This window comes from Schistocerca nitens, chromosome 11, assembly GCF_023898315.1.
Source record: "Schistocerca nitens isolate TAMUIC-IGC-003100 chromosome 11, iqSchNite1.1, whole genome shotgun sequence".
Lineage (NCBI taxonomy): Eukaryota > Metazoa > Arthropoda > Insecta > Orthoptera > Acrididae > Schistocerca > Schistocerca nitens.
The window spans coordinates 113,378,012-113,522,190 of NC_064624.1; the positions used below are offsets into that span (position 1 = coordinate 113,378,012).

Sequence of the window (144,179 nt, forward strand, 5' to 3'; positions counted from 1 at the left end):
CCCAACCACTGCTTCCCTTTCATGCCCCTCGACTCTTGTAACTGCCATCTGGTTTCTGTACAAATTGTAAATAGCCTTTCGCTCCCTGTATTTTACCCCTACCACCTTCAGAATTTGAAAGAGAGTATTCCAGTCAACATTGTCAAAAGCTTTCTCTAAGTCTACAAATGCTAGAAACGTAGGTTTGCCTTTCCTTAATCTTTCTTCCAAGATAAGTCGTAAGGTTAGTATTGCCTCACGTGTTCCAACATTTCTACGGAATCCAAACTGATCTTCCTCGAGGTCTGCTTCTACCACCTTTCTGCCTTCCCTTCTTTGCTTAGAACTGGGTTGCCATCTGAGCTCTTGATATTCATAGAAGTGGTTCTCTTCTCTCCAAAGGTCTCTCTAATTTTCCTGTAGGCAGTATCTATCTTACCCCTAGTGAGATAAGCCTCTACATCCTTACATTTGTCCTCTAGCCATCCCTGCTTAGCCATTTTGCACTTCCTGTCGATCTCATTTTTGAGACGTTTGTATTCCTTTTTGCCTGCTTCACTTACTGCATTTTTATATTTTCTCCTTTCATCAATTAAATTCAATATTTCTTCTGTTACCCAAGGATTTCTATTAGGCCTCGTCTTTTTACCTACTTGATCGTCTGCTGCCTTCACTACTTCATCCCTCAGAGCTACCCATTCTTGTTCTACTGTATTTCTTTCCTCCATTCCTGTCAATTGTTCCCTTATGCTCTCCCTGAAACTCTCTACAACTTCTGGTTCTTTCAGTTTATCCAGGTCCCATCTCCTTAAATTCCCACCTTTTTGCAGTTTCTTCAGTTTCAATCTGCAGTTCATTTCATATAGCAATCTGTAAATAGTATTTGACGTAGCAGAATGTAATATTAAAAATGTTATCCGGATGCAATTACTTAACAAGCGAAAGAAGGAACTACTCTTTTTCTACATTTGAAAGCCAGATATCAAGTAGGGCATCTTATAAATAAAACAATAAGAAAATCGCCGTCGATTGCATAGTGAGTAAATACTGGCAATCAGAAGAAGCTCGTTAACCTGCTGATAAAGAACAGGAGAACAGTCCTATTACTACGTTTCATATAGGAATCTGTTGATTGCATTAATGCAATTTTATAAATGCAAACCAGACGTAATTAGTTACCAAACGAATCAAGGAAGTACTCATTTACCTACGTCTCAAAGCTATCTTTTGAGTAGGGCATGTTCACTTTCCAAATAAAACGCACTCGTTGTTACAGTTCTTTTCGAGAAACACTGTTGGGAAAATTTTGAAAACAGGCAATTGATGCTGACAGCCGAACGATTCTGCTGCCACCAACATACGTTGTGTGTAAGATCCAAGAAGAGAAGATACGAGAAGTTAGGGCTCATACAGATGCACATGGAGAGTCGTTTTTGTCTCGCTCTGTTTGCGAGTGGAAGAGAAAGGGAAACAACAAGTAGTGGTACAGAGTACCCTCGGCCACGCACCGTACTGTGGCTTACGGATTCTCTGTGTACATGTAGATATAGATGTACTACATTTCATATAGGAATCTATAGATAGCACGTGAGGTAGCAGAATGTAATATTAAAAATTAAATGTTCACCAAATGTAATTACTTATCAAACGAATGGAAGAAGTGCTAGTTTCCCTACAATTGAAAGCCAGCTTTCGAGTAGGACGTCATCCATTTGCAAATAAAATTCAGTCGACGGCAGAGTTAGTGGTGGCACGCAGGTGGTACTCGTTATGTTGCTGATGAAGAACAGGAGAATAAGCGTATTACTACGTGACGTATATGAACCTGTAATGAGTGAGTGAGATGACGAAAATTAATTTGTAAAAAGTTAATCAGATATAATTACCAAGTAACAGAACGTGGTATTCCGTCATCCACCTTTCAAAGGGAACGTTGGTGTAGTTTACCTTTTCTTTGCAGAATTGCAGTAGCGAGGTCTCTAGAGTTGTCGTATACGTTGTGGATATCCTGCAATTTAAGCCGGTGGGTGACTTTCCCGTTAGTGTGGAAAGCTGCTTCATCACTAAACACAATCTTTGAAACGGAAGATTCATCTGTTTCCATTTGAGCAGGGATAAAATCACAGAAATCGATTCTTTTAATCTTATCAGCTGCAGACAGTGCTTGAACCAATTTCAGACGATAAGGTTTCATAACTAACCTTTTTCGTAGGACTTTCCATACAGTTGATTGTGGAATTTGCAGCTCTCTGCTAGCTCTGCGAGTCGATTTTCCTGGGCTGCGAACAAATGCTTGCTGGATGCGTGCTAAATTTTTATCACTCGTTCTCGGCCGTCCAGAACTTTTCCCTTTGCACAAACACCCATTCTCTGTAAACTGTTTATACCAACGTTTAATACACCACCTATCAGGAGGTCTAACACCATACTTCGTTCGAAATGCACGCTGAACAACTGTCGTCGATTCACTTCTGCCGTACTCAATAACACAAAAAGCTTTCTGTTGAGCGGTCGCCACCTTAGCATCAACTGACGCTGACGCCTAGTCAACAGCGCCTCAAGCGAACAAATGTACAACTAAATGAAACTTTATAGCTCCCTTAATTCGCCGACAGATAGTGCTTAGCTCTGCCTTTTGTCGTTGCAGAGTTTTAAATTCCTAAAGTTGTGGTATTCTTTTTGAATCACCCTGTATATTGTATATTCCATAATCTTTATGTTTCTTTACAAAATACAATACTACTTCGTGGTTTACTACTATTTTCGTATAATATGACACAGGCGAATGTTTCAGTACAATCTTTGCCATATGTAAAAATCCTCCTGCAAAATTCTGGACGGAGAGGCTGTGGGGTAGTCAAATAGATCTACTGGGAGTTTGTTAATGGCATTTCAGAAATTTATACGCACTACGCAAGTCTCAGACGCTAAACGACTATCTGGGATCTGTAATTAGTGGCGCGCAGCCTGTTGTCAGAGCAGCCGAGTCGCTGGGAGATGTGTTTGTCCTGCCGTGGCTGCCTGGCAGCGAGGAGCGGGGGAGTTGTGACGTCAGAGGAGTAGCGAGGCAGGCGCCGAGCAGGGGACTCGTGGCAGAGCAGCCGTGGAGGTGGCTACGTCTGTGTTCAAGGAAAAAGGTCTGTGTCTGAATGTTGTGAAACAGAGGAGGAAGAATAGATCAGTGTTTAGAATGAAAAGAGATGTAATGAGATTAGAAAAGAGTATGAAGAGGAATGAAAGCAGCATTTCTTATTTAGTGACACCGCAGTTGCACGTAATTAGATTCACTGTTGAATGAGACATCCATATAAGAGAACCTTAGATTTTTCATCAAAGATGGTGTAATTTTCTCTGTGAGGTGTTTTTCATGTTTATCAATTATTTGTGTAACGTTTGTATGAATAAGAGTTTGGTACCGGTGTCGTCCTTCGTGAATGTTAATAAATGTTGTAACATGAACTGCACACAAGTAATAATTTATCACATAATTTTGAAAAAAGGTGGTTAAACGGATATTTCACCTATGGGCATTGTCCACAATCTCGATCCAAGTGATTTTCATTTACGAGGGCAGTTCAATAAGTAATGCAACACATTTTTTTCTGAAACAGGGGTTGTTTTATTCAGCATTGAAATACACCAGGTTATTCCCCAATCTTTTAGCTACACAACACTATTTTTCAACGTAATCTCCATTCAATGCTACGGCCTTACGCCACCTTGAAATGACGGCCTGTATGCCTGCACGGTACCATTCCACTGGTCGATGTCGGAGCCAACGTCGTACTGCATCAATAACTTCTTCATCATCCGCTTAGTGCCTCCCACGGATTGCGTCCTTCATTGGGCCAAACATATGGAAATCCGACGGTGCGAGATCGGGGCTGTAGGGTGCACGAGGAAGAACAGTCCACTGAAGTTTTGTGAGCTCCTCTCGGGTGCGAAGACTTGTGTGAGGTCTTGCGTTGTCACGAAGAAGGAGAAGTTCGTTCAGATTTTTGTGCCTACGAACACGCTGAAGTCGTTTCTTCAATTTCTGAAGAGTAGCACAATACATTTTAGAGTTGATCGTTTGACCATGGGGAAGGACATCGAACAGAATAACCCCTTCAGCGTCCCAGAAGACTGTAACCGTGACTTTACCGGCTGAGGGTATGGCTTTAAAATTTTTTCTCGGTAGGGGAGTGGGTGTGGCGCCACTCCATTGATTGCCGTTTTGTTTCAGGTTCGAAGTGATGAACCCATGTTTCATCGCCTGTAACAATCTTTGACAAGAAATTGTCACCCTCAGCCACATGACGAGCAAGCAATTCCGCACAGATGGTTCTCCTTTGCTCTTTATGGTGTTCGGTTAGACAACGAGGGACCCAGCGGGAACAAACCTTTGAATATCCCAACTGGTGAACAACTGTGACAGCACCACCAACAGAGATGTCAAGTTGAGCACTGAGTTGTTTGATGGTGATCCGTCGATCATCTCGAACGAGTGTGTTCGCACGCTCCGCCATTGCAGGAGTCACAGCTGTGCACGGCCGGCCCGCACGCGGGAGATCAGACAGTCTTGCTTGACCTTGCGGCGATGATGACACACGCTTTGCCCAACGACTCACCGTGCTTTTGTCCACTGCCAGATCACCGTAGACATTCTGCAAGCGCCTATGAATATCTGAGATGCCCTGGTTTTCCGCCAAAAGAAACTCGATCACTGCCCGTTGTTTGCAACGCACATCCGTTACAGACGCCATTTTAACAGCTCCGTACAGCGCTGCCACGTGTCGGAAGTCAATGAAACTATACGAGACGAAGCGAGAATGTTTGAAAATATTCCACAAGAAATTTCCGGTTTTTTCAACCAAAATTGGCCGAGAAAAAAATGTGTTGCATTACTTATTGAACTGCCCTCGTAAAAAGTGCCTCACTCAGTGATGTGTGTAAAATAGTTTACTTGCTGTCTGGAGTATTGCACTGGACTCTCAGCGACTGTAGTCAGAAATTTGCGACTGACGAGCACAGAGCAGCAAGCACCGCGTTTCCAAGCAATTACATTACGAGGTGAGGTATTTTCATATCAGGAGCCGTTCGCTATGAAAGTTATCAATGGACACTGGCCATTAAACGAACAACATTATTTACAGACCATTAACGCATGAGGACCACTTTCTTTCATAAAAGAGATTAATAATAACATTCACATTTTTTTAGAACGTTTATACAACAGGGCCAGAATCATGTCGCGTTCTGGCAAACAGTTATATTACGTTTCTTTCGCAGTAGAACAGATCACCCGAAGCTAAACAACAGCAAACTAGTACCAAATCTCAAATCAAATGAAAGGAATCATTTTAATACTACATTTCATATAGCAATCTGTAAATAGTATTTGACGTAGCACAATGTAATATTAAAAATGTTATCCGGATGTAATTACTTAACGAGGGAAAGAAGGAACTACTCTATTTCTACATTTGAAAGCCAGATATCGAGAATGGCATCTTATAAATAAAGTAATAAGAAAAACGCTGTCGATTGCATAGTAAGTAAATATTGGCAATCAGAAGAAGCTCGTTAACCTGCTGATAAAGAACAGGAGAACAACCCTATTACTACGTTTCATATAGGAATCTGTTGATTGCATTAATGCAATTTTGTAAATGTTAACCAGACGTAATTACTTACCAAACGAATCAGGAAAGTACTCATTTCCCTACGTCTCAACGCTATCTTTTGAGTAGGGCATGTTCACTTTCCAAATAAAACGCACTCCATGGCATACTTCTGTTCCAGAAACACTATTGGGAAAATTTAGAAAACAGGCAATTGATGCTGACAGCCGAACGATTCTATTGTCACCAACATACGTTGTGTGTAAGATTCACGAAGAGAAGATACGAGAAGTTAGCACTCATACAGAGGCATATGGAGAGTCGTTTTTGTCTCGCTCTCTTTGCGAGTGGAACAGAAAGGGAAACAACAAGTAGTGGTACAGAGTACCCTCGGCCACGTACCGTACTGTGGCTTGCGGATTCTCCGTGTACATGTAGATATAGATGTACTACATTTCATACAGGAATCTATAGCTAGCACGTGAGGTAGCAGAATGTAATATTGAGAATGTTCACCAAATGTAATTACTTATCAAACGAATGGAAGAAATGCTTGTTTCCCTACAATTGAAAGCCAGCTTTCGAGTAGGACGTCATCCGTTTTCAAATAAAATTCAGTCGACGGCAGAGTTAATGGTGGCGGACAGGTGGTACTCGTTATGCTGCTGATGAAGAACAGGAGAATAAGCGTATTACTACATGACGTATATGAACCTGTAATGAGTGAGTAAGATCACGGAAATTAATTTGTAAAAAGTTAAACAGATATAATTACTTACCAACTAACAGAACATGGTATTCCGTCATCCACATTTCAAAGGCAACGTTGGTGTAATTTATCTTTTTTTTTTGCAGAATTGCAGTAGCGAGCTCTCTGGAGTTGTGGTACCCGTTTTTCATGTCCTGCAATGTAAGTCCATGGGTGAACACACGGCATGGGTTCTTGAACTTCTGAGTGCAGACCTAAGTGAAGGAGACACGATGAGTGTGGAGTTACTTGTAGAAGCACAGGCTGCTCCTGCAGGGGGAACGGAGGTGGAAATTAAGTTTTGACTTTTGGTTCGTAAATAGAAATTCGAAAGAAAATGTTGGACATAAAGTGAGAGGAAGTGCTGATGACGTTCGGTCGTATTACCATACATCGAATCACTCCCGTCTCCATTAAGAACTCAATTTTCCCTGAAAGTATTCCGGCGTTTGCTCTGAACAACGTACATCAGCTGAATATGGGCAGAAGTAGTACAGCGCACTTCCATAAAAACACAGAGTTGTTTTAAGAGTTTCACGGTTTTAATGTCACTGCCGTTGAACTGCACCTGCAGTACAATTGATGGAAGAGAAAATGTATCTGTGGCTCCAAATTAGGTGATTTATAGATTGCTGCTCTGTTCAACTAGCGCAAGAATCTTTTCTCCACCATTATAAAAGCACTAAATATTTTGAGTACTATTCCATGGCAACGGCGACTATGGAACGATCCTTCAATACCCTACGAACAGTAAAGACTTGGCTTAGAACGGAATCGCTACAGGGAAGGGAGACTAGTTGCGTTGAACGAACACCTAAACTACGTGAAAGAATACGGCGAGGTGTTAAAAAAGAAAGTATCAGAAAAATCTGAGTCCGATCCAAGAATTTAAATTATTGTCTTGTTATGTGAGTGTATGTTTAAAGTGTTTATTAAAAGCAGTTTGTCAGCAGTTTTCTGTTTTATTTATCAAGAAATGGTGCTTGTTTTGCCTACTCCCTAATCTTTGAGAATAAGGCCGCCCGGGTAGCTGAGTGGTCAGCGTGACAGACTGTCAAACGTAAGGGCCCGGGTTCGATTCCCGGCTGCGTCGGAAATTTTCTCCGCTCAGGGACTGGGTGTTGTGTTGTCCTAATCATCATCATTTCATCCCCATCGACGCGCAAGTCGCCGAAGTGGCGTCAAATCGAAAGACTTGCACCAGGCGAACAGTCTACCCGACGGGAGGCCCTAGCCACACGACATTTCATTTCCTTTCTTCTTTGAGAATAGTATGACCTGAACCTAGTTTGTCGCTGACGACAGTTTTGATTTGTCGCGAGTAGTTCTTTCCCAGGGGAATTTTGAGGAAAATTAACTGACAACCATGTCATACACCATGAAATATGCTATAAAGACATATAAGCTCCAATGGCGTAATCCTGAGCCCTTGTTAGGAATGTCGAAACTGCCTCTGTCCCCCACCACTCACTCCAAAAATTAGGGGAGGGTTGGCAACAGGAAGGAGCATTCCGCGACCCTAAACCACTGACAGATTAATGTACCGACGCCGAGGTAGGGAAAAAAGAAAAAGAGCAGACAGTTTAAATCTCAACACCATTTTAGTTGATATGTTACAGTGTCCAGTCGGTAACATCCCAAAACAACTGCAATGCATTTCATATCTTGCTTTTCTGCGAGTATTAACCGACATATTAAATTTTGCTAATCACTGCAGATAATTTTCCATAGCAGGTGTTCCATACGTAGTGACGTTCGAATTACTGATTAAAATTGCTGTATAAATCGCTGCTGTGTTTTGTGACCAATTTCTAGCGACATTGCTAGCGATATATCGCTCGCGTGTGTGCTGCTAGATGAACTCGTCGTCCGCGAACCTGTCACATCGTGGGATACACAACTGTGCAAATGATGCTCACTGCTACAAGTTACGTATCACCGAAATGAAACACTACATTAAACAATGACGAGCATAGCTTTTGGATGACATTTCCACCTTCTGACTGTATAAAACTCCCTTATTCTATATTAATGTAATGATTTTGGCCTTAAGTCAACAATGTTCGACAATTTTAGGTACAATTAGTCATTGTTAAGTGATGTCATCGACAAGATCTATTGAAATGGATGCCCCAGCGTGCAGAATCGTATAAATCTATGGCAGACTGGTAGCAAATAAGTTTTCCAGTCATTAAACAATCGAGCCACAGAATGAACACCAGTACAGTAGTTACATGTGTAGTGAGTTTGATATGAAAATATACTATGGAAAATGATGGTTGACATGGCCAAATATGAACAGCATAGGTTGTAAGTCCATGGTGGAGAATCCATGTTCACAGGAATATCATAGGTACATATAATCATCTGTTATCTGTGACCACAAGGTGCAAACTGGATGTTCATAGCACAAAAGTATGACAGCATCCTGAAAGAAATACTCACTTCATACATTGGTTTAAATGAAAAAAATGTCCATGTGCCATATATAACCATGGTACAGACAATGGCGAAAGTTTGCAATTACAATATTTTGCGTTGTAAGCAATATGTTGCAGACCACTATGGGTGTCAGGTCTATGGCCTGAATGGCAAAGCTGACAGCGAAATGAACCAACATATCAGCAGCTCGAATTGGCGCAGTCTCTACTGATTCAATTCTAGGGAGGTGGGAGGCCAAGATCATGCGACAGTACTGCACTGGTGTTAAGGATACGAATTACACTGGCACCAGGACGATCAAGGCGCCTCATTTAATGATACACAAACAGAAGGAAACAATGAACAATTTCTAGTGTCCGATTTCACCGTCGGCTTTAATCACGGAGTGAGCATTCAGATGCACATAACTGAATTTCTGTTGTCGACACACATTGCCACCGTGGGCACGTGATCTGGGGACGGCGTACTGAGATGTGACAACATTTCAAAACATCGACATTTCCGTGCTTTGGGAAAGTGGGCATTTGTTCCGTTATCGTGAAACGTAAATAATTTTTCGTCTTCAGATCTCTCACGTTGCTTGTGTAACTATATCCAATGCAATAAACATCCAAGTCGTCATGGTACATCTACAATTTGCCACGAAAACAAAACACAATAACGAAATATAGATTAAGAAGTTACAAAAGCACACAATCCACTACTATACCACGAGTGAGCGCGGCAAAATAGGTTAACTTACGATGTTAGCAGACGATGATGCCGTCGATACTTCCTTCCCGAGAAACCTTGAGCTGCCGTGACGTGACGTGACGGTCTGTTGACGACTTGTCTGAATGCCGCCATTTGAAGTGCATTGTGGAATGTTTGGATTTGACGTGACGGAACCTGACGCCCAAGGTGAACTGGTCTTAAAAAGAGTCATCCCAAGATGATGTGACAATTTCAGCTTAATGTTGACAACGTGCGCAGCACGCAATTCTCACCCCAGAAATTTTTGTACTCTATGGCTTTGACCGACGTCATATCTGAGTCACAGATGCTACTTAGAGGCGACATCTGAAGGCAGTGGGGTTTATTTCTAATCCAAAGAATGTATCACAGAAAAGAAAGATAATACACATACATACAATAAAATTGCATTGCAGCTCACGCGGTTAATTACATAACCACAAGTTATACCGCAAAATAAATTGGGGTAACAAAAAATGAGAGTAAGAACATAAAAAAATACAGGCATTAAGTGAATAATTACCACAGTTTGTGCGAGCAAGAGAAAGAACCATAAACGGCCTTTAAAGTCCACTACAATATCACTCGTAGTAAACTCGCAATCTACATCTACGTCTACATGGATACTTTACAAATCACACTTACGTACTTGGCAAAGGGTTCATCGAACCACCTTCACAATAATCCTCTATCATTCCAATGTCAAAAAGCGCGAGAAAAAAACGAACACCTATATCTTTCCGAGCGAGTTCTGATTTCCTTATTTTATTGTGATGTTCGTTTCTCCCTGTGGAGGTCGGCGTCGACAAAATATTTTCGCATTCGGAGGAGAAAGTTGGTGATCGAAATTTCGTGAGAAGTTTCTGCTGCAACGAAGAACACCTTTGTTTTAATGATGTCCGCCCCAAATTCTGTATCACGTCAGTGACACTCTCTCCCCTATTTCTCGATAATACAAAATTTGCTGCTCTTCTTTGAACATTCTAGATGTACTCCTTTAATTCTATGTGTTTGGGATCCCACACCGCGCAGAAATACTCCAAAACAGGACGGACAAGCGTAGTGTAGGCAGCCTCTCTAGCAGATCTGTTGCATCTCCAGCCAATAAAACGCTGTCTTTGGTTCGCCTTCCCCACAACATTTCCTATGTGTTCTTTCCATTTTATGTTGTTTATATAGATAAGGAACAGCATTACTTGGGAAACGCTGGAAATCACTTCTATTTCCTTCGATGATTTTCCCTCAATTACTACGAACTGTCAACAATGTGACAGGAATCTTTGTAATAGCTTCGCATCTACTGACAAATAGTCCATTGCTAAGAAACACAACTCCTCTCTCTGTCGAGCTTGTGTTTCTCATGGAATATAAACTATTCATACAACTTACAAGAATGCAGCCGACATCTTTCACAATCTCGTGTATTTCAAAACTAAAAGCCCAGTCTCTTTGAAGGCCAAACTCCGGAATATCGGTGGTTGTCTAGCACATCACCCAACTCCATTAGCGTTTGTTGTTTGAACCAGTCCCCTACATTACCTGATTACTGGAACCTATTTGCTGGCAGCATGCATGGTCCTGCCTTAGATTAGTGTAAACTGCACCATACTCAAATTACTGCGATATAAGCTGTGCCGGGGCTAGCACCGCGTTTAGCACTAAATTCAGCTAAATTCGCATATGGAAATGATGCCCTAAGATCCCGTTTCCTAACTCCGACTTTTTCTGTCGCACATGGATTAATAAAAGAAACGCAAACTGATTGTTATCGACCCTGCAAGCGGAGTAGAGAAGAATTTAATTTGATAAAAATTAATTTGACAGTGTAAAGTTTAATTAATGTCATGACAGATGAAAGGATTGCTCTACCTAACTATAGAATGAAAGTTCTGTTCAAGATAACTATTGGATTTATTCTGACAAAATTCAAAATGAAAAACACATGAAACTTTTACAATACGCCAATTTGATAGACTGATAATCGCTGTGAAGGTGAAGTTGTCCGTAAACTAGCTTGTGACATTTATGACCAAGTGGTATGTGGAGCCAATAACGTGCAACTCAAATCTTAAGAATAACACCCAGTAAGCAGAACAGTAACTGCGCTACAACAGTAGTGAGAACTCAGGCAATGAAAACCCAAGACAGAACCAAGATAGGAAGAACGGAAACAGGCGCGCTCCGCTGACCTCTGATTATCACGTAGCAAAATTCCCTAATCTGCCGCTGCTGCAGGCATACATCACCAGGCTGTCTTCTTTACTGCAAGAACACGATCTGGCGTACCAGAGGCGATGGCTGGTTGCTTCGACGTCCCGTCATGGTGGTGATAATGTCGCGAGTATAGCCCAATACTAATTCTCGTGGCCTGGTTGTTCCAGACTTAAGATTTCCTAGCAGTTTCAATGTACCTCTGAGGGAAACGAAGAAGGCTCGCCACACAATCACTGACGGCAGAGTGATTGATTTGAACAAGCGAAGTCACACCATAACTCCGATACAATCAACTTTAGTCAAAACTGCTCAAGACCGACCACATAGGCCGCTTGTGCGCAGAACGCTCAATTGCCAACTGTACTCGGAAAGTTGCGTTGAAGTCTAAACTTCAGTAACTTCGTCAAACAGGTACAATTAAATGAAAGTACGTTAGACAGGCGACGGGAGGCAGGTTGTCCAGAGCAGTGAGAGCTCAGTCTTGTAACCTACTCAGACCGAAAGGCGAGGCTCTACACTGCCAAGAGCACCCGTACAAGTCGAACACAGGCCCCCGTCACAGTGGCTGTGGTTAAACGTGCCAATCAGCAACTCGAAAACCGGTGGAAAATTCCACTCTATTGTCGAAGCACTGCTATTCCACCAATAGAGAATCTTGGCGCCAATTTCTGCGCCGATTTTGCTATGTTACGGACCTATCTCCTGATCAAGCCAATCGCAGTTATGATTTTGCAGAAAAGGCGGGAATTTGCCCGCCAAGACTGCCTGGAAACACGAGTCATTCCCACACCTTGCTTGTAGCCCTTCAGAGAGCGTTTTAACAAAGTTTCTGCGAAGTAACGGAATCTCTGACCCCAGCCGCTCCTTCAGGCCCCTGTGGGCGTGTCGCCGCCGCTCTTAGGACAATGTCGGCGTCTGGACAGCATCCACTCGTCTCCCTCACACCTGTAGGCATAACCCTGTCAAGATCAGCATAGCCCGCCTGTCACCGGACCACCCGAGTGACGAGAGATGATAAAATGTGTGGCCATGAAGAGTAAATTTTAAGTGTCCTCTAAATTTAGTCTTTTGTAATGGGATCGTAGAACAAGAATAATTGGCATTGCGTTTATTACATGCTGCATCACAAAACAGTGTAACTGGAGAGCCACAGTCAGTTGCTGCGGTGAAATTATGTGAGTCAGTTTGTATTTTTATAACCGGATGGTATACATTCATTTGTTGCTGTTTCTTTGTCCTGCAATAGCGTGTGTCTTATGTCTTCCAACGAGATGATACGTTCTGTTACTTTGTTCATATTGTAAAAATGTGCAAACTGATTAAATCCTGAACTTTACTGTTAATCTCTTGAATTAAACAAAGTTGTCCCTGTGCTTCAGTGGTCTGCCAAATAATGTTGTACATGAAATGGTCCCTGTGCGCTGATCATTTTCGTAGCAAACAGATCGTGAAATGAAAATGTCTCACCTCGTAATGTAGTTGCTTGGAAATGCAGTGCTTGCTGCTCTCTGCAAGCCAGTTGCTAATTTCTGACTACAGTTGCTGAGAGCTTACTGCCGATGCTCCAGCCAGCAAGTAAACTGTGTTGTACACACCACTGAGTGAGAGACTCCTTTAAATAAAAATGACTTGGACCGAGGATGTGCACAATGCTCTTAGGTGAAATATGCCCTGACAAACAGTTTTTACATTAACTGATACATTATTAATTCTATGAAATTTATGCTACAACGTGCATTAACATTGAAAAAGGACAACATTGATGTCAAATGCTTACTCTCACAATTGTTAGAAAAATAATTGACAGACATGAAAAAACCCTTACAGTGAAAATTAAACAATCTTTAATGAAAAATCTCGATTTCCTTCACATGGCTGTCTGATTCAACAATGAATCTAACTACGCGCGACTGCAGTGTCACAAAATAAAAATATGTTTCCTTCATTCCAGCAGCGATGACAAAAACGAGCACACCTTCCAGCGATACAGTTGCTCTGAGCAAATACTGCGAGCGAATAATAAGCGATTCAGAAGTGTCTCTTAGCGTGCGAGTCACACGTAGTACGTACAAAATCCAGAAGTGCAAATAACAGCGATTACATCTTATTAACGATTTTAATATTACATCCTGCAACGTGGAATGCTGTCTACCGATTCCTGTATGAAATGTAGCAATGGGTTTGTTCGCCTTCTTTTTATCAGCAGGTTAATGAGCATCTTATGGGTGCCGCCACTTATTCTGCCATCGACTGCGTTTTATTTGCAAAGGGAAGACGCGCTGCTGCAAAGCTGGCTTTCAAATGTAGAGAAATGATTACGTCCTTCTTTACTCTGGTAAGTAATTACAACTGGCTACATTTTTAACATTACATTCTGCTATATCCAATGCTGTCTACAGATTCCTTTATGAACTGCACTAATAGCATTGTTCTCCTGTTGTTTTTCAGCACATTTGTGAATTTATTCTGGCTGCTAATATTTTTTCTGTGAACAACTGTGTTTTATTTCAAAATGAAGATGCTCTGTCCGACAGAACGCTTTTAAACACACAGAAATCAGTACCTCCTTCTTTCATTCGGTAAGTATTTACATCTGGTTAACATTTTTACTATTACGTTCTATATATTAAAAGCAACACCTCGGTTCCGAGAGTTCTGGAAACTGTACATTTCCGCCCTTTCTATTGCTCACGAAAACCAGATATATGCATGTTGTGCCACCATACAGCGAGACTTCAGAGGTGGTGGTCCAGGTTGCTGTACACACCGCTACCTCTAATACCCAGCAGCACGTCATCTTGCATTGATGCGTGCTTGTATTCGTCGTGGCTTACTATCCACAAGTTCATCAAGGCACTGTTGGTCCAGATTGTCCCACTCCTCAACGGCGATTCGGCGTAGATTCCTCAGAGTGGTTGGTGGGTCACGTCGTCCGTAAACAACCTTTTCAATCTATGCCAGGTATGTCCGATAGGGTTCATGTCTGGAGAACACGCTGGGCACTCTAGTCGAGTGATGTCGTTATGCTGAAGGAAGGCATTCACAAGATGTGCACGATGGGGGCGCGAATTGTCGTCCATGAAGACGAATGCCTCGCCAATATGCCACCGATATTGTTGCACTGTTGGTCGGAGGACGGCATTCACGTTTCGTACATCCGTTACGCCGTCTTCCGTGACAACCAGTGGCGTACGTCGTCCCCACATAATGCCACCCCAAAACAGCAGGGAAACTCCATCTTGCTGCACTCGCTGAACAGTGTGTCTAAGGCGTTCAGCCTGACCGGGTTGCGTGTAAACACCTCTCATCCGATTGTCCGGTTGAAGGCATATGCGACACTCATCGGTGAAGAGAACGTGATGCCAATCCTGAGTGGTCCATTCGGGATGTTGTTGGGCCCATCTGTTTCACGCTGCGCGGTGTCGTGGTTGCAAAGATGGACATCGCCAGGAATGTCTGGAGTGATGTTGCGCATCATGCAGCCTATTGGGCACAGTTTGAGTCGCAACACAACGTCCTGTGGCTGTACGAAAAGTATTATTCAACATGGTGGCGTTGCTGCCAGGTTTTTCTCCGAGCCAAAATTCATAGACAGCGGTCATCCACTGCAGTAGTAGCCCTCGGGCGGCCTGAGCGAGGCATGTCATCGACTGTTCCTGTCTCTCTGTATCTCCTCCATGTCCGAACAACATCGCTTTGGTTCGCTCGGAGACGCCTGGACACTTCGCTTGAAGAGAGCCCTTCCTGGCACAAAGTAACAATGCGGACGCGATCGAACCGCGGTGTTGGCCGTCTAGGCGTGGCTGCACTACAGACAACACGAGCCGTGTACCTCCTTCCTGGTGGAATGACTGGGACTTTTAATATTTTTGTGGGATCTAAAATTTAAAAACCTCTCTCACACCGGCCTGATTTAGCTTCACTGATCAGAATAGTAAAAAACATGCGTATATTAAGGGAATTTTCATTCACAAAGCAGGCTTATCACATTCACACAGTTCAATACTGTTCTATCCTGATTAAATTGAGCTTAACTTAAATTCCATAAGGCAGTGAAGCAATTTCGAAGTCTCGGTGCGATGAAAATTGTCAGTCGATCTCCTGAAAACATTTGTAATAATTACTAACTTTCTGTGACCACATGGGGAAGACCGGAGATCTGCTGGTAAGACCGTGTTAGCCTATTTATTGAAAGTAATAAACTGGATATCTTGAGCGTACAAAACGGCAGGTTCGTCCAGTGTAACCCAGACGTTCCCCACTGATGCCGTGCAACACAGCGTAGTAAGCAGACACTGTCAATAATAATCAGTTAAATAACACGCGAACACACTTACTTTAGTTTAGTTCATGTATTAAATTCCTTCTCATACAGAATCTCATCAAGATGGCGACTAGGTCAACAATACGTACATATACATCTTCGTTCTTTCAGGGCTAATCGGCAAGATCTGAATCCTTCTTTTCATAAGAGAAAACGTAGAGAGCAGAGGAGCTATTCCATGGAGTAAATGCACGCTCCAAGGAATAATAGGACTTGAAACTACTTTGCATTGATAATCATCGTATATTAAAGTTTAGGAATCGGTAACATAAGAAGAGATATTTCGAGATATGTACTGAGTTATATAATTTATAAAATTTCTGAAAATAGCGCGGAGAGACCGCTGCAAGAGACATTTCAAACTGATCAGCTGTCGGACCCGCTCCATCTAATTGCCGCTGCTCATGCATGGTTGTTTAGATCTTTTAGGACGGTTTAGTGACATCTTTGAACAGTCAAAGGGACCGTGTCTGTGATACAATATCCACAGTCGACGTCTGTCTTCAGGAGTTCTGGTAACCGGGGTGACGCAAAACTTTATTTGATGTGTGTATTTGAAACAAAACTACTGACCAAATTTGCCTGCTTAGTCAGCTTCACACCTGTTATCGCCAATAGTGCGGAACGAAAGACTTCGTTTCAAATAAAATAACTGCCTCAATGGAAAAAAATTAATAGAAGCAAAGTTCTCCACAGATGTGGCAGAAATAGCTTCATTAAGAGATTAATGGTTGATTGTTAATAACGTGGAAATAATATAAAATCAGAAAATTGAAACTAGTGACTTATTTTAGTCTTTCATTATTATGATAATGTATATTAATTCACTTGATGGCTGCCAGACACAGAAATGTGTTTCGTTTTCATTTGACGTGGGAGCTGTAAAGGAAGAGAGACCGGCAATATCACGAAACATACGCACAGGTCACGTGGAGAATGACCCCGCACTGTAACTGCGCATGGGCGAATCTGAGAGCTTGGGCGCGCCAGAAAATTTTTTCTGGGTAGCACCTGGCTACTCGCTGCTGCTGCTGCTCATACGGGAAACAGCCGCGTCTCAAGTAGCCAGGAGCGGGAGAAGGCACTGCTCATACGCGAATTCAGCTCTGCGCATGCGCACGAACGCGCTGGCAACTGCTCACAGAAACCTCGGGCTTGCTACGTAGTCGCCGCCGCGCGTGCGCAGTGACGCCTGTTTCCTGGCTCTCGCTGGCAGCTGGTCAGACGGACGTAAGCAGCCGTAGCAAGACGAAAGGCCCCAAAAAATTGTCGCCAGAAATAGAAAATACTTTTTTCGGTGCAGATGTGACACAGGCTGAACTTAATTTAATTGTTATCAGCGTACGACGCGGAATGTACAAAGTAGCTGTTTAGCGGAAGAGTGGAACTGTTTTGTGGCAATACTTCGATGGTTAATTCTGGTTGTGAATGGCGGTAGCTTTTTAGTTTCATTCCGTTCAGCTGAACACAAATCTAGAAAGAAGACGGATTTGCTTCCTGAAAGCGGAAGAAAAGCGTGACGCATTACAACTGTAACAACACTCATGTTGCCATTTTTCCAGATGTCGATGAGTCTATCACTACTTTGTCTGTGGGTGACGTTGACCTTCCCACAAGTCCTGCACTTTCCAGCCGATTGACACAGGTAACAATGAACATTGAGCCACCCAGAGTGATAATGTATATTACCCTGTATAGAAATGTGGGTGCAGATACTGACTCCAAATCCGCCTCTTTACGCCTCTCAATGAAAGCGTCCTTTTATCGCAAATTCAGAGACTGATTTCATTGTTCACGGTAGAGTCACTGTGAACAGCGGTCCTATTCTTTACATATCAGACAAAATGTACCAACACCTAAATAGGAATTATATACTTTTAAGACCTTCTTCTCGGTACCTTTTTTATCATCTTTCTACATGTGATTTTCTCCGATGTTTTGGGAGCGGATAGTCCAGCTTGGTGAAGCTACAAATTCTTTCGCTCCTTATATCGTTAGCAATATCAGAAACCATGTCATGCAAGATGGTGTTTCTGTCATTGACTTTTCTATTTCTTCATAGAAATAGGTCCAAAGTGTGTACATTAAACGTCGCGACTATTGACGACCGGATTTCACGTTATTCTGCATCTTCCTATTCATCGGATTGCTTTCCACCAGGGCTACCAGTATGTAAGCATTCATTACCACACACTTCTCAGCACGTTCTTTCATCCCATACAGCAACACTTTCTGTAGTTGCGGCATGGAAATTTTAACTCTTAAATTTATTTCGGAAACATTTGCTGGTCATCTACGTCACTATCGTTGGCCGTTTCTTTACGAGAGTAACTGCCTACGATTTCTTCACTTTGGAGAACCAGCAGTCGGTTTTATCGAGCATTTCAGTCCCAACGAACCACATACTGCACCACTTAACGCTCATCTGAGAGGTTAACAACAGTTTTATTCTTCACACAGTCCTTACAGGTGTTTGCCTTTGATGCGTGTTTCATTTTGATGCATTCAGTTGGCGTCTAGACTAAATCTCCGTAGGAAGCTGCGAAACTTCCACAGCGCTACCCATGACCTGTGTGGCGAGACTGAATGCAGATAATTTTTGTAACACGAATAACGCTCATGAGGTGATGGTAAGGATTTATTCCCTACTGGGCGTTGTGTAGCTGTGGCTATGGATAAATAACGAAACGTGTAAGCAGTGAGCGTGGCTCGAATTGTGTACGACGTGAGATCGACTTAACGGCACTACTTTGAGTTCTGGAGAACACGGTGTGTGTTTTGCCGTAACCTCTCACACCTCGCTACAGCCGGCAACTGGGTACAGGAGTGCGCTGTGTCACCTCTACACATGGTGTTCAGCATCACGGCGACGCTGTGGAAGATTGCGTGCGACGTGGTAAGAAATGACTAATGCAGTTCCTACCGCAATGTTGGGTATAAATAGCAGAGGACGCGAAAAACCACAACTTGGGTGGGCGGACGAGAATCGGTGTATTCAAAGAGGTACGGCCGTGTGGGCGTCTCTCCAGACATACAGAATTCACAACTGTCTGCCGAAACCGGGCAATATTTTATGCAAGGATGGCCGCCCTGCATTGTGTAGGATGCGGTAATGACATTACGTGTGTAAGTGGTGGTGAAATGTTGGTCTGTTTCTACTGTACGCTATTCCGTTCCACCCTCGATTGGATTCCGGAGATGATATTGCCATTAAACTGGATTCTCACGCTTTTTGGAAAATGCCCATAATGCAGAAATATCTCGTGTCGGCACTTAAATGAGAAATGGAAACGGGGTGTCCTATCTGCTGTGTCAATTTTCTAGAAGTCTGCGCCATTAATCTGAATGAAGTCGTGAATTTCACAAATGCAGTCCACTCCTGTACTATCGGTACAATCATATTCGTTGTAGGTCTGTTGCCGACAGCACAGGTGTTGCTTCCTTTCACGGCAGCAGCAGGCAGTGCGTGTGTCGGGCGGTCTGGCTGTGTACTCGGCCTGCCGTGTGCTGGAGACAGCAGGGGAATTTTGTACCGACATACGTCGAGTAATGGAAACATGTCCGTATTTCACATACTTGTAACTGTGTAGTTTGTTATTGTTATGACATTGCGTATGGCTGAAGTTTGCAGCATAAATTCCATATTGCAACATAACGTTTTGTCTCGTAAGTGAAACAACTGTTATCAAAATAGCGTTTAGTGTTAGTACACCGTATACGGCCATTAGGTAGATATACAACTGCGAAATTATTGGTAGATCGGGAGAAAATATCTTTGTAATATCGTGACATTAACATCGAGCCGGACGCTGGTGTCCGCGATCACGGTTGAATTTTGAATTGTTGAGTAGAACTGGAGCTCGAATCGCCAAACAGTGTTGCAGATTTTATAGGCTAAGTGATAATCCCGATTTATTTTCGGCCTCCCCGTCGCGTGGCCGGTCTTCTCTCTCTCTCTCTCTCTCTCTCTCTCTCTCTCTGCTCGCAGCGCCCCAACCGCCTGTTCCCGCCCTGACCGCTGCTTCTGCGCATGCGCGGCCCTCGGCCGGATTCGCTGCCCACATTCCGCGTCGCGCCCCCTCCTACGAGTTTCCCCGCGACGTAAATGTCGCCCCCTGAAGCTACTTGTACGTGGACAAAGTGCCGTAAACGTGTTTGCCTAAACCACCAGACCGAATGTTTACGCAGGTTTTCGTCGCGTAGAGAGTAACGCAGCATGTTACACGTGTGGATCGCTTCCCACAAAGAACTCTTTCTTTGGCTCGAGTTCCATTGTTGACATTCGGATGTCTGACATTTCTGTACTGTTCTCTCGTGTTCTGGCGTGCGCCGAGGCGCACTTGTATGGAAATCAGTGCCTTAAACTCATCGCTGTGATCCTACAGCGCACTGTACGATGCTCTTCAACTTCTTCCATTGATACCCACGCTTTTAGTACTGCAGAGGAAATTTTAGTGCTGACTGCTCAGGAAGTCTGAAGCCTGTTTCTCGTCGCTCTTGCTGAGCAGAACGACCTTCCCACCTTTCTTTGTATTCCTGTTTACAGTCTACATCTACATCTACATCTATACTCCGCGAGCCACCTTACGGTGTGTGGCGGAGGGTACTTATTGTACCACTATCTGATCCCCCCTTCCCTGTTCCATTCACGAATTGTGCGTGGGAAGAACGACTGCTTGTAAGTCTCCGTATTTGCTCTAATTTCTCGGATCTTTTCGTTGTGATCATTACGCGAGATATATGTGGGCGGTAGTAATATGTTGCCCATCTCTTCCCGGAATGTGCTCTCTCGTAATTTCGATAATAAACCTCTCCGTATTGCGTAACGCCTTTCTTGAAGTGTCTGCCACTGGAGCTTGTTCAGCATCTCCGTAACGCTCTCGCGCTGACTAAATGTCCCCATGACGAATCGCGCTGCTTTTCGCTGGATCATGTCTATCTCTTCTATTAATCCAACCTGGTAAGGGTCCCATACTGATGAGCAATACTCAAGAATCGGACGAACAAGCGTTTTGTAAGCTACTTCTTTCGTCGATGAGTCACATTTTCTTAGAATTCTTCCTATGAATCTCAACCTGGCGCCTGCTTTTCCCACTATTTGTTTTATGTGATCATTCCACTTCAGATCGCTCCGGATAGTAACTCCTAAGTATTTTACGGTCGTTACCGCTTCCAATGATTTACCACCTATGGCATAATCGTACTGGAATGGATTTCTGCCCCTATGTATGCGCATTATATTACATTTATCTACATTTAGGGAAAGCTGCCAGCTGTCGCACCATTCATTAATCCTCTGCAGGTCTTCCTGGAGTACGTACGAGTCTTCTGATGTTGCTACTTTCTTGTAGACAACCGTGTCATCTGCAAATAGCCTCACGGAGCTGCCGATGTTGTCAACTAAGTCATTTATGTATATTGTAAACAATAAAGGTCCTATCACGCTTCCTTGCGGTACTCCCGAAATTACCTCTACATCTGCAGATTTTGAACCGTTAAGAATGACATGTTGTGTTCTTTCTTCTAGGAAATCCTGAATCCAATCACAAACCTGGTCCGATATTCCGTAAGCACGTATTTTTTTCACTAAACGTAAGTGCGGAACCGTATCAAATGCCTTCCTGAAGTCCAGGAATACGGCATCAATCTGCTCGCCAGTGTCTACGGCACTGTGAATTTCTTGGGCAAATAGTGCGAGCTGGGTTTCACATGATCTCTGTTTGCGGAATCCATGTTGGTTATGATGAAGGAGATTTGTATTATCTAAGAACGTCATAATACGAGAACACAAAACATGTTCCATTATTCTACAACAGATTGACGTAAGTGAAATAGGCCTATAATTATTCGCATCTGATTTATGACCCTTCTTGAAAATGGGAACGACGTCAGAGATGCTGTAACGGCCTTGTGATCGCCGATTCCCAGTTCTACCCCAACACATTCGAAAAGTTCGGGTCTCTTTGTCACCGGCAGGTCTAAGACGTTATCTTCACCAGTCGCTTCTCAGATTAATGGCTCGAGGTAGTTTTTGGGTAAAGCACTTGGATCAATTTATTATGATTCTCTGGTCCTACCACCATTCTTAGCCACATCAGTCTCCCTGTATAAATGGCAGGATAAAGTTTCCACCTAAAACTGTAACATGACTAGCAAATTCACGCGAAATATACTCCAGGTTCCCCTCAAACTTTTGCGCCGCTGTTGCTGCTGAGTCTATAGAAGCGTCCGATCACGTTTGATCCAGCTTTAATCCTTGTCTTGACACAAATCATTTTACATTCGGGATCTGCACTGATCTCTCTAATGTAATCCTACTTTTCACTGCTTTAAACACCAGCGATCGACCTCTCTTTACGACCTACGTTTCGACCGGAATTTAGAATCTCGTTGCTACTGACTTCGCGTTTCACCCAGCTTTCCGTCCCTACTGCTGTGTGGACATTGTTACCGCTTATAAGCGAGATTAGTTCTGAGAACTTTCCGTAGACGCTCCTGCAGTTAACTAATACCATGTTGAGACAGTGAGAACAATTCAAGACCAAGTTGTCCAGATTATAGCGTGCTGCATGCGTGACGGCGCCGGATCGGTTGTAATAAACACGTCACGAGTTGAGTGGATTCTGGGAGCAATGGCCGCCCAACGTCGATCTGTCGCCAAAGGACGAAAAACCAGACAGAGCTCTTAACAGACGAGTAGTCCAAAGATATTTCTTGCACCGTCCCTTAAGGACTAACCAGGCACGGCCTTTTACTTACCGAATATTCTAGAGTCCTCCGTTCCGAATCATTGATACATGGGAAGCATGTCAATAGAAACGGCAGAATTTCGGCTCCGTTCTCGATTCGTTCCTCAGTTACAGTAAGCCTAGCGTCAGAATGAACCTTGTCCACTACAGTTGTGAAGGAGCTTTTTGGAAAAGTAGGGCAATGCAATTTCATAATCTCAATACAGTTCAACAGAACTGTATAAAAACTAAATTTTGAATGGAAGTACGTGAAGGATGCGCTCGGCACTTCTGCTAATCGTAATGGGAAGTGATACTTTGAGATGAAACTTATGAAAGCTGTTTACTCTTGTGGACGTGAAGTTTTTCAGTCGATTTCAAACTTTTTGGTGGGAGTACAACACATTCGCGACTGCAACAGGAAAAGGCTGAAACACCTGTGGTACTCACCTCCGTCACACACCAGAATGCATCTGTGAAGATATATCATTTCAGACGTTTCTAATCGGTAAATTGTTTCAGAAAGGTGTTATTTGTCAATTTTTAAGCAGTGACAAACTCAGATGCGTTAAATATTATGTTCATTTGCATTATAAATACAAAAGAAGTTCTGGTGCAGTCATTGTTTCCATGTCTAAAGATAAGGATTAACAGTATCCAGGGCCAACATTTTAATCTGAGTCATTAGTTTTGTAGGCAAGTTGCGTATATAAATTACATTCAAAACGGCCTGCTCTCTCGCAGGCAAATAGTTTGATGAACTGGCTACAGGGGATTTCGCATCGTGTAGCGTGTCCTTCACATACATTTTTATACAGTTCTGCTGCACTGTATTGAGATTTACGCACTTCGGTATCAAATTTCAACAATTTCTCGGATACCAGACAGACACTTTAAACGACGAGTTTAAATAAATACGAACTCGTTTCAAAAGATATGACGTTACTTTCGTCACCAGATGCATGCGGTGAATGGCGTTGTGTTTGGTGATGGAAAGAACGCAGACGGAGTTCTGGGCTGTTTCCCCTCTGCTGAAGCGTGCCGTACCGTTGCAGTGCGCCGTAATACCAGAGAACAGACGAAGGCCGTTAAAGCAGCGTTCCGAATTTTCGGCAGTCGCCGTTCTTCAGCGCGAGAAACTGCATAGTCTTCGTGAAACGAACGAAAATCTGAGAAAAGAGTGAAAATCTGTGGGATCTTTCGTTGTGAAGCCGATCTTCTACAATGCACCAAAACACGAAATTTGGATTTAGCATCACAAAACACGTAATTATAGAACCGCTGAGAAATTATGTTCCGCAGTTTCGTTATGGGACAACCTCCAGCTGACTGGACTACATTCAGCTGCAGAGGAGAAAACAAGACATACACACAAAGTTGTATTTTAAGAATCTGGCAAAGGAGAGATGCCTACAACTAAATTCTAGAATACTTGTAGAGTCATTTAGCGCCATTACTTTTTAGATTTTTCCATTTTTTCGATTGCAGTGCGCTCAACACTGATTACATTACTTACTTTTCCAGTTTACCTCTAAGACATTTTTTGCAAAATTAGATATGCGTTGCGTCATTTGAATTACATTTTCGGAATTACGGTTGAACCTTTCTTCACCTGAGTGTTCTCTAGTCTCCTAGAGATTGTCGCTACCTGTAAGAACCGTTCTATAACTGGAGATGCGAGAAAAACAAAGTATTTTTCCTAATATCAGCCTTTACTGTGCAGCTGTAAGTAAACATATACAGGGCTGATAATATTTCGTAATGATTTTCTCAGGTACGGTCTGGGTCGTGCAGCACTGCATTCAGACTCAGTTCTGGAGACATATTGTGCTGAAACAGCTGGAGGCTATCAGTAAAAATACAAAAGGTAGAAATTACCCCGAAACTAATAACATATCACAAAATATTTCAAATATGAAATGATGTAACAATCATGGTGCCAAGGTGGACAATGTGTTTTGCATTATAGCACAGCACTGTAGCTATCAACGCAGCACGCGAAATCACAATAAATTCTCCAGTTCCCGCGTGGTGAGTCGTTTTAAGTATTTTACTCTTAGTATGTAAGCGCGTCGCACCAGTGAGTGTGCTGACATGTGTGGTTGTCAGTAATTCATGAAAGGGTGTGTTGCTGTTGTGGCTTAGTAAGCATAGTTATACTTGGAACCTTTCTCTCATTTGTCAGTCGTTAACTTTAGTTCTTGTTTTTTTACAGTTCTGTCATTATACTAATACTAAATAGGTTGCAGAAGGAACAAACCTTCCGTTCTCAGAGGTAGGCCAACATATTTAATTACCATTGCCCACTGTCAGATAGTGTAATTGTCGGGATATATCTGTGAAAGTACATCATTTCAGAGGTTTCAAATCGGTAGATGATCTGAGACAGGTGTTACCTTGTGAGTTTTGAAACGGTTTGAACACAAAGTAGGATGCGTAAAATTTTGTGTTCATTTGCTCTGTAATTACCATAAAACTGCTGGTTCAGTGATTTTTGCACGGCTAAAGAGAAACATTAACAACATTCAGTGCCAATATTTTAACCTGAGTCATTTGTTTGCAATCAAATAAATTTTTAAGTTTCACTGAAAACGCCATGCTCTCTCGCAGGCGAATTGTTTGATGTGCTGGTTAGCCTGGATTTCGCATCGTGTAGCGTGTGCTTCACATACTTCCCATCAAAATTTAATTTTAAAACAGTTCTGCTGCCCTGCTCTGAGATTAACCTATTTACATATCAACATAAATTTTACCAGTTTCTCAGGTACCAACCAGACATTTACATACACGAGTTTAAACAGGAACACGTTTCAGACTATTTGGCGTCCGGTTATTGAGCGATACGAGCAGTGAATTCCGGCGTGTTTGACGATGCGAGGAAAGGGGATGGAGTTCTGGGCTGTTTCCCCTCTGCTGTGGCGTGCTGTACCGTTCCAGTGAGCCGCAGTAGCAGACAACACCAGGTGGGGGGCGTCAGGCGCGTCCCGAACTTTCGGCGAGATGCATAACATGGCTCTCTGTTACCTCCACTAAGAGCGTTTAATATCACGGCGGTGTGTAAGATTGTGTCTGATATGGAATTCATAGTTGCACACAGAGCAACGAAACGTCATCTTACATGTGCCACATGTGGGGAAGACGTGGCAAAAATAAGCACTCGAGTTAACTGCGATACTTCCCCATGACGTTTCTCCTCTGTGTCCAGTACAACTGCTGTTTCTAAGAAACTCATTTAAAATTAAAGTGGCAGCTATGGAAAGTTTTAAAAGAAAATATCGCCAACGAGAGGGCCTGTGTGGGCAGGTGCCACGCATCCATTTGCCGAGGATTTGCCAGGATTACAATGGGCGGTTGAACTTGCTAATAACTTGGACTGCGGGAGCAACACATTGAACTAAGGAGCATCCAGAAGTATTTGAAATTATTACGTGCAATAAACATACGTAAAGTTGTACTTCAAACCAGAGAAACAGATGTTTCAATTAGTATTAACAAGAGTCTCGCGGAAGAATTAAATCAGGAGAAATATTGGGATACTATTTACGCAGAAAGTTGCGAAGTAGCAGAAAATTTTGGAATATCACCTGAAGTGAATGTAATGATTGATGACGGAGAGAAACGGCAAGGCAGAAGAAAACGCTTTGTTGTTGAAGCAGCAGGGGACGATTTAAACCATAGCTCGAGGAACAGTTTTCAGCTAAATGTTTGCCACGCTATTACACAGCTGTAGGGAACGTGACTGTACCGCGTGCAGCCACGTGCCACACGGACACATTCCGTTTCCCGTGGAACTACGTAAGCGAACACGATTCTCCGGTCCAAGAGCTTGTGGGAAACGACGAATCTTGCTACAGTGTAGACGTGAACAACGAAGGTCTCGGAGAAATTTTACTGTTGAAAAGATTCGTGAAGGCAATGTTGTGTCGGAGCATTTCTTCTGCGCCTTGTCAGTACTCTTTGTGAATGAAGTTTGAGTGACGGCCTCACGGACTGTTCTGCCGTTTGCCTGCTGGCGCCTCACAAGCAGAGAGGCCGCTGACAGTTGTGGCAGGAGTCACGTACTGGCAGAGAGCGGCGAGCTGCGTCAGCTGCGGCCGCAGCACGGCCACAGGGAATGAAGTGAGGTGACAGCAACTGAGTTGACAGGCGTGCACTCTCCACTACACTTATTTACTCGATGTATGAGTGAAGGTAAGTGTAATTTTATTACCTGTAGTTGCACGACTTGCGTCACCGTCTCAGCTGTCCCGTTGTGACCGATGAGTGTGGAGACTCGTGTGCGTCGTTGTGAAATTGCTTTCGTGTGCTGAAACACGCGTTCCTCGGTGTTCTGTCTCCAATACAACTAGAATTACTTTGCTTGTTGCAATCTTTTACGTCAAGTAGAGACAACAATACCAGATAGAGAGGATTTCCTTCACATTTTGAATGCGTGTTATGTTGTGGTCTGATTGTGTTTACTTAAATGTGGAGTGACTGTACGGTTCCAGATGATAGTCGCATTATGTAGTGTGAATACTGCTACTAATATCTCATTGTTATTAAACACAACAGGTACGGTAGAGTAGAATGTTTGCTGAATATGGAGAAGTAAATTGAGTCTGATATCAGGAGCGAAAATTGTGGTGATAGAACTGATACAGCGTTAATCTCGGTATGTTGCAAATTAGAATAGTCTGATGTAGCACCTTGTAGACTGGTGTGAAATACTTTTCAGCGATCAGATATTATAGAGCAGTTGTGATTGTTCACAATGAACTGTTGACTTTTGCCATGTTTAGTCTGGAAGTTTTACTCGAGACATTTTTGTTGAGAGGAGGATTGTCCATTGTTACCTGAATTATTTTGCTGTTATCTGGCGTTGTCTGGCTTTTGCTACAACGTTCCTTATGTATGCTACTCGAGGAGGACTGAAATTAGTGAGTCACAATAGGAATGACTTTTTTGTATCTTTATTTAAAAAATTATGAATATTGCTCTCCTACAGATTCTTTCAGTTCCTGTTTTCTTGCACAGAGTTCGCTGGACGGGCTGCCTCATGACAGCATCTCCACCAGCCGCCTGTGGTTCCGCTGCCTGGCGTGGTTCCGCTGCCTGGCGAGGTCCAGCGCTGTCTGCCCACCAGGAGTTGTGGCCCCCCTGTCGGCCCCCGCGACGAGCAGCGCAGCCGCTACTTCTGCGCGGCCACTGAGTGCCGCAAGATGCAGCGGCGTCCACCCACCGCCAACCCTGGCGTCCACCGCCGCCCCCGCCCCCACCAGCAGCCTCGCCGCCTCGACGTCTCCCCTGTGCGCTGCACAGTGCAGGGCGGTCCACCCACTCCACCCGTCCCTCACCCCCACGTCGGCCCCTGCGGCGATCAGCGCCCTCAGCTGCCCCACTGCCCCCACCTCAGCCGCCTGGACCAGCCTCCTGCCCCTCTCCTCTGCAGAGAGGCTCCTGCACAAAACACACAAACTGCCACTCTCTGCTACAAACACACAGCACACAGAACGAGGAAAACCGCCACACGAGGAAACAACTGTTGCGAATACAAATATGTCCTGAAACAAACCTACCGTATTCCCCCTTCCACTGTACAAAACAGTGCGCAATTGTGTGTATGTATTAAATTACAGTACATCTGTTCTATCCCCCTCATAAGAAAATCTTCATTCATCGTCCATTACAAATAGCATTATACAACCTCTGAAAGAATTTCATTACCACATTTTGTCACACTCATTCCTGCAAGTCAGCTCCTTTGCTCTCGGGACGCTACACCTAACCAGTCGCTCACCTCCACTACAGAACAGGCTTCTTGCACCTAACACTGGTCTCTGTCTGCAGCTTCACTGCCAGACGTCACACACAGGAAGAATCCCATCTACTGGTTTTCATACAGACACTTTCCTGGTATGCAGGCAAAAATATTTCACTGCACTTACCGGCAGTTTTCTTGAAACAGCCTCACCAAATACCGAAACTGACACACAGACAACAATTTATTCAAAACATGTCAGATATAACAAACACAAAATTGGCAACTCCACCTACATGAAAACCTGTCTGTGCGTCAGATTTTATGGCCTCTTAGCATACGCACATGTATTTAACAAGTACTGCCATGTTCAAAATCATCTGAACGATCTCAGTTGTCGTCCACCTTGATGTTTTTGCGGCGTAAGGACTGTTCCATGAAGTTTCTGGCGTGCAGCCGCATAAATTCAGTGGTTCGGTCCTCGGGTTTAAAAGGACGGACGAAGTGCGGCAGCGTCACTCACCACAGCTCATTCTGGAGATGGCGGGACGGTGTCCGGCCGAAATATTAGCAGAAGAGGCTGAATTTATGCGGCTGCACGCCAGAAACTTTATGGAACGATCTGAATTGTGTTTCGCCTGATTTGTAATCAGTCCTCATAACATTGTTCCTCTGCTCTGTTTTCGGTACAGTCTTTGCCTGTACAAAATGTTCACTGCATGAGGCCACAAGAGAAAACTGCTCTGTGTGATTATAAGTTTACATGCAAACTGACACTTCGATAAGGCAAATACCAGGAAACGTGTTATTCGAGATTACACAGCCATTACGTTTGCATATTACAATTTATTGTAATAAATGAAGCCTCAGAAAGCAGCATCCTCCTTTAAATGACACGACGAAAGTTTCCTTACTGCGCTACTATCCGGGAATGCAATCCAGCAAGTGAAGACGAAATATCTCACGTATGGTTTCAGTCACAAGTAACAAAGATTGTGCAAGTTCAAACTCGAAATGATCTGCCATAAAGTTGTGTGTTTCCTGGAGATTCGAACGCAGCACTTAATCGCATGGTTAACTGAGCGCAATCAAACGTTAGAAATCATTATTTTTAACCAGCAACTAGATGACAAACTAAATCCAGGAGACGAAAGTGTTGTGTTATGGGCATTCGAAACCAACACCTATCGACACGGACCTCTAGTCACGCGTAGACGTTATATGATTTACTTCATTAGCAGCGAAATGTGCGCATGTCTGTATTGTAAATACAATTATGAAAATTTCCCGCTGACTAGGAATCGAACCCTGGACACACAGTTGTTGACTACATAGACACGTTTACTGTACTATCCTCTTTCACGAGTAGCTGTGAGTGGCATGTTTGAAACTGACATGATAGGACGAAAAGCCGCGTGTCTGGCTAGGGTGTCGAATCCAGAACCCACCATTATTGTTGATAAAGCGCAGAAAGGCATTAAAAATCATAATATCTCACATGTATTTTCGTGTGCATGTGTTGCAACTTAAAGTGCCATGACAGGATTCGAACCCCCACAGACATGTCTTTTGTGAACGTCTTTATAGCTTTTCAGGCAAGTGGAAACAATGAAGCAGTGGAAATGCATCATTGCAAACTGATCAAACGCGACGAAGTGGGAGATCTGAGTGCACCACCAATATTTTCTACATCTCAGGCCCTGATGGAGTCAAGTCCCCTGTGACCTTGCACAGCGATTGGCTCATTCATAAAACAAAAATGGCATAAGAAAGGTAACTGGTGACAGAGTTTCGACCCGGCGTGACTTCCTCCTCTGTCAGGGCCCAGCCTGTACCGACTCTCCTCCAGGTTACCAGAGGTGGGAGAGCTGCTACTTCTATTGGATGAAAATGACTGCCGGATGTAAGAAACGAACCCAGAACTTCAGCTTAGGTAGCTAGAATCATTTCAACTTTTTTTTTTTAACTAGCAACCTTTATCACGAATTTAAATTCATGTAAGTTGCGGGATTCGAACACACTACGTGCAGACTAGAAACTCGCGCCCTTAACCCCTTTTCTTTCATTTAATTTTTTAACCATTCCGGGGCCTGGCCACAACGCCTCCCACCATACATGTCTCCGAGTCACTCCGTTGTTTTCGTGGGTTATTTATTTTTTTATTTTTAATACTTCATCCAGAAGACTGTCTGCACTGAAACTGTCAGCTGCGGGCGACGGCTTCGAAGTTCACTCTGGTTGGCTTTCCAATTTATTTCGCAGTATCTTCTTCCTGATCCAATGCATAATTTTCGCGAAGTTTCTTTGCCATGTTGGTCTTCTCTTAACTCCGAGCAATCCACTTGCTGGAAGCTCCATGCTGCCATTTTGGATGCTTCGCATAACGATGAATGTAACACAGAAAAGAAGAAATGAGGGCAGTCCCGTCTTCTGGTTAAAGCAAGTTGTGGCATACGGAATAAAGTAAAATAAAATGTACTAAGAAGTACCATGTCCTTTGTTGTGAGGACAAAATTTTCCTCCGAGATGCCTTCAACAGGAAATAGGGTGCTTCTGATCCACTTATTTTAGTGTAGATTTCTGTTTCCATAAATTTTGCGGAGTTTCTCCTGCAGTTTTCCGCCTCTGCGATGCACACCCAGGGCGGCTGAAGTGGAGGAGACGCGCCGACCCGTTGTCCGCTTGTGCCCGGCGTGCGTTTTGTTTTGTTTCTTTCTATTAGCAGGTGACACGTTGTTTGTCCTTTTAGCCACTTTACAGCATTTCTTTATTCTAAATGACATGTCACCTTGATAAAATTAAAAAATCGTCAGGCAAGGTATTGCAAATAATGTTGGTGTTATCGTGGCCAACATTTGTCTGATAAGTCCCCGGATATACTCCACTTCAGTGCTCACAAACCTGTCTTCTTCACTTGCTATCAGGTCCCAATTATCACGTGTTGGCGAACCACCCAGGTGGACTGCCTGAAGTTTCGTTCTGGTTGCTACTTTCCTGTTTACTGCCCTCTACCGAGGTTTCACACTTGTTGGTAGGTGAGGGGTGCTGATGTTTATCCAAATGACCTTCCATCTGTAGTGCAGCTACTTTTGTACAGCCACATTTCCTCATTCCTTTTCCGTTAATTGCACGTATATGCTCCTAACTTTTACCATATTCGACGGGCGAACTTTGGTTCGAGTGTAACAGAGTTTGAACCAAAAATTGTTCAAAATGATAAAAGCCATGCATCTATGGCTGGATTCAAGACAGTGGGAGTAATTTCGCCTGCTAAGTGAGACACCAGGGTCGTGTGTGTCTTCTTCCGCATCTCGTGTGTGGAACACACGAATACAGCTTGTGATATTCTCCCAACGTCTGAGAGATCTCTCTCCCCCCCCTCCCCCCACCCCCCGACCCATTTCCAGTTGGAGTCAGCGTGTCCAACTTTACCTTGAAAATGTTACCACGAGCAGAGAGAAATCTTGCTGCTGTTTCACGTGGTTTGGGTAAAACCTTTGCTACAGACTTTAAAAACCACGTACATATTTGAAAAGTGTGCCTTTTGGATATCGTCAAGTCTTCTCGCACTATGTTCTTTGGCGCTAGCTGGCAGACTGGCAAAGGATGTTCCTAGAGTTTGCAGCTGTAGTACGATTCATATGTAACTGTAGCTGATTCCCAAAATTTCCATATGGGGCGACACATTAAGGTCTCCCGTTTTTTTGGTTTTGTTTTGGTTTTAGGGCGCAAAACTGCTATGGTCATTAGCGCCCGGTCCGTGACTTAGGAAACAGTAAAAATCCCATATTGAAAACCAGCAGCAATGGGAACAAAGTCATAAAATTGGAGAAACTAAAAGCAGAAGGAAGGTTTAAAAATCCAGTACAGAAAGCAGTTGGTTGTCCCCAAAAAAAGCTTCAAATGACTGACGTCATTTCACTGGCACTAATAAACTGGAGAACGCGGTCGGCTGAGCGCGTGTCATCTGATAAAATCGACGATAGATCAGGCGATAGCTGTAGACGGGCGCGTAACGGATTAAAATAGGGGCATTCAATTAAAAGGTGTCTCACCGCCCACAGCTGAGAGCAGTGGGGACACAGTGGGGGAGGATCGCCGCTTAAAAGATGTCGATGGCTAAAAAGACAGTGCCCTATCCGGAGTCTAGCTAAAATTACCTCCTCCCAACGACGCGTTCGGGAGGAAGAGGTCCAAGCGCAAGGAAGGGCTTTCACTTCCCGCAATTTATTAAGGGGAAGTGTTGACCAATGCGCGTGCCATAAATGAACAACACGACGACATAAAACGCTCCGTAAATCGCAGAAAGGAATCGATGGAATAGCTGGCGAGGAAGAGAGACTGCAGCCTCGGCCGCTATATCGGCCGCCTCATTGCCACGGATACCAACGTGTCCCGGGAGCCAGAGGAACGCCACCGAGACGCCCCCCAGGTGGAGCAAGTGCAGACAGTGCTGAATCCTGTGGACCAGAGGGTGCACAGGGTAAAGAGCTTGGAGACTGAGGAGAGAGCTGAGAGAATCTGAGCAGATAACGTACTGTATCCGCTGATGGCGGCAGATGTAGTGGACAGCCTGGAGAACAGCGTAAAGCTCCGCAGTATAAATCGAACACTGGTCGGGAGCCGAAATTGATTTGGGGTGTCGCCAACAATATAGGCACTCTCTACACGTAACGATGTTTTCGAGCCATCGGTGTAAATAAATGTGGCGTCCGTCATTTGTGCACATAGAGCAGCAAACGCCCGACGATAAACAAGTGTAGGGGTACCATCCTTGGGAAATCGACAAAGGTCACGGAGCAGGCAGATCCGGGGACGGAGCCAAGGCGGTGCTGTACCCCAAGTTGTCAAGAAGGTTTTAGGAAAGCGGAAGGAAAGAGAATGGAGCAGTTGACGGAAGCGGACTCCCGGGGGTAGTAGGGAGGAGGAGCGGCCTGCATACCCTACATCAAAGGAGGCGTCGAAAAAAAGGTCATGGGCTGGATTAGCAGGCATGGAAGACAGATGGCTAGCATAACGACTCAGAAGGACTGCTCGCCGATTGGACAGCGGAGGTTCAGCAGTCTCAGCATAAAGGCTTTCCACAGGGCTAGTGTAAAAAGCTCCAGACGCTAAACGTAATCCACGGTGGTGGATAGAGTCGAGACGCCGAAGAATAGACGGCCGAGCAGAGGAGTACACTATGCTTCCATAATCCAATTTCGAGCGCACTAAGGCGCGATAGAGGCGGAGAAGGACCACTCGGTCCGCTCCCCAGGAGGTACCATTCAGGACACGGAGGGTGTTAAGCGATCGCAGACAGCGAGCCGAAAGATAGGAAACCTGGGAGGACCAGCATAGTTTTCTGTCAAACATAAGACCCATAAATTTAGCGATGTCTGAAAACGGAAGGTTGACAGGACCTAGATGTAAGGAGGGCGGAAGAAACTCCTTTCGTCGCCAAAAATTAACACAAACGGTCTTACTGGGAGAGAAACGGAAGCCGGTTTCGATGCTCCAAAAGTGGCGGCGATCGAGACATCCTTGAAGACGTCGTTCAAGAAGGCTGGTCCGTTGAGAGCTGTAGTAGATCGCAAAATCGTCCACAAAGAGGGAGCCCGAGACATCAGGAAGGAGACAATCCATAATTGGATTTATAGCGATGGCAAACAGTACAACACTCAGCACAGAGCCCTGGGGTACCCCGTTTTCTTGGGAGAAAGTACGGGAGAGAGTAGTGTTCACCCGCACCCTAAATGTGCGCTCTGCCATAAATTCGCGAAGAAAAAGAGAACAGTGTGCGGGGGATGCCTGTCCTCCAACAGGTATCGTATGCTCTCTCCAGATCAAAAAATATTGCTACCGTTTGGCGTTTCCGGAGAAAATTGTTCATGATATAAGTGGAGAGAGCAACAAGAAGGTCAACTGCAGAACGATGCTTTCGGAAGCCGCATTGGGCAGGTGTTAAAAGACTGCGGGATTCCAGCCACCAAGCTAAACGGTAATTCACCATACGCTCCAAAACCTTACAGACACTACTCGTGAGAGAAATGGGGCGATAGCTAGAGGGGAGACGTTTGTCCTTTCCAAGTTTCGGAACGGGAACGACGATAGCTTCCCGCCATCGTCTGGGAAAAGTACTGTCGGTCCAAATTCGATTATAAAGGCGAAGGAAGTAACGCAGACTATGGGTTGATAAATGCAGCAACATTTGGACGTGGATATCATCCGGTCCTGGGGCGGAGGAGCGAGAAGAAGAGAGGGCATGTTGGAGTTCCCGCATGGAGAAAACAGTATTATAACTTTCGCGATTTTGAGAGGAGAAAGCAAGAGGTCGCACTTCCGCTGCACGTTTCTTCGGGAGAAACGCTGGCGGGTAATTGGAAGAGCTCGAAATCTCAGCAAAGTGCTGACCCAATGAGTTAGAAATTGCGACGGGGTCCACTAAGGTATCATGCGCGACAGTGAGCCCAGAGACCGGGGAGAAACTAGACGCGCCTGAGAACCGTCGAAGCCGACTCCAAACTTCCGAGGAGGGAGTGAAGGTGTTAAATGAGCTAATAAAGAATTTCCAGCTTGCCTTCTTGCTATCGCGGATGACGCGACGGCATCGCGCACGGAGCTGCTTATAGCGGATACAGTTGGCCAAAGTAGGATGGTGGCGGAAAATGCGAAGAGCACATCGCCGCTCACGTATTGCGTCACGGGATGCCTCGTTCCACCAAGGAACTGGGGGGCGCCGGGGCAATTCGGAGGTGCGTGGTATTGAACGTTCCGCAGCTGTAAGAATAACGTCGGTAATATGTGTGACCTCATCGTCGACGCTGGGAAAGCGACGGTCATCGAATGTCGCTAGACACGAAAAAAGTGTCCAATCGGCTTGGGCAAACTTCCAGCGTCGCGGGCGCATATATGGCAGTTGAGGCTGCAGTCTAAGGACACAGGAAAAGTGGTCACTCGAGTGTGTATCATCAAGGGCGAACCATTCGAAGCGCCGAGCTAGCGGAACAGTACCAATCGCAAGGTCCAAATGAGATAAATTTGTCGTGGAGGCAGACAAAAATGTGGGGACCCCAGTGTTGAGGCAAACTAGATCCGCTTGGTGGAAGACGTCTAGCAAGAGGGAGCCACGTGGACAAGGATGTGGAGATCCCCAAAGCGGGTGGTGGGCATTGAAGTCCCCACCCAGCAAATAGGGGGGTGGAAGCTGACCAAGAAGATGAAGGAGATCAGCTCGTGCCATTGGTGTGGACGATGGAATGTATACAGTACAAAGAGAGAACGTGTATCCGGAAAGGGAAAGACGGACGGCGACAGCTTGGAAGGAACTGTTTAAGGGGATAGGGTGATAATGGAGAATATCATGGAGAAGAATCATGAGCCCTCCATGGGCTGGAGTGCCTTCAACAGAGGGGAGGTCATATCGGACGGACTGAAAATGAGGGAGAACAAAGCGGTCATGGGGACGCAGCTTTGTTTCCTGAAGACAGAAGATGACCGGCGAGTAGGATCGTAAGAGGATCGACAATTCATCCCGATTGGCTCGAATGCCGCGGATATTCCAGTGGATAATGGACATAGGGTGAACAGAAAATGGAGGATTGTGACCAAGGGTGCTGTCAACTCAACGACTGCTCAGAGCTTGTGACCGACAGCATGGAATGGCATTCAGCCGAAGGCAGAAGATCCTGATCCATAGGTTGGTCAGGAGCAGCTCCTGCCACCAGCGATCGGCCAGTTGACTGGCCACCAGCAGTGCGCCTCGGCGACACAGAAGATGGCCGAGGGCGATTTCCGCCAGGTGGCGCTGTAGATGGGACACGCCTTGGCGGAGGAGAGGAACTGGTTTTTTTTGTAGCCTTCTTGGAAGTATGATGTTTAGATGAAGGAGGAACTGATGGTGGTGAAGTTGCAGTACGTAAAAACTCGTCACGAGTATGCTCTTTTCTCGAAGACTTGGTGTCTGACTTTTGGGCTCGAGATTTAGCAGAACTCGACGAAGGGTGAGCCATAGAGTGGGCAGGCGAAAGTGGCGAGGTTGAACGGGCGATCTTTGCGCTGGCCGATCTGACGACCGTGGCACTAAAGGTGAGGTCGCAAGTCTGCGTGGCCGCCTCCTTTGTTGGCCGAGGAGAAGCAAGGACAGTGCTGTATTTGCCTGTCTGAGGCACAGTGGGCTGTCGACTGGCGAATAATTTTCGAGCAGCAAAGGTCGACACCTTTTCTTTCACTCTTATTTCCTGGATGAGCTTTTCGTCCTTAAAAACGGGGCAATCTCGAGAGGAAGCAGCGTGGTGACCCATACAGTTGATGCAGCGAGGGGATGGTGGTGGACAAGCACCCTCATGGGCATCCTTGCCGCACGTAACACATTTGGCCGGATTGGAACAGGACTGGCTGGTGTGATTGAACCGCTGACATCGATAGCAACGCGTAGGGTTTGGGACGTAAGGGCGAACGGAAATGATCTCATAGCCTGCTTTGATTTTCGATGGCAGTTGAACTTTGTCAAATGTCAAGAAGACAGTGCGGGTTGGAATGATGTTCGTGTCAACCCTTTTCGTAACTCTATGAACAGCCGTTACGCCCTGGTCAGACAGGTAGTGCTGAATTTCTTCGTCAGACAATCCATCGAGGGAGCGTGTATAAACGACTCCACGCGAGGAATTTAAGGTACGGTGTGGTTCCACCCGGACAGGGAAGGTGTGGAGCAGAGAAGCACGCAGCAATTTTTGTGCCTGGAGGGCACTGTTTGTTTCTAACAACAGGGTGCCATTCCGTAATCTGGAACAAGACTTTACAGGACCTGCAATTGCGTCGACACCTTTCTGAATAATGAAAGGGTTGACCGTGGAGAAGTCGTGACCTTCGTCAGACCGAGAAAGAACAAAGAACTGTGGCAACGATGGAAGAACTGTCTGTGGCTGAGACTCAGTGCACTTACGTTTGTGAGCAGACGTAGTGGAAGGTGAGGAAGCCATTGCGGAAGAATCCCCCATGATTACCGGCGTCTCCGATGGCGCGCTCCTCCCTTGTGGGGGCCCTCACTGAGGGCACCCCCGCCTTAGGTGATTATTCACACCTCAGGTCACACCTCCCGACAAACGGACGGAGGGACCAATCGGCACTTTCGGAAGGTATCAGCTCGGGTAATCACCCCTCCCTGGGCCTGGCCGTTACCAGGGGGTACGTACGTGTCCTACCCGTCTACCTGGGGCGGGGAATTACGCGTTACCACGTCACCGGCTACGCATGGAAGTGCGTGGGTCGGCCTTCAGACACGCACAGGGAGGAAAAAAGAAAGGGAAAGGAAAGAAGAGGGGTCTCAAACGCCGCAGCGGAGAAAAGGGCAAAGAGAAGAGGGAAGGAAAAGAGAAGGACAGAGGAAGGACATGGACTTGCAAGTGTAGAAAGCAAGGAATTCGGAACAGTTTCGAGCGTCCGTCTCCGGACGTAGGCACATACCATACTCCCAGAGGGGGAGAAAAGGAAGGAAAGAGCCAGATGCGACGGGGGGGGGGGGGGGGGCGAAGATGAGGGACGGGGAAGGATGCGGAAAGGGAAGGTATGCAGCCCGGAAAGGAAGGAGGGCCACATTAGCTCGGGGTCCCGTGCTCGCTACGCACGTGTCCACAAAAGAGTTGTGGACCCCCTGGGGGGAAGGTCTCCCGTGTTTTGCAGAGATATTCCACGTGTGATTTAATGTTGCTCGGCTTCGCACCTGATGCAAGTTCGGATTTGCTGATGACCTGCAGTGTCTTCTCCCAGTCACTGTCGCCAACGATCACTACATGCACATCACCCGTGTACGCCCAACACACGATATTCTGGCGGTATGTATGTGTGTGTGTGCATGCGTGCAGCCCTCGTAGTTGTTTCTGCAGAGCGGCTAGCAGGGCCTCAGCGGCAGTGGCGAACGAGGCCCTCCACACAGGACCACTTCTCGCCGCACACACCTCTTGAGTGCGAGCTGCCTCGTTAGCTGACCACTCACTGATCATGATTTGCAAACTGCTGTTCTTCAACATTATACCAATTACCTGGACAAAATATTGCAGAAAATCCAGTACGGTAATTGTTTCAAGAAGGCACTGGTGACTCACCCTGTCGAAAGCATTCCCGAAATCGAGCGACATTACGGCGCACTCGAACGTGACAACATGTGCCGCAGCTACCATGTCGCTATATTCACGGACAGTTTGAATACTTTATCTGCCTCTACCCACCGTAATTCGATACGGGCCAGTCACCTCACGCATTGTCATTTTCACTCTCCAGGCAAGAACGTGCACCATTAATTTTGTAATCACCATTCAGGGCAGTAACTGATCTCAAGAGTCCCTTCAGTCAGCCATAGTGCCAGCAGTGCTAGTGTTTTGAATACAGTCCTTAGACAGGTAGGGCTTTTTTCATTGTTTTCTACAAGAAGCGTCTAGTAACCACAGTTAAGTCAACTATCAGCGGCCTTTAGTGAATTAGCAGTCTAGTTAAAAGTTGGTTAACTCTCTACAGTAAATTGATTTCTTAGGACGGATAGGATGTGTGACTGCTGTGTACGGACGCAGGGGGAGCTGGCCACTGTCCGCGAACAGCTGAGCGTGTTGATGGCCGCGGTCAGCCGTCTTCAGGCTGCTGCCTCTGAGTGTAGCGGCAGTGGGGAGTCTGGTGCGTCGCAAGGTACACCCCAGGTGTTACACATGCTTCACCCACTGTCCCTGCTGTCGAGACATCCTCGCGGGTACCGGGCGCGGTTGGGCCACCCTCTCCCCAAGGGGAGTGGCGGGTTCCGCGGCGTTCGCGGCGCACCAGGCGGAGGGTAAATGTGGAGGCTGGCCGTGTGGCATCGCCCGCTCTGCCTGTGAGTGGACATGTGGCTGCTCCTTCAGCACACAGGGGGAAGGGTTTATTAGGTATTGGGAGCTCCAACGTTAGGCGGGTAATGGAGCCCCTTACAGAAATAGCGGAAAGGTCGGGGAAGAAGGCCAGTGTTCACTCTGTCTGCTTTCCGGGGGGTGTCATCCGAGATGTGGAGGAGGCCCTGCCTGCGGCGATAGAGAGCATTGGGTGCACCCGATTGCAAATTGTTGCTCATGTCGGCACCAATGACTCCTGCCGTCTGCGTTCAGAGGTCATCCTCAGTTCATACAGGTGGTTGGCGGAGTTGAAGGTGGAAAGCCTCGCTCGCGGGGTGGAATCTGAGCTAACTATTTGTAGTATCGTTCCCAGAACCAATCGCGGTCCTCTGGTTTGGAGCCGAGTGGAAGGCTTAAACCAGAGGCTCAGACGATTCTGCGGAGATCTGGGGTGCAAATTTCTCGACCTCCGCTATCGGGTGGAGGAATGTAGGGTCCCCCTGAATAGGTCAGGCGTGAGGAAGCGGCTACAAGGGTAGCCGAGTACGTGTGGAGTGCACATGTGGGTTTTTTAGGTTAGAGAATTCCCTCCCTAGGCCCGACAAGACCCCTCTTGAGACGCGACAAGGTAGTAGTAAGCAAAACGCAACGGGGAATAACAATATTAATGTGCTAATAGTAAACTGCAGGAGTGTCCATAGAAAGGTCCCAGAAATGCTCTCATTAATAAACGGTCACAATGCCCACATAGTACTAGGGACAGAAAGTTGGCTGAAACCAGATGTAAACAGTAATGAAATTCTAAACTCAGATTGGAATGTATACCGCAGAGACAGACTGGACAGTGAAGGGGGAGGCGTGTTTATAGCGATAAGAAGTGCAATAGTATCGAAGGAAATTGACGGAGATCCGAAATGTGAAATAATTTGGGTGAAGGTCACGGTTAATTCAGGCTCAGACATGGTAATTGGATGTCTCTATAGGCCCCCTGGCTCAGCAGCTGTTGTGGCTGAGCACCTGAAGGATAATTTGGACAAAAATTCGAGTGGATTTCCCCACCATGCCATAGTTCTGGGTGGAGATTTTTCTTTGCCGGATATAGACTGGGAGACTCAAACGTTCATAACGGGTGGCAGGGACAAACAACCCAGTGAAAATTTTTTAAGTGCTTTATCTGACAAGTACCTCGAGCAGTTAAACAGAGAACCGACTCGTGGCGATAACATATTGGACCTTCTGGTGACAAACAGACCCGAACTATTTCAAACAGTTAACGCAGAACAGGGAATCAACTATCATAAACTGGTTACTGCATCGATGATTTCAGCCGTAAATAGAAATATTAAAAAAGGTAGGAAGATTTATCTGTTTAGCAAAAGTGACAAAAAGCAGATTTCAGAGTACCTGACGGCTCAACACAAAAGTTTTGATTTAAGTACACACAGTGTTGAGGATCAGTGGACAAAGTTCAAAACCATCGTACAATATGCGTTAGATGAGTATGTGCCAAGCAAGACCGTAACAAATGGGAAAGAGCCACCGCGGTACAACAACCGAGTTAGAAAACTGCTGCGGAAACAAAGGGAACTTCACAGCAAACATAAACACAGCCAACGCCTTGCAGACAAACAAAAATTACGCGAAGCGAAATGTAGTGTGAGGAGGGCCATGCGAGAGGCGTTCAATTAATTCTAAAGTAAAGTTCTATGTACTGACTTGGCAGAAAATCCTAAGAAATTTTGGTCTTGTGTCAAAGCGGTAGGTGGATCAAAACAAAATGTCCAGACACTCTGCGACCAAAATGGTACTGAAACAGAGAATGACAGACTAAAGACCGAAATGCTAAATCTCTTTTTCCAAACCTGTTTCACAAAGGAAGAATGCACTGTAGTTACTTCTCTAGATTGTCGCACAGCTGACAAAATGGTAGATATCGAAATAAACAACAGAGGGATAGAGAAACAATTAAAATCGCTCAAAAGAGGAAAGGCCGCTGGACCTGATGGGATACCAGTTCGATTTTACACAGAGTACGCAAAGTAACTTGCCCCCCTTCTTGCAGCGGTTTACCGTAGGTCTCTAGAAGAGCGTAGCGTTCCAAAGGATTGGAAAAGGGCACTGGTCATCCCCGTTTTCAAGAAGGGACGTCGAACAGATGTGCAGAACTATAGACATATATCCCTAAAGTCGATCAGTTGTAGAATTTTGGAACACGTATTACGTTCGAGTATAATGACTTTTCTGGAAACTAGAAGTCCACGAGACTCAAGAGGGCCATAGACACAGGTTCACAGGTAGATGCCGTGTTTCTTGACTTCCGCAAGACGTTCGATACAGTTCCCCACAGTCGTTTGATGAACAAAGTAAGAGCATATGGACTATCAGACCAATTGTGAGACTGGATTGGAGAGTTCCTAGATAACAGAACGCAGCATGTCGTTCTCAATGGAGAGAAGTCTTCCGAAGTAAGAATGATTTCAGGTGTGCCGCAGGGGAGTGTCTTAGGACCGTTGCTGTTCACAATATACATAAATAACCTTGTGGGTGACATCCGAAGTTCGCTGAGGCTTTTTGAGGATGATGCTGTGGTATATCGAGAGGCTGGAACGACGGAAAATTGTACTGAAATGCAGGAGGATCTGCAGCGAATTGATGAATGGTGTAGGGAATGGCAATCGAATCTCAATGTAGACAAGTGTAATGTGGTGCGAATACATAGAAAGATAGATCCCTTATCATTTAGCTACAAAATAGCAGGTCAGCAACTGGAAGCAGTTAATTCCATAAATTATCTGGGAGTACGCATTAGGAGTGATTTAAAATGGAATGACCATATAAAGTTGATCGTCGGTAAAGCAGATGCCAGACAGATTCATTGGAAGAATCCTAAGGAAACGCAATCCGAAAACAAAGGAAGTAGGTTACAGTACGCTTGTTCGCCCACTGCTCGAATACTGGTCAGCAGTGTGGGATCTGTACCAGATATGGTTGATAGAAGAGAGAGAGAAGATCCAACGGAGAGCAGCGCGCTTCGTTACAGGATCATTTAGTAATCGCGAAAGCGTTACGGAGATGATAGATAAACTCCAGTGGAAGACTCTGCAGGAGAGACGCTCAGTAGCTCGGTACGGGCTTTTGTTGAAGTTTCGAGAACATACCTTCACCGAGGAGTCAAACAGTATATTGCTCCCTCCCACGTCTCATGAAGAGACCGTGAGGATAAAATCAGAGAGATTAGAGCCCACACAGAGGCATACCGACAATCCTCCTGTCCACGAACAGTACGAGACTGGAATAGAAGGGAGAACCGATAGAGGTACTCAAGGTACCCTCCGCCACACACGGTCAGGTGGCTTGCGGAGTATGGATGTAGATGTAGATTGTTTCTATTATTTGTGAGTTGTTCAACGTGGCTGACTCTTTCGAGAGTATCGCTGTCTCCAGTTCAATTCCAGTTCCAGCATTAATTACAGCAACATCGTGTAGCGCAGCGGCCGTTAGTTCCTGAAGTAGATAACATCAGTGTCTGCCACATACATAAAGTGTTTCAAGCCACATACTTTCAGATGTTTAAAGGTGCAATCCTCTAAGTCTGACATGGGTTCGTAATGTACCACGTTTCGTAAATTAGACTCTTTCATCGAATACACTCAGTACAAAAGCTATTGACAAATGTGACATATGTATCCGCCTCCTGCCACTTTGGTCTGGGCGAGGTAACCGTTCGTTACCGGAGACTGACAGGTGCGCCTCTGGAAGCTGAACGAGTTTTGCCGTTTCCCCATCTGCCGCCACCTCGTCCGCACAGTTCTTCGATACCTCTGTGGGGAGCTGCGCTTGCGTCTCGCTGTACTTCCGCGGGGGCGGGCGCGCTGGCGGCGGCTGGTGTGTGGATGACAGGTCCAGGCTGAGTAGTGCGACTGGAACCTCCCTCCAAAGTTTCACTTAATTTCTGGACTGCTTGTTGGACGTTTTCGCGTTTCAGTCGACCAGTTCGTGTCTGCTGTGCGGAGCTGACTCATACTAGCATCTCCCGACATTCACTAAGACACAAAGACTGCAGCGGAGAGCTGCGATAAGCTCTCAGACTCACCGCAGCTCGCAGCAGAGGTCCGCAAGCGGCGGCCGCTGAAGGCACACTGGCGTTCGTTTCACCAGCAGCGGAATGTGCGCGTGTCTGGTTTGGAAAATTCCTGTGGCGACTGGGAATCGAACCCTGCACATACCGTCCGACTACATGAAAAGAGACGCTGACAGTGTTTTTCAACACTAGCCAACAGCCTCTGACTAAATCGAAACCCATACCCATTGTTATTGTTCACAGAGAGGCGTCATAAATCATAATAATTTGTCACATGAAGTTTGGTGTGTCCTTGCTACAAGTTGAAAAGACAGACCGAGATTCGAACCCAGTCGTGCATCTTTCCTGAAGACGGTAACAACTTTGGAATCGTGGGGAAACAACAGAACAGTGGAGCTTTTTTTTGTGGTAAGGTCTTACTGCACTCCACTGAACTTACGCTAAGGACGACACACACCCCCATCCCAGAGGGAGGACTCTAACCTCCGACATGGGCAGCCGCGCAGACCACAAGGCGAACGGTGGAAAGTATCAACACAAAGGCATCAGACGTGACGAAAAGGGAGATCCGAGTTCGAATCTCAGTCCAGCACCGATATTTTGCACATGTCATGCCGAAATAAAATAAGAATCAGCTGCCCAGTGATCTTGCACGATCAGTGGCACATTCATCAAAATACACTCTCGCATAAGAAAGGTTACTGGTGACTGACTTTCAACCTGGCATGATTAGGCCTCTGTCATGGCCCACCCTATAAGGACTCTCGCGCAACAAGTAGCAAAGTCACGTCTCGTATGTCCGTTTGGAACCACAGTGCAACACTACATTTTTCGAATGACGTCACCAGAGGTGAAGATGTGCTGTTTGTACTTCTTAAATTGATTGCCTTATGTGAGAACCTAGCCCCGACCATCACAAGAATCATTCCAAATAAACACCCTTCTGCACAGAGCATTGGTTCACGACTGTGTCGTAATGAAGGCCTTTGCACACTAATGGAAAATTCCGATTCCGTGGAGGTCTATTACAACCTGTTCGAAACGTCTCTTTGTTGGTCAATATCGACAGTCACTGGCCACCTTGGCTACCTAAGGCGTGCTCCTGACTTGGGTCTGTTATCGCCGAAATAAGATCACGTTAAGAGGCAGCTGCACGAACGGCCAACACGGTATAGTGCGCAGATTTCTGCAGGATGTGCCTCTCCACTTGCGATTCTACGCTCATACTATTTCGCGTCTATTCACAAATTTGTGTAAACCCAAAGACCAGATATCGAACACACTCTCCTCTTTGGTTTCGAAATTGCATTTCGTCTCGCATAATTGCATTCCTGCAGCATTTTATGGGGAGAGTACTGCAGCATGTAAGCAACCAGGGTAGATTATACCTAAAGACAAGTTTCTGCCAAAACTTAAATCGTGTTTGCAGCTGCTAGTAACATAATAATTGGTTGGATGAAAACGTGCACTTTTGAAATGCAGCAAACAGCTGAAACTAGCCAATGTGGATTTAAAAACTTCGTTTCAAATAAATTCACTGCCTCAGCGAGGAAGATTAATAAAAGCCAAATTTCTTTAGCAAACCTACAAAAATAACTATTGTTCTGCAAGGCGATTAAGGCCCGACTGTCAGGAAGGTGGAAATAAAATAAAATCTGAAACTAATAACATATTTTAGTCTACTGTACTCTTATCAATGTATTTTACTTCGCTTGATAGCTCCCGGCCACAGAAATCAATTTTGTTTTCGTTTGACGTGAGAGCAATAAACGAAGAGGAGACAGCACAATCACTAAACGTAAACGCAGGTCACGTGGAGATCAGCCACCTCCCCACCATAACTCACAAGGAGACGGCATGACCGTGGGGTCGGGGATTTGTCCGAAATTTTGCGTGGTGAAAGAGGACCCCTAACACCTCACGTGGTTAAAATATTAGGACGCACTACTCGGAAAATCCCGTGAAAAATCGATCCAAAGTTTCTCAGGTGCCTTATGAGTATAAAATGTTGGTCCAGTGTCGAGCCGCCGTTTGGCCTAGTCATTGTGGTATTATTTTGTTAACAGGAAATTTTCAACGAACTCCAGACTACATTGCTTTCATCTCACTGATTCCCCTTCGCGTACCACTTGCAACCTGATTGACACAGATGAGCATCAATTTGTCTGTGGAAATGCAGATAATATATGGTTGTCAATCAGAAAAAAATTAGCAACTATGCAGAGAAAACCGCCGTATTTGATAACGGCAACGTGTCTTTTATACCCGGAATAAGAATTACACCCCACCTCAAAGAAAAATGCCGACAACTGATTGAAGGGACACGCGGTATTTTACCTGCTGTCCAGTAAAGAAAGGAGCAAAGGAGATTTTTGGACGTACATCTCCGACCGGCATCACAAGCTACTACGCATAAATAATTACTATGATACATACGCCAACTTCCTCAGAAGAAGTGTCACGTGAACTCCATTTTCGATTATGCGATTCAGAACATGAAGAAACGAGAGACAATTTAACCTTTGAAAAACAAATACGATCAAGTGACGAACATCACTATCTGGTTTAGGCCTTGATTTCTTCTAAAATGGCCGGCCGGTGTGGCCGTGCGGTTATAGGCGCTTCAGTCTGGAACCGCGTCACCGCTACGCTCGCATGTTCGAATCCTGCCTCGGGCATGGATGTGTGTGATGTCCTTAGGATAGTTAGGATTAAGTAGTTCTAAGTTCTAGGGGACTGATGACCTCAGATGTTATGTCCCATAGTGCTCAGAGCCATTTGAACCATTTGAATCTTCTAAAATGTCAAGGAACCTGTAATTAATTTTCGTTTGTTTTATTACTTTTAAATGTTAGTTGAAAATTATGTACTACTGTGGAATGTTATGGCCAATTTAAAAAATGGTTAGGGCTCGGACTCTTATGCCAGAGGCCTTGGGTTCTTTTTCTTCTGTTTCATTTCCTTTTGTTATTCCACCAATTATTCAAAAAGTTTCTCAAACTTACATTATTTTAGCTCAAGAATGTAAAGTTTTTCATTCACTGAAAAATATTCGTGCTCGTTGTTCTATTTCGTTTCATGGGGTTTCAAGGTTTAGAGGGGCTTTGTAAGGGTCCCCTTGGGATTGTAACGGCCATCTGCGCATAGGACTGTGCGCGAGCCGTGAGAAGTAAACGGCAGTTTGTTTTTCGACTTCGTCGTGAACAGACATGCCTGTTTCAAATTTCGACGTGTTATTCCGATCCGAGGTTGAACACGTCGACTGAGGAAGTTGCTGGCTCATCTGGAATAGGAGAAGAAATTCCTGAAGAATCCGTTCATAGTGATCCATCAAAATTACGATTGAAGGGCGCAGCGGTGTATTATGAAAAGCTGTTGACGGAAAATATTTTAATTGCATCGACATCTTCGGAAGAAATCTCTCACGATGCTATGTTATTGGCCGGAGAACTTTATAATAATACACTGGAACTTTTGGGTGAAAAAACATTCGTAACTGAAGAGGAATTAATTCACGCTCATGAGGATTGCGAAGAATGTGAGGAGAACGACGAACAGTTGGAAGTGTCAGAAAATGATTCGTCTCCAGACGAATTTTAACCGTCACCGAAAAGATTTAAAAGTAACATGATTCCCTTTGCCTACAAAGTCGTGAATATTACTAAAGCGCACCTCACGTGGTCCTTGGCGACGTTGCAAACAAAAAAAATGCCAATGGATGCGAAAAGAATATCTTTCACAATGGGAGAAAGATATTAAAAGTGGTGGTACGCGAATGGATAAATTTGAGGCGATAGATTCGTGGACCTACGACAGTTTTGTGGAAGCAAGACAGCAACATCAGCAAGTTGCGACAAAAAATTTACGGCAATGGACATTGGCTGCGGCTGCACAATTCGTCAGATTTCAAATTCAAGGCGTCTGATCGATAGGTCACGGCGTTTAAACAGAAGCACAGAATTTCACAACGCAAGATCACGAAACTGGTTTCGAAAAAAGAGGCGGCGTCAATGGAGGCCATCCAGGCGTCTGCGGAGGCCTTTCGTCGGCAGACGTGCCGGTTAATCCCTCAATACCACGACGAGGATTATGCGATACATACTGACCCAACAGGTAAACACATGCATCACTTCAAATTTAATTATAGAAAAAGATATTTACATACACATTCGAATATTGTTTAATATTAAAAATACTATTGTTTTAGGACACCAATATCAATCTCACTGAAAAAGTAAGTAAAACAGTTTTCGTGAAAAAGTCGGATTTGAATAAAGTGACGCATTCGTACACCGCACAATATTCAATAACATTATCCGGAAAACTGCTCCCACATGTCTTCATATGCTTACAAGAAGCGACCGGTCATTTCGGACCTCGTATTCACTAATTAATAGATGGCTATGGCAATACTTATACGAACGTCATCGTAACATCATCGCAGTCCGGAAAAGGAACAACAGTTTTATACATGGATTTTCTCCGCAAATGTTTAAAATCTTTCGTCGGGGAGAGTAAATATTTACTTCTCATTGACTCTTGGGGAGGTCAAACGATTCCGGAGACATATGATGCAATTTTTCAAGATGACGGAAATATGCCAACTTGGTCTCTGAAAGTCATACCTCAAAAATGCACTTCTTTGGTGCAACCTTGTGATGTTTACTTTTACAGGCAAGTTAAAAATTTCGTAAACCGCTTGCAAAATTGCAGCAAATTGTAACAAGAGAATCGTGAAATTAATTCCCGGGAAGATTGCATCAAAATTCATTCTATAATTATCTATCAATCATCGTCACCAATATTCCGAGACATGATTCAGTATGACTGGTTTGCCTCAAAATTATCAGAAACTAGAAACATTTTCGTAAATATTAATGGGGCATGTTTTTGTACAGATTTATTGCGAACGCCTGTTTTTATATGTTGCGCAAGATGTCGCAAAAATTATTGCTTTGTTTGTTTTTACGATAATTACCACTGCGGTTCTTGTTTATCATTATTATTTGTTATTCTGATTAAAAAACCAATGTTTCACCTCATATACTTTACAATGGAAAATGGAAAACCCACTGCCATGATTTGTGTTGTTGGACAAAAAGAAAGGAATGACATAAATGAGGTGACAGATAATTGCAGTCATACATTACAGTGTTCAAAGAATGAGTCTTTAGCAGTAGCACAAATCGGCACCTTCACTGTCACCTTCAACCCGTGGCAGTTCAGCACGCACATTTTCTTCTTCTGCAGCCTGAGGTTCCTCATCATAATTTCCCAGACCCAAATTAATCATTCAGTAAATCCTTGACGGGTGTTCCTTCCAGGGTAAATTACGTGGACAGAGCAGCAGTGCCGAACAGCGACATCGCAAAATCCTTCACTGCCTTGTTATGTTTGTCAGTTCCAGCCTTCTAAACGCATCCTTGGGGAGTTCAAGATCTTCCTTCATATCAGACACCAGATGTTTGCCGTCATATTCTTGTATCTGCTGTATTACTAATTTATTTTTCATGTGCGACTTGCAGGTGAGGTTGGGGTCGGGAACGTGAACCCAACCCATTCCCTCTCTACTAGGAATCCAGTTCCTAACCAATACCCATTCTACTGAAGACAATTCGGAGCACGTTACCATAGTTCTCATTGTGATTCTGATATTTAAGTATTTTCTCGAATTCATTTTCCATATTTTCATGTTTCCGTCTTTCAGCTAAAATCACCTTTGCTGTAACTTTTTTGGAGTTTAAAAGCTTTTTGCTGAGATAACTTAGTTACGGATTATACTCCCTAATGTGTTTTAGCTTAAAACTTATTTTTTTTATATTTATCGGCGGCTCTACAATTTCTGGCCTGACAATGTCGTATAGTTTTGCTGGAGTGCACCCTGGACCGTTACACATTATGCCCTATGTTCGTTTAACATACAACGCCATCGCTTTACACTTTATGTCAGACCCATTCCTCCATTGCTTGCATCCAAAACTGCTGTCTCCACCGGCACTCGAAACAATTCCCCTTTCCACAAGAACTCTGCTAAGGTGGACATGATCGCCTTCTCCACCATTGATGGAATGGGGAGAACCTGTGCTATGCAGTAGGCCTTGGATAAAATATACGTGTTGATAAACAGCATTCTCTGGAACTGGTCTATGCTACGTTGACAGCTCCCTTGATTTTTCTTGCCACCTTCCGCCAACTTACTGCTATCATTTTTAAAAAGAGAGTTGTCAATGCCATTCCAAGAGCTTTGCGTTCATTAACATGGTTCGCCCACTCAATGCGCAAGTTAGCAAGCCGCTTTATATCTAGAAATTTACTTTTGTTTCCATTTACCCTCGCACCTGATGCGGAACAGTATTTTGCAAGTACCATCTCTAGTTGCGTCGCATCTGTTTGGTCTCTGATGATTACGCCTGCATCGTCAGCGTAAGCGCCTACCACGGTCTTTGTTCATTGAAAGATAATGCCTGTCAGCATGTGCTGTAGCTGTCTCAGGAAAGCTTACAGCGGCATAACGAACAGGAGCATGGATAAGGGGCTTCCTTGGGTAACACCCCTTTTTATGTCAATTTGTTTTGTCAGTTGACAGCTAACGGAGATTTGTGCAGTAACACCCATTGTCACGTTCTTGAGGATGTCGATGGTTCTTGGCAGGAAGTCCATTCGATGCATTGTCTCTATCAGGTATTTGTGATTAATTTGATCAAATGCCTTATGGACGTCTATGAAAAGCAGTCCACATTTTATGTTACTTGCCTGCGCTAGCGCAATGACATCGCGATACAAGGCCGCAGTTTGTACAATCGTCCTTCTGAAAGCACAAGTGTGCTGTTGACCTATGATGTCAGCGGTGCATGGCGTAAAGCGCTTGTTAATTACTCGAGCTATAATTTTATAATCCGAATTTAAAAGCGAAATCGGCCGTAGGTTATTTATTTTTTTGCAGCCTCTGTTCTTCGGGATCAACACGATTTTGCATTGTTTCAACTCTGCAGGCACTTTTCTCCTATTAGGGTCCAAAATCGTTTATAGAATTCAATGGGCAGTCTGTCAGGTCCTGGAGATTTCCTAGCGGGGGAGCTGCACACGATTTCTAATACATCTTCCTTGGTGATGTCCGAAGAAATCTCGCGATATTCGTGGAAGATATGCACCAAAGAGCTCATCGTATTCTTCTTCGTTTGTTTCCCCCGACGCATACATACGTTCATAATACGCTGAGATCTCTGTAATTATTTCCTTCTGGGTGGTGAGTATGGTACCATCCACGAAACTACTACTACTCTTGGCGTGTCTGACAAGGTGGTACAATGCAGCAGTCTCATCTTCAGTGACTGAGTCTGCTTTGGATTTCATTTCAAGTCCCTCCAGTTTCTTAGGTTTCAGACTTGATAATTTTGCTTTTATTTGCTTGATGTCTTTTAATCTTGCAGGAATTGCATCTGTCTGATCGTAGAGTTCCCTTAGCACGCTGTAGTAGAATTCTACAGTCTGTTTCCTTTCTCTGGCCATATTAAAACTTTCCTTAGCTTCGGTTTCGCTCGTTGGGTCCACCATTCTATCACACTTGGAAAGTTGTTCAGTGAATGGAGACACATTTGCCAAGCTCTGGTTAGGGCATCTTCTAAGTCGTCTTCTGATAATAACGAAATATTTAGATTCCACTGGCTTCTTACTCTTCTGGTAGGTTGTGGTGTTACATTTACGTAGGTCAACAACGCACTGTGATCGGAAAAACTAACTGGAACAGTTTCTGTTTTCAGTACTTTACCTGCTAAGTTTTCCAATACGTAAATTCTGTCAATTCTACTACATGAATTCGCAACAATATGAGTGAAGTTCACCATTGTTGGTCATTTTATTTCCCACGCATCTTTTAAATCAACAACGATACGTCTCAAGTCAGTTGAGTAATTGAACTTTGGGATTTGATCCTTTCGACTCAATACACAATTAAAATTTCCCCCTATTAAGTTGGATGGGGTTTTTCCTCAGTAAAGAAATCACGCTTTCATTAAAGAATGTGGCTCTTGCAGCTTTATTACTGCTACCAGAAGGAGCATATAAACTGACTATAGTGACTCCTGCTACGTTTATTCAAATACCTCACCCCGATTCTAATTTATCAACGTTATGTACGGGGATGCCTTCTCTAATTAAAATGGCCGTGCAACACTCGTTTCAGTGGAAATATTGTAAAAATCGACATAACTGGACAAATTTAATTGTGGGAATACCACTTCCTGTAGGAGAGCAATATCCGTCGCTGACTCGTACAGAAACTGTTTCAGAGCAGCTATTTTAACATCCGACTGTATCCTATTAATGTTTAACGTGGTAATCGTATGTGACTGTAACAATAGGGGAGTGGCCTTTTTTCCCGATAGTCTATCATTTCATGCCACTCCATGCCGGATACTTCCTGAGAATCTGACTGGAGACAACCGCCCCGGTTTGCTTTAGAACCTTTCTTTTTACTTTTCTTGCGATTTGCATTGAGTCTGGCCTTCACCGACTGTCTGCTCCGCCCACCCCCCTCAGCAGTTTTCCACTGAGGGCGGTGTCGGTGGATCTGAGGGGCAGTCGTGTGCCACCATCTCGTCTCGTCTGCCAAAGGTGGCGCAGACGCAGTTTGCAAACGTTCTTCCAATGCCCCGTCACTTCTATGATCACTTTCGTTTGCTGTTTGTGTGTTATTGCTGTAAAACTCCGCTTCTTCGTCTTGGGATTTGGGCTGTGACGTCGCCTGTTTCAGTTGCATCTGCGAGTGAATCTGTCTGCGTTGGTTGACGTACGGGTACTGCAGCGCGGGGCTGTGGCGTCACCAAGACGAGCGCATTGCCATCTACTGGCGCGTCCAGCGCTACAGAATGGGACTGTAGTGTCACTTTGACCTGTTAGGGTGATGGTGGCGGATTCGATTTGTCTACTGATGCACTTGACTCAAGAGTATGAATCTATGCTGACAATATTGTCTGAAACAGTAGTTCCCAGTACTGTTTTCTGAATGTCACCTACAGCTTTCAGCGACATATCTTCTTCATCTGTGCTACTGCCGTTACAAGTTCGACGTCTCTTGTTAGTGGCTATACTACCTTTTCCAGCCGGATTGTCTACAGTGTCTTTCCTGAGTAAAGGTGGAAATGCTTCAAGAGTATTTTGTGGCCTTTCGTCCACATTTCCCGTAATGCTGGAAACTTCACCACCCGTCATTGATTTTCGGTCACAAGATCAGCCAGTTGTAAATTATTCTGCAATACAAACACTTTTTTTGGACAGTTTTGCCAGAGATGCCCACTTTCATATGTGACAAGTCAAAGTCTGTCCATTGTATATAACGTGCGCTTTGTAGCCACAAATCAAAATATGAGATGGAATGTTCTGTTTGACATGCATATCGACAGAACAAATCTATGCTGGCTTGACCATCGTTCATTACAAATTTGCCTGATGTCACCATATTTAGATAATACGTCTTAAGTAGCAGTTTTCTACCTCAGGGGGCAAATTAAATTCTCTGACTTGTTTATAATCAACATCAGCATTTGAAATGGTAACTCTCTACTCACCGAATTATCGCGATGGCGGAATTCAGCTATTCCTTCAAATTCCTGCAAAATCCGTTCCAGCACCAACGAGGAAAGCAGCTTCACAAAAAAGCAGTATTGCTCCAAGTTATAATAAGCAGTGTGTGTCTGATCCGAAGTGACGCCAATAACGTCAACGATCCAGTCATGAGTTTCCAGTTAACTTGGCTGAACACTACGGGCTGCTTTGTCAAATCCAAATATTGGGGTAAGCTTTCTGGGAAACGTGGTTGCCATGTCAGCAGGTAACAGCTCGCGAAAACAAGGAAACTAAAATGCTGCATCACCAGAATCAGTTTTACACAACACTGTAATGCAGAGACTGAACGTAAAGTCGTAAAACCCAAAGAGAAGCGCCACAGCGCGCCCGGTCAGGACGGCCGCAAAAGCCGCTATTCTGCTATTCTGGTCCTAGACAAACGAAACTTTTGTGTAACTGCTTGTCGAAAGGCTATGAACAATAATGGACACCGTCCAAAGCACAACTGTCCGTAATACAAATATATTTTAAAATTATTTAGCAGTGCGAACCAAACTGCGATCTCTGTTTACGTTGCTACGCAGAGATACGATCTACGACACAGGGGTTCACTGATGTCGCTTTGAGTACTGAAAACTCAACGGAATTGCCCATTGCTCTGCTTCTTTCGATGTGCTGTATTTACATTTGACTTTTTTCCTGGAAGGGTAATCTGAAGTTTGCATCAATGACAGAGTTACCGCCACAATCTTATCTTTACGGATACGCACTAACATTGAATTTACTTGCGTTACTGCAGTGCCTGTGGTATTCCGAATTACGGTGCAAAGTTCCTGTGCACCTCCGAAGGAACGTGGAAAGCGGTGACTACAGGTGCTATGAAATACGAGAAACGTTTCCGCAGTCGCGAGTACGGACAACCGTCAGATCTACAGTGGAATGACGACAGTGAAAGTTTATGTCGGAGCGGGACTCGAAGCCGTGTTTCCCGCTTATCGCGACCGGTCGCAATATCGTATTTACTCGCCGACATCAGGCAAACGACTTCCAGGTAAAATGCCTCACCTGTACAGGTGTACGAGCACACGCTGTAGCCGCCGTAGTGCCTGTTCCATTGGAGACGCAAGCATATGCAGAGGAACTTCACACTGTGATTCGGAATAACACGGGCTCTGCAGTGTCGTATTCAGTATATTGTACAACAAGTACGTTTAGATGAAACTTACACAAGTTGTCTCAGTAACGTTACTGGAACCTGAATAAGCGTTACTAATCTGTACAAATATAAAAATACCAGTTACTGCTATTATATACGCGTGCCCTAATTGCTTTGTATATTAGCATTTCCAATGACAGAGTCCAATGTTAATTACACTAATGGGAAACATCTAATTTTTTCTGGAATGAAAAATTTTGTGAAGATCACATTAACAGCTATAAATTGTTTGCAGGCACGTGTTTGAGATGGACAGTGTTATGTAGAAATTGTCCCCACAAATCAAAATCTTTGAGTGCAACTGTGTCAAACAGAAGAAAAAATTATATTTGGTAATGCAAGCTGCCAGTCCTACCTCGTACATTATGTTCGAACTTCGTCCTACGCAGTGCTGTGACTATGTACTAACTTTAGAGTTTTTTTGGTCCTTGCGGGAGAGTTTAAAATTCCAACTTTCCTCGGCGCTAGCAACAACATTCATTTGCTGAGGTAGCGACAAAGGTCTGTGGGCTGCATTAGACGGGGAATTAACGGAAAAGTCAACTCTGCTTCTGCATTACTACCACGTGAATTTGTGATTAATGGCTGAATGTGCTCACAATCAGTAATGTGTCACTATTCAAGTATGGTGCTGGTTTCGTGATTTTGTAGATAGTGTGCTGGCTTTCTAGTGACATGGCGGAATGAAATGAAATGATCATTTGGCATTGTTGGGCGGGAGGCCCCACGCGTGGGAGTTCGGCCGCCGTATTGCAAATCCTTTTCAGTTGACGCCAATGATGATGACATGATGATGGACACACAACATCGTCTCGAGGCAGAGAAAATCCCTGACCTCGCCGAAAATCAAACCCGGGACTCCGAGCGCGGGAACCGAGAACACTACGGCAAGACCACGAGCTGCTGACGCTTGGCGGAATGTAGGCGGACGCCCGGGTTGGCGGTCATTCAGTGATAATGCATAACGTACCTAAGAAATGAATAATTTAAGCAGTGCTGGTGGAGCGAGGTTTGCCATCCAACAACATTATAAAGGGCGCGGAAAAAGAGTTTGACGAAAAGTGTAGGGTGGATGGACTGCATGAAACATAGGAATTTGAGTATAGCAACTGCGGGATTGCAACAGCTTATTTTCGGCGCTACCGGAGCATAATCGAAAACTGTCACGTGGACCTCTTTACTCAAAATGAAAGGTAATTCCCAGAAAATGTATACATAAACACAGTCTTTGGACTAACCAGCTTTCACGATGAGACCGAGATAAACTGAAAGCATCACGTTCACATGTATCGTACTTAGGACTTCTTCAGAAATGAAAACAGTCACACGACCATGTGTCATGTATTAAAAAGGTCAAAGTGGAAATGAGTGTGCAGACATGCGGAAGTGCTGATCATGTGCGCACATGTGCGACAGCAAACGACAGTGACATCTGTTATTAGACATGTGTCCTAAATGAACGGCGGCGGCTCCACTTCCCTGTTTATGTGGTACGTTGTCCTCGATGGTGAGTGTTCAACGGAGGCGAGTGTATCATCTGGAGTGCCCCAGGAAAGTGTGGTGGGTCCGCTGTTTTCTGTCTACATAAATGATCTTTTAGATAGGGTGGATGGCAATGTGCGGCTGTTTGCTGATGATGCTGTGGCGTACGGGAAAGTGTCGTCGTTGAGTGACTGTAGGAGGATACAAGATGACTTTGACAGGATTTGTGATTGGTGTAAAGAATGGCAGCTAACTCTAAATACAGATGAATGTAAATTAATGCAGGTGAATAGGAAAAAGAATCCTGTAATGTTTGAATACTCTATTAGCAACGTAGCACTTGAGATAGTCACGTCGATTAAATATTTTGGGGGTAACATTGCAGAGTGATATGAAGTGGGACAAGCATGTAATGGCAGTTGTGGGGAAGGCGGATGGTCGTCTTTGGTTGATTGGTAGAATTTTGGGAAGATGTGGTTCATCTGTAAAGGAGACCGCTTATAGAACGCTGGTGCGACCTATTCTCGAGTACTGCTGGAGCGTTTGGGATCCCTATCAGGTCGGATTGAGGGAGGACATAGAAGCAATTCAGAGGCGGGCTGCTAGATTTGTTACTGGTAGGTTTGATCATCACGCGAGTCTTACGGAAATGCTTCAGGAATTCGGGTGGGAGTCTCTCGAGGAAAGGAGGCGTTCTTTTCGTGAATCGCTACTGAGGAAATTTAGAGAACCAGCATTTGAGACTGACTGCAGTACAATTTTACTGCCGCCAACTTATATTTTACGGAAAGACCACAAAGATAAGATAAGAGAGATTAGGGCTCGTACAGAGGCATATAGGCAGTCATTTCTCCCTCATTCTGTTTGGGAGTGGAACAGGGAGAGCAGATGCTAGTTGTGGTACGAGGTACCCTCCGCCACGCACCGTATGGTGGATTGCGGAGTGTGTATGTAGATGTAGATCTATGTTCTCAGTTGTTTAAAAATGACTGGGTACTGCAATTCTTTTTTGTAGCCATTGGTGGAAACTCAAGTGTTTGCTGTGCCACCGAATAATAGACAGCCAGCATAAGTTTTCAATTGAAAGACACTACAATACATATCACGAAGACGAGTGTAGTGTACTCAACAGTGAAGGACGGCAAGCAAAATTAAATGTCCTTAAGAAAATGGATGAGACACATCAACTCGATTTTACAGTACGTCAGAGTAACTGATAGTTCTTAGTTTCTTGTGTTACATTTATGTCTATTTTACTGTATGCTGTACAATGTACTGTTTTCAATTTTCCAGAATGACAACCACACTAAATCTTCACTGCAAGCAAGTTTTTAAATCGCATTAAGAATTGCGCAATCTGGCAAACCCTTTTACGAAGGGGAGTTTGTGAAAGGGTGTCTCACTGATGCTGTCCCACGAACGTTAGCAGGTTTCAAGAAATCAGTCTATCCAAGCAAACAGTGACAAGACGTATCAGTGCTATAGCCGGCGATGTGCACAGGCAGCTAATAAATAAGGCAAAAGAATTTGTTGCTTTCTCTGTTGTGCTAAATGAAGCAACAGATCTTACAGATACAGCCCAGGTTGTGATATACATACGAGGTGTCGATAACGCACTTTGTGTAACAGAGGACGTTTTGGACTTAGTACCTTTGAAAGGGACTACTACAGGTGCGGACTTACTCCAAGCTATCGAGCAAGCAATTGATGGTGTCGGTATGAATTGGAATCGGTGAGTCTCCGTGACCACAGATGGAGCCAAAAGCTAGGGCGCACAAATGAGACGTATGGAATTCACTGCATTCCGCATCGAGAGGCGCTTTGTGCAAAATCAGTAACGTTAGCAAACGTCATGCGTATTGTTGTGCATACTGTAAACTACCTGAAGACACATGGGCATAAGCATCGCCAGTTCTTGGAGGAATTAGGAGCGGAGTACGGCGACATAGCTTACTATACTGAAGTACACTTGATCAGTTGAGGTAAAATGCTGAAAATATTTTTTGATTTACGTTTGGTCGTAGTAACATTCTTACATGAGAAGGGAAAAAAATGAACCTATGTTGGAAGACCCTTGTTGGATATCAGACCTTGAAATTCTTGTGGACATTACGTCTCACATGAACAGCCTGAACGTCAGTTTGCAAGGTGAAAATAATTTAATTTCTGACATGTTGGAAAAAGTAAATGCCTTTGAAAGGAAGCTTGCGCTTTGGGACCGCCAGCTAATGACAGAAAACACTGCACATTTCCCGACTCTTGGACTGGTCCATGAAAGTGCTAGATTTCAAGAATACGTATCAATAATTGTAAAAATTAAGGAACAATTTCGAGCACAATTTGTAGATGTTACGAGTTTGTCTCCTGCCATTCGCCTCTTTGCTCGACCGTTCTCGTCGTCAGTTGAAGATGCTCCGAATGTTCTACAGATGGAACTGATCGACCTACAGTGCAATACAAGACTGAAGGACAAGTTCTTTGCAGTGCAAAGTACAAAAGAATTGTACGAAAATTTTTCAAAACAAGAATTTCCACACCTGCACAAAGATGCCGCGAGACTTATGTCCATGTTCGGGTTGACATATGCTTGTGAAAGTTTTTTCTGGGTGATGAAAATGAATAAATCAAGGTTTCTATCAAGCATAAGTGATGAAAATCTTCACAACTGCTTGCGTTCGTCAATGAGCTGAGCATTTATGCCCGATATTAACTATATCATTTCTCACGACCAGTGATAAACATGTTTGGATTTATTCCTTTCATAATAAAAAATTATTGTTTACTAACTGTGCATTATTGCATCATTCTGCTGCATGGTACATTATTATCAGGAAAATTGCTCATTAAACCGATTGTTCCAATGTATACTTACATTTAGGGTTTTTTTTTATATGTGTGAAGGGCTACGCTCAGCTGAGGTCGATAAACAATAACCTTCATCTAATTGTCGGTTATTATACAGATTTTAGACGGAACTGGTAATAGTATTGAAATAACAGGTGATCGAGACGTCTGCGGTTATCATTCTGTTCAGAGGTCAGTGAGACAGAAATTATGTTACACAACTGAGGGCACCGAGAATTATAGGAAACCTTGCATTAGTTTAATGTTATTTGAAATCATGAATAAGGTTCGCTGTAAGTCGCTAACTGCTCTCTTTCTTAAATACTAGATCAAAAACGTTACGCGTATTTGCGAGCCGTCAGTCACGCTGCCTTAATAAAAACCCACGATTGTTAACTGTATTGCTTGTCTTACTGGGTTAAACTGTTAACATAAAAGTAGACGTCTCAATGAGTAGACTGTGACAGTATTTTAAATGTTTTAATACGCAAAATACCTTCCCATGGTTGGCTTGCAAGTGGTGGAAAGAGCACTAGAATGCACTGGTACAGAGTACCCCAGCAAGTGCATAAAGCGACATCTGTGCATAGAAACGTGCACTACATGAATGCTGACGGCTGCGGCATGCACGCTGTGATCCGGAAGTTGCACATGTGCAGGAGCACCGCACGCGTGTAGAATTTCTGGCCGGCCCTGAGAAAGCGGAATTTATTACTATCTTAGAAAGCGACAGTAGATCATTTTCGGCTAACCCGGACTGGCTCGAAATTTTGGATACTGTATTGCAACTCTGGATCATGATCCATTCTTTGTGGAACCGTATTCGGTACCTTTTTCTAAACAACAGGCCGTGCAGAATGAAACAGGTAAGATTATGGAATGAGGAGTGATATAACACAGTAACAGCGAATATATCAGTCCACTTATCATTGTAAACAAGGATGGAGGAGTACATGTTGCCATTGATGCACAAACTCTAAACAAAGTAAAAAGAGAGGTGGACAGGCCTGAAAATCTGGACAAAGTGTTGCAAAAATTTCATAATGAGGTATTTAACCAGCTTCAACATGACTGCTGGCTATTGGCAAATCCAATTAAGTCTAGAATCGCATGAATATAAAGCAATCCTGTTTACCGGGAAATGTTATTGATACAAAGTAGTTCCATTTGGACTGAATACCTCTCTGGCAGTGTTTATTAGAGCTCTGGACTGTGTTAGGGGAGGAGTTGAGTTCCAGGTTAACTATTTATGTAGATGATTTATTTATCTCCAATGAAAACTGGCAAAAAAAGCTCCAAACTGTTGCTCTTCAAGCAGGAGGCATCACTTTAAAATTATAGAAATGTGAACTTGTAAAATTAGAAATTAAATTCTTGAGCCATATAATTACTAATACCGGCATTAATAAGGACCTGGAGAAAGCTACATGCCTTAGAAAAATTTCCCCCACCTAAAAATAGGAAACAGTTGTAAGCCTTTTTAGGTTGGTATGGATTTTACAGAAAATTTGTTAAGGGGAAACCCTTCAACAATCCACACTTTAACAACCTATAAAAAGATTTAGTGCTTTTGTTTGGACAGATGAGTCGGCAGGATTGTGAATCTTTAAAGATTAAACTTTGACATGATAATGTTTTACATCACCCAGTACTGTCAGAGACTTTCAATATGAATACTGACACTAGCACCTATGGGATTGGTATTGAAATTTTCCAGGAGATAGGAACTACACCATATCAGAGGAGGTAACCTTGGCCATATTATGGGACCTAAAGAAATTTATAGATTGGTGGGGTTTTAAGGTCATCACACATTGACCACAAAGCTCAAACATTCCTTAAAGATTGTTGCCTTCTAAATGGCAGGCTCACCCAATGGGCTTTATACCTGCAACTATTTAATTATGAAATCTGCTATGTAAAGGGTAGAAAAAATTATGTGGCAATGAATTGTCCCAATGGTACTGATGAAGTACTCAAGGAATGCAATGGAGATGGAACTTTCCAAATTAATTACATGAAGAAGATCAGGCAAAAATGAATTTGAACAGATTTGCAAAACCATGCGATATCATCCAAATGAGCAACCAAATTGGAAATCTATATAAGTAAATTTTGATTTTTAAAAGTATCTTGTATAAGAGTAAAGGCTTCATTACTGAAGAATGGATGGTGTGTTGTCCTACCCAATTTGATACAGATGTCAGATTATTTTCACTATCATTGGGCCAAAGGAGTGTCTAGATAAATTGGCTAGTGTTATAGTGATTGCCAATAGTACAAGTCGAAAGGTAACTTAACGTATTAGGTCTTGTGACATCTGCCAGGGAGCTAAGGTAACCAATGGAACTAATCAAGGCCCAATGCAGAACACGTTACCTAAAGATACCATGGATTTACTGTCTGTGGACCTGTATGGACCCCTCCCCACAACTTCTGGTAATGTAAATGTGTTTTAGTGATTTCGGAAGTATTTTCCAAATTTATAAAATTGTATCTCCTGAAAAAGGTGACAGCAATGTCAGTATTCGATAGGATGATTCAGTATTTGAGAACCATTGGAAAACCCAGTGCAGTACTGCCCAATAATGGCCCCAGTTTAATTTCAAAACCTGGAAAGATGGAATGGAGCAGAATGGTGTAGAAACTAAATATATTAATGAAGACCTTGCCTCATGGGTTTACTAAGTTCACAGCTGGGGAAATTCGCTCAGTACTAAGAGCAAATGTTTAAATGAGGAAAAATTAGAGTTCCCACCGTTTACAGATTTGGGATTAGCCCAGAAGAAAGTATTGGTAAAAGAAAAAACAAAGCCGAAACGAGATCTAAAAGGCACAATAGCAACCTGAAGTTTGCCGTGTTCAAAATTGGAAACTATGTTCTTCTGAAGACCCATGAATAATCAAGTGAACTTAACCACGAAATTTCTAAATTTATGTATATATAATGGGCCATTCACAGTACAAGACACACCTCACAACAATGCCTACTATTTAATCTACCCAGAGTCGCAGAAGCTCCTTGATGTCCATAATGTAGTGGATCTCAAACTGTATGTACCTAGGAATGAATAAATGAAGAAATCATACCAGACTAAAAATGTATATTATGCTGTAGATGAAATAATGTATGTATCTTATGAAGCTACTATACTGTTTTTAACTGTAATTTATGTTCTTATAAAAATGTTGTTACCTATGTAAAATTGCAGTTACTATCTTAGAAGTTTCAGATTCTAAAACCTGTTGTAAAATATGTGAAACTCTGTACTGAAAGGGCTACAAGCAAATGTTGCCAAATTGAAAAGAAATGTGGAATGCCTTAAATACAGAATGGGCAGCATAGAACACTTGCCAAAGTGGGGGAAAAAAACTGTTTATGATAGACTGCCAAAACCCAAAATGGGCAGCCAATTGATTAATGTGATATGTAATTTGTTAATGTTGTCAAATGCAGTGCAAGATGCTATTGCAGGTAGCAAAATTATTTTATTTTCATATCTGTTAGTGTTGTATGTGTTTTGCTACAGTTTTCAAAGAGGGACTGTGTTTCAAATAAAGGCAGTAAGAAAAGAATAGTAGGTTCAGTTTAAATATGTTTGTTTATGTAAATATCAAAGAATGGACTACTATTATTAGAATCAGCATTGATAGTTTCCTCCTTTGTAAATTCAAAATCATGCAATAGGATGTGTTGCATGTACAATGTCAAATTGCTTGTGATGTTTTAGGGGGTATACTTGTGTGTGTATACCTACATTTCTTGAATGCTTACAAAATGCTATTCAATATTCTTGGCAATACAGATAAATTTTGCTTACTACTCAACTTACTGTTTCACAAAATGAGAGTCAGTTATGACAGGTGTACATAATTGAATAATGTTGCTTATGTCTTGTTTTGGTAATGAAGTGTATGGAGTGTATAGTGTTTTAATGTGTTTTGCAATGAATTCTTTTCATGCTCAACTCTGGATGAAGTGATTATTATTTTCGACTGCTTGGTACGATTAAGGTGTTATTGATGTTTGCCTAGCAGGAATCTTCAGTGAACCCTGGGCCATATGTAACATCCATTTTTGACCTACTTTGTATTGATATTTCTATTTGTAGAGTTGCTTATGTAGAGTGCTGTATCTGTCATATGTAGAGTGTTTTACCTGTCATGGAACTTTTTGAAGAATGTTCAATTTATGCTTATGAATGTAAATAACTACTGGAATGATTATTATGTAATGCACTGTAAATGACTTGGTCTATAGTTAGGGAATGCAGGGTTGAATGTAAAAAATGTGGGGAATCCCTGCAGCTACAGAAGTAGCCTGGCAGAATGAATAAGATGTCGTTCACGCAAGCGGCAACTCGTCCCTTGCGACGGCTAAGGAGTCTGGCTTGAGCAGTGCTGTGGTTAATATCTCGCTAGCAGTAGCGGAACATTGTGGCTCATATTCTTACAGTTTTGAGGCAGAGGAGCTAAGAGTGTTATTTATGGACCTTGGATTCTGCATTTGCTGATACCATGTATAATGGCATTGGTTTCGGCCCTGCAAAAATATAATTCAGAAGATCTATAACAGGGCGAGGCCAACAGTACTGCCACGACTACATCACCGCCATGTTAACAGCCACTGTAAATCACGCCACCAGTGCCACCAGCCTTCCACCAAATTGTTTATATTTGGCACTCTGTAAATGGACCAGGTATTTGTGAAATTTGGTTGATTTTTATAATAATTGTGGTATTGCTAAAAGCTGTATCTTGCACCTGTGATTATCCCAAATCACAAACCTCACCAGGAATCCTATCCTAGTGAATTTAATTCCAAGTGTGCTAATTTATTATGAAAAGACTATTCAGAAATAGTTGTGATTACTTTCTGATGTGTGGAGTTGTGTTTAAAGTTCAGTTTTATAGTTTGAGAAATACTACACTGCCAGTGTGGTTTTCAATCTATCTGCAATCATTTTCTTAAATAATTTGCCTTACTTAAAAAAGTACCAGTAAACAGTAAAGTTGTTAGTTAAAAGAATAATAATATTGAATAGAAGTAAAAAAGATTATTAATTATGCACTTTGATCAGAATTACAAAGCTTTATCACTGTTCATTTTATGAGTAGGTGTTTGAACTTGAATTTAAAATTGTTTTGCCATTTGCACAGTCAACCATATTTTGAGAAGGTTAAAAGACTGCTTTTCAAAGCACACTTGTTATTTGAAGAGTTATAGTTTGTTGTGCTTCACTTAATGAATAATTATTCATGACAATACTCACAATTTCCCATACACACTTGAGTAGTTTTGTTAATGAGCATGGTTCATCAATCCATTAAAGTTTAATAGCCCTCATGTGCTAGGCTAGTTGGTTAATGAAGCAAAGCAAAGGTCCCTCCAGAGCCACTGTAGTTAGATTTGCTTTCTGTTTAATTGCTTCAAACTGAGCTCAAGAAAGAAATATTTACTATTTTAATGCAAGCTGGTTCATGTAATGGCATAGAGAAACACTACTAAGCAATGATGTTATAGAGTATGATCATAATAAACCCCGATTTAAATCAGAATCATTTCATGCTCTGCCCTGTTCAGTAATGCTATTAGTATCATGTGTGTTGGTGACCGGTTGTATTAACTGCTGCATCTAGTTCATTCAAGGTACATCGTCTTCACTTCCAAGTTAGTACTACATTTATCTGCAAGGTTAGGTTACTGTGTTCTAGTGCGAACAGATGTCAAGAAAGAGTTTAGTAGGTGTTAAGCAAAGTTAGGTTAGCCCTAGCACTGCCTTGAGCTTTATTACATTGTTTGACAAAAATTCCTAATTAGGCTGGCAACTGATATTAATATGTAATATTACGACTTGCTTTTGTGCTGGAGAACATCTGTTCCTCACCCACCTGTTTAGTGTTGGTTATACTCTGCTGGAGTGTTTTGGAAGTGAATCCCAGTCAAACAGATTGTTTGTTCTGTTCCCATTAGGTTATCTCACGGTCACAACATTCTCAAAAATTCCTCATAGAGGTTTAATGTAATCACTGACTGCCATTTATGGTGGTCGGTGTTACCATTACAAGCACTCCCTTTGGAGGAGCCCTCCTGCACCATTCCACCACATGTGGATGGCTGACTTGCTGCAAGGCTGTGCCCTGTGTTCTGTGACATTTGTATGGCTGCTTCGGTATCTTGGCATTTTCAGCTCTTAAGGAGGGAGGCACAGCTTTAGTTGGTAAAGACATTTCCAGCTGGAGTACATCACAACCAGACACACATTCTGGAATCAGGTATTGGATTTTAAGGTGTACCCACGACCAGATGTACAGTCAGATCACAATTTAGTTATGACAATGAGTGAAGTAAATTTTAAGAGAGTTGTTACGTGAATTCAGTGTGTAAATAAATAGCATACTGAAGTACACAGGAATGGAATGTGAATTTAAACTTCTATGAGGCTCTAGATAATGTGATAATGAATGGCGATCAAACGAATTTTCACGTTCGTCTATATAATCGATGAGAGACAATTCATAACAACAGACAGCCAGAAAAAGACATCCAAACACTACAGAAGTGACCAAGCGCTGGTAAGTGTGATAGCTTACGCACAATGAGCCAAACAGCTCATGAATCCAACTTACTGACAAAAATAACATCCAGAAGAATGGAAGACAAAGCTGATGATCTGTTTGAGGATGCTAAATTTGGAGTAATGGATCCAGGGAGGACAACTTGACCTTCAACCGTATAGTGGCAGGAATGTGTGAGAAAAATAAAGAGATATTTATTGTATTTGTAGATCTTTACACGACATTTGACAGCATGAAACAGTGAATTTTTTTTCTCTAAATGGTACGTATATGGTACAGCAGATAACATAGACTATGAGCAATAATCAACAAGAATTGGTACTCTGAATCAAAGATGATTAAAGATAAAGATGCAGGTAGTCTCCACAAATGTTCAGATGAACACTGAAGAATGATTGGTGGAATTGAAGAAACTTCCAGGAATTTAATTAAAACTGAAGGTGAAAACGATTTTGTTTAATAAAATTCACTGGTGATATTTCTGTGTCCACTGAAAGTCTGAATGAATCACCAGAGTTGATGAATGTAATAAATAGTTGAATGAACACTAAATCAGGATTAATGAATGGAAGAAAGAGGAAAGTATTGCCGAGTAGCAGAAATAACATTGGTGGCAATGTTTACATCGGAATTAAGGACCACGCAGTAGACTGCTTGTAGTGACTATTACAGATGAAGCTAATTTACACTGAGGGACAGAGCGTGGTTGTTATAAGGAGTAATGTTGCATGGGAAAGCAGGAGATTCCTTGTAAAACAAAGTTACTAATACCAAGGATAGGCCTTAATTTGTATTGGATGTCCCTTAATGTATGTTTGGAGCACAGTACTGCATAAAAATTAATCGTGGATTATGGAAAAAAACAAGAGGGGAATCTAAGCATTCCAAATTTGGTGCTATAGAAGGATGTTTAGACTAGGTGAACTCATAACAGAACTGTGGAACGTCTCTGCACAACAGGTGAGGATATTGTGATATGTGGAAAACTGTGACAAGTACGAGGGTCAGCATAGTAAGTTATATTTGAAGGCATCAGGGAATAACTGCTGTGGCACTAGAGGTAGTTGTTGAGGTTAAAAACTGAAGGGAAAGACAGAGGAATGCATACCACAAATGACAGTGGATTCTGGGTGCTCATGGCACTGTAAATCTGTTGCTCACACAGATAGACACATTGTCAACAGGAGGCAGAGTTTCTGTTTCGCATGTCTGTGGTTACTGGGACTGGCTGTTACAGCAGTGGGGCAACCAAGGTGGACCACTCCCTGACAAGCTAAGGCTCTGCTGACGATTGCTTCTGGCTGGTGCTTGCAGAGTGTAATTTTTGTTACTAACAGAAACTTTATAGCAAATTATTGGGTTGTTTCTCCTGTCTCATTCCTGACAAGAACCAAAAATGGTCTCATAAATGTGTGTATGTGTGACCTCTGCTAGATCATTCCAATACATCTAGAGTAACACACAATTATCTCATTTGACATAGTGTTACACATTCAGTGCACTCATACTCTACCTGCCACTAAATTTTCTGTGGATGACATTGCATGAATTATTGCTGGCATTGGTTTGCTGATCTTGATGAGAATAAGTCACTAAACTGTTGACAATAGCTATTTTCTCTACCAACCTATTCTTAATTAACCTCTCTCCCATGATACTATGATCTAGTCCTGAGGATACCACCCATGAATGTATGTTCTGATGCTTTTGAGTATTTATGTCTGATCTACCTTATAATGGTGTGTGTGTGTGTGTGTGTGTGTGTGTGTGTGTGTGTGTGTTTGTGTGTGTGTTTGTTGAGGGAACTCACCGCATTTGAGAGACAGTGGCCTCATCAGGTTGAGTAGTCGTGGGCTGCGCAGCAGCAGGTGTCTGGCGAGGTGCGCTCGTAGAGGTGGCGGCAGCGGCGGAGGTGGTGGTGGTTCTGGTTGTGGTACTCAGCTCCGTAACGACTGGTGCGCTGCACATACAGAGAGAGGCAGGGTGTGAGCTGGCTGGTGTTTCCTCGTGGGGATGTGGGGGTGCCTCCCTATGGCCAGCACTGCTGAGGGACCATCCACACACTGGCAACTATATGGACGACATGTGCCACATATGGGGACAGGGCTCCCGTTAATACAAATGAATGACCAGTAAGCTAGTAACTATCAGCTGCACCACCCGAGCTTCCCACGGCAGTCGCCGAACACGATACAACATGTAGTTCAAAACAAAGTGCAGCCAGAAGGTACATACATTTGCAAAAACTCAATTACAGAATTACTGGAGAGGTCAGCTCAGGTATTATCACCATCAAATCTATACCAACGGCCTGAATTCCACTCTACCTAAATTGTATGCACCCACATAATGTTACAGTCTTACAGTCCCTCCGATCTCTTTTCAGTACGGGCATTTCACTCTACAAAATGGTTACTACGAGACACCACTTGAAGAAATTCATCTGTAATACTGAGTCCACAATCAGACTAATGTCACGATAATGTAAATATCATGAAACCTGGTATAATCAGGTGACAGTCTTCTACACTTGTAAACTCAAGTTTATTGCAATAAATGACATTCCAGAAACTTAAGTTTCAACTTGAAATTACATGACTAAGACATTTGTATTACAATTAAGCAACTATTGTCTCTTAAGTAAGTATGAAAGATCTTAATTATCATTTTGGCCACATCTAAGCATGTGTGTGCAAATGTTGAAATGACATAGCATAAAGTTTTGTGTTAGATGATTCAAACCCAGCAAGTAATAGGATTGTTAACTAAGGGCAATAATACATTACATATCCAAATATAGCAAGATGCGAATCTGAAATGTTGAGAAAGTATTTTGTACCTTTACTGGGATTTGAATCCAGCACCTACCATTCTTTTCTAACCACAAATACACATTAAACATCTGCTTAGACTAGCTGTAGCGCGATTTGCATTTATGTCTGAAACGGAAATAACTTAATGGAAACTTCTGTGTGGAGTGGAAATCTAAGCCTGCATGCTGCATGCCTGCATGCATCATCGTTGTTGACTGCACACAAGAAAATGTTTATTATCGAATTCCTTTTTGCCAGTTGCTACGAGTGACATGTCTTAACTTGAAATGATGGCTTGAAAAGTTGTGTGTGACAGTTGAAATCAACACCACCCATCATTGTTGAAAAGACACGTAGAGGCGATAAAAATCAAAATTACTTTTCTCCTTTGGTTTGATGAGCACATATTACTATTTCAAATGACACAATGAAATTATTTGCAGACAACCACGAATACAACGGATGCTAACTACTATGGACATATCCCTGGGAACAATTTCTTAGCACAAAAGACCTTTGTCACACCAGATGCATATTGTTACATTCTGAGGACTCATTAGCCTCTGATTGTACATTTTTTTCTAAGGACCAAACATTTTCATTTTATCAAGTTAAGGCCCAATGGCTCAACTGTCCACCCAACCATCCTGGTTTACATTTTCCTTTTTTTTTCTTAAACTGATCAATGCAAATGCTGTGACCTTTCCCTTGAAATGCCACTATCTATTTCCTTTCCCACATTTGAGTGCTGTAGATTCTGCTTCGTCTCTTATGGTCTTGCAGTCGATAGGACGTTTAACACTAAATTACTTCTTTCTTTCTTCCGCAATATTTGCTATTGAATTAAAGTGTTGCATGATGGTTAACTGGTCACATTTCATGACGTTTGCCAGTAATCAATTGGGCCATACTGGTAAACCACCACATCAAGACAAACCAACTCAAAATTAGAAAATTATTTTCAGATTTGATTTGTTCAGCGCACTTACCACATACACGCACAAAATACTTTGTGCACCATTTTCAAAGGCTTAAACAACAATCTTCATGACCGTCAAGAGTACAACATTCAGTAAGTCACTCCAAGAATAATTTATAACTTCCAATAAAAAATTATGGCTGATAACTAAACTTATTGCAACCTGTATAAGAACATGTAAAACAAAATCTCTATGATCTTATGCATGAATCTACTTGTTTCAGTAAAATTATGGGTGGCCCGGCCCTTTTAGGCAATATGCATCAATGTAGTACGCTACATAGAAAAAATTATGGACTATCTTACGCAATTGCACGATACTTTTTTTAGGCCGCCTTTTACCACCTGGAATTTATCTGGAGGGATTATCTGTGCTACGTAAGCTACGTTTACTGAAGACAAGTCTCGTCTTTGCAATGACCGGTGGTGTTAATAGTAACAGAAGAAACTACAATAATGAATGACCTCTTCAAAAAAACATTATATTGGATAAACAAAGCTGCTTAGTACCACCTCAAAGTAAAAAATAAATTTCTTCAGAAATTATAACAAAAGGAATCCACTTCGAGAAGAACAATGGACCCATTCTCAGAACAGCAACTGCTTATGATTGACTTCCTTATAAATCAAATGCATCTCTTCTCTTAGTAAAATTATATGCCCTAGCACCAAAATAAAGAACTAGAAAATATTTAACTTTCCTTGACACAATACCACACTACTGCAGCTATTAATACAACGAAGGTACCAGGAGAACGTTCTGGAAGTTTCATTGATACTTGTCACCGAGTTTTGTTCTATGATCTAGTGTTGGTGCAACCTAAACTCTTAGAAGATGACAGTTGCTCAGGTGGGAGAAACATTTCCTGCAAAAATTTCCATAGGCTACAATAATTCCAGTAAGGCAGCTGACAATTATGTGATTTTATTTCATCGATTACAAAATCAAGTCGAAAGTACACATTAGGTAGGTAAGGCCACTAGTGAAAGTTGATATTGGTAAACAAGGAAAAGAATGTTTTGTAAAGGCTGTAATTAACCTCCAGGAAAAGGGAACGCTCATCCAGTGAGGAGCATCCTCCGCTAACAACAAAACAATGGCACTGGACTGAAAGTTTGGTGGTCTGTTAAAATGGCTCTAGCTTCATATGATTAAGCTCTGTGTTCGAGTCACTGATCAGCCGAACACTAAACAACTATGAAAAGACCCTCTTAGCTTCTGTTGACTTCAGTTAAACAACATAGTCCGACAATTAGAAGCTCACCATCAACCTTTCCTATACTAGAAATTTTATTTCATTACTGAACCAATGATCATGTAGATTATGTAGTGCTGTATCTGTCATATGTAGAGTGTTTTATCTGTCATGGAAATTCTTTGATAACATATACATATTTCAGTTATGTGAACTTTTGGAACAAAGTTTAAATTAAGCTTGTTAATGTAAATAACTACTGGAATGATTATTATGTAATGCACTGTAAATGACTTGGTCCATAGTTAGGGAATGCAGGGTTGAATGTAAAAAATGTGGGGAATCCCTGCAGCTACAGAAGTAGCCTGGCAGAATGGAAAAGGTGTCGTTCACGCAAGCGGCAACTCGTCCCCTGCGACGGCTAAGGAGTCTGGCTTGAGCAGTGCTGTGGTTAATATCTCGCTAGCAGTAGCGGAACATTGTGGCTCATATTCTTGCAGTTTTGAGGCAGAGGAGCTAAGAGTGTTATTTATGCACCTTTGATTCTGCATTTGGTGATACCATGTATAATGGCATTGTTTTTTGCCCTGCAAAAATATAATTCAGAAGATCTATAACAGGGCGAGGCCAACAGCACTGCCATGACTACATCGCCATCATGTTAACAGCCACTGCAAATCACGCCACCAGTGCCACCAGCCTTCCACCAAATTGTTTATATTTGGCACTCTGTAAATGAACTAGGTATTTGTGAAATTTGGTTGATTTTAATAACAATCGCGGTGCTGCTGAACGCTCAAAATTACACCTGTGATTATACCAAATCACAAACCTTGAGAATCCTATCCTAGTGAATTTAATTCCGAGTGGGCTAATTTATTATGAAAAGACTATAAGCAACCGTAAAAATAGTTGTGATTGCTTTCTAATGTGTGGAGTTATTGTCTTTCAAGTTCAGTCTAATAATTTGAGAAATACACCACTTCCAGTGCATTTTTAAATCGATCTGCATTAATTTTCTTAAATACAGGGCTATTACAAACGATTGAAGCGATTTCATAAATTCACTGTAGCTCCATTCATTGACAGATACGTAGAAAAACTCAAAGTTTTGTTCGGCTGAAGCCGCACTTCAGGTTTCTGCCACCAGAGCGCTCGAGAGAGCAGTGAGACAAAATGGCGACAGGAGACGAGAAAGCGGATGTCGTGCTTGAAATGCACTCACATCAGTCAGTCATAACAGTGCAACGACACTTCAGGACGAAGTTCAACAAAGATCCACCAACTGCTAACTCCATTCGGCGATGGTATGCACAGTTTAAAGCTTCTGGATGCCTCTGTAAGGGGAAATCAACGGGTCGGCGTGCAGTGAGCGAAGAAACGGTTGAACGCGTGCGGACAAGTTTCACGCGTAGCCCGCGGAAGTCGACGAATAAAGCAAGCAGGGAGCTAAACGTACCACAGCCGACGGTTTGGAAAATCTTACGGAAAAGGCTAAAGCAGAAGCCTTACCGTTTACAATTGCTACAAGCCCTGACACACGATGGCAAAGTCAAACGCTTTGAATTTTCGGCGCGGTTGCAACAGCTCATGGAAGAGGATGCGTTCAGTGCGAAACTTGTTTTCAGTGATGAAGTAACATTTTTTCTTAATGGTCAAGTGAACAGACACAATGCGCGAATTTGGGAGGTAGAGAATCCTCAGGCTTTCGAGCTCGCATCAACGATGCTTTCGAACTCATTGATGGGGACATGCTGCGCCGAGTGTGGGAGGAACCTGATTGTCGGCTTGATGTCTGCCGAATCACTAAAGGGGCGCATATCGAACATTTGTGAATGCCTAAACAAATTGAGTTTTTGTATGTGTGTGCAAAGCATTGTGAAAATATCTCAAATAATAAAGTTACTGTACAGCTGTGAAATCGCTTCAATCATTTGTAATAACCCTGTACTCAGACGCGACTGAACTGCGCATGCGCGTGATTCCGCTCGTAACTGCTTAAATGAATCTGATGTAAACAGTTGTGACTTAACGCTCATCGGAGGTAATTTGTTGTTACGAAGCACAGCATTGTCTTCCTACAGCCTTTCACACATTTTGCTGTTGGCAGACACTTGTATGAGCACTGTGTTTTTTTGTTTATATATGAAGCGTTTCCTTTGCAGTTTAAATTTCATTCCCTCGTTCATATTTTGTTGCTGCAGTATTATTCTGCAGTAGCGGGATACAGTAATGTCCTTTGTTAGAGTATCGGTTATTACCAGTCAAAATGACAAAAAATTAACTGAAAACTAAATCAATGAAAAACTCCCGGGATTCTAGAAAATTCCCGTTTTTCCCGGTTTTCTTGCGGATGGAAAAATTCCTGGGGCTTTCCCGGATCTTCCGGGCCGTATACACCATGTAGTAGTTTCTTGTGAGGAATGGTATCAAAACCCTTCTGGAAATCTAGGAATATGGAATCGATCTTAGATCCCTTGTCAACAGCGCTCATTACTTCATGGGAATAAATAGCTAGCTGTGTTGCACAAGAACGATATTTTCTGAATCCGTGTTGGTTATGTATCAATAAGTCATTTTCTTCAAGGTGAGTCATAATGTTCGAGTACAGTATATTCTCCAAAATCCTACTGCAAATTGAGGTCAGTAATGTGTGTCTGTAATTCAAAAGGTTACTCCTATTTCCTTTCTTGAGTATTGGTGTGACCTGTGCTACTTTCCAGTCTTTACGAACAGACCTTTCGCCAAGTGAACGGTTGTATATGATTGCTAAGAAAGGCACTATTGTGTCTGCATACTCTGAAAGGAACCTGATTTGTATTCCATCTGGACCAGAAGACTTGCCTTTCTTAAGTGGTTTGAGTTGCTTCACAACACCTAAAATATGTACTTTTATGTCACTCATGCTAACAGCTGTCCTGGTTTTGAATTCTTGAATAGTTACTTTGCCTTTTTTCGTGAAGGAATTAAGGAAAACTGTATTTAGTAACTCCGCTGTAGTGGCACCACCATCATTGTGGAAACTCTGCTGTTGGTTATATATATGTATATTTTCAGTAGGACCAACTATCTTTGCCCACGTCGGTTGCTAATTTCTAAAAATAAAAGTTAACTATACCATGGAATTATGCAGAACTTCTCCTCAGTGAATCAAATCCACTACTCATCACACCTGGTGACCTCCATCATCCATCAGTTGCAGGAATTTGTTTACAACTGACGATCCATACAGTGCTGTACGCATCTCCACTTAGCCACACCCACTGCATTTCTCACTTCTCGAGAGCAGATACCTCAACCGACACCCCCGGGATAACAAGGCCGTCCAATAGTGTTAGTGACGTCACACTAAGCGGCCCATAGCCGACGCAGCAGTCCACGGACAGCTCCGTACAGACGCGCCTGATGCTAACGATTTTCTGTCCGTCATACAGAAAGGAGCGAACTATAATTCGAACCAAAGACCAAATTATATATATTCTTGTAAACAGCATAAAGATTCATAACGAAATACCGATTACATATACGGGCAGGAATAAGTTCAATCGATTGAGGAACTTTGCCACTATTTTATAATTGTCAAAACACTATTTAGCTTCAAAATCCATCAGTTTGTTTACATGTGACGAGCCATACAGTGCTGTACGCATCTCCACTTAGCCACACCCACTGCATTTCTCACTTCTCGAGAGCAGATACCTCAACCATTAGACCAGCTGAGTGCGTTTGCTGGCGTAGATGGAATTACCATTGTGGATGATGTTTTTTACCCATGATTTGCTAACACTACCACCAGAGGTTCTCATGTACATCCTCTGCAGTAGGGTAACATCCACCGATTCGATTTCCCTTTTGCTGCTCTTCCCACAAGTCCCCCGGGATAAACTCTAGTGCAAGTGTCGATGAGACACTGAGTCAAAAGTGGAGGTGTGCTCAGGCAGCCTACTGGTCAAGGAGACTGCCTGCAATAAGCAGCAAATCTGGGTTCCTGTTCCCGTACGGCACAGATTTTCAATAGTCACTACAGATGTAACTGACCAGGGAACCATTTAAGGAATATTCTAATTACATTTTAAGACATACCCAAAACAAGCTGTATCCTCATTCCGGTACTAAATATTAACTTTGTCATTATTACTTGTATTTCTGTTTACCTTTCTTTCGTCATTTCTTCCCGAGTGTCTTCAATAACTTATATCTACAACCATTCACATTGGTTTTGTTGAGTGGAATTGTGTGAAAAATCCCGTTTCCATACCCATTTAATTCAGAATCAATTTGTAAGACACACAATCATCACTCAAAACAAAATCTAGATTCAACACATCAATATATAAAGAATCTTTGGAAATGGGTATGATTTGTATGGGACACTTCCTACGTAACTACAGTTGAGTGACTCTGAACTTAACGTAATTCTCACTGCAAATACAGAGAACGAGAAATCTGCTGCATATGTGCTCAATCTTCAAAATATCATAGCCAAAAAAGTGAGAAAGGAGTAATGTTTAATGGCAACTGTAACATCTATCCAGAAACTGAAGGAATCTGTATTTTATTTTATTTACTATATCGGCTGGTTAATGCCAAAATAAGCAGTACTGCGAGGGTAAGACTTGGGCACGTGTGGCAACACAACTCACCGGAAGCTAGAGAGAGCTGCGTCATCAGGTGGAGGGGTGTGTCGGGCAGACGTGGGAGGCGCAGCTGCAGCAGGAGTCTGGCTGTGGCCGTTGTGGGGTTGACAGTCAGAGTTGGGGGTGGATCCGCCCCCTGTGGCGGTCGGCGAGCTGCACAGAGAGACACTGTGTGGGTGGGCGTGTTCACACAGGGGCTCACTGCAGGCGGTACAGCTGAGGGACTGTCCACCGGGGCAACAGTACACACAGTGCCAACAACACCAGCCTGTCACTGAACGTGACTGTACCACCAATTAACTGGTCTTTTTCTGCACTACTTCTGCTATATACCCCAATGGCATAGCTTAAGATGCAAAACAACAAATTGTTCACAATGAAGCACAAACCAAATCCCAAACATAAGGGCCAACAATTTTGCTGCCCTGACAGAACAACTATCAGACAGAATTTAGAAGCAGTTAAAGTCAACTGGCTGCTACTTTTGGTTGTGAGGTAATTTGAAAACTGATATATGGATGCTGAATTATATCACTGGATGGAGAGAGAGAGAGAGAGAGAGAGAGAGAGAGAGAGAATCAGGGATAGAGAAACAAACTGATAAGTTGGGGTATCAACTTACTGTTGAAACTATACGGTCATGGATATGCAGGCGCTGTTTGATGTGAAGCCCAAGGGAATGAAGAAGATGGACAAGAATTACAAGAGCAATGCTATAAAAGTTATCGAGAGTATATTCAAAATCTGCATTTGAGTAAAGCAAATAGAACTGTAGATATGCATGTAATGTCTCCACAATTCGATTCATTGAAAAGACAGCCGTGGTGATGTGCTTCATAAACAACAATTTTCGTGTTGAGCAGTTTGCAGTAGAGGCCACCATTAAAAGAAAAAAATGGATTACGCAGTGTATGCAATTTTATCTGATGGACAATGTTTACAACTTTTGAAGTAACCTGTAGTCTATTGAATATGGATTTTTTTTAATTTAAAAAGAAACAAAATAGACTTGTATGGAGCATATGTATCCGAGAGACAGAGGCAACAAATGATAGCTGGATGAAAACGTCATATCAATACTGACATTGTGGGAGATACGTCTTACACCTGTAGGTGGACAGCGAATATAATCTGCTGTATGCCCGTAGCAGGAAACCTGATAGGATTCCCTGGACGACCTCTGGTAACGCCACATGGAACTTCAAAAAGACAGGGGGGGGGGGGAGGGGGGGGCGCAGAGATTTCCTGTCTGCTTTGTAAAAGGGAATGCACGGAAAAAATTCGGGGTGATAGCTGAACAGAGACGAGTAGGAAATGTGATTGTAAGGCACAGCCTTGGGTGTGACAATGTTATTGTGCTGGCTGGAGTGTTCTCTTCTTGTTTGCCCCCAGTGTGCATGAGTAGCCCCAGTGCTCATAGCTCCTGCTTTACTGGATATCTCAGGGACTCACACCCTGCTCTTTGGGGCCAGTCACCTAGGGGTAGCGTCTTTTTTAGTAATCAGGAAAGTCCTCAGTCCCGGGTTTCAACTTCACAGTCGCTTAAATTTTGAATAAGAATCATCAGCATTGGTGTCTGAAGACTTCCAGCATCAGGTGTCACCCTCTTTCAGCCAACAGCCTTTCCAAAGAGGGCGGAGGGGCCGACAGAGGTTCAGGGCACTCTCTTTCCCTTGAGGTCTGAAACTGCTCCTAAATGAGGAAGAATTGGCAATGACCACAAACGTGAGGATACAGAAGGCAATGTAAACCACTGCATAAAGATACATAACGTGCATCAACATGACATGTGGTATGTGATTCAATAAGAGCCATAACGGTCTCTCCATTGGCAAAAGACTAGTCCCCCATTCAAACTCCAGGCGAGGTGGCCCAAGAGGGAGAAAAAGGTTGAGTAACCAATGAAAGGATAACATTCTATGATCCGAGAGCTGGAAAGTGAGGAGTTCGAATGTGGTTGGGAGCCAGAAAATAAGAAACGGATTTCTGGTCACATGAGAATAGGGTAGTAGCAACAGCAGTAGGATTCAGTATCAATAGAAAGGCAGGGCACAAAGTGAGTATAGATATGTTCTCGTGAGAATCAAAAGCAAACCAACAACATGCATAGTTCAGGTATACATGATGACGTCGCAAGTTGAAGGTGGAGAGAGAGAAAAAGTGAGGATATTGAACAGGTAATTCAGTACTATGTAATAGTCATGGAGGGACAAACGCGATCGTAGGGGAAGGAGTAGAAGAAAGGGTTACACGAGAATATGTACTTGATAATAGGAATAGGAGAGAAGAAAGGCTAGTTAAGTTCTACAGTAAATTTATCTTAGTAATAGTATAGTCTGTTCAAAAATCACTAGACGAGGAGGTATACTTGGAAAAGGACCGAAATATGGGAGGTTTAAAGTCACACCATATTATTGTCAGGCAAACATTTTGAAATCAGATACTGGGCTGTAAAGCATACCCACGAGTAGATATAGAGTCATAAAAATTTAGCACTGATTAAGAGTAGGCTCAATTTTACGAGACTCGTCAGTAGCAATCGATGTACAAAGAAGTGGAATACAGTAGTACTAAGGAAAGAAGAGATGAGATTTATGTTCTCTGAGGCTACAGATACTGCAATAATAAGCAGCTCAATAGGTAGTTCAGTTGAAGAGGAATAGATATCTTTAACAACGACATTAACAGAAGCTGGAAAGAAAAACGTAGGTACAAAGAAGCTAACTGCGAAGAAACCATGGAAAACATAAGAAATCCTTCAGTTGATCAATCTGAGATATAAGTTCAAAAATATTCAGGAAAATTCAGTAATAGAGAAATATGTCACTTAGGAATGAAATGAATAGGAAGTGCAGAGAAGCTAACGTGAAATGGCTGCACGAAAAATGTGAAGAAATCAAAGAAGAAATGATTCTTGGGACGACTGACGCAACATATAGAAAAGTCAAAGCAATCTTCCACGGAATTAGAAGCAAGCGTGGTAACATTAAGAGCACAATGGGAATTCCAGTGTTAAATACAGAGGGGAGATGGGATAGTTGGAAAGAGTACACTGAAGGCCTCTCTGATTGGAACAACTTGTCCGGTGGCGTGACAGAAGAACAAACAGGAGTCGGTATGGAAAATATTGGTGATTATAATCAGATTTTAAAAGCGGTTTGGAAAATTTAAAATCAAAGAAGGCATAAGGTATAGACAACATTCAATCACAAGTTCTAAAATCATTGGAGGAGGTGGCAAAAGGTCTATTCTCACTGGTGTGTAGAATGTATGAGTCTGGCAATATACAATCTGACTTTGAGAGAAATATAATCATCACGATTTGGGAGACTGCAAGAACAGAGAAGCATGAGAATTATCGCACAATCAGCTTAACAGCTCAAGCATCCCAGTTGCTAAGAAGGATAATACACAGGAGAACGGAAAAGAAAATTGACGTTCCGTAACGTTCATAGCATTTGTGGTCCTGGCGAAAGCGTTCGGCAATATCAAATGTTGCTAGATGTTTGAAATTCCGAGAAAAATACGGGTAAGCCACAGGAGAAGTCTAGTAATTTGCAATATGTACAAGACGCAAGAAGGTAAAATAACAGTGGAAGACCAAGGGCGAAGTATTCGGGTTAAAAAGGGTGTCAGACAGATGTAATCTTTCGCCTCTACTGCTCAATCTATATACCGAAGAAGCGATGACAGAAATAATGGAAAGATTGAAGAGTGGAATTAAAATTCAGGGTGAAATGATATAAGATTTGCTGATGACTGATTCCCTCAGTGACAGTGAAGAAGAATTACAGGGTTTGCTGAATGAAATGAACAGTCTAATGAGTACAGAATATGGAATCAGAGTACATCAGAGAAAGGCGAAATTGATAGAAGCAGAAGAAGTGGAAACAGCGAGAGACTTAGCATCGTGACTGACGATCAGTAATTAGATGACGTTAAGGTGCTATGCAATGTAGGCAGCAAGGAAACGCTTAACGAACAAAGCAAGGACGACGTCAAATTCACACTAGCACTGCCAAAAAGGGAATCGTGCTTACCTGGCTTCTGCTGGTGGCTCACTGAGCAGACGGACGACTTCGTTGACTTCTTGTGGATACTCAAGCACAGCGTCCGCCCAGCCCCGCGTGGCCACCACCTGCAGGTGGTCCTTTATGAAGGCGACGGCAGCCATCGTGGCGTCCGGGCACGAGTGCCTCACTGCCCTGACGGCCGTCGCCGCTGCGGTCTCGACGGCCAACTGCGAGATCAGCTGCCGCTCGCAGGCAGCCTTCAGGGCCGACAAGCCGTACTTGTCGGCCGCCGAGAGCAGCTGGGCGGCCGTGTCGGGCAGCTGGGGGGCCTGCAGGGTATACGCGTAGGCCACCAGGAGCCTCAGCACCGGGCCCTCCACGTCTTCGATGCTCACCTGGCCGCAGCTGGCCTCCGGCATGTCGTGCGCGAACATACCTTCGAACACGGGGCTCGCGGCTGCCAACACGGCCCTGTGAGCCGCCACCCTCGTCTCGCCCGCCACCAGCGTCACCAGGGCGTCTTCACCCCCGTCTACCAGGGCGGCCAGGGCCTCGGTTGTGTTGTTCTGAACCTCCGTAACTGCCGACATGGTGGGTGGTCCTGAAACACAGTGACACTGAGCAGACCTCACACTGCACCCTCAACACTTGTACGAGGCGCATGCAGACCTGTATGAAACAACAGCTGTGAAAGTGTTGTCCACCCTAAACCAATTGGATTGTCACCAGTTTCCTTAAAATGACAAGGGTCCATACTGCTTCGCGATCACCTAACGTTTGTAACTACCACTGCGGTGCTATGATAGACTGCTTTCACCTTCTAAAAATGTTATCGTTCTCAGTCAAAATATGGTTTATTTATGTCATAGCAAAATAATGGGAAAGCAACAAACTTCTTTCAGCACTAAAGTTACAGGACTTCTATTTAAATCCAAGCTCGTGGCACCTCAGAAATATTTTCTTCCTCCTTATCTCGGGTTCCTCAGATCCGTGACACCTGATCAGAAGCGGGGTACATGTAATGCAGAAATAAGTTTCCTCGGTGAATGTCTCAGGGTAGGCACGATTAAACTTGACCGGCCATGGTGGCCGAGCGGTTCTACTCGCTTCAATCCGGAACCGTGCACCTGCTACGGTCGCAGATTAGAATCCTGTCTCGGACATCGAAGTGTGTGATGTCCTTAGGTTAGTTAGGTTTAAGTAGTTCTAGGTTCTATTGGACTGATGACCTGTGATGTCAAGTCCCATGGTCCTCAGAGCCATTTGAACTGTTTTGAACCACTGTAAGAGTCTAAATTCATTGGTATCTTTAACTCTCCTTTGAACAGATCAATATCTGCATCTTCTTTCTTCAGAAAAAGATGCAGCGGCCACCTCCATTGTAAAGAATGCTGCATAATACAATCATAAATCATGTCGCCATTTTATCCGAATGTTGCAAGCTATGATGTACCCAGGTATTTCCAGGTTGAGCAGTTTAGGAATGAAACTCGTTGCCTCCATTTCCAGAACATGTGTTGTGGAACTTTCTCACAAATATATATTTGTATCTCCTTTTGGCGTGGACGTCTTTGTATAGCATCTTTGCCCCACAGAACGTTCAGATACTTAATAGACGACAGATACGTCATGGCTAAACCAAAGTAAGCTCTATCACAGCTTCGACATCACTCTTTACTCTCCTGGTCGTATGAGGGGCAAACGACGAAGTCAGTGAAATAGTTCCACACCCTACAGTGTAAACTGGTTTCCGAAATTCAGACAAGTGGGTTTCGCGAGCATGGCGTCCACTTTTTTCGAAACGTGGCGAATCAGCACCTCCATTCCACCAGCGTAAAATGTCTGCCGGATTGTTACGGTGCCAGCGGAGTGCCTAAGAATTTGTCCTAAGGCTTCTGTCACGCCAGCTCGACGTGGATGGAGACGCCGAGGCAGTGCTGTACAGAGCATAGCGCCGGAGGTCAGTGCAGGGTCGCAGGCCAACACGTACACTGCAGGCTTCTGGAAGCCACCCGACCAACCCAAGTCTTCCTTCCCCATCCCTCATTAGTTGTACATTTGCTTCCGTTTTACATCGCTTTGTGGTTCTTTCGCCTCCCCATTCCATGTATGCACTCAATGTTATAGGCTCAAAACTTTGGACACTGGCGTTGTAATCGCATAATGAACGACTTTTTACTGTTGTTTACAGGTATTGTTACCGTATTTTCCTACATCCAAGTGGTGCTGCATGTAAATAAACGAAGTGGTAAAAGCTGTAAAGCCGTTTACATTTCCATACAGTCTTCGAGCATCGATATGTTCCTCGTCTAAGAAACAGACGTCATTGTCTTATAAATCTTTAATGTATCCTGAGATCAGTTGTGTAGTATTCTACTTTATTGTGACACTCACAATGCGACTGTAGTTTACACTGAGCTTACACAGATTCTTTCACTCAAACGGTTTTCTAGGTAATCACAAATTTTCCGAGATACTGAGCGGGATCGTGTCTGAATTATTAGTAGACAGAGAGCAATGGTCCCGATCACCTTCAGCATATTTTGGAGAGACAATCTTCTTACGTGTCTGCGCCATTTAACCGGCAGAGAAACGTGTGTGAAATGCAAGTAGTGGACTGGATATGCAGGGCGCGGCGGTGAGACACTCTGGACTCACATTCGGGAGGACAGTGGTTCGACCACACACCGTGCAGTGGTCTGCAGCAGGTCTGCAGACAAAGGGCGAATGAGTGGATGTGGCTGCTTGTCATTTGTGTCTTCTGCACCGGTTTTCTGTTTGCTGTCCACCCACACAGGTTTTTCTTCATAGATTGTCTCTCAATAGGAGTGCCGTAATGGTGCCCTAGAAGAGGCATGACCTTTAAGGTAGCCCTACCGGTCTTCATTACCGAATGTTCCACAAATTGCAACAGATATTTAGCTGTCTGTGTGTCATTTCCCAGAAAAACCATGAGGAAGTGGTCTCATTTCGTCCATCATTAAAGTTGTTTACAAGCTTTCCAATGAGTACGACGTGCATTAAACTACTTTTCAATATTTGTATAACTTCCAGTGGTGGCGATGTTTCCTTCTACAGTGTAATTTCTGTGTGTGGGTCACAAGTCAGAAACGATTTCACGGTGCCATCAATTTGGAATCATTACAGTCGCCTCATCAGTATGAATTGCAAACTTCTTTATTCTTTTTCCATCGAAATTCGAAATTAATCAGCAAAAGCACTCTACGCCCTCTCGAAGGTTTTTTATTAATGAGTAAACATTTGGCTGAGCTTTTGATACTAATAGATCACTTTCTTCCACCCCTCAGAGGCGTTTTCGATGTGATGGGGCCTTCCACTGTAATTGCACGTGTCTGATGGCATCTGGTCTTTATCAACCAACTGGTCCAGAAATAGTCAAATAATCGACAAAACTAATTTTTCAGACAGTATTTTCTGAATAGACAGCCAACAATGATCCAATATTTCTAAGACAATATATCGTACTCCGGATAGATTGTTAGGTAACAATGTCTTTCTACGTTTTTCTTAAGAGGGGACTTCTTTCCACGTCGTTGATTAAAATGAAAATTGCAACTCGTAATCTCTGGTTCAGGAAAAAAATTTCCAGCTGATTGGAATGGACATTCGCAATTACCAGAGTCATTATGAGAGAAGCAGGGTTCCATCCGAGCACATTTTTATTTGTTAAGTAATAGTAAATATTAGGACTATATAGTGTGTGTCAAATAGTGAGATGCATTCTGACTCCTAGCATGTGCACAATTGTCTTTCATGATTCTAACGAACTGTTAACAGTGGTTAAATTGCGCTCTGTGCAAAATTCTGCCAGGCAGCTTCCCCTTTCATTCCCTTACTTCAGTTCTTTTCTCCTCCAACTTTCTTCCGCCTCGTATTGTGCCTATCGATTTCGAGTGACTCATTACTAGTTTTCATCTCGTTTAATGATCTGACCAATTTCTTTTCTCTCAAAAAGCATTTCCTTAATCTCTTCGTCATTTTCGGAACCAGTTGACGTGCAAGCCAGTACTTCTGTAACTGGTTTGGCTGCGTGTCTGTCCTGGCTGTGGTAACAGCTTCACTGTGCGATTGATAGCAGCTCAGATATCAATAAGATGTTACTGTTTTCGGCCGAGAACGATATTAAACAAATTTCCAGTGACCTCAGGGAGAAATCTAAGGAGGAGCTATTCTGAAAGACACGCATTTCTTGCTACCAGATGCTGAGAAGAAGACAGGCATTGTGAAGAATCTAGCGACACCAAGATCAAGGACCCAGATTAAAATACGTAAGCACAATCATCGTCCAACTGAGCTACTTACAAAATTACGGGGGCATTCGATCTGCAACGCTACACTTTTTTCTCGGCCAAATTCTGGTGGAAAAATGCGAAATTTGTGAGACATCGTGGATAATTTCCACTTCAGCCCCTAAAGCTTCATGAAATTCCAACAGCTGACAGCACCATATGTAGCCTCCAAAATGGCGTCCGTAAAGGAGGTGCGACCGAAGCAGAGAGCTGTCACCGAGTTTCTTTCGGATGAAAACCATAGCATCGGAGATCTTCATATCCGCTTGCAGAATGTCTGAGGCGATTTGGCAGTGAACAGAGGCACCGCGAGTCATAGTGGGAGGTGTCTGTCAGTGTCAGAAGAGCTTACTGGTGATCAACGCCCGGCCTAGCAACGTCATCGTCGCAGCAAGGTTGTGCATATCTGGCCGACCCCCGCGTGTCGGTCAGCTGCAGACGGCTGTGACTCCTGCGATGTGGGAACGTGCTCTCATTCAAGGTGACCGGTGGATCACTCAGAGCTGAACAACCCGCATCTCGCACCTTCCGACTTCCGTCTGTTTGGTCCAACGAAGGATTCACTCCACGGCAAGCAGTACACGGATGATGGGCAGGTCATTGATGCAGCGAGACGTGAGTGGCTGATCAACTGTTTACTCACTCTGTCAGTTTTATCAGTTTAATGGAACAACCAGATGAAACTGGCCATGTCACCTATATGAACACTTTTTCAACCACTCTCTGGGTTTGTAATGTAGCTAATTATTACGAATTGTCATCTTACATCGAAAGCGTAGCTTACCACGGAGCTGGGAGGAGAGCAGAATTTTTGTTCTCACGCTGGCACAGCTGATTTCAGGTGAATAACTTCAGTACTTTCGGAGATATAAATTTTTACCTAAGGGACGACTGATGGATTCATCTATAGCATCAAATGAAACTACAACCAGAAGTACAGGTCCATAAGATCTAATTATCTGGAATTTTCTTTAGTTTCATTAACACAGATTTCTGACTAAATAAAAAGTACTTTGGAAAATAATTATTTCATCCTGTTTTGGTTATGTAAGTGTTTTGCAGGGTGTTGGAATTTTATGGAAATTAAGTAACTCTATTGTAAGTAGGCTGTTTATGTTTTCTTATTGGCAATGTTACGTAGCGCTCTGTATGAAAATCACTGGCTGTGCTGTGTGCAGTCTGTGGCTAGTTTGCGTTGTTGTCTGCCATTGTAGTGTTGGGCAGCGGCAGCTGGATGTGGAAAGCGCATAGCGTTGGGCAGTTGGAGGTGAGCCGACAGCAGTGGTGGATGTGGGGAGAGAGATGGCGGAGTTTTGAAATTTGTCATGAACTGCTATATATATTATGACAATTAAGGTAATACATTGTTTGTTCTCTATTAAAATCTTTCATTTGCTAACTATGCCTATCAGTAGTTAGTGCCTTCCATAGTTTGAATCTTTTATTTAGCTGGCAGTTGTGGCGCTCGCTGTATTGCAGTAGTTCCAGTAACGAAGATTTTTCTGAGGTAAGTGATTTGTGAAAGGTATAGCTTAATGTTAGTCAGGGCCATTCTTTTGTAGGGATTTTTTTGAAAGTCAGATTGCGTTGCGCTAAAAAAATATTGTGTGTCAGTATAAGCACAGTCATGTATAATTTTTCTAAGGGGACGTTTCATATGTCGACCCTTAGCCAAGGATACCTCACTGGAATCTTCTGATTTTTTTCTTGTAGTTTGTGTAATTAGTGTAGCTTTTGTTTGTTGCTAGCGCGCAATTATAGAGAAAACTTCCTTTGTAGTTGCAGTCTTTCATTGTTGTACAGTAATACAGGTGTGGCATGCATGTAGATTTGCACCAAGTATTTCGCAGCTGCAATTAACTAGATATTATTTTCAGTGCTATGTTAATGTGTTCTCTTATTTTTGCTCTTCAAATTGTGCTTTTCTGTGTTATCGTGTGAAATATTGTGACAATAATGGCGTGTGAAAAACGTAACACTAGGCTCCAAAGCAAACTGAGAAATAATAGTGACGACGAGCGTAGCTTATCAGCACCACTGTGTAATGAATTAACAGACATTCAAATTAGTAATTTGGTAACTGTGCATAGGGAAATGGAGCGGGCGGCAAATAATGGTGTAGACAGTGAAACAGGTAGTGAACAGGGAAGCATTATCGATCGATCAGTCGGCAACAGCTCGCCTCAGGAATCCGAAATGACAGTAAACAATCTCTCAAATACTGTAGATTCAGGTTTTGGGTCCTCACCGTTTTCTCAAATGAGTCAAGACACATTTGCTTCTTAGATTTCAGCAAAGCATTTGATACTGTCGACTTCGACATCTTACTAGCCAAACTTAGCTGTTTAAATTTCTCACCAAGCGCAGTGCAATGGTTTCGCTCATACATGACGTCTCGTCAGCAACGCGTCCTGTCTGGGAATATAAAGTCACAATGGCGGCAGGTAGTGTCAGGCGTTCCCCAAGGCTCAGTATTAGGTCCCATACTCTTCTCTCTTTATGTCAATGATGTGTCATCGGTCCTGACCTATTGCAAATACCATATGTATGCTGATGACCTTCAGTTGTATCTAAGTGCGAAACTAAGCAATCTCAAGAAAGCTATTGAAAATTTCAATACTGACCTCGATGCACTGTCAAAATGGGCACAGGACATAGGTCTAAAACTAAACCCATCTAAAACCCAAGCGGTACTTGTTGGTCACTCTAAGCTCATTAGCCCAAAACATCGGGAATCCGTACCACCTCTTATCCTAAATGGAACAAATATTAAATTCTCTTCCTCAGCAAAGAGTTTGGGAGTAATAATAGATGAAAATCTAAATTGGACAGAGCACGTAACTGCAGTGTGCAAAAAAGCATCAGCATCCCTTCATGTCCTACAAAAATATAAAAAACTCTTCCCTTTCGATCTGAAAAAGAAATTAGTACAAACGCTTTTACTCCCAATCATTGACTACAGCGATAGTATCCTACAAGGCCTCTCTCAGGAAATTTCGCGACGTCTGGAACTGGTCACGAATACCTGCGTCCGATGTATCTGTGACGTTTGGCTTTTTGATCACATTTCACCACCATATGCAACATTGTCCTGGCTGCGTGCAGACAAATGCAGAGATTTCCATACACACTGTCTCAGCTACTGCCTTATAAATGTAGACTCTCCCACATATCTCTCCTCGTCATTAACGCTTATGTCGGAACAACATGACAGAAACACACGTTCCCATCATAATAAAATCTCCTCTGTTCCACAGCATCGCTCAGTCACCTTCTCCAAGTCCTTTACAGTAGCGGGAACCCGACTCTGGAATAACCTCCCTCGTTATGTTAGAGAACTTAAAAACATGTCCGGCTTCAAAAAACAGTTAATGACGTATCTACTTAAGCAACAGTAATGCCTTCCTCTGCACATGAATGCACTTCACCTCATTACTTCCCTCTTTCCCCCTTCTCAAACCTCCCTTACCCAAAACTCGCTATACTAGTAAACATCTACTTTACGCACCAAGATATTAATGTACATCTGCACAAACCTTCATTACTATTGCCAATCTTTCCCATGTTTGTCATTATTATTTGATTTTTTTTTATTACTGTTATTATTATTGCTTTCACCATAATCTGTATGCATAGCACCTGATGTAAAAATACTGCCAGCATTTACTTTATTAGGTCTTAGTCACTACTCTTTATTCATATTGTCACTAGAGTAAGCTAATTTTCTCATTTCAACTATGTTCATGACGTAACTCTGATGTGTGAAATGCTGCATGTGTGGAACACTGGTCCGATGTAAGAGAGGGCCTGATGGCCCTAATCTGATCAGGTTAAATAAATAAATAAATAAATAAATATTACGACCATGTGCTCCCTCTGAACGTCATCACGTCACCAGCGCACACAAATGCAACTGTGAGGCTACATAAACGGACGGCTGTGTGTCTATCAGACGTCAGTATTCGTCATTTAGTTTTTTTTTTCCTGTATGCTGACATCGTGAAGTGATTAATGGGCAGAACCACTCACAACAACAGTCAGTGCCCATTCTGACACATACGATGCATTTCATTATGCACTTAGTCGGGGATCTGCGATTGTGCAACACTATTGCATTGTAGGTAACATATGAGACACTTCACCCGACTAAAAACCAGGACGGCCTTCCTGCTGAAAAGGACACACGCGAGATTCTCCTGTCCTCCGGCAAAGTGGCTCTGCTTCCCCACTCTAACCACCAACCTCCGAAAACCATGCAGTCCTTAAAGGACTGCTTAAAACCTGTTCGTGGCTCAAAGTCAGATCCCTCATCAGTGAAGAGCCGTCGAATGACTAAGCAGTTGAGTGGAAAAAGCTAGTCAAGAGGTATCAATTACATTTACCAAATCACCCAAGAAATGTCTGAAGTACGGCAAGCTGCAATCATTCTGGAGTGTTATACATGTGAGAAACAGATTTCCTCTGGAAAAAATTAACAGCAGCTACTGCACCTTACAAACACATTTTCTTTTGCGAACTTCCAACATGTTGCAGTACCTTAGGGCAACAACTACTATTCATCAGTAGCATAAAAAAAACAGTCCAAGTTGCAAATTTTTACTTTTTATTCATTCGATGACCAGTTTCAGGCCGACGCCCATTTTGAAATCGTCTTAACAAAATCGGAAATGACATTTCCGAATGTTTCAAAAATGTACTACGAACAATGGGTCTCGGCCCGAAATTAGTCATCAAATAAATAAAATGCAAAAATGTGCTACCTTGACTGCTTTCCCATTTTACTCACTCTTTTTTGCCACAGACGTTTTGGTCGTAAGTTTCTCTGTACAATAAATGCCTCTGAAAAACCTACACGAGGCAAAATTCTAACTTCAATAAAAGTCAAAGGGAAGAATCGTTAATCTCACGAAATAATCTTGATTCGACTGCCGATGTCAGTTATTTGAAGTGCACACACACACACACACACACACACACACACACACACACAAAGTAGTCTTGCCTCACCTGGGTTCGGCGAGTTCTGGAACCTGTACAGAAAAATGGTGTAGACAGCAACATGAAGATCATGTCCGCCCTTTTTATTGCTCACGAAAGCCACACATGCATGATGTACCACCACACAGCGAGACCTTCAGAGGTGGTGGTCCAGATTGTAATACCTCTAATACCCAGTAGTACGTCCTCTTGCATTGATGCATGCCTCTATTCGTCGTGGCATACTATCCACAAGTTCATCAAGGCACTGTTGGCCCAGATTGTCCCACTCCTCTATGGCGATTCGGCGTAGCTCCGTCAGAGTGGTTGGGGGGTCACGTCGTCCATAAACAGGCCTTTTTAATCTGTCCCAAACATGTTTGGTTGGGTTCATGTTTGGAGAACATGCTCGCCACTAGTCGAGGGATGTTGTAATCCTGATGGAAGTCATTCACAATATCTGCACGATGGGGGCGCGTCCATCAAGACGAATGCCTCGCCAATATGCTACCGATATGGTTGCAGTATCGGTCGGAGGATGGCATTCACGTATCGTACAGCCGTTACGGCGCCTTCCGTGACCACCAGCGGCGTACGTCGTTCAGACTGACCTCCAAACACGTCTCAGGTGACTGATTGAAGGCATATGCGACACTCATCGGTGAAGAGAACGTGATGCCAATCCTGAGTGGTCCATTCGGCATGTTGTCGGGCCCATATGTTCCACGCTGCACGGTCTCGTGGTTGCCAAGACGGACCTCGGCATGGACGTCGGGAGTGAAGTTGCGCATCATGCAGCCTATTGTGCACAGTTTGAGTCGTAACACGACGTCCTGTGGCTGCACGAAAAGCATTATTCAACAGGGTGGCGTTGCTGTGAGAGTTATTCCGACGCATAATCCGTAGGCAGCGTTCATCCACTGCGGCCTGAGCGAGGCATGTCAGACAGTTCCTGTCTCTCTATATCTCCTCCATGTCCGAACAACGTCGCTTTGGTTCACTCCGAGACGCCTGGACACTTCCCTTGTTGAGAGCCCTTCCCAGCACAAAGGGAAACTACATACAACACGAGCCGTGTACCTCCTTCCAGGTGGAATGGCTGGAACTGATTGGCTGTCGGACCCGCTCCGTCTAATAGGCGCTGCCCATGCATCATCGTTTACATTTCTGGATGGGTTCGGTGACGTCTGTGATACGATATCCACAGTGAACGTCTATCTTCAGGAGTTCTGGGAACGGCTAAACTTTTGGTGTGTGCGTGTGTGTGTGTGTGTGTGTGTGTGTGTGTGTGTGTGGTGGGGGGGAGGGGGGTTGTAGTTACACTCACCGCACGTGAGAGCTCCCATGAGAAGTGAGCCATGGTAGGACAATGAAACATTTGTGAGGACATGGGGAAGAGTAACAGTGAACAAACCATTAAAAATCGCATTTTAATTTCCACATGAGAGGGTAAACGTCGTTAATTGCGTTCAGTGTTTACATTCCACGTCACGAACTTCGGTCAGTGTGGGGACGGTGTGCATCGGCGGCAGCCTCGTCAGCTCGTCACGCCTCTCCTGGACACGCGCGGCCCCGCCTCTTCCCTGCGGCGCCACGGACAGTGTTGACGCGGCCCGCGCCACCGGCAGAGTTGAGGCGCGCCGAGTCACAGCCTCCTGGGCGCTACGGACGTGTGTACACGCACAGCTGTCTTTCCGCCCTGTTCTTCTCGCAGCTGTTCAGTGGTCTGACTGTGTAGTTCGAGAGTGCATGTTGCTGCGTTCGCTCTCTGCAGAATCCGACTTACGTTCCTGCAATTTCGTCAGTTTTCTTGTTTTCTACGTGAGAAATGTCACGTCGCCGTGGTTGCACAGATAAAGAAATCCTGGATATGCGCACTAAGAGCGACAGTGGGTGTGAATTATCTGACGTTGCTAACAGTGATGGGTCTTCAACAGAATCTCGAAGCTGTAGTCCTCAGCCATTTACGTCAGAGGGGAGAGCGAGAATTACAGTCAGCAGTTCCTCTGAATCCGAGGAATCAGAAAGCGACAGTGAAACGGTTCAGAAAAATGCGCAGTTACGTGACACATTTGACTGGAAAGAAACCGATTTCCAGCCATTAAACCATTACTTCGATGACGAGTTCAGGACACAAATACCAGATACTGACCCAAACATTCTTTCATTTTTTTGTGATATTTATGTCTCAAGAACTTTCAATTTATTGCAGACGAAACAAATTCGGTTTTACGTTTACACCAGAGAAAATACTACAGAATCTGAATTCTCCTGGGTCGGCCGGTGTGGCCGTGCGGTTCTAGGCGCTTCAATCCGCAACCGCGTGACCGCTACGGTCGCAGGTTCGAATCCTGCCTCGGGCACGGATGTGTGTGATGTCCTTAGGTTAGTTAGGTTCAAGTAGTTCTAAGTTCTAGGGGACTAATGACCTCAGCAGTTGAGTCCCATAGTGCTCAGAGCCATTTGAACCATTTTTTTGTGAATTCTCGACTGTCAAAATGGAAATGTATCGTTTTGTTGCTGTTTGCCTTCTGGTGGCGCAAGTTCAGAAGCTAAAATTAACTGCTTATTGGTCCAGAGACACTTTTGAACACACCAATTTTCAGCGAAATTATGTCCCGAGACTGTTTTTGTCTACTTCTGAGAATCTTACACTTCAGTGATAAAACTCTGCGAGTACTGGAAGCGACAGTCTATTTAAAATTGGGGCTAGTGTTGGCAAATTTCGTAACATTTCGTAATTCATGTCGCCCACATCACAAGATTTGTATAGACGAAGGTCTCTTGCTGTTCGAAGGACGATTATCTTCTAAGCAAGTTATTCCAAGCAAGCGAAGTAGATTCGGAATAAAGACATTCGGACTGTGTAACTGTCACAGTGGGTATATTTCAAATTTTATTGTGTATACAGACGCACCAACAGAAATTGAGTTCTACAAATTGCGACGAAGTGGCAACTCTTATGGGACCATATTTGGAACAGGGTCATATTCTGTATGTCAATGACTGGCTGGTACTGCAGCCGGACCTGTTCCTCTGGCTTCACATCATGGTACAGCCGCATGTGGCACTGTTCGTGAGAACAGGCGTAACATGCCAAAACTGGAGACGAAATTAAAACGAGGAGAAACTGAGTTTAGGTCCACTGACAAGGTCCTTGCTATCAAGTGGTGCGATACGAGAGACGTGTACATGATGACCACAAGTCACACAACACGAATGGTTGAAACAGAGAAGACTGACAAATACTGACGAAAAGATAGAGAAACCGTAATGTATTGTAGAGAACAATTCTAGTATGGGTGCAGTTGACCGTTGTGACATGTAACTGAGCTCAGTGGAATCAGCGCGTAAGCAGTATTTTTTTCACATTCTGGATTTGTGCATTCTAAATGTTCATGCTCTCCACCGGTGGTAACAGGGCGAAAACTGGCACCCGCAGAGTTTCACCTTTCTCTCGTAAGGGAGATTGTAGAAAAATATGCTACAGAACGGAGGAAAGCTGGTAGAGGAATCTACTACGATGACAAGAATCCTCTGCGATTCACACGGAGACATTTCCAGGCTGTTGTGAGCGAACATTCGCAGGAAAGTATGCTAATGCGCAGATGCGTGGTTTGCACGAAACAGTAAGTGCGCCGGAAACTAGAGACCGATGCAAAACTTGCAACGCTCCATTACGTGTTTGAGACTAATCATACAAAGAAGCATTACTTATCATTGGGAACTAAATCTGAGAAAATTTATTCACACTTCTGGATGAATCACTAAAAAAAAAAGGCAAAAATGTAAAAAATATAAACCTATTTTTATCTCCGCCAAAGCCCGGTAGATGCAACAGGTGTAAAACTATTTAAACGAAGCCTGACTTCTTCATATGTAGCAGTTTACTGGCAAATGAACGGACTTGGTGATTGAGATGGCGCAGTATCTGTACTATGAGAAATGTAATTACGCCGAGTACTTTGCGTCAGTATAACAAAACCCTTCATTAATCTGCATACGGTACATTTAAATTATTAACACGTAACATGGACACTTATATTCTTCCATCCTTAACAGTACAAATGTATATCACACTCGGTCTACTTGTACAACAAAACATGTTTTCCATAACTGATTTAAACGGCTTCGATCAACGAGAAACAACACGCCAAAGTTAAAACTTTTCTCTGTGCGATATTTCTTGCTACTTTGCCTCTGTTGTCGGTCAATACTGAAAATTAAAATCTTTGTTCTGGGGAGGGTGGGGGGCTTAAAATTTGTTGTTCGAATGAGAATGGCTTTGAATCATTAATAGAAAACTGTATTTGAAAAACTAGTGTAATACACCCTGCTTTCATCTTTTCATGAAAATCAATTTTCGACTAATTTGTGGATTATTGGAAAATAGTAGGGGAATAAAATTTTTTTTCCTTATCGTGGTGCAGTCAATCTATTGCACTCTAAATTTCATTTTCATCATGCGTTCACACTACTAGACATGCTAACCCGAAGTTTACATTGTTTTCGGGCCTGATTTTCGCGCCCAACTTTCATTCCAGTTGTACAGCTTGGTATGTTCTATGGAGCACAGTTTCTTTTAGCAAAATCGGAATGAAAATACCGCATTTTTGACGTTTTTACGAAATCCTCAATTCTGTGCTTAATTCATTCAGTACTAGAAAGTGCTTTGGAAATGTAGCTTTGTATTTAAGAACCTTTTGTTGTTAGGTTACTACATGCCAAATTTCACGTTCGTCATAGCATTAGTTCAGGAGATGCAAGAAGCCAAACAAATTTTTTCGAGTGCCTAATTTTTTGGCCGATTTACCTACAATTTTCTGGCTGAATATGGCTCGTAAAGTTCTTTTCATTATTGTTCTTACGAGAATGCATAAAGTTGTTCAAGATGGCCGGCCAAATTTTATTTCTTTACAAAAACGATTACCCGAGATATTACAGCTAAAAGTCGGCACAGTTTCACGCTGGCTCTGCGCGGGCCGATCCGGTTAAAAAGCTGCGTGCGTTAGTTCCAGTACGTCTGGGAGCTAAACAGTCTCATTTCTCGGGCCAAATAACTTCACTCGGCTCCAGGTCAGTTCTGTTGGGTTCTTACTGTAATGGTACAATAGCAAATGCAGCATTTGTATGCTGTGCGCGATGTTGTGAAAATGATTGTTATTCCTGTTTCTACGACACACATCTGTGGCATAGAACAACGGACACCGTGCAAATAAGGAGTATTCAGCTTCTCATTTTTTCACTGAATAATTATGTTTTCCCAATTTGTTAACTGTCTTTCATAAAATATCGATAGTTGAGAATTTATAATTGAAATGAAATTTCGCGTGCAATATGCAATTAAAAATAAGTTGTGCATCATTCATAAAAAATGATGAATTTTACAAATACGAGACGCAAGTAATTCAAATTGAACGAGAAAAACCTGCCCGAGGCAGTACTTGAACCAGTGAACCATGTATTGCAATAATTCACCAAGCCATTACGCCCCGCTGTACATTCACTATTAGTTACGTTGTAGCTATATGTGACAGTCCCTCGGGAAACTTTAAAGCCAATTATCTCTGTGAATTTATGACAAACAGCAAGAACAGCCAATTTATCGGCACTTTTTACCCGTGTTCCACGCGCGCGCCTCACCACGCAACAGGAAGCAGCCTCGGCCATTTCCGTACTGCGCGGCAGTGGGAGCACAACGCTGCAGGGGCCGTGACTGCACACGACGTTTGAAATAAAAACTACGTAGCTAAAGCGTGGTTAAGAAAAACGTTGCTGGCTGTTAATGCGTTTGAATATCTTCATGTGCCTTGCCGTTGGTGGGGAGGCTTGAGTGCCTCAGCGATACAGACGGCCGTACCGTAGGTGCAACCACAACGGAGGGGTATCTGTTGAGAGGCCAGACAAGCGTGTGGTTCCTAAAGAGGGGCAGCATCCTTTTCAGTAGTTGCACGGGCAACAGTCTGGATGATTGACTGATCTGGCCTTGTAACACTAACCAAAACGGCCTTGCTGTGCTGGTACTGCAAACGGCTGAAAGCATGGGGAAACTACAGCCGTAATTTTTCCCGGGCGCATGCAGCTTTACTGTATGGTTAAATGATGATGCCGTCCTCTTGGGTAAAATATTCCGGAGGTAAAACAGTCCCCCATTCGGATCTCCGGGCGGGGACTACTCAAGTGGACGTCATTATTAAGAGAAAAAAACTAGCGTTCTACGGATCGGAGCGTGGAATGTCAGATCCCTTAATCGGGCAGATAGAAAATTTAAAAAGGGAAATGGATAGGTTAAGTTAGATATAGTGGGAATTAGTGAAGTTCGGTGGCAGGAGGAACAAGACTTTCGCCGGCCGCGGTGGTCTCGCGGTTCTAGGCGCGCAGTCCGGAACCGTGGGACTGCTACGGTCGCAGGTTCGAATCCTGCCTCGGGCATGGATGTGTGTGATGTCCTTAGGTTAGTTAGGTTTAAGTAGTTCTAAGTTCTAGGGGACTGATAACCACAGCAGTTGAGTCCCATAATGCTCAGAGCCATTTGAACCATTTTGAACAAGACTTTCGGTCAGGTGAATACAGGGTTATAAATACAAAATGAAATAGGGGTAATGCAGGAGTAGGTTTAATAATGAATAAAAGAAATAGGAGTGCGGGTAAGCTACTACAAACAGTATAGTGAACGCATTATTGTGGCCAAGATAGACACGAAGGCCACGGCTACTACAGTAGTACAAGTTTATATGCCAACTAGCTCTGCAGATGAAGAAATTGATGAAATGTATGATGAGATAAAAGAAATTATGCAGGTAGTGAAGGGAGACGAAAATTTAGTAATCATGAGTGATCGGAATTCGAGAGAAGGAAAAGGGACAGAAGGAAACATAGGTCAATATGGATTGGGGCTAGGAAATGAAAGAGGAAGCCGCCTGGTAGAGTTTTGCACGGAGCATAACTTAATCATAGCTAACACTTGGTTCAAGAATCATGAAAGACGGTTTTGTATACATGGAAGAACCCTGGAGATACTAAAAGGTATCAGATAGATTATATATTGGTAAGACAGATTTAGGAACCAGGTCATACATTTTACGACATTTCCAGGGGCAGATTTGGACTCTCACCACAATCTATTGGTTATGAACTGTAGATTAAAACTGAAGAAACTGCAAAAAGGTGGGAATTTGAGGAGATGGGACCTGGATAAACCCAGAGAACCAGAGGTTGTACAGAGTTTCAGGGAGAGCGCAAGGGAACAATTGACAGGAACGGGGGAAATAAGTACAGTAGAAGAAGAATGGGTAGCTCTGAGGGATGAAGTAGTGAAGGCAGCACAGGATCAAGTAGGTAAAAAGACGAGGTCTAGTAGAAATCCGTGGGTAACAGAAGAGATACTGAATTTGATTGATGAAAGGAGAAAATATAAAAATGCAGTAAATGAAGCAGGCAAAAAGGAATACAAACGTCTCAAAAATGAGATCGACGCAAAGTGCAAAATGGCTAAGCAGGGATGCCTAGAGGACAAATGTAATGATATAGAGGCTTATCTCACTAGGGGTAAGATAGATACAGCCTACAGGAAAATTAAAGAGACCTTTGGAGAAAAAAGACTACTTGTATTAATATCAAGAGCTCAGATGGAAACCCAGTTCTAAGCAAAGAGGGGAAAGCAGAAAGGTGGAAGGAGTATATACAGGGTCAATACAAGGGCGATGTACTTGAGGACAGTATTATGGAAATGAAAGAGGATGTAGATGAAGATGAAATGGGAGATACGATACTGCGTGAAGAGTTTGACAGAGCACTGAAAGGCCTAAGTCGAAACAAGGCCCCGGGAGTAGACAACATTCCATTAGAACTACTGACGGCCTTGGGAGAGCCAGTCCTGACAAAACATTACCATCTGGTGAGCAAGATGTATGAGATAGGTGAAATACCCTCAGACTTCAAGAAGAATGTAATAGTTGAATGCTAATTAATCATTTCTAATTTTCAAGCTGATAATAGACCTGCTTAGGCGATTACAAAAACGGTATTACTATTGCTTCTTTTTCGTTTACAGATAACTAGTCTGAGCTTACATTCGCATTTCACGCAGTTGAACAACATCATAGCTATGTCAGCTCTCACTGCAACGTAAAAGTGTTTTTCTCAGTTATTGGTTCAAATGGCTCTGAGCACTATGGGACTTAACATCGGAGGTCATCAGTCCAATAGAACTACTTAAACCTAACTAACCTTAGGACATCACACACATCCATGCCCGAGGCAGGATTCGAACCTGCGACCGTAGCGGTCACGCGGTTCCAGACTGAAGCGCCTAGAACCGCACGGCCACACCGGCCGGCTTCTCAGTTATGCCCGAATTCGACAACTGCAAGTAAAATCACGAGTGGGAAAACAAAATGTGAGGCATTATATGACGCTTCCAACAAAGGTAGCCTAATGAAAAAAGTTATCCAATTTATGTAAGCTGCTTCCATGCGCGAGCACAGAATTCTCGATTCCAAAACACAATGTGAGTTTGTCCCAGGTTTCAAGTTTTACTGTACACAATGCAAATGCAAACTGTGGGAAGAGGAACTATGTTCACTTAAAAAAGGAAAATCGTGGGAGAGTGAAACTAAATTGCTGCGCACATATACTCCATAATTGATTTAAATGTGGTACGAAAGCTACGCCGGCCGCTGGTGGCCGAGCGGTTCTGGCGCTACAGTCTGGAACCGCGCGACCGCTACGGCCGCAGGTTCGAATCCTGCCTCGGGCATGGATGTGTGTGTTGTCCTTAGGTTAGTTAGGTTTAAGTAGTTCTAAGTTCTAGGGGACTTATGACCTCAGCAGTTGAGTCCCATAGTGCTCAGAGCCATTTGAACCATTTGAACGAACGCTATGTCAACAGATACTGAAATGTTAGTAATAAAGACTTTCAACTATTTCTTAAATTCATCTAAAAGGTTATCCAAATTGAAAGAGTTCTTTCAATTTGTTGATACAAAATACAATGCTTTGTCGAGATATGTACCTACAAGGTAGTTAAGCCTAAAGCCTGCCATAGAAAGTGTGTTGAAAAATCTTCCTGCAATTATACCATACTTTCCTAGTGTAGATGATTGCCCCAGCTGCATCAAAAACTACTTGATGGGTGTGTGTAGTTCAGGAATACAACTTATTTTAGTGGAATTGTATGTTCAATTTTCCTTGCACTTGTTATTGTGGTCTTCAGTCCTGAGACTGGTGGGATGCAGCTCTTCATGCTACTCTATCCAGTGCAAGCTCCATCTCCCACTACGAATCTGCTTAGTGTATTCATCTCTTGGTTTCCCTCTACGATTTTGACCCTCCACGCTGCCCTCTAATACTAAATTGGTGATCCCTTGATGCGTCAGAACATGCCCTACCAACCGATCCCTTCTTTTAGTCAAGTTGTGCATGAACTCTTCTCCCCAATCCTATTCAATACCTCATTAGTTACGTGATCTACCCACCTAATCTTCAACATTCTTCTGTAGCACCACATTTCGAAAGCTTCTATTCTCTTCTTGTCTAAACTATTTATTGTCCATGTTTCACTTCCATACATGGCTACACTCCATACCAATACTTTCACTAACGACTTCCTGACACTTAAATCTACACTCGATGTTAACAAACTTTTCTTCAGAAACGCTTTCCTTGCCACTGCCAGTCTACATTTTATATCCTCTCTATTTCGACCATCATCAGTTGTTTTGCTCCCCAAATAGCAAAACTCCTTTACTACTTTAAGTGTCTCATTTCCTAATCTAATTACCTTAGCATCACCCGATTTAATTCGACTCCATTCCATTATCCTAGTTTTGCTTTTGTTGATTTTCATCTTATACCCTCCTTTCAAGACACTGTCCATTCCGTTCAACTGCTTTTCCAAGTCCTTTGCTGTCTGACATTTACAATGTATCGGCGAACATCAAAGTTTTTATTTCTTCTCCATGGATTTTAATACCTACTCCGAACTTCTTTGTTTCCTTTACTGCTTGCTCAATATACCGATTGAATAGCATCGGTGAGAGGCTACAACCCTGTCTCACTCCCTTCCCAACCACTGCTTCCCTTTCATGCCCCTCGACTCTTGTAACTGCCATCTACATTCTGTACAAATTGTAAATAGCCTTTCGCTCCCTGTATTTTACTCCTGCCACATTCAGCATTTGAAAGAGTATTCCAGTCAACATTGTCAAAAGCTTTCTCTAAATCTACAAATGCTAGAAACGTAGGTTTGCCTTTCCTTAATCTAGCTAAGGTAAGTCGTAGGGTCAGTATTGCCTCACGTGTTTTAACATTTCTGCGGAATCGAAACTGATCTTCCCTGAGGTCGGCTCCTACCAGTTTTTCCATTCGTCTGTAAAGAATTCGCGTTAGTATTTTGCAGCTGTGACTTATTAAACTGAAATGACTTTTTTTCGAAGGGTGTACTCAACTTTGAAAAAAAAAAAAAAAGAACTTAATTTGTGAAATATACCGTGTGATGGAGAAAATAAAAATGGAGGTAGAACGTAGGATAAATTACCGTTTTTTGTTATATGGTGCAACAGTTGCTAGACAAATTGGAGGACCAGATCGCACATGAAAGACAAACGCGACTGGAAAAATGCAGACATATATAAAGCCTGTGTGAAATATTGAAATAAATAGTTCGTTTTTTATGACTAACTTTCTGTCCTTACTGGATTGCATATCACTTTGAAAAATCCTGTGCTTCAAAATATTTTGAAATTAGACGGATCACTTGGCATTGTTGATTTCCTTGGTGTAGATAATGCTATGGTTTCCCATTTCTTTTGGGGGGGGGGAGAGAGGAAACGAGCACTTTAGAGCAAAGTTGGCTGCTGTGACAACACTACTGAGGTGAGTCTGCATTATAGAGATGATTGGCGCATCAAGACTGTGCAGTGTTTTAAAGTACATTTTCTTCAAATGCATTCATGAAGAAAGTTTTCTCCATGACGAACATTACACTGAGGGACGAGCTTCAGTTTATCTACTAAAAACGGATTGTACACTTATTTCAATTACGATGAAAGCTGCCGTGATTTCAAGACAGCATTGTCTCATGGAAAGTGTTGAGATTTGCACGCTCAGCTGAAAAGTACTCCTCTTCATTGTGTTGAGTGTGTTCTGAAGAAAATGTGCAAAAAACAATTATTTTAAAAAGTGTCGGTTTCGATACATCTGTTCCCGTTTTCCCTAACTGGAATCTGGGGGCAGGAAGGCCATTCTGCGCTCCGTCGTCGCGTCAGCCTCTCTGCCGCACACTCACTTGCATAGCTGAAAGAGGCTACGCTCCACACAAATACCATTATGAAATACCACTCAACCAGCAACAGGTACTTTTTTCCGCGGGTGTGGCCGCACTGCGCCAGCTGCCCGGGGAAGTCCCGGCCTCTGTGGAGCCTGGGCAGGCCGCGGCGGACGGTCGCTCCCCTGTGACAGACCGCTCTCTCTCGCAGTGGCTGTGTGTCTCAAGTGTTTCAGCCTTGCAGGCAGAGTATTTGCTTCTGCGCCTATCAGCAAAGCGTCAACCACACCCGAGTATTCTGCCTTTTGAGTTTATATCCCGAAGGAAGATTCCGACGTGGAAGCCGGTTGAGCTACCCGCTCACGCCTTATGACACAACCTTAAACGAATGTAGATATGCGAGTTTTATCTATAGTGCTTTGCGAAATTAAAATAAAAATTACAACAGTATAAGCAACCCTGCCGTGTTCACGATTCATTGTTAAGTTACCTCGTTTATACAGAAGATATACAAGCATAATATGTGAGACACTAATGAAAAACTTCCGAAATCGTCATTTATTCTGATTTTTTCACGATACGCAAGTTGGTAGGCGCTACACACATATCTGTAGTAAAAACGTTCGTAAGTTCATCTGGATGCGAAACAGTTTTACATTTATTTCGAAAAGTATTCGTATTTTCCGGATCTGGATTGACTGCCGCTGTTTGCGAAACACGAAAATTTATGCCGGTGCGGGACTAACCCGAATGCCGAACAAACTTTCACAGTCCACGTCAATCCCGATTCGTAAAATGCGAATCCATTTCGAAATGTTTACCACAGCTGTAATCGCGAGAGGAGAGTGCCTGCACCTCTGAAGGGCATTGTAGTGTGACCCGGAGGTGGTATTAAGACGGACGTTGTCACCTCGAGTTGACCTTATTTCAGAATAACTACGTACCACTGTATTTCGATTTAGAATCTACATGAATACACTGGAATACGGAATTGGAATTATCGTGCATTGACGCAGACTAATGGGTTACGATTTCGTACTATACTGTTGTCACGGCGTAAACACGAGACTGGAGCTATGGCTTGCCCACTTTTTCTGAGGGAAGCTGTAATTTTCCCTTACTTCTATTCCGACCTCCGTGACAAGCTGCTCTCGTAAATGGCGTTAGCTGGAGAGTTGTGTGTTCATTCCTGCTGCCTGGCACCACTTACACAATCTGAAAACGACTTCTTCCTTAGAGGTTAAAAGCAGCAAACATAGTTCATTTTGAAATTCGTTTGTGCTTCTATCTCTTTAAACTGATGTCTGCATATCACTACCGCAAACAGATATCAGATTTTTTGTGAACAGAAATAACACACTCCAGACAAGAAGACGGACTGCATGTCGTACAGACAGATATGCCCTTCGATATGCTGCAGTCTGTGTCGGCAGCTTCGACTGCACTTAGTCTGGGCTGGGAATACGACATGACCCTGCTTTCAGCTGTAGAAACAATCTGTACCTGTCAGCGGCTGTTTCCGTGCAGCCCTGTCCGACCATGTGTACAGGTCTAAAGCGGCTGTAATGTTTCTTCATCCATTCTTAGATAGTCCCTGAAATCGTCACACTCAAGAACTGGTAGCAGCTTTAAGTGACAGAACTGGTCTCTTCTTTGCAGCCATTTCTTCACCCTGAACTTTGGTCTCTTCTGTTCCTCAGGCAGTCACACAGTTCCTGCACACAGCGGCAGCAAAGTACATTCATCGTCCGCCCCGCCCTACTCCACACGGCAGACCGGCGGTCTGCGCGGCGACGGGGGAAACAGCCCAGCATGCCGCGCGCTGAAACCTGCTGTGGCAGGGTGGAGGGAGACCCGCTGCACGCCGCAGCTGGCGCGGTCAGCTCCACTGCGGGGGCGGGTCACGCAGTGGGGTGGCGAGGTGGCGCCGCCAGAGGGGGGCGGGGCGGCACACGACATTCCCCCTTCAACGAGTGCCACATTCGTAGGCGAACGCAGCTCTTCTGGGCGAATTGCGCTGGTGAACTCTGCTGGGAAACTGGCCCAACGTAGTATTTCCGTGTCACCAGGAGGCGGGACGCAACAGTATTGCCGCAACGTTGCTCCGAAACAAACGCATCACTCGGCACATTTCACGAGAATTCGCAATTTTCAGTTTCTTAGTCCCTGTCGTGCACTTTCTCCAGGCGACGAGTAAACCGCCCTTTCGAAACACGGAAGACGACCAGCAGTTAGACGTCTGGAGCAGTCGCGACCAACACCGACTCAGAGGAAGGCCTCGGCGCTTGTTGATGACGTCACGTCGGCTAGGCACGGCGAACGCCAGGTCTGTTGCAGGCAGAAACGCCTGGGCGCGCTTATCGCTATAAATCTCTTACTTTGGGACAAACTGTTTGGTATTGTTTTGGATTCTGCAGTTTTATTTAAATGAAAGATTTTCTTACTATCCTACAGCTACAAATAAAGATCATACTTCTGAATTACTGAATCCTGTTGAAACAAACGTAGATCAATACGAGAAGATGATTTGCCCCATTGCAAGCTTCGGAAATTTTACATTCAAGAAACTATATTTACTTGATCCATTTTGCTATCGAAACTTACCCCAACCCCCTTACAATGAACTCATTTCTTTTATTTATTTTCGTTTGACATCCTCACTGAAAATGTGAACTAATTTACATGTGTAAATGTCCAACTGTTGCCAGTCATTAGATTACAGTCGTTTTCACAGAAAGGAATTCTAAACAGGAAACAAAACAGCTTCATACATCTAAAATACTGCTGAGCTTAAACTTTTTTAAACATGCACATTAGAAAAGATAAATATTCCCTCTTGCAACTGAAAGGAGAAACTTTATAAGATAAAAAAAATTTATTTGATAAAACAAGTATCTCTCTTGCCTCCTCTTCTGTCCCCCACCCCCTCCTCCAGCGTGTACAATCGCAAGATATTTCATGAACATTCAGTGCTCCTCACCCCATAGTCAACCGAGATACATAAAGAAGAGCACCAATATGTTCACAGTTTCTTGTAAAAGCAACCCAGTACAAAAGTAACTTCCTCAGATTTGCAAATAAGATAAAGAAGCACGAATTCTGTTGGTGCTGGACCATGAAGTTGTTTTTACATGTCAATCCCTAAAACAGGTGGAAAATGAAGTTCAGGAGTACACTATTTGTTAAGAAGTGTAATGAATTGCACAATTAATTGATTGCAGAAATCTCTCAGAACAATGTGTATTGGTCAACTACCGCCAATAGTTTCACATTTTGCTGTGTCAGGGAGGAAGACACCACCATTATGAGTATGCCTGCAACAGACCTGGCGTTGGCCGTGCCTAGCTGACGTGACGTCACCAACAAGCGCCGAGGCCTTCCTTTGAGTCGGTGTTGCCGCGACCAGGCAAGTGGATGTTTCTCAGGCCGTCTCATATATATATATATATATATATATATATATATATATATATATATATATATATATATATATATATATATATTCTTCACAGTGCGCTTGTCCGTGACGTTCATAAAGCTACAAATATTTTGTGAATCTATTTTGATATTCTGTTGCCATTACTGTCAAGTAGCGCGAACACACAAACACGAAACGTTCATGGTTTAAATTTACATAGTGTTGCTACAAGAAAAGGAAAGCTTTCACCTATTACTGTCTTTAAGTTTAATAAACTGCAAGAGAAGTTGAACTTTTACATATAATGTTTATTTTCTTTTTTTTTCTTTCTTTTTTTGCGCGTGTCACTTTTAAGATACACTACACAAACGGGCCAGTAAAATTTGTAACAACGACATAAATGTCTGATCTTCTGGGCTCGAAATTATTCTGAATGGTCGTCCTGAAAGGGTTGATTTTTAAATGAGATCAAATGCTCCGTGATTTAAAAGGAAATTTACTATGAAGTAACGCTTTTCAAACAATCATTCGCATTATTTTCCCGCGACCTGTTAGAAATAGGATCGTTTCAGCAGTTGCCAGAGAGCGACAGGTAAGAGGCGTCACCGGGCTTGCGCAGCTACGACGACGCAGGGAGCCCGAATGTTCGTATGTGTAAAACATTGAAAGATCTTACAGATGTCATAAAAGAAAAAAAAGACATTAGAGAATACTCGAAGAGCATGGGAATTTCGTGCACCATACTAAAATGCATAATTCGGCTTTAAGTGCACATTTGCATGTCCTGATTCGGATGAAAATTTTTTTTTTTTTTGGAGTACCGGTACTGTATTATCTCATGTTTGGTTCTTTATTATGGCATAATGCCAAACGTGCTAGAAGATGAAAATGTGCACTTGAAATTCAGCGAACAGTTAAAACTAGCTAATAATGTGGAAATATACACTTCGTTTCAAATAAGTTGACTGCCTCTGCGGAAAAGGTTAATAAAGACAAATTTCTTTAGCAAACAGACAAAAGTAACTTCATTGTTCTGCAAGGCGATTAATGGTTGACTGTTAGAAAGGTGAAAACAAAATAGTCTTTAACTAATAAATTTTGGCCTTCCGTAATTATGTGAATATTTTATTTCACTTGATAGCTCCCGGTCACAGAAAAAATCCGTTTTGTTTTCATTTTACGCGAGAGCAATAGACGAAGAGGGAACAGCAAAATCACTAAAACGTAAACATGAGCCACGTGCAGACTACCCACCTCTCCACCACAACTCAAGACTGCTCTGTGCATAGCCCCCGTATCTACGATATTTCCGAACCGGGGTAATACATGAGTGTTTTTTTTTTTCATATTTTCAAAAAATATGTTCATTTTGTAGCGCACATCTTTCTGAAGGGTCTGATCCATAAAACACACGTGTTCGAGGAAATGTGAGACATGTTATTTGGTCAGAAGTGTGCCAAAGTGCAATGCCACGCCTCTTCACACAGCATTTTTCTATCGCTCGTCACAGTATTTCGCTCTGTGAAATTCAAACGTGGAATATTGTGTAATGGAAGCCATCAAACTACATTCAAGACAGTGGAAATTAAAATGTCCTGCGCTGTCCCACCTGCCCCTCCTAAAAAAACTCTGAATTAATATTGGATGGGATTATTTGTAACCCGAAGAACAAGAACTCTCTACAAAATTTGTACCCTTTATTGTTTATTAGCCAACGACTTTCTGTTTTGTGACATAAAATTATATATAGGATACATAAATCCAGTAAAGACAAGACACAAGCAAGACAGTACACATTTCTTCAATCTGTAAGTCCTAGCATTTTTCTCCCTACTCTTGCTACAGCTTTACATGACGTGCTTTCTTTTCTGGGAAAGAATCTATTACCTCATCAAAGTTCGTCAAACGTTTTGCTACATGAGAAAACGACATGTCGCTGTCTAGTACTGAAAAAGCTGTTAATACAAATAGTAACCAAGACTGGTGTGGTTTCTCGATCTGATTACGCGTATTTTGTCACTGTCTGCTAGACGAAATAGGCCTGCCTAATATTGCAGCAGTTTTTACACACACCAAATAAACAAGATGTTTTGCCATTTTTTTAAACACCACACAATATAATTCACAAAGTACCAATATCAAATTCGTTATTAGGCCACCTACAAGCAAAACGTTTTTGTGGAAACAGTTACACATTTCAATCACACTCTCTAGCTTCTCAAGCAGGAGATCGAAAAGTAGTAGTACGAAACTTGATATAAATTTGGAATAGTCATATTTTTCCGTAATATGTTTGATGTCCCCGTTTCTTCTCATTCCTCGTCCGAGCAAACAACCTTGTTATCACTTATTTTGTAACCATTCCTGCCAGTGTCAAAAATTATTCTCCGGTTAACTCCACTAACCCTACCGCAATCACCGGTTTACTTATCCCACGTTTATTCTCCGGTTAGGCGTTTATTTCGTGTTCGTACAACGCGTTTTCCGCGCTGCTACCGGAATACAGCTATAGCGGCTGCTATCCGGGGACTGTACGACTCGCCCTTACTAGTGTAACAGTCTGGCCAAAACTTTCCTGTCAACATTTCCTTTTCATGGATAGACCGAGAAGATAATAAGTAATCTTTCTTACCTCTTATTCCTGTTACTCGTTTATTTCCACTCTGGTAGTCTCAGCCTCTGGATTTCGCTAGTAATTAAAGCAACGCTGATTTTGTCCGCAGGAAAGTTTATTTCTAGATGCGACGGGGATTCCCCTGGCATACACATCACGTGCACTACGCACGCATACAAAAATTCAACTTATGATTCATTCAGAAATCGACTTATTTGTTCAAAAATGTTCAAAATCCTACAGTGATGCGTTTCAAAATCATATGAAGACTATAGACCAACGTGCGCTGGATGCTAGGCGCTTTGAGAAACGATGTCTTTTTCGTCAAGAATACGAATTTTACCCCCCCCCTCCCTGAAATTGCTGCCCGGGACAGACACCGCGGTTTGCCACTCGTCCCCCAGACCCGGGCCTGTTACGCATGCGTGAATGTGCCAGCTTAGGCGCGTCAGTGAAATTTTTCCCCTGGCAGCATCTGGCTGCTTGCTACTATTGCTTATATAACTAACTGCCACACTTCTGTAACCAGAAACGGGAGAAGGTACTACTCATACGCGACTCAACTGCGCTTGAGCTCGCTCGCAACTGCTCAAAAGAATCTAACGTAAGCAGTTGTGACGTCACGAGCATCGGAGGCAATTTGTTGTCACGAGGTCTTCCTAAAGCCCTTCACACATTTTGCTATTGGCAGACGCTTGTATGAGCACTGTGTTTTTATGTTGTACATGGCGCATTTCCTTCGCAACTCGAGTGTTATTTTCGTTTTGTATTCTCTCGTTCACGTTTTATTGCTGCAGTATTATTCTGCAGTAGCGAGATACAGCAACAGCCTTTGTTAGAGCGTTGGTTCTTACCAATCTAAGTTGTAAAAATTTAACTGAAAACAAAAACAATGAAAAATTCCCGCAATTCTAAAATATTTCCGGGTTTTCCCCGGTTTTCTCCCGGATGGAAAAATTCCCGCATTTTTCCTTGATCTCCCAGGTCGTACACACGCACACGCACAGTGGTTAATTACCATTTTGGCCACTCTGCAATTTGTAGCATTTTCCATGAGACATGTATTTCCTCATGAAACAACAAACAATGAATGGTTCGTATTATCCATGACTTTCGAATGCACTGGCAGTACGCAGACATTTTTTCTTATTGTTTATTTTTTTGTTTACACGTCAAGCTCCGTAGGGCCAAATTGAGGAGCAAATCTCCAAGGTCATGGAGCCTGTCAGTACATGAAATTACAACATAAAAGTGATGACAAAAATAAAATTAACAAACGCGAAAAAGTCAATCCATAAAGTCAATCAACAATACAAAAACAATCACCTCAATTTTTCAAGGAAATCTTCGACAGAATAGGACTGGACCCATGAGGAAACACTTCGATTTCGATTTGAAAGCGCGTGATGTAGTACTAAGATTTTTGAATTCGAGCGGTAGCTTATTGAAAATGGATGCAGCAGTATACTGCACACCTTCCTCCACAAGAGTTAAGGAAGTCCGATCCAAATGCAGGTTTGATTTCTACAGAGTATGAACTGAGCGAAAGCTGCGACGTAAGCACATATTCACGTTAATTTTTTTTCTTCACAATTTTAAATTCTTTGCGCTATTTGGTGTGGAGCACAATTAGTCTTCTATCACTAGAGGTGGATATTTTACCAAAAATTAATTCAGAGTCGTAACTACTGTGTGTTCAATTTATGTCTCTTATTTGATTTGTTTATCTACAAGTTGCCAACCTAACGAAGTACATGCTGAAACTGAAGTCTGTTCCCTTTGAGTGTGTGTGTGTGTGTGTGTGTGTGTGTGTGTGTGTATGTATGTGTGTAGTTAGGGTGCGTTGTAGGAAGTTGAATGTGAATGTAGTATCTGCCAGAGCGTAGTAAAGAGTTTCATGTCAGCTGATTTTCGATTTTTTGTTTAAATATTTTTGGAAGAGTTCATTTTAGAGTAGGGACAAAGGGGTTGGGTGTTAGTATTCTGATAATAATCATCCTCCTTTGAAATGTTATTCTACTATTGTGTCTGTTAATGTAAGTAGTGAATTACTCTTACATGAACTACTCCACAAAACACTTTAACCAAAACTGTAATCAGCTGCACACCAAACTTTTCAACGACTCTGACAATTATTACATTCACTTCCAACTTTCTATACCTCTCACTGAACAGAAGTAAACGTTAGTTTTCAGCATATAATTCGTTAGGTTGGCAGCATGTACATAAACGAAAGAAGAGGAGACATGAATTGAACACACTGTAGTTACGACCTTAAATTACAGCTTTTGGTAAAATGTCAACAGCTACTGACAGGAGAAGAAAAGAGTTAACACAAAAATGTGTTGACCAGGTGAGAAGAAACGCAGATTTCCGCCAAAAAGTATTTAACTGTAAGTAATTACCTTTTCACACAAAAATACGATTAACTTTTATAATCTACAAGGGTCACATATCAAAACAAAATCATTCAACATTCCACCAAAGATGCCTTAAAGCAAAGGGCAAAACGCGTCTTTAGCAAGTACAGTACACTGCAGCAAGAAATAAGGATTCATTACTTACCAAAGGAAACGATCAACAGCTGTAGATACTTGGCAAATTACATCTTATGACATACCATCAAATGAGTTTCTGTTTAACTTCTGTACGTCAATCTAGAGTATTGTAAATATTAAAGTGTTCCATGTCACTGTAATTCTCATTTCACTTGTTATGAAATGCCGTTTAAAAAATTAAATCGATCCATGCTGAAGAACTGTATTTACCTTCACATCTCGATAGGTAAATAAATTTTGGATATTTATCATGCAATGAAATATTGGACTCATTAGAAGTTACCATTCGCAAAAAAAGAAAGTTTTCGATATCTTGAACCGTTCAGGAAACCTGGGGCCGATAACAGCCACGTGGTTGACGAGGAGCAGGGCGAAGTGTGTGCCGCATGGCGGGCGACCCGCCGACGAACCACTGAATATCTCGAGAACGCTGATAGCTACCGCTCTGCTCTCAACTTTAAAAACAATTTCGGTATGTTGACTATATTTCATACGCAATAATGTATTACCTGATATGAACTATAGGCAAAGCCCACGCAATGGATTTTCACCTCTGAAAGCTCATTAAAAATTCGTGTAATGGTTTACGTAAATACGATGGAGCACGCAACCACGACGAATAACGTAAAGAAATTCAGTCCTTTATCGACAGAAGGCATCAGGCCGTAAGACGCAGAAGAAGAATAAAATTTTTTCACCGAACCGTTTCCTTTAAATCGGATGGTAAGTGTTTCATACCTGCCGCCGCGTCTACGCCAGAGCGCTTCGGCCAAAGTTCGTGTGGCCCGGGGTTGTGTGACTGACGTCACGCTCTGCGCGTTCTGTGATTGGCGGCGCGGCACCGGTTCGTGTGTGCAAACAGCGACGCCACGTGGCAACCGAGGCACAGACCCGCGGTTTTTTTTGTGGGAACGGCCCTTACACAAGTTTCTGCACATGCGCAACTGGCGTGACGTATAATTCCCTACCGGCCTAATACATAGGGTTTGACGAACAATTGCTTGTTACGTCAATGTCACCACTTGGTAGCACTCGGCAGCAAATTTATCTACGTTCGCCATAAATTCCAATAGCGGCAGCATACACCACAGATACACACTACACATAGCAAAATCAGATCCGACATCAGCGTATGTTATACTGAGGGGGAAAAAACTTATTTTCTGAGATTCTGAACGAGATGTTTTGGAATTTATCGTACAGTAATACATTTGTGGGGCTGAGAACCATGAAGCACCTTCTCGTCGATTGTTAGACAGTAGCATTTATTCATGCTTCTGACATCTGTTGGGTCAGTTTATCTGTACTGTAGGGCCACATTGTACTTATATCTCAACACTCACTGAGAGCTGTCACTGGTTTCTCTGATATTCACTTAAATATAGGGGGTCGAAGACTAAGTGCTCTTCGCCGTTACGGCTCTTAGCGCCTCACTTGTGTTCTAGTTAAGTCACCTTGTCGGCAAATGGTACCAACTGAATTTAATCATTTACGCAAACGGCTGTTTATGTCTGACTTGGCTGTCTACTGTGTAGAAATCGGCTTTCCAGTGGAGTAGCAACATGAACTCTATTGAACGTGTATTAACTGCTAACAGAAAAGAAAATTACCTGGAAAAGTTGGCCGCAAAGAATTTACGGCATTCAAGGCGAAATCCGTTGTCACAGGAAATGACAAAATCAAGCGTGACTACAAGCCAACATTTAACAGGGAAGTGTATAATAACCGTAAGTTTTTAAGTGGATGCAACGTAAGAATGCCCGATTTTCGGCCCAGAAGTTTTATTGGTTAACTAACACATGAATTAGGAATCTTGCCGAAAAAAAACACAAAACCACGAAAACTCAAAGTTACACAAAAAACGCGAGACGGAGGGTAGTGGAAGCTCAAACATTATTCCGTTCTTACCATAAACAACTTAATTATTGACAAAACAAAATCAACAAAACCATTTCTTCCTCTTTGCAGAGAAGTGACGCCTATTATTATTATTATTATTATTATTATTATTATGGACAGCTGCTTATAAATTTATGATGAGCATAGCTGTTAGATAGCAGACATTAATTTCGAGCTATCACATTCATCTGAATTTAAAAATTGGTGAACACGCAGAACGTATACCTGCGAGGGACTACAGGCACATCGAAACAATGCCCGACGCAATGTGGCGCTATTTTCCGTTCGTTCCACATTATTCTAATGGAAGCTTTCGGCGATCAGATGACTATAGCATTACGGCAAATAACAAGCAGCGAATTATTAAACACTCGACGGAGTTATTTAACACCCTATTCGCCATTCGTTTGATCGCAACAATTCTATTTTGTAATTAAAAGTACGACAATGGATTAGGAGCAGGTCTGCCGTGAGTTAGGCGACAAACCAGACAAAAGCGTGCAGAACAACATCCACAGCTTCCTGAAATTCCAGCACAGGCCAGCTGCCCGCCTTACCTTCGTCTGGTACTCTCGCGGAGAAGAGATGCTCTGGCGGCGCACTGCTCTCCCTACGGCTGCTGCGTCACAACTGGGCCGCACCAACAGCCGGGGCGCGCGGCTGCCCCCACCCAGCTCTGACGTCACGGGGCGGCGTTGCCAGCTCGCGCGGCCGCCTGCCTCCGACACCCCCTTCGCATGGCGTTCCAAAAACCGGCTTTCTTATATCGACTTCCCGATGCCGCTTCTGGGTGGCTATACAAAGCCTTGAAAATTGATTTTTGGAAAGCGCTTCTAGTTGCCTGTTTTCCAATTCCGCAATCGATTTTCGCTTCCATGTAAACGCATCCGGTTTTGAAACATGCTTGGGCTGAGAGGTTTCTTCTTATTTTTAAAAACTTTCAGGTAATTAGACGGAGTGGCTTTTTGTACAGTGAAGGACAAGTAGAAATATTAGATCAACTATTTTCACCTGGTCTACGTGCATAGGAATAGCAGTTGCACAGACTGAATCAGATACCGTAACAGCTCTTATCCTGGTGCCATATTTAACGGGGCAGCAAATGCGTTTCAGGCCTCAACATGTAACCACGAGATCGAAAAGCAGGTTGCGAAATTCGGTTTTCGTCTTTCCGATGAGGTGTCGCATGCAGAAGCCATTTTAAGGCATGTACACACTAGGACCTAGGCTAGCGTCATCAGAAGCCCCGTCTTTAATGGGAATGGCCATTTTTTCGTTCTGTGTCCCGTTGACTATCCAATGGGATGCCAAATGCCCCGGTTTTTTTTGTAATCAGAAGTAACATTTGGTGTTTTTAATTATTTCTACGTCAATTTCGAATGGTAAGACATGTTTTTTTTAACATTTTCGCGAGTCTTGCTTTGTCTAGGATTCAAAGATGGAATACAGAACCTGTATTTTGGTCACAGGATGAGGAGAGGTGTGAACAGAAGATTTCCGGTCATCACGCTCGGTGAAAGTGACTCAAGCATGAGCTTCCCGACTCGTATCCATCACTTACTACTGCAGAAATAACGGACGGATGTAACAAGTTTTCGTTAAAGAACGTTACAGGGCTATCAACGTGCAATTGTACTTGCAGTTACGAACTAGCTATTCACTGGTAGATGACATACATTTGCAGTAGATGCGACCGACACCATGTCTTCCGACTGTTTGAGAGAAGCAGGCGGCAGTTTCAACACTAGATTCGGCAAACTTGCTTTAGTGCGCTCCATTCTCTGTTGTCCTTTGCGTGAAACTAGCTTGAGCCCGTTAAAACGGGGAAACGAAAGTCGTCTTGCTCTAAAACCATGGAACACGAGTTCGCTTTTTTGAAGGAAACCACGACTATACGAAGGTAAAATGTGTGCTGCGACTAGAGATGGCCAAACTGAAACACGTAACTGTTTCGAAACAAATGAAACAGTACAATGTAAAGTTTCGATACGCTGTTTCGAAACAGTGAAACAATTTGTGTTTTGTAATCTAATAAACCTACACATTTTATCACCTTCAATGTCTACTGTATAAGTATGTCCATATAAACACAAATGAGGTGCGAGAGCACTAATCATGTCGCAGAAAGTATGAAACTATCACTTAGGTGTCTTGGCAGTTTCGTATTTCCTGCAGCAAATGCACTGCTTTCATGTCGTGTGACTTTCATACTTTTCAATTGGCTGAGGACAGCCATAGCTGAAGACAGAAGAACCACCACGAACGGAACTGGAGGTGGGAGCAAACTGCAGAAACAACGGATATGCTACTGGGGTTCCCACATTCCATTAGTATGGGTAATATACCCATTCTGCTTCTTTCCATGCACACAAAGGGAATCATTGTGGATAATAGGCACAGTCACTATAGACTCACAAATAACGCCAAATAATTGGAATAAATAACAAAATATAACAAAAAATTTTGTCTTTCAAGGTGTTTCGAACCGTTACTATACATTCACCATGCTTCCTAGTCCTTCCCGTTCACCATTACACTATCAGTGATATGTCAAACAGATGCTTGCAATTATACCTACATCAAATTTATGTATATGTATAATAACTGTCACTCTACGCCTTTTTTATTCAAAATGTTGCAGGCTTACTTGCGTTTCTTAATATGATTACAGTACATGAACAGAGAAGAATATGTTATAAAAAATTGTAACTTAACTGAATGATTTTCACATATTTATTATTTTGAATGTGAATAGTATGCGTTGTTTTATTGTTTAGTTAGTGTTTATAAAGCAGATGTTACGCCATTTCGGAATAGGATAGTCAGCTAGAAACGAAGCTTTATTTTCGGACATCTTAAGCTTCATGCTATTGCTTGTCAAAAAGATTTAGACACTCTTGAAAGTGTTTCACGAAGTGTTATGCTGTGTTTCAGTACCTGTGCCGAGCCCGAATCTCGTCCGACACAGAGCGGAATGAAACATCACTGTTTCGATACAATCAGTCCGTTCCAAGCACAGGTGGACTGAAACAGCCTTATTTTGAAACAACGATACAGTTTCTGTGTCTGGCTCGAGATCGAGACAAGGGCGGAATGAAACACCGCTGTTTCGAAACAGTGAACCACAGCCATTCCGAAACACTGAAACAGTTCCACGTATCGATACACTGTATCGAAACATAGAAACAGTGGCCAAGTCTAGCTGCGACGTTCAGTTTTTTCCACTGAACAAACATGGAGGGCTTGCCGATATAACGCATCACACGAAGAAAAAGAAGTACCTGTGTGCAGTTTCTTCGGGAACTGACTTGCTTTGTTAGTACGAATGAACTACAAACAGGCGAAGAGAAAAGCACCGTTACCGCAAAACATACACGTACTTACACGTATTTTCCGTTAAAGGACTGCATGGTTCTTGTCATCAGAGACCTGTGAGAAGAAACAGGTTCTAGGACAAAATGCGAGTCCATCTTAGTGAACGTTTTATGGCCTTACGCAGTGCGTTGAGTCAGGATTTGAAGATGCAAAGTATCTGCCTGTGATGGCTGACGCATCAAATGACAAAACCTGAAAGCTGGTACCGATTCTAGCTGGATAATTCATTCGTGCAGAAAGTTGGTCAGCGCAACATAATCTCTCTTACGAACAATGGCGGAGAAGCGGTAGCATTATTAGCTACCTGTAGTCTGGGTATTTTCAAAAAGAAAAATACAGTTTACGAGATTGTCACATTTTGTGCATATAATTGTAATTTCAACTTTGGTAGGCACAAGATGGCAGAAACAAACAATGTTTATTGCAAACTGAACAGCGTTCTCGAGATGAGCACTGAAGGCATTCATTATGCTGTCCACGTGGTACGGAGCGGAGGTCGAGCGCAGAAATTCTCCCCACTCACACAGAAACAGCGAATTAAATTTTTCCAGTATTTTCACATTTACACTCAGCGTGTGGAGAAACTGAAATCCTTCTGTGATTTCGTTGATACTGAATACAAACAAGTTCTAGGTAGTATTAACACTAGATGATTGTCATTGTTGCCGGGAGTCACAAGAGTTATTGATCTGTATAAACCTTTGAAATCTTATTTTCTGTCTCAGGATAGGTGTCTTACATTGGAGCAAATTTTGTGAGAACCCACGGACACGTCTTTGGCTTCATTTCACACAAAGCTAATGAAAATATTTTGAGATTCAATCCAAAAGTTTGAAAGAACCACGATTTCAGTTACACATTCAGCTGAAGAGTTAGAGCTGCTTAAAGAAAATAATCGGTGACAGGAAATTTGGTAAACTTCCACCTTCAGTTGGTTTTTCGATTTTAATTAACTTTGTAAAGGAAGGCATTTTCAGTCCGGTACGAGCCAGTTATCAATTTATTTTATGACACTTTTGTGACTTATTTAGAAAGGGAACTTGTGTGTTTCATCCTCTGAAGTAGTTTCATTGGGTAACACTGAAAATTTCCGTTTCTTGGGCTTAACTTTTAAATTGTCTGAAATTCTTAAGACAGTAGACTGATGTGCAACATTTCAGTTGAGACAGGATGCCTGAACAAAATTGTATCCCAGAAACTTGAGGAATGGGAAAAGCTAATTTGCAAACACTCAAGAGATGGTGTGATGTATTCCATACACTTTAAAGTACAGGTACTTCATTTAAAAAGTAGAGAGACGCACGTGAGGTTTGCTCGTGCTTTACCAGGCACAAATGCTGTTGTGGAAAGAGCATTTTCAACTGTGAATTCCTTTTGGCTTGTTAAGGAAAACCGTTTTACGACAAACTATTGAAGCAACTGTAATAGTTAAGACTCGTTATGAAGATCTTACCTACAAGGATTTCTGCAGTCTGCTAGTAACTTAGTCAAAGCTTTCGAAAGCTGTTAGGTATTCTGATAAGTACCAAGTTACTAGCAGTGCACGCCGTACAGTAGCTGAACTGTTTGCTTATTTTTGATGTCTACATTATCGTTCATTTGTCAGAAATCGTTCTATCAGCTTCTCAGTATTTTCAGTTGTAATCATTTTCTAGAAAAACAATAAATTATGAAATGAAGCAGTGGCGTTACAATCGTGTTTTGAAGTGCATTGTTAGAATGTGTCTTTATGTATATGAAGTTTAGTTTTTATGTACGTTAGTAAAGCAATGCAGTGATATATGCAGAATAATTTCTTTTTGTCTAGTGTCACGTTTTTTATCGCAATTTCCGCAAATACCCCGCTTCCTCATGTCGGAAAAGAGGCCGAGAACTGTTCAGTGTGTGAAGACGGCAACTCCGGCCGGCCTCGCTTGCAGCTGGGTCTGCTGGCGGGAACACCAAAGCGCCGCCGCCGTCTGGCTGCCGCCGGGTCCCCACTGCCGGTGCTCCGGTGTTCGTCGGCTCAGCAGCGACTAGCCGTGTGTCTGGAACGGCTGTGCAAGTTTTCGACGATAGCCACCGGTCGCACTGAGTATGTTTTGTTGCCCGGTTTCGCTCTTTAACTGAACCAGACTGCCATGAGAAGCTCTGGTATTTACAGTATCAAATACATTAGCTGGCCGTTATACTGCGACCATCGTAAGAGTAAACCGGATGTAAACATTACACTGTGTGTTATTCCGCTTTTGCTGGGATCTCACCGAGTTGCGTTTCACGAGGAGCGGCAGCCGAGCTGACTGCAGTGCAGTAAGGATACGTTTTGCGCTGTGCGTTACCCGTACGTCGGCTGAGCGATAATAAGGGACCACAGCTTTACCGGCGGATCTTGTCCAACTAACCTGCCGTGATTTGAACCCTGCAGTTAAATCGTAAGAAGGGACGAGGAGACAATATACGTAGCTTAGAATGTCATTTAATTTTTGAAGAGAATTCCTTTTGGATTGTTAGGAAAAATTCCAGCAAACTATTCCAGCAATACCGCACGCTTCTTGGCTGACCGAACAGAATGCGTAACATTCTCTCGTTCTTAGCTAACAGTGTTGTAATTAAAAAGAAGAGTGATGGAAATTCTAACTCAAACACCGGAAAATAGATCTGCGTCAGATACGTGTAATGCAAAAGCGTATTGCACAGATCCAGTACGGGAGGGTCAAGTGTGGTCCGGGAAACGCCACCACGCGCCGGTAACGTTGGAAGCGAAGATAAGAGCGTAGGCAGTCACAAGGCTGGAACACCCTCGCCTGGTATAAAACATTCTGTACACCCGTATATCGGTGGCAAGATTGTTTCGATATCTATGTAAAGGTTCCACAAGCCCATTGAGTCATATCTGAAAAATTTTTGTAAGAGGAGAAACGGTGAGATCGGAATCCGACGATGACGGCCTGGAAGGAGTAAGACTAAATAAAAAAGTATGATAAGAAATTATCCTGGTAAGGCACCTAGCCAAGAATCGCTCTGAAAGATGTGATGAATGGGGAAGTATGGCTTCTGGGTGAAAGTGGCCGTCGTGAGTACTCGTGACAGGTTTATTGCAAATTGTTGTATTTACATTCGTTATGCTGAAGTTATTTTTTTGATTTAAATATTATGTACCTCGGAATGTTTTTGAGTGTTTCAGGAATACGTCTACCGGAACCACGTGCTGGGTACGGAGCGCCTGCTCCCCCTCAATCCGTGCCGCTGGCTCTGCTGCCGCTCTCTCGTGGCGACACACCTGCCGCGCAGTTAGCTTTCCGAAAAATTTAGTCAGTCGTCTTTCTTCCTACAAGAAGACGACAGCCACATTTTATGTCTGTCCGACGAGACGTCGTGGCCCAGAGCCAAGATTCGAACTGGACCCTCCCCTTCTCCGTCAAATTTACTTCCAGGCTGGGCTGTCCGGCCGCGCTTCGCGACACAGACGGCTCTCCAGGGCTCCACAGAGTCTCTCCAGGCGGCCTCACCAGCCGCTCTGCTCTGCCCTGCCCTGTCTGACTCTCCACACACTTACACCGTTTCAAAATCAGTCTTCGGAAATCAGTTTCCTCATGAAGTACGACTCAGTACTAAACAACACTGCAAAAAATAGAATTTGAAGATTCCTTAGCGCCATTAAGCGATACTGGTTTTTTATTTACTAATAACGCCAAAATGCGGACCTTCGTAATTAAAAGTTTGTAGTAAACTGAAAAATTACTTACATTCAAATGAAGAAACTATAAATTCTTCATTTGTGTGGCCGTAGTGTCCGTAGTTGCTTCATAATTCTCGAGTGTATTTTTGTTCTGTCGTTGCAACTACAAAAATGCGTGTTTTTTTTCACCGGACACGTTTCGCTTTAGTAAGGTACAGCTGATAAATGTTTTTCGTCAACAAAGCGAAACGCGTCTGGTGAAAAAAGTCACGCATTTTTGTAGTTGCAACGACAACAAAAATACCCTCAGGAAGAAACTATAGTGTACATCAACAGTACTACTAAATGTCGAGCAATCAGGTTGTATTTCATTTAAAATTTGAAAACTCGCACTTTTTTGCACCGGATTTTAACTTCTTGTGATTACGCGTGTTTTCATCCAATTAGAAATCAAAAATAAAAATTTTCTATTTTCGTTAATTAAAACGCCAAGCTGATTATAAAATTATAAGCTACGTAATGCAGAATGTAGCTAGTGAGAACTGCATTAAAGTTTACACTAGTTTAAGATTACAACGGTACGTTCTCACATCCAGGCATTTTGATTTGAAATGCTCTCAATGTTTTGTACTTAAAAGCCGTGCGAACCATTGAACGCCGATATTTTCGGGTGTAATTCGAAGTGTGTCGTACTACTGTAGTAAACAGATCTCTGAACGCTGCACTTTGATTTTTATTTTATTTTTATTTTTGAAGGAAGTTAGGCACACGATTACCCTCGCAGTGTGTCCCACTATTTCGCGTGAATCGGTGCGAGGTTCACCTTTCAGTTAGCGCACTTCATCACGAAGGATAATTTAACGTTTTCTTCAACCTGAAGGGCGTTTCAGAAGGAAAATAGTCTGTGTGAGCTACACGGCAGCTGCCAGATGTACCGATATCGAAATTTCAGCAGACCTGTTACCAGTGGGCGTGGAAAACATAGTTACGAAACTTTATTCGTACTTCACCCTTCTTTTCCTGATGATGCTTTGTATAAAAACGGCAATTCAGGAAAAGTTTATTAACTCTTTTAAGATCATCGCCGGTAAAACGAACCCATTTGCTTCTGAAAGAACTCCCAGTAACTATTCAAACTACTTTAAGAATGTCCTAATACTTGTGAAAAAGAGGATTCCACTGTGATCCAACGCCAAACTTCAATGTCTCGGCTTCAAAGAATGTCATTTCACTATCGTCAGATGTCTGAGTTCCACTCATCTACCACTAACAGACTGCCTCAGTTTGCACGTGTAGCTGTAAATACGCCATTATCTTCCGGTGGACGCAATGAATACAAATGTCAAGGTTGATTGACAACATAGGAAATCCAAGTACGGGCATTACAGAGACACTTCGGTGAGAAAAAAATGGTAGGAGTTTTGTAAGTGGAAAGTACAGTTACGGAAACGCTCGATGTTCCAGATACAGAACCTGCACAGAAGCCTTAAGCGAATGATAAATACAGGCAGACCACTTAAACTGGAATCATTAAAAATTTTAGGAATCCAAAGTACTTGCGAGTTGAAACGAGGAACGAAATTAGATAATTCTGACAGAGAAAATGGGAGCTCAACTTGGAATCGGCTAAAGTACAGGTACGAACAACTGTGGATGAATAGCCGGCTCAAGAAAGTGCAGAAGAAATCTACAGCAGAATTCCTGCGTCTGTGGTGAAACGATAATTAAGATGCACTGCGATGAAAAAACAGAAGAAAATGAGAACGAGAATGGCCCGAAACTACGAAAGACGCAATGATAATACGATGCTAAACAGCATCTTCTACATCCGCTTCTGCATCTACATCTGCATCTATATACTCTGTAAACGACCGTGGCAGAGAGTACGTCCCACTGCACCAGTTATTAATGTTTCTTCCTGTTCCATTCACGAATGGAGAGAATGACTGAATGCCTTTGTACGTGTAGTAATTATTCTAATCTTATCTTCACGATCTCTATGTGAGCGATACGTAGGTGGTTGTAGTATATTCCTAACATCACCATCCAAAGCAGCTTTCTGAAACTTTGTTAACAGACTTTCCGGGATAGTTTGGGTCTGTCTTTACAAGTCTGGAAGTTCAGTTCATTGCGTAACTCTGTTACACTCCCACGGGTGAGAGAAACCTGTGACCATTCGTGCTGCCCTTCTCTGTATACGTTCAGTGTCCCTTGTTAGTCCTATTTGGTGCGGGTCCCACACACTTGAGCAAAATCTGGAACCGGTGGTATGGGTGGTTTGTAAGCAGAGTCCACCGTATGCTGACTGCTCTTCCCCAGTATTCTACCAGAAAACGGAAGTCTGTCACCTGCTTTACCTACAACTAAGCGTATGTCGTCATTCCATCTCATACCAGGTACTTTTTATGTGTCGACCGATTCCAGCAGTGACTCGATATTATAGTCATAGAATACTAATTTTTTAGATTTCTGGAGGCACATTTTTACATTTATGAACATTTAAATCAAGTTGCCGTCTTTCCACCGCTACGAAATCTTATCAAGATCTGATTTATGCAGCTTCTTTCACACAATACGTCATAGATAACTGGATCATCTGAAAAAGTCTGAGGTTACTATTAATGTTTCGTCTTCCGCAGAGATAGCGATGTGGTCTGCCCTTGCAGCTGTGTTAAGGGCAACCTACAGTTCACAGGAGTTTCTGCAAACGCGACGTCATTTTGACGACATAAGTTCTGCATTCGTGTGGATCGGGCTGTGGATAAGGGAGAGATTAAAGTGTTGGGAGTGGCTTACAAGGCGCTTGTTCAACCGATTCTTGGTGGTGTTCACCAACCTGGGATCCTTAACAGACGGTACTGATAAGAGATAGAGATGATCCAAGAAAGAGCTTCACGTTTCGTCATAGCATCGTTTAGTCGGCGCGAGAGCGTTACAGAGGTGCTCAACTAATCCAATAGTAGGTATTTTACAAGAGAGGCGTTATGCTTCGTTGAATGATTTAATATTTAAATTGAGAGAGAGAGAGAGCGCTTTCCGGGAAGAGTCGATCAAGATATTACTTCCTCCTACGTACAGCCACATCTCGTGAAATGACCACGGCGAGAAAATTCGAGACATCAGAGCTGATACAGACACATACCGACAATCAATCTTCCCACGCGCTATTCGTGAGTGGAACTAGGAATGGGGGAGCGGGTGAGTTAGTGTTATCAGAAGTACCCTCGGCCACACACCGTTAGGTGGCTTGTTGGATATTGCTGTAGGTGTGTGTAGAAACCCGCCTCCTTGGACAACTTTCCACGATGCTTAGTCGGGAGATTTGAGTAGACTGCTCCTGTGACGGTGTTCCCTTTTACAAGCATAATCTGTCAACACACCGCCTTGGCAGACCCTCCCTCAATTCTTCCAACCATAAAAAAAAAACCACCAGCACCTTGCCCAATGCTGGCTGGCTCTTCACCTTTTTCGGCGGTAATGAAGTCACTCTTTTCCACTGCTTACTCGCTATTCCCCTTTGTCTTGGGATGTTTAGGTGGCTAAAGAAGTTTTTACGACCATAAGAAACTACAGTCGTTCAGTCATAGCTGCAGGCTCTTTGATTGCGCTGGGAGATGTATGCTTGAAACTACAACATATGAAATATTAGTTCGCTTTATTACAAGAATGATAATAAGATTTACTTAACTTTATATAGTCCTTTGCCACACGGATGATCCGAATATTTATGACTGTCTTCGAACAATAAAGCATCACTTGATGCACACAATTACAAACTGATCCCTTAAAGTATAAGTACAACATTTACAAAACGGTTCCATCTGAGACTCGAATAGCACTCATGTCCTAACTAGATGAGGACTGCTTCATCGCAGGTCACTAACTGAGCAGAGCGAGTCCTTGTTTGGCTCAATACCGACCTCTGTGTGGTGGCGCTGCAGTGCTTAGAGACAGGGCGTGTTCTTAGGACCCTTTCTCATTTGTCATTACGGATTGCAGCAAGACATCGCTCACGTCTGTGGTACCAATACGCTTTGCCGATTTTGGTGTGGATCGCGATCTTCGGACGATAAAGAAGAAGTCACCTGTATTGGCCTGACATAGCCACAATATTTTCACCGATGGCTCTCAAAGCTGATGTGTGGAGTTGGTCCGTTGTCAGAAAAGGCGGGCAGCCATTCTAACAAGCGAAGTAAACCATCAGCTCGTTTACATTGTGTCCAGTGAGTAATGCCGTTTCGAAACACTAACACCAGCTAGCACATCTCGAAAACACGTCACTATCGGTAACATTTGTTGTAGTAAAATGAAGAAAAGCGTAATTTTAGTGGTTCAAGATGTACTTTAATCTGAGACGTTTATCTGGGAAAGACGTGGCCTAGAAAAACTAGCTCGTAAATTGTCTTTTGTACACTTTACATATGGCTACATTTTATGTATAGCTGAGACTACGCTACCTTTTTATTCTGTTGCAAATGTGTCAGTCAGTTCTATGCTTTTTATTTTGAACGGTAATTTTCTTTGCCAGATGATCAACGTGTGAATATTTATTCGCATTTGCGAGTTTCACACTTAATATGTAGATTTGAAAATTATTGACAATGACAACCCAAACCTGATACGCACACCTCCAGACAGAGGGAACTGATACGCACACCTCCAGACAGAGGGAACTACTGTATGTACAAAATAATATTTAAGGACTAACTGCAATTAACTTAATAAAGAAGTCCCAGAACCTTTAAAAACGTGAAGGTGAGATGGTAGGACGCGAGTCACCTCCGTAGCCACCCTCTGCTCTGTAACTCAACGCTTACAACCGCTGCCTCACAATCAACCGCTGGAAGATCAGCCCCCGCACCGTAAACTGAATGTAATGAAGGCCTTAGCAGCCGATAGTCCTTACATGACGTCTGATTATAACACATCAGAAAGAAAGTGTCGTGTTTTTACATATCTTCCACGTACCGTTGCCTTGAAACGGTGCTGTTTCATAATACGGAATTTAGGACCTCGTATCCAGTAGCAGCCATGACAAATGCCAACTTTTTTCATGCATAAATAATTATAACAGTCACGTGCAAATGTCGTCAACTCACGGAGTAACAGTGTGATAAGTTTCTTTTTTTAACCATTCTTGACGGCCCACATAAAGTCTGGTCTTCCGCCATTTCCTTTTTTTGTCTTCACAGGAACACAGCCGACCAAGCGAGCAGAACCGTTGTTCCAGCTCCAAGTACTGGAGACGCTGTCCAATGCTCGTACTGCATGCCTGGACTGCACACTTGCGAAGGGCGTTTCAGTTTTCCAATACCTATGTACCCTAAAATGTATCACAGAGTTTCGTGGTGTGCAATTTAATAAATAATGACTCCGAAATGCACCACTTACGCTTCGCGGAAACTGAATAAAACCTGGCGTCTACTACGACTGCCGTTTCCCAACAAACACAAAACGATACAACTGAAGTCATGAGAAAAGTTACTGACGTCTAACTTTAAATGACGAGAAAATACTCCGTACAACTTCGTATGCATTACGTAGCTAAAAATGAAATTTCCATCCCGATGACAAATTTACTACTGTCTTCATTTGCATACTGACGAGTGAACCATCATTTGAATTCTGGGTTCCGTATAACACTTTACAGGTTTGCATCAGAAGATCACGTGATCAGAAACACCTAAAGAGTGAATAGTAAAGATATTGTTTTCCGACGCAGACTGAATGCACATTTAACAGCACATGACTATTCTTGCTGCACGAATTTCGTGAAAGGAAATACGGACCAGTACTCTACGAAATGTGTCCACACTAGGAATAAGAAAATACCGCACCTGTTGCTAGCACTGCCGATCTTGTTTGACCGACGACGAAAACGCCGGATAAACCACTAACCAAAACGCAGTATGCGTAGAATACGTGTAGTAACAAGGACTATTTAGTTTGTTTCCATCACAGCACATTCATACACTTCACCAAATCACAAACTGCCCTTTCAGTCTCAGCTGCAGAAACGTGTCAGCACACCCTACCTTCCAAGCAACAATGTGGGAGGGAAACAAACGTCAGTGTTGTGTTCTGCCTCTGTACTGGGAGTAGAGAGAGTCCCGTGAAACTACGACACAGGTAAAAGCCAGTGTGTGGCATCGCTAGGACACTCGGTGGGGAGTCTTGTTTTACGGTACGTGGTTGTGCCCTAGCAGTTTTAGATTTTAATTTGGAAGGCATGATATATACGGCAAAGTGCAAATCTGGACATCGGAATATAGTCCGTTCATCACATTAAACTTCATGTAAACATTACACTATGTACTCTTCCGCGTTTGCTGGAACCACTTTGGATTTAGTTTCAGGTGGAGCGGAAATCAAGCGGTCACCAGTGCAATCAAGTACGATAATGAGAGTTCGTTTTACGCTGTGCGTATCGACTTGTGCTGTAATACGGGACAACAGCTTTACCGGCGCGTTTAGCTTTGACAGCGCTGGCCGGGCAAGTGGTCCAGCTAACGTGCACTGGTGTGAGCAGTGGCAGTTCAGACGTAAGAAGAGACGGGCAGAGGACAACACAGCTTTGGATGTGAATTTTTAAACAGAAGGAAACAATATATGGTAAAACTCGGGCGATTTTCTCCTCAGGTGACCGGACGGAAAATATAACATGCCATCGATATTAGCGAACATAGTATTTTAATTAAAAGCAGGAGTGATTAAAATTCGTGACTAACGAGGATAATTTTTCTACATGAGCTGTGTGTGGCGTAATAGCGCACTTAGTAGGGCAATGCAGTAAAATACGTAAGCCACTGAAGGTATCGGAGTCAGCTGTCTGGTAATCTCTGAACTCCTACCACATCTGACACCGCTGAACACACTTCAGTACAGCTAGCTAGGTTGATAACGAGTCTATCAGAGACAGAACCCCAAGCCAGGAAAATGTCCACATTTCCTCCTGCTCCTCTTTCGTGACGTGCTGTTCTGCAGTTTGCCATCGTAGGCTAGGCGCAAATTGAGAAGCGTATAGCACGTGTGACGTAACACGACGCTACAGCGCGACACGCACGTTCCGCACGGGTCGCGCGGGTGCAGCGCATATTGCGCCGCGTACACCACACCTCGCACGAGCCGACTGGCGACGCTCTGCGCTGACAGAACCGAAGCGCGCGCAACATCCTATCTTTCTCAAACGATTTTACAGAAACTATTCTCCGAAATATGATTTTTGCCTTACTTGTAGCGTTATATGTCAGCTTCGTGACGAAGTGCTGATCACCTCGCTAATGATCATTCTTATTGTGATGTACACATTTTAGTAAGACACTACGCAAAACTCAAAAAGTTTGCAACGAAAATTAGGGGTCGCTATGATTTTGCGTTTGGTGCGTATTACACCATATGTTGCTGCGTATGAAATTTAGCTAACATGCTGAATTTTTGTTTAGACTTGGGAGGAGATCTCTATCTGCCTCCGATCTCGAGAAAATGGATCCCATGTAGCGCGCTCACTTCCGATCTCACGCCCGCGAGAATAAATACTCGCAACATCTCTCATATCTCCTAAACCGCTCGAGACATCGAAACGAAAGTTTGGCGAATGATGGCACACAAGGAGGAGAGTGTTATTAAACACACGGAACTTTCTTATCTATGGCGATATATCACTACTTATACCTTTTTTTTATTTATTTCACTCCAGTGACTAATTTTTTAAGAGTTTTCGACAGCTAGCGAAAGAAGAGCTTCCTGGTATGAAAATAAACATGAAATTTCTTCTTTTATGTTACTGGAAACCGATACTATGAGGTTTTTCGTAAGCTATTGAACTCTGTGATTGCCAATTACTTGTTTAATGAGGCCCTCCGTTTCGGAATTCTGTCTCAATAGCTGCTGTGAGATGAGTTGGGCAAATTACATTGTGACAAAGGAAGTACAATTAAACAAGTGACCAAGAGAAATGTGGCCTTTACTCATAAATGGTGATGCTTCTTCGAATGAGAAAAGTTTAACAACTCACACAAAAACAGATTGGCAATTCTGTTGGGATTTTGGTGGAATCCCCGTAACCCATCTTATTTTTAACACTGAACGACTGGAATGGAAATTTACCAAAGGATTTTATTCCTTCTCTTGAACTGAGCAGTATAAAAATAATGACGAGCGTTCCTTCAGGCGGAATGATAGGCACATGCCATATACTGTTTACTCACCTAGGGCTTGCCAAACTGACAATGCGTGACCGCGAATAAAATAGTTGTTGTTGAGAAAAATAAACAATTGGTCTGCCGCACAACACAATGGTCAGTGTATTGTCAGCAGCGAAGGATAATGCGCGTGACAGGAATGCACAAGCTAGCCATGTGTGCCTTGTGAGATGGAGTTCGAAAAACATTGTCATGAAAGTAGATCTGCCTTTGTCAGCAGCACATTTCAACAAATTAAATATATCTAATCATAACACTCTTTTAGGATATTCCTACTTTCGTAATAATACCGACCATTTTCTTCATTTGTGTAGCCTGTTGTTGTATAATTAGTTTATTAATGCTGATAATGTCCATGCAACAATTGAAATGCTTTTTCTCATCAAGACGAACATTCTTATTTGTGACTGCTTTTCGACTGTTTCTAGCTTGCAGTGGAAATATGTAGTTCACATGCATGTAGTACAGTGTGTCGTATTACATTATTACATCCATATCAGAGTAATCACAGTGAAACTTCTATACTTCAGATCTTGGACGCTTTTTACCACAAGCACAAAGGGATCACACCTGTGGAGATTATCCCTTTCTAAATTTTTGTAACAGATCGTACGGATACGCTAGCTTACTAGGCAGCGAGAGTATAACCTTGCCTTACTTCCCTGCCTTGATTCTTAATCACATGCCGGCCGGAGTGGCCGAGCGGTTAAAGGCGCTACAGTCTGGAACAGCACGACCACTACGGTCGCAGGTTCGAATCCTGCCTCGGGCATGGATGTGTGTGATGTCCTTAGGTTAGTTAGGTTTAAGTAGTTCTAAATTCTAGGGGACTTATGACCACAGCAGTTGAGTCCCATAGTGCTCAGAGCCATTTGAATCTTAATCACATGATTTTATAATATTCCTTGCTTCCTTATTCACTACCCTCTGTCCCTTCTTGCAATTTGCGCGGTCCCATTTGAATCTGTGAAGTTACAAAAACGCGCGCTGCGCTGCTTCGCGCCACACGCTCTATACGCGTCTCAATTTGCGCCTAGCCTAGGCAGCGACGTGTCACAAAGCTTCGCGCATTAGTTGCAGTACGTTTGACAGCGTAATGTCTTGTTATTTCTTGCGACAAATCCCTTAACTTGGCTCCATATCAATTCTGTCGGGTTCAGACTGCAGTGTTACGACCACAACTCTAATAATAATCCATTTGTACAGCGTGCTCGACGCCATCAAAATTGTCTTCCACCTTTCTGCGACATTTATCACTCACGCTCATGTGAGACCACATCTGTCCTACAAAACAATGGGCATATTCAAACAGAGTACTTTTTAATTTTTTCCAAAAAATTTAATCACGTAATGTTTTATCTTCAACGATATTTTGCAATCTTTTATAATATATCTGTAATTAAGAATGTATACTTGCAATGAAAACCAGAAATTTTCGTGTGATATGTAATTGTGAACTACAAGATGTGCATTTTTCTTAAAATTGGTTACGCACAAGTTAATTGCCATATATGGCTCAAAACCATATCAACCAAAACCACTAAAAATAAACGCAAAATATATCTATTTAAAACAGCAGATAAAAATTCGCTTGATGCCTTCCTAAGAGAGAGTCCATTCCTCCCAAGCTAATTATGTAAGTGTAGACCAGATATGGCTCAAATTCAAAGATACAGTATCGACAGCAATGGATTCATACCGTCTAAGTTAATAAGAGACGGGACTGATCCATCATGGTACACAAAACACATCAGAACACTGTTGCAGAAGCAACGAAAAAAGCATGTCAAATTCAGAAGAACGCAAAATCCCCAAGACTGGCTAAGTTTCACAGAAGCTCGAGATTTAGTGCGGACATGTATGCGAGATGCTTTTAATAGTTTCCACAATGAAATATTGTCTCAAAATATGGTAGAAAACCCAAAGAGATTCTGGTCGTATGTAAAGTACACCAGTGGCAAAAAACAGTCGATACCGTCACTGCGCGATAGCGATGGAGAAGTTACCGACGGTGGTGCCACAGAAAAACCACAGCAGCTGTCAGCATGAGTGACACAAAAGTAGGTAGCTTAGGTGTTGCGACACAACTCGAATCACTTCCGGTCCAGATGGTATACCAATCAGGTTCCTTTCAGAGTATGCAGATACGATACCGCCTTTCTTGGCAATCACAACTGCTCACTTGACGAAAGGTCTGTTCCTAAAGACTGGAAAGTAGCAAAGGTCACACCAATATTCAAGAAAGGAAATAGGAGTAACCCATTTAATTACACACCCAAATCAATGACCTCAATTTGCAGTAGGATTTTGGAGCACATACTGTACTTTAACATTATGAATCACTTTGAAGAAAATGACTTATTGATACATAACCAACACGGATTCACAAAATATCGTTCTTTATTCCCATGAAGTAATGACTGCTGTCGACAAGGGATCTCAGATCGATTCCATATTCCTAGATTTCCATAAGGTTTTCGATACCGTTCCTCACAAGCGACTATAAATCAAATTGCGTGCATATGGAGTATCGTCTCAGTTGTGTGATTGGATTCGTGATTTCCTCTCCGAGAGAGGTCACAGTTCGTGGCGATAGACGGTAAATCATCGACTAGAACAGAAGTGATATCAGGCGTTCCGCAACTTAGTGTCATAGGCTATCTGCTGTTCCTGATTTACCTACATGATCTAGGAGATATATGAGCAGCCCCCTTGGATTGTTTGCAGATGACGCTGTAATTTACAGTCTAGTAAAGTCATCAGACGATCAATTCCAACTACAAAATGACATAGAGAGAATTTCTGTATGGTGCGAAAAGTGGCAATTGGCACTAAGCAAAGAAAAGTGCGAGATCATCCACATGGGTACTAAAAGAAATCCGAGTAATTTTGGGTATACGATAAATCGCAGAAATCTTAGGGCTGTCAATTCGACTAAATACCCAGGAATTACAATTACGACCAACTTAAATTGGAATGACCACATAGATAATATTGTGGGGAAGGCGAAACAAAGACTGCGCTTTGTTGGCAGAACACTAAAGAGACAGCCTACATCACACTTGTCCATCCTCTGCTGGAATATTGCTGCGCGGTATGGGATCCTTACCAGGTAGGATTCACGGAGGACATCGAAAAAGTTCAAGGAAGGGCAGCTCATTTCGTGTTATCGCGAAATAGGGGTGAGAGTGTAACTGATATGAGACGCGAGTTGGGCTGAGAGTCACTGAATCAAAGGCAGTCTTGACTGAGGAGAGATCTATTTACGAAATTTCAATCTCCAACTTTCTCTCCCGAATGTGTAAATATTTTGTCGACACCCAACTACGTAGGAAGAAATGATCATGATAATAAAATAAGAGAAATAAGAGAAATCAGAGCTCGAACGGAAAGATTTAGGTGTTCCTTTTTCCTACGCGCCATTCGAGAGTGGAATGGCAGAGTAGTAGTAGTAGTAGTAGTAGTATGAAAATGGTTCGATGAACCCTCCCTCTGCCAGGCACTTAAGTGTGAATTGCAGAGTAACCATATAGATGTATATGTGGATGTGATGAGTTTCATATTTAAATGCTTTAGGTATTCAAACCAAACAAAGAAAATTACGCACCACGTGGAGTGTAGAACCACCGCCCGCCGGCACACACGATGGTCAGTCTACGACCCTGTCTATCACGCCACGCATACAGTCAACACCTCCCTTATTTCTGATACATAGTCCTACTCGAAAAAGTCAAAAGCTGATTTTTCTCTGTAATCTTGTGAAGAACATTAACTACTTGTTTCTCGCCATTAACGGTGTTCCACGCGCGTGTTTCACTCACTACGAAGCAGGAAGCAGTGTCGTCCATTTTCGTGGTACGTATGAACAGCGAGACAATCAGAGCACAAGTACTGGTTACAGGGACTGTGACTGTACACAATTTTTAAGATAAAAGTTACGATTAAGACAGACGTTGATGGCTGTTACTACGTCAGAATGTCTGAAAGGTTCTTCCATACTGACATAGTAATAAGCTATCGAACACTTAAGTTGGACCTACTTCCAAGAGCGGAGCACCACCAGTGGTAAGAGAGCTACGGCTGCTGACCAATCATCCCGCTTGCGTTTGTTTACATCTGGTTTGCTCTTATGATTAAGTACATGCTACATACGAACCCCGTAGCCCCACCCTTTATTTCGCATTCACGTTTATTCTCTTATCCGTCTCTCAACCGTATCTTCTTATTCCACACCAACCTACACCTCTTGCTGTGCTACGGAGTGCTGGAAACTTGTTCCCAACAAATAAGTTGGATTCTCAGCCACATATGAATTTTTCCAGATAGACTGAAATACGCTGTTGTTCAACAACGGCATAAAAAGGGGGATAGGTCTGATGCTAACAACTACCACCCAGTCTTAGTCCTGACATCTTTATCCAAAATTCTTCAGGAGCAGAATCTCTTATCTGTAAAAATGACATACTAATTAAATGTCAATTTGGTTTTCAGAAAGACTTTTCAACAGAAAATGCTATATACGTGCTTCCACCGATCAAATATTAAATGCACTGAATAATCGAACTTCATCCATTGGAATATTCTGTGACCTCTCAAAGGCTTTTGATGGTGTGAATCATGAATTTCTTCTAGACACGCTTAAGTATTGTGGCATGAGTGGGACAGTGCACAAATGGTTTAATTCATATTTAACTGGAAGAAAGCAGAAGGCTGAAATTAACAGTACAAATAGTCTGCGAAAACCAGCAGAGTCCTTTAACTGGAGAGGTATCAAGAACGGTGTCCCACAGAGTTCAGTCTGCTTCCTTATTGGTCTTAATATACATTAATGACTCGCCACTCTATATTCATGAAGATGCAAAGCTAGTTCTTTTTGCTAATGATACAAGTACAGTAATCACACTCAAGGAAATTGTAAATAATGTCTTTCACAAAATTACTAAGTGGTTCTCTGCAAGTGGACACTTATTAAATTTTGAGAAAAAACAGTGAATATAATTCTGTGCAGTAAATGGCATAACACTGATAAATATAGGCTATGAACGCAAGTCTGTTGCTAAGGCACGGTATTCAAAATTTCTGGATGTGTACACTGATGAGAAATTGAATTTGAAGGAACATCGATGATCTGCTGAAATAGTCAGGTTGAGCTACTTACGCTACTGCGGTTATTGCAAAATATTGGTGATGAACATCATTAAATCAGCCTACTATGCCTATTTTCATTCACTGCTTACACATGGTATCGTATTTGGGGGAAATTCGTCACTAAGAGGAAAAGTATTCATAGCACAGAAGGGTGTGATCAGGCTAACAGCTGGAGCCCACAGAAGATCACCTTGTGGAAGTTTATTTAATGAACTTGAGATATTCACAGTACCTTCGATGTACATATATTCATTTATGAAATTTGTCATTAATGACCCACCCCAATTCAAAAGTAACAGCGAAGCTACACTAGAAGAAACTATGATCTTCACTACTCTGGATTAAATCTCACTTTGTCACAAAAAGGTGTGAATTATGTAGCCACAAAAATATTTGGTCATTTGCCAAATAGCATTAAAAATCCGGCAGATACTAAATATAAACAAATTTAGACGCCCACCCCCATACAAAAAGACGAAAAAACCGATATCACAAAACTCCCCAAATACCACTAAACAATATCATCTGGAATCGGACACTTCCCTTGACCTTACTGAACAGATGAATCTTTAGACATGAAGTATTAACTATAAAAATATTTACTATTTTGTGTAAAGAAAACTTATGTTCAAGTGACACATCCCACAACATTACGAAATGTATTAATGCTCTATGCAACAAGGATCAATGTATGTATGTTTCTATGGATGCAGACCAATTTATCAACACAACCCATATTTCAGGGAGGTGGCTATCGTATCAGCCCTTCTTTGTGGAAGTTTGTGTACAACCACCTGCATTGCTATTTTTCCATTTACTTACACAAAAGACGATGAAATTACTCCCAACGTATTAATGACAAGAGATCCGATTGCTGTGATATAAACTGTGTATTCCTTCCTCTACGCAACAGCAACACACTTCATACTGTAAGCAACTACAGATGTAACAATGCGTTCTTCTTAAAGCCGCAACAGTTGAATAATTCTTTATATGTCGTAATAAAGTATTACTCAGCAGCACCCGTTTGGTTTGACAAGAACATGTATGTGAATCTTCAGTTTCTCCCAGCTTATTTTCTGATGGAACAGTCCAAGGGTGAAATGCCTGTTCGTAGTATCCAACGTGCACGCTATGAACCGAAAGTACAGCTATGGACTGTTCCATCAAGAATATGTATAATAGTTGAGTTTTGCAGTGAGATTTGTAACTGATAATCTGTATTTTGATATCGTTCTGAGCAATGACAAACACTTGTCAGAAAGGATTCTGAGGATGGCTGGTTTTACTGCCAAAGTGTTTCAGTACTGGTCCTTTACGTGGGGCACTGCTTCACACATCCAGATACCCCCTTAGCAGAAAACCGACTACTTTTTTGGTAAGTGTACGGCACAGCCACTGCCTGGAGATGCACGATTATTAACAGCAGTGAAGACTAAGCCCCTAACGCCGGGAATTTTGACAACGTTTCTAGCATGAGGATCAATTTTAGGTCAACGTAATAATTCATCAATTTCTGCACTTACACATATAGAACAAAGACGAAATGGACGATAACATTATCTGTCTTACTGACTACCAAACAGACTACCTTGTCACCAAAAACATTTCTCTAGAAAAGTGAAAATATCGAAATTCAATGGAACAGCGTTCTGTACTAAAGCACATTTGCGTGACTTAACGTGCTGACGATTGCTAATGCAGGACTGGGAGAAAGAAGCTAACAGATTAGTTGCACTAAATTCGGCAGTTTTCCTGGAGCTGACTGCTTGGGGAAATACCGGATTCAATGCAGCACTATCGCACTGTCAAAATGCGTCTAGCTTGGTTTGATTTCAAACCATTAGGAATAGGATCAGACTGTCCCAAGGTCTACGCACTATCCTGGCGTAAAGTAATTGTTTAGTTCCTCAATAGTCGAAGTTGCCATAACATCTTATCTACTTGCAGAAGCAGTGTTCCGTCATTCTGTTCTGTTATTCCTAACACGCAGAATAATCCTTTTATGGATCACAGGTTTACAAATACGAACCTGTATTTCGGGAAAAAGAATTCAGCAAACTGGCGCGAATACGAGTAGAAATCTCGTCCGAGGCACTATGCTTTCCACTCATGCCTAAAGTCCGTAAAACTGCAGAATTAATAGGAATGTCGGTACCAAAATTTGCAATACGAAATTCGCTAGTATTTTGAGAGTGTAATAACCGAAAGCGGTTTGCTTTATACGCGATAGTCTCCATAGTGAACCTGAATGAAACCTTACAGCTACCGTGGCTTTTCAGAAACAAACCAAAAGAAAACAAAGAAACTAATTCAACACTGCGGGAACGCATGAAAACAGTCGTCCTTACCTTATTAAGGGTGTGGGTGTAGCAGAAGAAATTCTCGGCGCAGAAACAGCAGCACGGAATCCCAACGCAGAACGTCGCACTGGACACCACTCGCCACAAATGCGACAGACGCCTGAAGCGGCAGGGCTGTGGCACGCAGTCAGTGCTGCCAACGGCTGCGAGGCCGGCAGGTACCAACTGCAGCCTGCTACGGGGGCCTCACACAGCGTGCAGCGCTTCCAGGGCCGCCGCGCAGAACATGCGAATGTTATACGAAGACTGTCGCCCATAATTTTGTTATTGCTGATAAATTCAAAAAAATAAAGTAATTAAATTTCATCATTTTTTCACTTGCTATTGGCTTTTCTTCCTAGGTAAGACAGACTCTTCGGTTAATTTGGCGCAGCGTACAAACCATGCTTACAGGTGTATGGAAATCTAGAATTTTCCAAATCTATTAAAAACTCTGGTAAAAACTGAGATAATTGACAATAAAATTAGATTTTTTATCTAAACATAAAGTTTAAAATGTAACAGCTTACTCATTTTTTCATAAATTAAGTAAACTCTAGAGCTTCATACAGCTGTAAGTATGGTTTGTATGCTGTGCCAAATTCATAGTAGAATCTCTCTTACTTATGAAGAAAAGTATACCTATAGCAACAAATGCAGCCAATAGTGGGTGAAAAATGTTGAAATTCCACATGTAAAAAGAAAATTATTTTGTTATGTTTTTGAGCTTCCACTGCTATGAGTGTGATTTCTGAATAAAATGTCCTGTGGTGCCTCTCCTGTTACAAGTCGGGCTGTTTGACGCCTTACCCCCTTAAAGACAGCACAGCTGTTCATGTGCCCAGTATGTGCGGCGTTCCTTGTAAATGTGACAGCGTTTACATGCGTCAAACAATTCACAGTTGCAGAGCGTTGTACTGAGCATAAGATATTAAACAAACGGAGCTTGTCAAGTTGACCATAACTGACCTTTACTTGGAAAACGGACGTGAACTACAGTTCGAAAACACGAGAGCCCTAGCTCACGCGTCAACATACTGGGATTCCGAGCGGTTCTAGGCGCTTCAGTCTGGAGCCGCGCGACCGCTACGGTCGCAGGTTCGAATCCTGCCTCCGGCATGGATGTGTGTGATGTCCTTAGGTTAGTTAGGTTTAAGTAGTTCTAGGGGACTGATGACCTCAGAAGTTAAGTCCCATAGTGCTCAGAGCCATTTGAACCATTTTTTGAATGAGATTAGAGTGGACAGCAACAGTTTTAAAAGAGACGAGGGGAACACAGTCATTAGGGCGTGGGGGCGGGCACTGTATGTTGAAAGGAAACAACGGCGGACGCTCGACGTTTTCAGAGAGACGGGAGCGGCAGCTTCAAACGTGGCGCCGGCCCCTCGTTCCAGCTGACGTCACTCGGTCCCGCGGCGGGCCAGCGCTGCTACACTGTGAGACCAAAAGTATCCGGACACCCCCAAAAACATTCGTTTCTCATATTAGGTGCAGTGTGCTGCTACCTACTGCCAGCTACTCCATATCAGCGGAACTCACGAACTTCGAATATGGTCAGGTGATAGATGTCACTTGTGTCATACGTCTGGACGCGAGATTTGCACTCTCCTAAACATCCGTAAGTCCAATGTTTTCGAACGCAAAGGGACGCGTACAGCACAAAAGCGTACAGGTCGACCTCGTCTGTTGCCTGACAGAGACCACGGACAGTTGAAGCGGGTCGTGATGTGTAATAGGCAGACATCTGTCCAGACAATCACACAGGAATTCCAAACTGCACCGGGATCCACTGCAAGTACTGTGACAGTTAGGTCAGAGGTGATAAAACTTGGATTTCACGGTCGAGCGGCTACTCACAAGCCACACATCACGCTGGTAAATGCCAAACGACGCCTCGCTTGGTGTGAGGAGCGTAAACATTTCACGATTGATCAGTGGAAAAACGTTGTGTGGAGTAACGAATCACAGTACATAATCTGGCAATCTGATGGCAGGGAGTGGGTATGGCGAATGCCCTGTAAACATCATCTGCCAGCGTGTGCAGTGCCAACAGTAAAATTCGGAGGCGGTGGTGTTATGGTGTGATCGGGCTTTTCATGGCGGGAGGGGAGGCTTGCACCCCTTGTTGTTTTGCGTGGTACTCCTACAGAAAAGGCCTGCACTGATGATTTAAGCACCTCTTTGCTTCTCACTGTTGAAGAGCAATTCGGGGATGGCGATTGCACCTTTCACCACCATCGAGCACCTGTTCATAATGCACGGTCTGTGGCGGAGTGGTTCACGACGGTAACATTCGTGCAATGGTCTAGGCTACATGGAGTCCTGACCTGAATCCTATACAACACCTTTGGGATGTTGTGGATCGCTGACGTCATTCCAGGCCTCACCGACCGACGTCACTACCTTTCCTCAGCGCAGAACTCCGTGAAGAATGGGCTGCATTCCGCAAGAAACCTTCCAGCACCTGATTGAACGTATGCCTACGAGACTGGTGAAACGTCCCCTTAGAACAACTATACACGAGACTGTGCTTATCCTGACACACAATAGTTTGTTAGCGCAACGCAATCTGACTTTCAGAATTCCCTACAAAAGAATGGCCCTGACTAACATTAAAGTATACCTTTCACAAATCACTAAATCACTTACCTCACAAAAATCTTCGTTACTCCCACTACTGCAATACAGCGAGCGCCACTACTGCCAGCTAAATAAGAGATTCAAACTATGGAAGGCACTAACTACTGATAGGGATAGTTAGCAAATGAAAGATATTAATAGAGAAGAAACAATGTATTTACCTTGATATCATCATATATAAATATAGCAGTTCATGACAAATTTCAAAACTCCGCCATCTCTCTCCCCACATCCACCACTGCTGGCGGCTCACCTCCAACTGCGCAACGCTACGCGCTGTTCACAGCCAGCTGCCTAACACTACAATGGCGAGTATTACAACAATGCAAAGCAGCCACAGACTGCACACAGCACAGCCAGTGATTTTCATACAGACGTGGCGTTACCAATAGAAAAACCTAAACAGCCTACTTACATAGCCCCCGTGCTCCCCACAAAAAATTTTACAAATTGTGTTGGACACTGGGCAATACATATTTGTTAAAAATTTTCATAATCGTAATTACAATAACAAAGAAATCAAATGCACACACTTATTGATACAATGTTGGTCAAAAGTTAAAATTTTCTCACAGTCCATAAAGATAGTCCTGATCATTCATCATAATAGTAATTACAGTTTTTTTTCACAAAGTCTCATTAGTAAACGAAATTGCACACAGAAGTAGTGGAGTTCCATGCAGTCTTGAAGAAGTAGTGTTGTCCTTCCAACGGAAAGACAGTGCTGACTCTTAACATGCAGACAGCTAATGGGCCACAACAGAGCAAACCCACCACAGAGTCAGTCGAAGTTTCGAAGAATATTGGTAGGTAGGTCGTCACAGAGCAGACCCACTGTAGTCCTGGTAGAGATTACGGTATTGGTCGGCCACCAGAGGTGCAGACCCACTGCAGTCCTTGTAGAAATAATGGTATTGATGGATCATCAAAGATGTAGACCCACTGCAGTCCTTGTAGAAATAATGGTATTGATGGATCATCAAAGATGTAGACCCACTGTAGTCCTTGTAGAAATAATGGTACTGGTGGGTCATCAAAGATGCAGATCCACTGTAGTCCTTGAAGAGATAATGGTACTGGTGGGTCATCAAAGATGCAGATCCACTGTAGTCCTTGAAGAGATGGCCAGCAGCCATCTGTTGTGACTGTGCAGGTGCACAATCACCATTGAAGAGTCTTGCAGATAATATAGCAAGTCCGTAAACCACCACTTGTGGACTCACAAAGTTTTTGGAATTGTCCTTAGAACCAGCAACGCTGTTATCCAGTCCCTTGCTGAATTATTAACACACGTGTAAACACTAACAGTCCCCACTTCTCACATATTGTCCATATACTATGACCAACAGAAACGTGTGCAGTGAAATGTAACTTACAAGTTAATAATATGGTGAACTGGTGTCAATTACAATTTTATAACATAGGAATACAATTACAAAGGTAGAAAATACATCATTAAAGAACGTAATAATACAGATAACATTTGCAGTAATAGGGGCTTTACAAAAGAATAGAAATAAACATATACATCAGTGTTACAGGAATTATGACATAAGTAAACACATAAAAGATCAGAATAATTATTGAAACATCAACTTCACACATGAGCATTAAAACAAAATAGAATAAATAATGTCTAAACATATTTACAAAGTAAATAACATATTATTAATGCAAATTATATTTGAGGATAACAGTATTCCTCATCATAGTGAATGTAGCTTAGTATTAGAAGAGAAAAAAATTCTATTAAACTACACAGAGACAGGAAGAAAACAAATACACAAGGGTACACAAACACATAGGGGGATAACACAAAAGGAAAGGACAGGGTTTGTTTTCAGTGTAACATTTGGGACTGCAGTCCAACCCAAAACGTCATTCCATAGATCTTTCGTCTAATTTCAACCTTTGCTTCCACCAAAAAAATCCTATCCAAGCATGCTTCCTGTATTTATTTCACATATTTCTTAACTCATTAGTTATTTCCAAGAAAATCCTACCTATACCTGCTTTCTGTACTTTTTTCGTATAACTTCTCAATGCATTTCTTCCAATTCATCATAGTTAGTTTCTTATATAGTCTACCCCCTCTTAAGCTAACTTAAATCTACTGAGCTCAGATGCTAAACTAAGGGACGAGGCAATGCAGCAGCGCAAAACAAGTAACACAAACATCAATGACAAAAAAAATGGAAAATTGCATAGCAAGCTACAGTAAATCTAAATTACCAAGCAATTCACATTACAACTAATATGAGGTTCAAATGGCTCTGAGCACTATGGGACTCAACTGCTGAGGTCATAAGTCCCCTAGAACTTAGAACTACTTAAACCTAACTAACCTAAGGACAACACACACATCCATGCCCGAGGCAGGATTCGAACCTGCGACCGTAGCGGTCGCGCGGTTCCAGACTGTAGCGCCAGAACCGCTCGGCCACCAGCGGCCGGCTCTAATATGAGGCAATGCGCATGGCAAACAGCAGCAGAATATGAAATACCTAAACATGACATAGCTCAAGCAGAAAAAATATTACACAAAAAATGGCCATGTCTAATACCTATGTCACATCTTAACACTAGGGTGATGCATCACCTTAAATTACACTACTAAATAAGTTACCCAGTCATTGACAAAAATTATGTATGCAATTCCTGTGAAGGGAAATGTCTTTTTGTGCTCTCTCGTTTTTTTTTAAGTAGATTATAAAATTATTTACTGGATCTGTAGGCATAAAATATTTATATTAGTACATCTATTAAATTTTATTTTAACCAATGCAGCAGTGCAGCTAGAAACTAGATATCAAATGAAATAAGCAACTATGTACAAAACAAAGCATGAGAACATCGTTCAATAGCCATGTGGCATTTCATAAGTTAGTTGAAAAATCTCTCAACTAGAGAGACAGTAGTCATAATCAGGTGTATAGACATAAAAATATTTCTCGTCATTTCATTAGGCATCCAGTGTAATCATATGTTTTCAACTTCGACCGTGTCGTTTTTGCGATGCTTTCTACAAAGGAATGTCAGAAGCGAGGTTAATGGCGTCCCTTTTTTTTTTCTACCTGTGCCGCTGAAAAGGGCTCGCAATAATGGCTTTTTCTCCAGGCGTCTGACACAGCTGGGTGCCCGCGACGCATTACGTGCAGGTGGTCGCTTAACTTTCATACGGAAATATTTACGACAGCAGTTTCTGCTACAGTGGCAGTCTCATATAAAAATATTTCACAGGTCAAGAATTAGCGTTGCAAATCTGTAGAAGCAAAATCCTATAAATATAACAGCGTCCAAAAAATTTTCGCCAGCATTGTGATACATTCACGCATATACACACATTTCATAACTCTTAAAGTATGATTCTTGATTTCCAACAACCTTTTCCACAAGTCAGAGTCCCTAATCCTTTACATTACCCCTTACCTTATTACACATAGACATATTCGTCGGCACGTCAATCTTGCGACGACACTTTACTATTTCATCGTAATAAATACATAGCATAATCAAATTCCGCATATAGCATCAAATTGTTCATCATAAACATACCTCAACAGCATAATACACATCGTCGTCGTAAAAATAACATCATAATACCTCAGTCAACTCGCAAAATCGTCATAGCTTCCTCCAATGATTTCAAAACCTAAAAAAATTCTCTGCTCATGTCAAAAGTGTCATCCGCCTCAAACGCACTTCAAAAATCATGATCCCATACCAAATACATCATTCAAAGCTCTCATAGTATCACAATGGTTCCGAAAAAAATATGAACATTTCACAAAGTACAGACAAAATACAATTTCGTAAGTGTGAAGTTATCCAACGGTGTAATTGCGTAAACATGTATCACTGATGTAGTAAAAAAAATGTTTATCTCTCAGTTAAATGATCAGATAGCTGTGTAATTTGTGTGTTAGAGGAATATGGTACCGATGTGTGAAGTTGTATAAGTAAATACCATATCAGCTAGGGCTCCTTGTGTTCGCCAAACACATGGTACACAAAGTAGGCGTGTACCCCCCTGAGGATTAATGTAATTATACCCTCAGATTACAGCAATGGAATGAAATGTATCACAGAAAACTTTCTTTGTAATTCAAAAATCTTTAAAAATAAATGTTTTAAGTACAAAATTAATCACTAAAATACGTGTCCTGTAGCGCTAAACTGTGCGTCTTGTTGTAAGATAAACTCGTAGTTATCGTCCTCTGAAAGCTAAGTTCTGCTGAAGTCAACGTACTTACCTCATGATAAACAAAAGTGGAATGCTTTGTGTATAGATATCGTAGTTATTACGCTTATTGTTGTGAAGAAGAAAGTACTGTACCTTAACGTATTGTTGTGCTACGGAAAAGGCTGTCTCATTGTAGCTATACCACAAAAGGTACTACTAAAACATGTTCTACTTTCCAGAATAAAACAGAAAACTGTGCAGATATAAAACAGAAACACTGTGAAAGCAACATTGTAAACTGTCACTCATTAGTAGCGTCGTGATAAAATCGTGTAGCTGTCACATAAACTAACCACTGTGTCATCTGGTATCTCACGGAAAGTACTTTAAATCCAGAATGTATTTTCAAGTAAACCAAAATGTTGCATTAAAATCTCATTAGCAGTACTGGTAAACGTTCTAAGTATGTGAGCCTTATAGTCGTTACGTAATCGTGCAACTAACAAGCAAGAATGTACACACACAATAACACTGTGTCGTCTGTTCACAATAACAATGCATTCGTAATTTCTGTTTAAAAATGTTCCCTAGGTTCTAGACTGGATATTTAACTTCAAACATTGTTGCATGTTAACAGATTCTAAGTCTGACAAGCATACTAGTAATGTAAAGTGAAAAGTTTTATGGCAATGACAAAGTTAAAAAGCAGATTATCTTTCAATAAACGGTTTTACATGTGAAATGTGGTGTAAACCTTTACTCTTCCTAGTACACAGAGTTTCAACTTCAACGCAATTATCATGTGGTATACGTCGGATTCTGTAAGGTCCATTGTAAACTAGAAAGAATTTGTGACTCAAGTGTTTCTTCTTATGTGACAATGAATGAGCTTTAATGAGAACTTTCTGACCAATATATAATTTCTTTGCATTTGCTTTACCGTGTAGTTTTCTCCTTTTGTCTGCTGCAGATTTTATATTTTTAATAGCCAAATCAATTATGTCTTTGTGTCGAAGTTTACGTGTATTCGGGAAATGTACAAGCTCTCTGATTCTGTTCGGTGGTTTTTCATTCTTCAGTACAAGAGTAGGTGGAAAAGCAGTGGAGTCGTGAGGCATTTCATTCAGCACGTTTTGAAATAAGTGTAAATATCTGTCCCAATGCTGATGCTTTCTGTGACAATAAAGTCTGCAAAGCTTATTGATTTCTTTCATAATCCGTTCGGAGGGGTTACAATGTGGTGAGTACAATGAAATAAAAACAGGTTTGATTTTATGGTTGCGAAGCATGCGTGACCAAACAGCAGATCTGAATCGCGGTCCGTTATCTGAAATGACTTTACCAACGTGTCCATGTAAGAAATTTTTAACAAAGGCGTTGGATACAGACCGTCCAGTGGTTTTACGTAACGGTGTGAAAGAAACAAATTTTGAAGTAAGTTCATGTTCTGACAAGCGGTCCCAAGAGATCAACAGCAGCAAATTCTTTTAATTTAGAAGGAATGATAGGAAACAGCGGAGCACGATGGGAGATAGTAAATGGTTTCGCCTTTTGACAAAGTTTACAAATAGACAAGACTCTTCGAATTCTCTTTTCCATATTGTTAAAATAACAAGTCGTTTGAAGAATATGATAACATTTTCGTGGGCCAAAATGTGCATAGCTGAAATGAATGTACCAAATGAGCTTATTCACAAAATCGTCAGGAATGCAAAGTACCCATACCTTGTCATCAACAGTGCAGCGTTTGAACAGTATGTTGTTTCTAACCAGATAATAATGCCGAATCTGAGTGTGTGTCTTTTCATGCCATTTGCTCTTGATGTCTTTCCAAATCGGATCTGTATCTTGTTCATGAGCAATGTCCTTTAAAGATGTGGTGATGAAGTTTTCAAAGGCGACTTTCTGAATGTAAAGAATACTGAAATTTTTCTCAAGGTTGCCTTCTGTGTTACTTTTCTCAAGCCCAGCCGGTGTGCGTGACAGTGCCTCCGCAACAATGTTCTCCTTGCCGGGAATGTAGACTATTGTGAAGCGGAATTCTTGCAGAAACAATGCCCAACGTTTTAACCTGTCATGATTTAATTTTGAAGACATAAGAAATTGTAATGCACGATGATCACTGTATACTTTTACGTGCTTACCAGAAAGAAAGAAACGGAATTTGTTAAATGCCCAAACGATAGCTAAAGCTTCTAATTCAGTAACGGAATAATTTTTTTCAGATTTGGTTAGCACTCGGCTAGCAAAAGCAATGATTTTCTGAACAGTAGTGTCATTTTCTGTGGCTTCTTGAAATAAACGGGCACCAAGACCGACTTTAGAAGAATCCGTGCTAAGGCAGAAATCTTGTGACAGATCTGGATGAGCTAGTATTGGCGCGTTAAGTAGCGATTCTTTCAAAGAATTGAATTCCAACTGTGCTTGTTCGTCCCAGTTCCAAATAGTATTTTTTCCAGTGAGAGAACAAAGTTTTGGTGTAACAAGAATCTGCATGTTCAGAAAACGACGGTAAAAATTTACGAGACCTAGAAAACTACGGACTTGTCTTTTTGTGGATGGAACTGGAATGGCTCTGTTTGCTTCTAACTTTTCAGGATCCGGCTGAATGCCTTCAGAAGAAATAATATGTCCCAAAAACCTCACCTTTGACCTACCGAATTCAGACTTTTCCAAGTTAACTGTAATTCCAGATTCTGCAAAAATACGTAACAAACTGTTGAGGATGCGATTATGTAGTTCCCATGAAGCTTCTGCTATTAGAATATCGTCCACATATAAGGTGATGTGACGTTTTAAGAACTCAGGTAATATGGAATTTAGCCCGCGAATGAATGCTGCTGAAGAAATGTTCAAACCAAAGGGAAGTTTTCGAAACTGATAACAAACGCCGAAACAAAGGAAAGCTGTGTATTTTCTACATTCTGGATGAAGTTCGATCTGATAAAACCTGGATCTGAGATCAATGGAAGACAACACTTTTACACCATTAAAATTTTGAAGAAGTTCTTCCAACGTTTGCGGCCTGTCTGTTTCAGGAATAATGATCGTATTGATTTGTCTCGAATCTAAGACAAGCCTGATCGATCCATTTTTCTTCTCAACAACATGTAATGGATTGTTGTATGAGCTTACTGCAGGCTCAATAATGCCCTCGTCAAGCATAGATTGTATTTCTGTTCTAACACGGTCCCTACAATGTGCTGGAATTACATATGGTCTAACACAAAATTTAGTATGCTCACGAACACGAAATTGGTATTGAAATCCCTTGATTGTTCCTGTTTTATGAGTAAAAACTGTGGAATGTGCTTGTAAAATCTCAAAAAGGTCCTGCCTATCAGTGTCATTAGAATTCTCAATTGTTTGAATTTTATTCTGAATTAACTTATTAGTGTCAAATGCGCCGTCGATATCATCCCTGTCAGTACTTGCAGAGTGATTGTTAGTGTCTAGTTCCGTAGAAAATTCCGAACTGTTGTCTAACAGAAGGTAAAGCCGATTAATTTCCTCGTCATGGTTTGAGAGCCAATCTTCAAATTTCAAAGCTGTTGACTTACCTTCTTTCTCTAAACTTATTTCAGCATCATGAAAGTTTAAGATTGCTTTGTATTCATTCAAAAAGTCTACTCCCAATATAATTTCCGTCGACAATAATGGAACAATGAGAAAGTTCATAGAGAAGCTGTGGCTTTGACAAAAGAATTCTAAATTGGTTTGTTGGCGTACATCTACACTTTTTCCAAAGATTGCACCTTGTAATTTAATCTTAAGTAACGGAAGTGTGGGGCAATCGTTCGATTTGTTGCATTTGCTAAAGGCTGTTTCACTGATTACTGAAATGGGACTGCCAGAGTCAAGTACTGCCGCAAATTTTACGTCATTTACTGTAATGTGAATCACAGGATATGCAATGTTGTTATGTTTTACGTCGTGTTCTTGGAGTAAGATGTCCCTAATGGCTTCCATTTTTATGTAATTACTAGCTACGGCAGCTGCGTCGTTAGTATCATAAGTACGTTTTGTGGCTGCCAGGGGTGTGAGTCATTGCCTATTGTCTCTTTGTTGGCGCGCGTCGTTATTGGGATTTGGAGACCTAACTTCAAATTCAGCGTGACGAGAGGGCCCTGCCCTGTTTAAATCCCGCCAGTTCTGATGCAATTCAGGTCTGTCGTTACGATTACATCGTCTGTTGTCATGTCGGTAGTTCCTGTAGTTTCTTTCTTGTCGGTGTGGAGAATCTCTCCCTGAATCGTAACTGCGCGCTGGACCGTTGCGTCTAAAGTCATTCTGTCTCCCTTGATAATAATTATTTTGGTTCCCAAATTGTCTGTTTCTCTGATTGTCTCTGTGATAGTCACTACCACGGAGAGGTGATCTTTCCCTGTAATTATTACTACTCTGCCAACGGTTGTCATATGGGAGGTGTCTGTTTTGGTCACGATATGTGTTGTGAGAATAGCCTTGTCATGTCCAGTTATTATTTCTTTCATCGCGGAATTGCGACGGATGTGATCTGTAATTGTTGTGCTCCTGCATTCCGCGATTGTCAGTGTCAATTTCCAGTTCTTGTAACAGTCCCTGAAAAGCTTCAATGTCGTCTTTGCAACGTCCTGCCAAAATAATATGTCGTAAATGTTCAGGTAATTTGATTAAGCAAATGCGGATGAGTTCTGAGGGGCTGTATGGGTTTGAAAGATACTGATTTTTATGCAACATGTCTTCGAAATATTTCACAAGACTGGAAAATTTAGATTGTTCAAAGTGTTTCATCATCATGATGCTATGCTTTACTCGGTCTTGTGTAGCTTGAGACCAATATGCTGAGAGGAAGGCATGGTAAA

The 144,179-nt window shown here is 42.6% G+C and overlaps 1 protein-coding gene across 1 annotated transcript; it reads right to left on the reverse strand.

Annotated features, from left to right (window-relative positions):
* Positions 1-27,806: 27,806 nt before the first annotated feature.
* LOC126212687 (uncharacterized) lies at positions 27,807-110,408 on the reverse strand. The gene is made up of 6 exons (XM_049940103.1): positions 110,346-110,408; positions 78,774-79,347; positions 74,740-74,886; positions 66,919-67,068; positions 28,091-28,209; positions 27,807-27,946 (listed from the first exon to the last, which is right to left on the reverse strand). The coding sequence occupies exons 2-6, from the start codon at positions 79,334-79,336 to the stop codon at positions 27,807-27,809; spliced, it is 1,119 nt and encodes a 372-aa protein (XP_049796060.1). The 5' UTR covers positions 79,337-79,347; positions 110,346-110,408.
* Between the last annotated feature and the right edge of the window lie 33,771 nt (positions 110,409-144,179).

What these genes read in the sequence shown, in the direction of transcription:
- LOC126212687 (XM_049940103.1), bottom strand. Translation starts at nt 79,336, where the DNA reads ATGTCGGCAGTTACGGAGGTTCAGAACAACACAACCGAGGCCCTGGCC. An exon ending in GCAGCTCTCTCTAGCTTCCG is followed by an intron (nt 67,069 to 74,739) that starts GTGAGTTGTGTT and finishes CTGTATGTGCAG; the next exon opens with CGCACCAGTCGTTACGGAGC. An exon ending in GCCACTGTCTCTCAAATGCG is followed by an intron (nt 28,210 to 66,918) that starts GTGAGTTCCCTC and finishes TGTTTTGTGCAG; the next exon opens with GAGCCTCTCTGCAGAGGAGA.